This window comes from Haliotis rufescens, unplaced genomic scaffold, assembly GCF_023055435.1.
Source record: "Haliotis rufescens isolate VD_foot unplaced genomic scaffold, xgHalRufe1.0.p SCAF_4, whole genome shotgun sequence".
Lineage (NCBI taxonomy): Eukaryota > Metazoa > Mollusca > Gastropoda > Lepetellida > Haliotidae > Haliotis > Haliotis rufescens.
The window spans coordinates 46,295,034-46,439,212 of NW_025964112.1; the positions used below are offsets into that span (position 1 = coordinate 46,295,034).

General features: G+C 39.9%; 1 protein-coding gene and 1 long non-coding RNA gene across 2 annotated transcripts; both read right to left on the reverse strand.

Moving 5' to 3' along the window:
• Positions 1 to 6,425: 6,425 nt before the first annotated feature.
• Positions 6,426 to 96,995, reverse strand: LOC124152056. The gene is made up of 3 exons (XR_006863458.2): positions 96,547 to 96,995; positions 74,641 to 74,679; positions 6,426 to 6,569 (listed from the first exon to the last, which is right to left on the reverse strand). It is a non-coding gene; the product is annotated as an uncharacterized LOC124152056 (long non-coding RNA).
• On the reverse strand, positions 15,464 to 34,329 carry LOC124152045 (homeobox protein Hox-D4a-like). Its single transcript, XM_046524792.2, has 2 exons — positions 33,804 to 34,329; positions 15,464 to 15,952 (listed from the first exon to the last, which is right to left on the reverse strand). Exons 1-2 carry the CDS (start codon positions 34,237 to 34,239, stop codon positions 15,648 to 15,650), a joined length of 741 nt encoding a protein of 246 aa, XP_046380748.1. The 5' UTR covers positions 34,240 to 34,329; the 3' UTR covers positions 15,464 to 15,647.
• Positions 96,996 to 144,179: the final 47,184 nt, after the last annotated feature.

The following is a 144,179-nucleotide window of genomic DNA, read 5'->3' on the forward strand; positions in this document are numbered from 1 at the left end:
ACAAGGACTGGTCGGCTCGGAGTCAGTATACTGTGTCTGAGTGGGGTATTGATGTTAAACTGCGGCATGGTATCTCAGTGAGCTAGCACTATAAATCGGCATCAGTCCGGACTAGTACAAGCAGCCACACACACACATACACGTGCATGCACGTCGCTATATAAGTGCAATAAACTTGGACGCGACGTTAAACCCCATTTCACCTCACCTCACCTAAACTAGTGGGACCCGCATTATACAAACATTGCTCTTTTTTTACAAAAAGTATAGTTTTCCTGATATCAGCTGTCATCACCTCCGACACACCGATCATGCCTGTTCACCTTTCTGTCAAAGATTGCCAAAGGAAATATTTATTTGGTCAAAGGTTAAAAAAAGCTGCCTTTTTGGATTTGCTCAAAGTCAATACTGTTTTACAAATATGTCCGTAGTTTATACAGTGAAACATTTCAACTCGAATTCTGGGGACTTTCAAAAGTATATCGAGTGTTTGAAATCGGGTCGCTGAACTCGCACATATTTTGCATTGATTGTGGGTGACGTGAGGTGAAATTTGGTTTAACGTCGAGGTCAGGATTGCCCTTATATTGCGACCTGCATGCACGCGTGTGTGGCTGCTGCATGATCTCGGACTTTTAGTGCTAGCTCACTGAGATACCATGCCGCAGTTTAACATGAATGTCCCACTCAGACACAGTATACTGACTCCGAGCCGACCGGTCCTTGTTTTATCCCCTAAACGCCGGGCGCCAGCCAGGGTAACAACAAGTACCATCTTTTAACGTCTTTTGGCCGTTTGTACCCGCCTTACTACCTACACTGGATGCAGTGGCATAGCCTTGAGGTTAAAGTGTTAGCTTGTCACGCCGAAGGCTTGGGTTCGATTCCCCAAATGGGTACAATGTGTGAAACCTATTTCTGGTGTCCCCCGCCGTGATATTGTTGGGATATTCCTAAAAACGGCGTAAAACCATACTCAGTCACTACTACCTACACTGTATACTGTGCACGGTATCTCAGTAGACAAGCATTGTAAAACCGACATTACTCCGGACTGGAGCACAATGTTAAGCTCAATTTCACCTCACCTAATCTTGTAAGCTTGGTTGTCAGACACTAGACAACGTATATCTGTATATGTATGTCAAAGTATATCTTTACCTCTTAGCCTCGTCATATACGCTTCTCATTTAAACCATACAATCCTGTCAAAACGTTGTGACCTTAAAAAATTGTTTTGAATAAATCTTTTCTCCGTATATAATGAAATCAAATATACTTTAAACATTCAATTTTACCTTGACAGTCGTTTTTTGACAGGCCCTTTGGATCAGAACCAAGGGGATGGCACACAACATTAAAGGGAAAAATGTCGCGATGTACTGACACGTCAATACATGACACCGCGTTTGATATTATACTATCGCCCAAACTACTCCTGAAAACAAGCGTTGCGAGGTTGCAATTGCCCATAGGCCTCGTGGAGTTCCGGGTCAGAAATGCTCTTCAGCAACCCATGCTTGCAGTAAGAGGCGTCTATGCTTGTCGTAAGAGGCGATTGATGGGATCAGGTGGTCAGGCTCACTGACTTAGTTGATGCATGTCATATCCCAATTGCGTACACCGATGCTAATATGTCAATCACTGGATTGTCTGGTCTAGACTTAATTATTTACAGACGCCGTCATACAGCGGGGTGCGGCGTTAAACAAAAATCTTCAAGAAGTCCTCCCATATTAAGCTGACACGCCGTGACACTAGAGACATACCATTCAAAGCCACGCAAAACCAACTGTCAGTCAAATACTCTGAACACGTTGATCTGGAACGAGCAGTCTATAACTTAAAACGAACGAAGGAATTAATTAAAAATTGTTCCAAGATGGGATTGCACTTCAGCTTCACATTTTTGCACAGAAACTCGCACGACGTTGTTGGACACAATGCATAGATGATAGGTGTGTGTTTCCTGATTAACATATGCAAACTTTGTCGAGTTGTTGCCTGTTTGTTAACAATCACAATCTAGGAAATATCATACCACCCTGATCAAATGCATGTGGTGTAACTTCCTGCTGTGTAATTTGTAACATATGTGGGTCTAATTAAGTGTATGTCGATATCGAGATGGTATAGGGGCGCATATCAGGATTTGTCATTCCGTTGCCGATACTGATCGTGTGAGCGAAGCATAGGCACACGTTACTGCAATGCTAATTGGCTTTGTTTAGTTTGATTCTCAAAAGGCTCAATGTCGTCATTTCGAATGTTCTTTCAATTTTAATTCGAATTTCGGCCGAAAAACATGAAAATGTCCTCTTCGGCTTATCAAATACAGGTAGGTAGGTCGGGCTGTTTTGTTTTTGTCTTTGAAAAACGATTGTTTGCAGTTATGAAAGAGTGTGCTGTCATGATGTCAATCATTGAAGTGTTTGCTCAAGGTTCAGTTTTTTTCAGACCGCCGTAATACAGGTGGAATATTGCTTAGTGCGGCTTTAAACAAACCAACAAACAAACAAACAAACAAACAAACAAACAAACGCCTGCATTCAGTTGAAGGTCATGACTGGGTTTTCTGATGTGAAGCCACAACCGATAAATAAAGGCTATGGTCTAAACAAAGGGGTTGTTTTGGGGGCCCTTTTCAGACTTACCTCGTACTCGTGTGTATACAATATTGTAAAAATTGAAATACAAACTGACACAGAATGAAAACGAATAATCAACTTTAAGTCGAAATCGGTTATTTTGTTTTGTTTTTTGTTGTTGTTGCTTTGTTGTTTAACGCCGCACTCAGTAGTATTCCAGCTATAAGATGGCGACTAACGGGATCGGTTGGTCAGGCTCGCTGACTTGCTTGATGCATTTCATCGTATCCCAATTGCGTGGATCGATGCTCTTGATGTCAATAACTGGATTGTCTGGTTTTGATTCGATTAATTAAAGACCGACGTCATACAGCTGGAATACTGCTGAGTGCGGCGTTAAACAACAAACAAACAAATTATCTAGTGAAACTATGCACTACCTATTTTATTTTCAGATAAAAAGAACCCGTAGCAACTTTCATAATATTTCTTAATATTTCGAAAACCTTGTTTCGCGCACTGACATCGAGGTGAAACGAGAATCCATATGTACTCGGTCAAGCGGAAATATATCCGTGCATGTTGTGTCACGTGTTTGTTTAAGTCCACACTGTGAGCAAAGATTGTATTGGTATCGCATTCGTCTCATTTCATGGCCTACCTTGAACCATGTACATTTCAAATGACTTGCTTTTGTGGCGAAACCGACAACACCACGGGGGGTCATATACACCGAAGCCCCCCTCCACAAGGTGTTGCGTAAGCATACCTCCCCACATCAATAATAATAAGGTACGGTTACCTATGCTGCGTCGTATAATGTTGTTGCCGAACTTGACACCCCTGCGAGCAACACGTGCAACTGACAAGCAATTGACACGCAAACGCATCTGTGACTTCCACGAGGCGCCTGAAATGTACATCTCCACGTGTGCATCCGGAAAGAACCGATTTTATAATGCATTCTTTGGCAAACGCTCTGATCGAACAGGCATTATTTCCTGGTGTGACCCAACCAAATACATGTGAGCAAACACCTGACTCTGATTCTAAATTTTATCCATACCAAAACGTTCATTTGATATACTCAGCATTTTTTCGTGCTCAACCATGCAATAATTAAAAAATAGAATATGATCCTGGTTCCCATTCCGATCTCCACCCGGCCACAAAGAAGTTCACGAGCAGCGGTTTGTATGTTTTAAAACGTTTGGCACACCTGCTGCGATATCATAATTTGCACTTGAAGCTCATTCAGTTGTAACGGTAATCCATTGTATTTACTGCTACCAATTACTGTGTGCAACATGTTGGATGTAGATTACGTTATTCCAGGATGTTGTTTGCAAAGAATGGTGTGCATTTCAAACATATCAGAAATGAACATGATGTTACCTGTGTTAAAACCCCGCTGATGGCTCCTTTGTTCGTTGCGTAAACTCGACAGGTGTTGTGTTTGATTCGTCTGAAATTGTAATTACTGTAAATATTTATTTTAATTTATTCGTCAATTTTTTTATTTCCTTTGTGATTTATGTCGTCAGTTTATAAGCCGTTGAAATGTACCTCTCTCTAAGAGGAGGGAAATACAGTCTTCACAACAACAGTAAAAATCAAATCACTTTGACAGCTCTTAGAAAGATATAACCGCTTGTATCTATTATAAATTGGCGTTACACCTATTGCCTCGCTACATTGACTGACTACATTCATCAATAAATGATGAATTAAGTTGATTCTTAAACTCGTTGGATTTATTATCCCAGTTGGAAAAAAACAACTAACTGTATTGACATATGGTAGACTAACATTTAGTCTCTGAAATCTTATATTACACAATATCCTTCTTGACTCTAAAAATTTAAAAAATCCCTATGCTGATTTCAGAGCTAGCTTGAGATGGCTAGACTTGCTTTTGTGTGCATTTCTAGATTATTTTTTTTTCATAAAATAAATATATTCCACGGTCATGGTGCAGGACTAACATGTGGTGTCGTTGCGTGTTATGTCCAAAGATCAATAGCCACAGTCGAGTGAGTGAGTATGGTTTTACGCCGCCTTTAGCAATATTCCAGCAATATCACGACTGGGGACAATAGAAATGGGCTTCACACATTGTAGGAAGGTGGGGAATCGAACCCGGGTCTTCGTAATAACGATGGAACGCTTTAGCCACAAGGCTACCGCACCGCCCCTCACAGTCCAGTGTTCAAATGAGTTATATGTCGGTAGTGTTAGCAGTCAAGATTAAACAAACGCATACTAAACTCACGCTTTCGTGCTTGAGTGTGAAAGATACACCAAACAACGTTGTCCAAAATATAATATACACATGAGCATTAATTAAGAAACTAATTCAAAATCAATTCCGAAAAATAATGATAAACCCTCATCAAACCCAAGTGACACCTTTGGGATTACTTTGGGTAAGTGAGAAGGAGAGACACTCCGATTAAAAACTTGAATGAACAGACCCAGGCACTTCACCAGGAATGGCTGAGGATCAATGTTGAAAATCAGATGTCTGATGAGCAGCATGAAGAGACGCCTCGCGAATGTCATCCGTGAAAGGGGGCGGTCGGGTAGCCTAGTGGTTAAAGCGTTCACTCGTCACGCCAAAGACCCGGGTTCGATTCCCGACATTGGTACAATGTGTGAAGCCCATTTCTGGTGTCCCCCGCCGTGATATTGCTGGAATATTGCTAAAAGCGGCGTAAAACCATACTCACTCACTCACTCACTCATCCGTGAAAGGGGTGGATACTCCGGATACTGATTGCCGAGTCCGTGGTTATTCCTAGGTTGACAATCGTTTCTCTTCACAATGTGACAGTCTTATTCGTGCTGTGGACTGGGTGCTGATACTTTTCAGCGTTGTTGAAATGAACGTTTTTAGATTTCTTCGCATGACGCCAATAAATCGGCACCGATTGCTAATGTCAGCTTTATTATGTGTGTGATGGTAGTGGCAGGTGTTCTATTTGTCTGTTTACTTCCCTTTTTTCCCGAGTGGTTATAAAGTGTTCGCTCGTCGCACCAAATGCCCGGGTTGGATTCCCAACATTGGTACAACGTGTGAAGTCCATTGCTGGCGTCCCCCGCCGTGAAACCCATTGCTGGTGTCCCCCGCCGTAGTGACCCGTGAAGATCCGGGTTAGAATAGGTCTTCAGCAAACCATGCTTGCCGTAAAAGGCGACCATGCTTGTCGTAAGAGGCGACTTACGGGATCGGGTGGTCAGGCTCGCTGACCTGATTGATGCGTGTCATCGTATCCCAACTGCGTGGATCGATGCTCATGATATCAATCACTGGATTGTCTGGTCCAGACCGCCGTCATATAGCTGGAATATTGCTGAGTGCGGCGTAAAACAACAAACCAACCAACCCCTGCCGTAGTAATGCTGAACTATTGCTAAAAGCGGCGTAAAACCACACTCATTCACAAACACACTAAAACGCTTTTGTTTGTTGTTGAAATGTCAGAGTCACGTTAACCTTATTTGGAATCCCCTCTTCACATATAATCAGAAGGATGCCAGTGACGCCCTAGCTTGGGGCTGTTGTGTTAATATGCCAAGAATGTGTTAAAACATATTTACTTCAGATTATTGTAGGTTTGTTTTTTTGTTTATAACGCCACACCCAGCAATAGTCCAGCTATATGACCACGGTCTGTAAATAATGGAGTCTGGACAGGACAATCTAGTGATTGACATCATGAGCATCGATCTACGTAATTGGGATACGATGACATGCACTCAGCGAGCCTGTCCGACCGATCCCGTCAGTCACCTCTTACGACAAGCATAGGTTGCTGAAGACCAATCCTAACCCGGATCTTGAGTGAGTCACTGATTGAGTGAGTTGAGTTGAGTTGAGTTGAGTTCAGGTGAGTATTGCCTTTACCCACATCGGTAATCTTGCTGCTAGTTGCGACGATTTTAATCTTCAGTATGAAGCTCAGCGTCCCACACCTCGTCCTGAAACAAACGTATGTCCATTTTCAATACCCAAAATAGATTTACTTTGTGTGAATATGAACAGAATTATTTTAATGTTACAACAAAATGATGATCTATGTTCAATGCTATTTAATTATAAAACACTGACCTTCTGACATTTCGTTTTGTAAGGTCAGAAAATGTTGCACGAGACAAAACAGAAGAAATCAAGGAATTATAAAGTGTGGTATAATATTTTTATTATCAGTGTGTGTAGAGGCCTGGGTGGTTGTAATGTTTGCATTTGAAGGGGGTTGGTGTTTTGACGTGTCAAAACTAAAAAAAAACTTGGTTTCTAAGTCATCGGACCTCAAATTAGAAACCATATCCCGTTGATATTGTACGTTGAGGGGCGCGGGTGGCCATGTCGTCTGAGGCGCCGCGATTCGCTGTGCAGAGTTGCGTCCCTTGGGCACGCCAGAAACCTATGATTGTGGGTTCGAATCCGGTTCGCCCCGATTATGTTTCTAGGTTTGTCAGCAACATATCCGTGCTCGTGGGTTTCACCGAAGTGGTAAACGCCTGAGACCTGCACCACTTCGGGATTTCCTCCCACATTAAGCCGACACGCCGCGATATAACTTGAATAATGTTAAAAGCGGCGTACGTTAAACCCAACTCACTCACTGATATTGTACGTATCTTAGCGAGTGTGCAGGTTGGTTATACGCCGCATTCGATATTTAGTATAATGTCGGGACACAAACGGACTTTGCCCATTGCACTTATTACAGTATATGAACTTAGAAATGAGTTTGTAAACAAACATGTCTTCGGTTCATTTTATAAACAAACGCTATCATCGGCACTATTTTCCAATGCGATCTTTGCTCGTGGAGAACAGACTCACTATTATCATAACCACCCAGTGCCATCGTTTCCATAGCGTCACAATGTCGCGTATCGTGGCCGGCTGTTTAACACCGCTGTGACAATTTCCAAGGGTAATAAGTGCAGTGGTTTTAACTTGCAATTGACATTCAAACTTTGCAATTGACAGGGCTTGCCAACACAGGCATAAATCATGTGACGATGGTATCATTAATGATTGATATGATCATAAATTGCCCTTTTGCTCGCTGGAGCCTAATCGAGGAAAATGGGTTCAACGGTCGTATTCCGTCTCTATCTGTCTGCAATCTGTTGGTTGTCTGTTTTAGTGTCTGGAAAGCTCGAGTTTGTCTGAGAGTATGTTTGACATAAATGGTGTAATATAAGGGTGTAATATATGGGTGGGATAGGTGCTGTGTTATTTGTATCCGATGCGTTTTAGCTTGAGTGAATGGGTTTCATGTTTTGCCACTTTAAACAGTTATATCACGACACGTCAGCTTGTTGTGGGAGCGGTCGGGTAGCCTAGTGGTTAAAGCGTTAGCTCGTCACGTCGAAGACCCGGGCTCGATTCCCGACATGGGTACAATGTGTGAAGCCTATTTCTGGTGTCCCCCGCCATGATATTGCTGGAATATTGCTAAAAGCGGCGTATAACCATACTCACTCACTCGCTCAGCTTGTTGTGGAAGCAAAGCCCATACTGGTGCAAGCATTTACCACTTTGGTGAAACTCACGAGCACAGGGTGGATGGTGGGGTAGTCTAGTGGTTAAAGCGTTAGCTCGTCACGCCGAAGACCCGGGCTCGATTCCCCACATGGGCACAATGTGGGAAGCCCATTTTCCGGTGTCCTCCGCCGTGATATTGCTGGAATATTGCTAAAAGCGGCGAAAAACCATACTCACTCACTCACGAGCACGGGTATGGTGCTGACAAACCAGGTGAGATATCCAGCGTGAATCTTGGATTCGAACCTGCGTTAATAGTTTTCTGGCATTTGGTGTCTTAGAGACGCTAGTCTGCAGAGTCGGTCGTACACGCCATCGCTTATGATCAGATATCTGTGAACAGCGGATCCTGGGAGGACAAAGGGACGTAATTCTTCGAAGCGATTTGCGGCGCTTTTGACAACTGGGCCGCCTATCAGTTTTTCAACCATGTTTGTTTCATAAGATCCTTTCATCCATCCATATTTATCCATGGAAACACATCGTATCCCAAAAGCAGCGACCTATGCTAATGGTGTCACTCACTGGATTGTCTGGCCCAGACTTTTATTTTAATACCACCGTCATATCGCTAGAAGTGCGAGCCGAGTCGTGAAGTTATTGGATTTTACCCTCGTTTAAAACTGTATCTGCCCAGTTTCAAATACACATTTCTAGTTCTCGGTCGAGTCAGCAACACACTACCAAAGCTCGTGGTGACACTGATTGTAATCTGCAACGATAAAGCAGCTCGATAGCAGTGGAGATAGACTGGCTTAGTGCTAATGGGGTCTCTATGTAGTTGAGTGGTATGTTGTGTCTTTAACGTGTGCTGCTAAAAATACCAAGAAGCTGTATATAATTGCGTGAGTAATAGCTGTGTGATGTCTGTTGTGTGTCTTTGCGTGAATGATACCAACAGGGCATCTGTTGTGAGTCTTTGCGTGTGTGATACCCGCATGCCATATGTTGTGTGTCTTTGCGTGAGTGATACCAGCATGGCATATTTTGTGAGTCTTTGCGTGAGTGATACCAGCATGGCATATGTTGTGAGTCTTTGCGTGAGTGATACCCGCATGCCATATGTTGTGTGTCTTTGTGTGAGTGATACCAGCATGGCATCTGGTGTGTGTCTTTGTGTGAGTGATACCAGCATGACATCTGTTGTGTAACTTTGCGTGATTGATACCAGCATGACATCTGTTGTGTGTCTTTGCGTGAGTGATACCAGTATGGCATCTGTTGTGTGTCTTTGTGTGAGTGATACCAACAGGGCATCTGTTGTGTGTCTTTGTGTGAGTGATACCAGCATGACATCTGTTGTGTGTCTTTGTGTGAGTGATACCAGCATGGCATCTGTTGTGTGTCTTTGTGTGAGTGATACCAGCATGTCATCTGTTGTGTAACTTTGCGTGAGTGATACGAGCATGACATCTGTTGTGTAACTTTGCGTGAGTGATACCAGCATGACATCTGTTGTGTATCTTTGCGTGAGTGATACCAACATGACATCTGTTGTGTATCTTTGCGTGAGTTATGCCAGCATGGCATCTGTTGTGTGTCTTTGTGTGAGTGATACCAACATGGCATCTGTTGTGTGTCTTTGCGTGAGTGACACCAGCATGACATATGGTGTGTGTCTTTGCGTGAGTGACACCAACTTTACATCTGTTGTGAGTCTTTGCGTGAGTGACACCAACATGACATCTGTTGTGTGTCTTTGCGTGAGTGACACCAACATGACATCAGTTGTATGTCTTTGCGTGGGTGATACCAGCATGGCATGTGTTATGTGTCTTTGCGTGAGTGACACCAACATGATATCATGATATATGTTGTGTATCTTTGCGTGACATCAGTTGTATGTCTTTGCGTGAGTGACACCAACATGACATCTGTTGTGTATCTTAGCGTGAGTGATACCAGCATGGCATCTGTTGTGTGTCTTTGTGTGAGTGATACCAACATGACATCTGTTGTATGTCTTTGCGTGAGTGACACCAGCATGGCATCTGTTGTGTGTCTTTGTGTGAGTGATACCAGCATGACATCTGTTGTGTGTCTTTCTGTGAGTGATACCAGCATGGCATCTGTTGTGTGTCTTTGTGTTAGTGATACCAACATGACATATGTTGTGTGTCTTTGTGTGAGTGATACCAGCATGTCATCTGTTGTGTGTCTTTGTGTGAGTGATACCAACATGACATCTGTTGTGTGTCTTTGTGTGAGTGATACCAGCATGGCATCTGTTGTGTGTCTTTGTGTGAGTGATACCAGCATGGCATCTGTTGTGTGTCTTTGCGTGAATGATACCAGCATGGCATCTGTTGTGTATCTTTGTGTGAGTGATAACAGTATGACATATGTTGTGTGTCTTTGTGTGAGTGATACCAGCATGGCATCTGTTGTGTGTCTTAGTGTGAGTGATACCAGCATGACATCTGTTGTGTGTCTTTGTGTGAGTGACACCAACATGATATGATATCTGTCGTGTATCTTAGCGTGAGTGATACCAGCATGACATCTGTTGTGTGTCTTTGTGAGTGACACCAAGATGATATGATATCTGTTGAGTATCTTTGCGTGAGTGATACCAGCATGACATCTGTTGTGTGTCTTTGTGTGAGTGATACCAGCATGGCATCTGTTGTGTGTCTTTGTGTGAGTGATACCAACATGATATCATGATATCTGTTGTGTGTCTTTGCTTGACATCTGTTGTATGTCTTTGCGTGAGTGATACCAGCATGGCATGTGTTATGTGTCTTTGCGTGAGTGACACCAACATGATATCATGATATATGTTGTGTATCTTTGCGTGACATCAGTTGTATGTCTTTGCGTGAGTGACACCAACATGACATCTGTTGTGTATCTTAGCGTGAGTGATACCCGCATTACATCTGTTGTGTATCTTTGCGTGAGTGATACCAGCATGACATCTGTTGTGTGTCTTTGTGTGAGTGATACCAGCATGGCATCTGTTGTGTGTCTTTGTGTGAGTGATACCAGCATGATATCTGTTGTGTGTCTTTGTGTGAGTGATACCAGCATGGCATCTGTTGTTGGCTTTGTGTGAGTGATACCAACGTGATATCTGTTGTCTGTCTTTGCGTGAGTGACACCAACATGATATCATGATATCTGTTGTGTGTCTTTGCTTGACATCTGTTGTATGTCTTTGCGTGAGTGATACCAGCATGGCATGTGTTATGTGTCTTTGCGTGAGTGACACCAACATGATATCATGATATATGTTGTGTATCTTTGCGTGACATCAGTTGTGTGTGACCAAGATGATATGATATCTGTTGTGTATCTTTGCGTGAGTGATACCAGCATGACATCTGTTGTGTGTCTTTGTGTGAGTGATACCAGCATGGCATCTGTTGTGTGTCTTTGTGTGAGTGATACCAGCATGATATCTGTTGTGTGTCTTTGTGTGAGTGATACCAGCATGATATCTGTTGTGTGTCTTTGTGTGAGTGATACCAGCATGGCATCTGTTGTTGGCTTTGTGTGAGTGATACCAACGTGATATCTGTTGTCTGTCTTTGCGTGAGTGACACCAACATGATATCATGATATCTGTTGTGTGTCTTTGCTTGACATCTGTTGTATGTCTTTGCGTGGGTGATACCAGCATGGCATGTGTTATGTGTCTTTGCGTGAGTGACACCAACATGATATCATGATATATGTTGTGTATCTTTGCGTGACATCAGTTGTGTGTCTTTGCGTGAGTGACACCAACATGACATCTGTTGTGTATCTTAGCGTGAGTGAAACCCGCATTACATCTGTTGTGTGTCTTTGCGTGAGTGATACCGGCATGACATATGTTGTGTGTCTTTGCATGAGTGGTACCAGTGTGACATCTGTTGTGCATCTTTGCGTGACATCTGCTGTGTATCCTTGCGTGACACCTGTTTCATATCTTTGCGTGAGTGATACCAGCGTGACACCAGCTTGACATCTGTTGTGCATCTTTGCTTGACATATGTTGTGTGTCTTTGCGTGAGTGATACCAGCATGGCATCTGTTGTGCATCTTTGCGTGACATCTGTTGTGTGTCTTTGCGTGACATCTGTTGTGTATCCTTGCGTGACACTCGTTGCATATCTTTGCGTGAGTGATACCAGCGTGACACCAGCATGACATCTGTTGTGCATCTTTGCTTGACATGTTGTGTGTCTTTGCGTGAGTGATACCAGCATGGCATCTGTTGTGCATCTTTGCGTGACATCTGTTGTGTGTCTTTGCGTGACATCTGTTGTGTATCCTTGCGTGACACTTGTTGCATATCTTTGCGTGAATGATACCAGCGTGACACCAGCATGACATCTGTTGTGCATCTTTGCGTGACATATGTTGTGTGTCTTTGTTTAAGTGATACCAGCATGACATCTGTTGTGTGTCTTTGCGTGAGTGATACCAGCATGACATCTGTTGTGTGTCTTTGCGTGAGTGATACCAGCATGGCATCTGTTGTGTATCTTTGCGTGACATCTGTTGTGTCTTTGTGTGAGTGATACCAGCATGGCATCTGTTGTGTGTCTTTGCGTGACATCTGTTGTGTCTTTGTGTGAGTGATACCAGCATGGCATCTGTTGTGTCATATGCGTGAGTGATACCAGCATGACATCTGTTGTGCATCTTTGCGTGACGTCTGTTGTGTGTCTTTACGTGAGTGATACCAGCATGGCATCTGTTGTGTAATTTGCGTGAGTGATACCAGCATGACATCTGTTGTGCATCTTTGCGTGACATCTGTTGTGTGTCTTTGCGTGGGTGATACCATCATGGGATCTGTTGTGTATCTTTGCGTGACATCTATTGTGTGTCTTTGCGTAAGTGATACCAGCATGGCATCTGTTGTGTCATATGCGTGAGTGATACCAGCATGGCATCTGTTGTGTGTCTTTGCGTGACATCTGTTGTGTCTTTGTGTGAGTGATACCAGCATGGCATCTGTTGTGCATCTTTGCGTGACGTCTGTTGTGTGTCTTTACGTGAGTGATACCAGCATGGCATCTGTTGTGTAATTTGCGTGAGTGATACCAGCATGACATCTGTTGTGCATCTTTGCGTGACATCTGTTGTGTGTCTTTGCGTGAGTGATACCTGCATGGCATCTGTTGTGTATCTTTGCGTGACATCTATTGTGTGTCTTTGCGTAAGTGATACCAGCATGGCATCTGTTGTGTCATATGCGCGAGTGATACCAGCATGACATCTGTTGTGCATCTTAGCGTGACAACTGTTGTGTGTCTTTGCGTGAGTGATACCTGCATGGCATCTGTTGTGTATCTTTGCGTGAGTGATACCAGCATGACATCTGTTGTGCATCTTTGCGTGACATCTGTTGTGTGTCTTTGTGTGAGTGATACCCGCATGACATCTGTCGTGTGTCTTAGCGTGAGTGGTACCAGTGTGACATCTGTTGTGCATCTTTGCGTGACATCTGTTGTGTATCTTTGCGTGACACCTGTTGCATATCTTTGCGTGAGTGATACCAGCGTGACACCAGCGTGACACCAGCGTGACACCTGTTGTGTATCTTTGCGTGGATACCAACATGCTGTCTCTTGCATATCATTAACTCTGTGAGGCAGGGTTTCACGAAGCACGTTATATGGATGTGTTTGTGTCGGGGTTTTTGTTTGTGTCGTTAATAGAGAGTTTAAACCAATGTGGTTCCGTATTTGTAAATGTGTAGTATGCGATCCGTTATCATATAATGTCATTCTTAAATTAATGAAGTAACTTTAGAAACCGTATATGAATACAATGGTTGACTGCCCAGTTTATCATATAGTACTAAATGACTTACAGCCACGTTTGTCTACAGAAACTCGCACACACCGAGAATCCCCTATACCTGTTGGGAATACCATAACATAATATATGACTCAAACAGACATCGATCTATGAAGCTTAAAAATAGTTCTTGTTTTGTGACCTCATCAGCATATCTATCGTGATACCTTGTTAATCTGATTGGTTAATCGCATCGATGACACTCTGCATTATATGATCAAGTGATTAATTGTCGTCAATTTAACCGAGGATTTTAACGGGATCCTATTTTGGGTTCAAATCAGGAATGCATTAAATATTAATATGCCCATCAATACAGTTGAGTAATATTCATTTTGAATCATTCATTGATGCGGTCTAGAGCATCACGTATTCATTCCTTCGAATTAAGGATCTGATTAATGCAATATTTCGTAATTAATATGTTTCTTGACGCTGTCCCGCATCATGAAGTTTTCATATCTGGGAAATTGAATTTGAAACGGTATCTTAACTATAAAAGTTAAGTTTGAAATAAATAAACCCAAACAAATGTCTTATTATCTGCAAGTCTGTGTACTATTTATCATGTTTGTGCAACAGATTGTCAATATCTGCCTTAATTTAGGGCACCAAAATAGATTTCCCGTCGTCGATGACGTCATTTGAGACGTCATTTATAACGTCACTGACACAATATCGTTTTCTCGTACTGGCATTTGCAGAATGAGCAGTGATTTGTATTTAATGACGCTTTGAACATAATTTCAGTTATGTCAGCTAAGATAATCATCGAGCGCTCATTCCAAACACTGTTTAATCACGACATGAGGCTTAAGACGTCGTTCTATTTATGGTGTCATTTGGGTATATTTCATATGAAAAAAACCAACAGGCAGTAGAACGCCTCCGTGGTCTCGAGGTAGAGCGTCCGCCCGGAGAGCGGAGGGTCCGGGGTTCGATCCCCGGCCGCGTCATACCAAAAGACGTTAAAAGATGGTACTTGTTGTTACCCTGTCTAGCGCTCGGCATGAGGGGCTAAAACAAGGACTGGTCGGCTCGGAGTCCGGACTAGTACAAGCAGCCACACACACATACGCGTGCATGCACGTCGCTATATAAGTGCAATAATCTTGGACGCAACGTTTAGGCCAATTTCCCCTCATCTCACCTCACCACCAGGTAGTTATAATACGTGTGACGTATGCAGTAATGGAATCCATTGTGACGTATTTCGGTCACGTGTTTCTTTTAGATCTGCCAGCCCTTGGGCATCGCTCAATGGCTTACTTTAACGTGAAACGTTTGGTGCCGAGAGAGGGTCATAATCGGTGTAAACCTCGGGATAGGTTCTAAAACGGTAAAGAAGGGCGACCAGTTGTTCTTGAGCCTCCATTTTATAACGCTCTTCCGAATTTAGGTATATTCATCCACTCTCCTACCCACTCGCCGTGCCACTCGCCCTGCCACTGGCCCACAAATCCCAGTATCCACCGAAATTCTTGCATATCGCACAAATCACACAAATAATAAATCAGAGTAATAATCATATATTCATATTCTCATGGACGTGAAAAAAAAACATCTGAAGAAATATACATGTGAAATAACATAAATAACATGAAATGAGACACGGTGTGGTGTGAATGATATCTCTTTGGGAAATGCAATGAGCACTAGAGGTCATGAAATAGACATGCAGTATGATCGAAATGATGTCAGATAGCTGTCAAATCTGTGTGGGACAAGTCTATTGTATTTCCCTTCGAATCGAGTCCATTGTCCAACATTCTGGTTTTAGTATTGGGGAGCTTGTGTTCTTTCTTCCATTTCATCCTTCTGTTCTGGAACCAGATTTTGATTTGTCTTTCGGATAAACACAGGGTGTGAGCGATCTCAATTCGTCTCCGCCTTGTCAGGTATCTGTTGAAATGGAATTCCTTTTCAAGTTCCAGGATTTGGTGCCTTGTGTAGGCGGTTCGGTTCCTTTTCGACTCCGGCATCAAAGACACGGTTCCAGAGCCTGAAATGAAATTGAAAATCAATCAATAAAATAATGTGTCATTTTGTTGAGACCCGAACTCTGTTTCATATATTTTTCTGAAAAGAAAGAAATTATCTGGGTTTCTTTATATTATATATAAACAAAAAGTTAGCCTCTGAAATTAATTCGGCCCGTGAAGATTCGGGGTAGAACATGTCTTCAGCAACCCATGCTTGCCGTAAAAGGCGACTTTGCTTGTCGTAAGAGGCGACTAACGGGATCGGGTGGTCAGACTCGCTGACTTAGTAGCTCTTAGCAGAGATTCCTTATGATCATGTCCCTTCACTCATGTAACGCTTATGATAATGGAAAGATTGTTTCGCTTTTATTTATTACCATGATATATTATACATATACTTTAAAAACATACGTTTATTAATGATTTATTTATTATTTATTTATTTATTTCTTGCCTTTTTTGTGGACAGTAAAATATATTTTGTAAATATGTCAGATTGTCTTGAAAATGTATCATTTTACAAAAAGGCATTCAACAATTGATAAACGTGGTGATTCCGAGTCAGACAGAATCCCGATTCCAGAATGATGGAAGGGGCGAGTAAACGGGGATTGGTTGGTCAAAATAGCTGCTGGGTTTAAATAGTGCTTGACTGGATACCCCGGCTAAGGTCGACTATTTGACTGCAACAAGAAGCTTGGTGCTTCTCTCACACTATTAACGACTTGATTGTGTTGTATGGCTAAATAACTACAGATTCAGACAACCGATGATAAGTCGACTTCATTAAAACACGTAATATGCAAAAAACATGTTTATCACAATAAACGACAGCAGCTGACTTAATTAAACATAACATTTAAAATTGTCTTAAACAGGACCCTCGCTTTTCACGATCTTGTATCAATTTGAATAAAATCATAATTTCATCACATAAATTTTAATATTTAATGTTCAGATGAGGGGTCCCTCCCAGATTTTCATTCTCTCGGAAAACACAGTTCATCTGTGAAGCTGTCAATGGACGTGTTTGTTATACTTGGCCTTCGTTCTGGAGCGGCGTTTCGGAAGTGGAATATTTCATGTGTTGACAAACCCCGACATCATCATTAAATCTGTCGTACACACCTGTCACTCAAGCGCCAAGTACATTTTAATAAAGAAACAATAAAAACATCGTCTAAACTGTCTTCTTTTATGGCCTGGAAGTATGATTGGGGCCGTTGTGTCAAGTTTAAAATTAATGGTACGTTATAATGACACAGCTTTATTCGGAACCGTAGACCTTAGGTCATGTATTCCGCGTCAGTGTTCAACTGTGTACCAAGTGTTATGTTGAAGTTACCACAATACAACCCGACGCACAATCATTCACGTTAATACTGAGCGTCCGCCAGGAGAGCGGAAGGTTCGATCCCCAAAGCGTCATACCAAAAGACGTCAAAAGATGGTACTTGTTGTTACCCTGTCTGGCGCTCGGCATTAAGGGGCTAAAACAAGGACTGGTCGGCTCGGAGTCAGTATACTGTGTCTGAGTGGGGTATTCATGTTAAACTGCGGCATGGTATCCCAGTGAGCTATCACTATAAATCGGTATCAGTGCGGACCAGTACAAGCAGCCACAAACACACGCATACATGTGCATGCATGTCGCAATATAAGTGCAATAGTCTTGGACGCGGCGTTAAACCCCATTTCACCTCACCTCACCTCACGTTAATATTGTATCTATCTTCTTTAGGATTGAAGTTTAAGTATGTATCAATATTGTGAAACGTGTCCTTTATCATAGCATCTACGTATACGTTAAGTGGTATTTATACTAGAGGGGCTTTATAGAACGATCACTTTCTGTAACGATGTCCTTTAGCATGAACTAACCACGAACGTGGCGCTAAGATAGTTGTTTTTGTGATTGTGCCATATAGTATGAAGATACAAGTGACGTACCTAAGATCACTTTCTGTAACGATGTCCTACAGTATGAAGATACAAGTGACGTAGCGCTAAGATCGCTTTCTGTAACGATGTCCTACAGTATGAAGTTACAACTGACGTAGCGCTAAGATCACTTTCTGTAACGATGTCCTACAGTATGAAGTTACAACTGACGTAGCGTTAAGATCGCTTTCTGTAACGATGTCCTACAGTATGAAGTGACAACTGACGTAGCGCTAAGATCGCTTCATGGAACGACTGTGCCCTGTCGTTCATACAGCGCAAACACTTGTGGAAAGGCGCCCATTATGATTCAATGTACTGTGCAAAGCCATCGCGGATTTATGATTTATTGATTTCACTGTAAAAACTTATAACACACCAGGGGTGTTCGCTCTTCACACAGAAGACCTAGGTTCGATTCCACAAACAGTAACAAAATGTGAAGCCCATTGCTCGTGTCCACTGCTGTGATGTTGCTGGAATATTGCTAAAAGCGGCAAAAAATATTATTCGCTCTTACTATAACACGTCCGAATGCACTATGATCGGCGGGTCAAATACACATATTAATGACTCCTTAGACACGTCACTTTGTTCGAAATATGTCTCGCATGTTCAAACAGCTGTTAAGTCACGTGGGTACCTGGCTGGATGAGATGGTAATGTCGTATATGCAGCACGGTTTGTAAACTCCCCAGGGAGCTGAGAATGACATTCGAATGCAGACTGATCCATTGGCCCGGGTAAAAATAATGAATGGAATCTGATGCATTATAAATGGATTATATATCATACCATATCATATATCGACCCGCGAAGATCTTCAGCAACCCATGTTAAAGGTAAAAGGCGACTATGCTTGTCGTAAAAGGCGACTAACGGGATCGGGTAGTCAGGCTCGCTGACTTGGTTGATACATGTCATCGTATTCCAATCAATGGATTGTATGGTCCAGACGCGATTATTTACAGACAGCCGTCATATAGCTGGAATATTGCTGAGTGCGGCATTAACATCACATCACATCACATCACATCACATCACATTACATCTATTAAACCGCAATCCCTACCTCACTCACTATAACTACGTTTTAGAATCCGAGTGTCGCGGCGTCTGTGACAATGGATGCTGTTGACAGGTTTCAACGCTTAACTCTCTACCTGGAGTCCATTGTTCTTCAGGTATAATTTACACACCTGCGGGCCTCGTATGCAAATCAGCACATGGCAGACAGGAACATCGCCGTCTTCATTACGTTAATGTTCTGAATATTATTTATGCAAATATAAAATTAACGTTAGTTACATCGGAAGTACGGAAATACAGAGCCGCACAATATGGGTGGCCATGTGGCTAGCGGCGTCGCTTTTCTCACCTTCGGTTCGTGTTCAAGTCCACCTGTCACCCTTTGTGTGATATCCTAAATGTTTACGCTGTGAATACATGTAGAGAGACACATTTCGCCTGAACAATCAAAATTCCCGACACAAGAAAGTATAAACCGATGCTTGATGAAGGTACACACCCATGTCGGGTGGACTTAAAACGAAACAAATAGGAAATGGTTAATCGATGGCGATGTATTTTATACGGGTATCATAGTTGTGTTTTGAACCTTAAGTTAACAGTGTTTCAGCGACTGGCTACGTTTTGATAACGACTGTAATTTTATGGTCAAATCCAATACCGAGTGTGTACTTCTTTTGACCGATAGTTTCATTGATCTATAACAGGCAGACTCAAAAAGTTATTTCACTTCGTTGTCCTCTTACGGGTTGAAAATGGGGATTAAAGGAGGATAATATGAAAGGATTATATGAAGGATAAATATTTTCCATATTTGGAAGCAAAGAACGACATCGATAGTGTATGAGGTTATGTTATTTACAGTATACGTAATATGTCAATTTGGTCAGTTTTACAAACTTGCTTATCCATAGTGATTTTCATAGTGATTAGTTATATCAGTAATTAAAAAGACAATGATTCATTTTCAAAAAATGGTTTGGCAGGACGATTTGCAGGCACATTTGTCTAGTTAAACCGCTCCTCAACATTTAAAAAAAAAAATATTCTCAAAAGAAGATTAAGATCACCCGATGTGTGTACTTAATCTGTCATGAACACCCGATATTTCCATATGCATGTCTGTAGCAATGTTAAAGAATTCGGTGTTCTTTTGTTTCTTTTGAGTAGTATATAAACAAAGGCTGGCTCTTCTCAATATAGATACACACCGCATTATAATAAAGAATAAAGGATAAAGGCAGGTAGATATAATGGGAAGTCAGGAATGACAGGCTGTGATTTTATGTAAGAAGTATACATTGACGATGGATCAGTTTGTACTTATTTGTGATATGTATAAACCATTAAGACGTTTGCATTTCTTGAGACCCGTGAAGATTCGGGTAGAGAATAGGTATTCAGCAACCCTTGCCTGCCGTAAAAAGGCGACTATGTTTGTCGTAAGAGGCGACTAACGGGATCGGGTGGTCAGGCTCGCTGATTTGGTTGATGCATGTCATCGTATCCCAATTGCTAGGATTGATGCTCTTGATGTCAATCACTGGATTGTCTGGTCCAGACTCGATTATTTACAGACCGACGCATAAAGCTCGAATTTTGCTGAGTGCGGCTTTAAACAACAAACAAACAAATAAATCTGAAAATAATGGCTATTCTGGGATAAAAGGTTATCCCCCCACCCCCCCCCTTCTTGTGGTGTTGTCTTACGTAAATGTATAAAAATGTTTTAGACGGTTGTTACCGGTAGGGCAAGATAACAAAAACTTATTCGACAACTTGTATTCCCAATAATCAAGACATAAATTCATTCTTTTTGAGTCAGCTGAAAATGAAACTGTAATTAATTATCATTATATGTATATATCATGCTATGCTTATTATTGATTCTCCATAATGTTATATTTTCTCACATGATGATGATGATGATGATGATGATGATGATGATGATGGTTTTGTTACTTGGGCCTATGGTTTAGATTACGTGGTGAAAAACACCATACTACTCAAAAGAAGTTAACGAACATCCAATTTCTTTGTATGACTTTAGTGTTCTTTAATTTCTTTGGAGTAGTATATTTATTTCCGTTTTAATGCTATCTTCCAGCAGTAATACCTATACTGGCCAACTGTGTGTATTCGTTTAATCTTTTAAACCATCGTCCCTGGATCCGACAAATTTGAAATATTCAGTTAAACGCAACATTAACTGTACAATCTTTCACAACGGTAGTAAGGTGATTGTACGTTTAAAATTAAATGATGGGAAGATTAAAACGAACAAATGCTACTGTATTACCAAGAAGAGTCTATCGCTATTGTACTTGACAGATATATTTCAAAACATGTTGATTGACATATAGAGCCTTTTCAAGATATTAGTTATTTCGCACACCCCTGTGTGCAATGAATGCCTATTCATATAAAAATATTAACTCATTTTATAATGCTTTAAACGAATATTAAAAACGGATTAAAAATTTCCTTTTACCCAAACCACATATTATGATCATATTCTTTTGAAGTAACCCCTCTGGGCTGTCTGAAATCAATTATCCAAATTTGATATGCCCTTAATTCCCTAAATACTACGCATGAGTTCACAGACAACGAGAACTGGCGATTGTTGTTTCTCGTGAACACCCAACAGTTTTAGATCTCCACAGGGGAGATTTGAATCTAATAGAATTTCACAGACGCGAAACTCAACGAATAAAAGATTCATATGCTCTTGTAAGCTAAGATCTGTTGTCGATTGCACATTGACATCATTGTCGTCAGTGACATTGAGTTTGGATTTCAACCCTTCTGTCGCTTATTGACAACATATGCATCGCCATGCTGTCTGAAAATTTTGATAAGTGTGTTTGATATCCTGGTTTGGATGTGGTCCTTGTGATATTGACAAGTCACAGCTGATGGCGTTTAAACATGTTCAGTTAAACGCCGGAGGGGTAATCTGAGTCGAGTATTGAAATATACATCAATAGATTTCAAACCACGTTCGTAATTGAGCACCTGTGTATATTAGTGTTGGTATGTTGTGTGGATATTTCTCATGCATACGAGATATTTGATTCCGTGTGTACATAAGAGCAAGTGCAACGAATCAATGTCAAAGTTATTAACTTACGATTTACACAAAAAAACTGCCTTGCGTTTTATGTGAAATCGATTTTGTTTATGCACATGTTGCCAAACCTGAAGTATATCTACTTCCAAACGCCATACAACTGGAGTAGCCAAATGGTTAAAGCGTTATCTCTTCAGCATGTTCGATTCCCGACGACACGTTTTCATTGTATCATGCGTCAATATTTCTATCAGCGGCGAAACATTCCCGGCGGTGTGGGGTGTGGGGTGTGGGGTGTGGGTGTTATATAAGACGAAAACGGGTATATTTAGATTACTTGTAGGGCTGGGGCGGGTAACTCGGGTACTCGGGTCGCGTGGGTCCCGAGTAGGATCCGGGTACCCACAGTACTACCCGGACCCGTGGTTAGTCACGAGACATATTGTTTATTGACAAAAACTCACCAGAGCTCGGTGGTTACACAACAAGTCGCTAATGTTCCCATTTCTTTATGATGATGCACACATTCCTTATGACTTGTATATGTTTGAGTAAAGATAAAGCTTCAGTCAACTTCAGTGTACGCATGATTTGATCGTTTCATAAGAGACCACATATCTATTATATGGTCTCTGGTTTCATACATGTATCTAAACAGTTTTTGACAGGGCTGCGGTTAAACTATTCTCAATTCGACATTGTGTTCCCAACTCTTGAGACCAACAGTGGGTACGCGGGTAGGGTCGGGTAATAGGGAGTTGGGTAACCGGGAAGTAAATTTGGACTCGTACCAGCCCTATTTCTACTGTTGAGCTTCAACGTCTGTGTATACTGAGATACTATTTCAGTGTCTCTATAATATCTGCCCTTTAGGATTAGGGAAAGAATAGGTCACCAGACCACTATACAGGTCGTTATTCTCATAAGAGGCGATTAAATAGTGGATCGGGTGGACAAGACCCTGACTTGGTTCATTGTGTATCATCATACCAATCACTGGATTGTCTGGTCCTGGCGGCCTGGATCGTTGTTCATGATATCACTCATTGGATTGACAATTCCCAAGTTGATTATTTACGGACCGCCGTCATATAGCTGGAATATTGATGAGTGCGGCGTTCAACAGTATACACACACCAACACGTTTTACAGTCTGTCGAAAATCGAATAATATAGGGTGAAATGTTTTAAATGTATTAGCTTTTCCTTGGTGTTATCCATTTCGTTTTGAAAACCAACATCAATGTCTGGACGATGTTCAACGGAGCTAAATAGAATGAAATTCCTTCAAACTTGATAATAATTAACAACCTTCTCCGTCGTGTGTCACACAACGATTAAATGAACTTTAGTTAAATTTAGTCACTGAAATGAAAATATTAAAAATATGTTTGGTTAGATTGTCTTTAAATATACATCTGTTCATTTTCGAAAAATCCCTACTTTTCAGACTTGGCCTGTTGTCGAAATGGTTGGGATTTTTCGGATATTTATGTTTCAGAGTCTGTTTGAGGTACAACTGTATAAATATATATTTGTGATGTTTGGTTAACACATGTTTCGTCACTGATATTCCGTTGGGTGGTATCAGAATTGTAATCGTAAACTTTCATTATCGATGTGTGGACCAATCATAAAACCATCTGTTGATCGTTCGACACCTGGAGCTGGATGTTGTAAGAGGGAGAGACAATTTATTAATGTGTCGTTTATTGTGTCCCGGTTTTCCAGCATATTTTCAAACCTAATCATACCACATCACTCACGTTACGGATGTTAACAGTTTGTAAAATTAAATATCAGTTAAATTGTGTGATAAATAAAAAGTTATTTTAAAAAAAAAACATCCTCAAATTATTTTGTTCTGAAAGACAGTCGGGCTGTCTAGATTTGCTAATTGCACAGCCTTGGTGCAAGTCTATAAAAACAGCATGTTGGTATTTACTTTTTATTGAACTAATCGGGTAGACTAACATCTAGTCTCAAAAATGCCTATAAACATATCTCACAGAAAAAAACAGTTGTTAAATTATCTTAATAAAAACAATAAAAAGTAGCCCAGAGATTTTTGTTTTCAGAAACTGCAGTAATCTAGACTTGCCAAGCATTATAGACTTGCATGAGCTGTATTGGATATATTTGTATCAGGGTCTGTATGACAGACTACTAATCGGGTTACACTCATATTTTATTTTGTATCAAAATATCAACAAGCGTATATATCCTCCTCTGTCTTTAAATAGACAAAACGACATGTCATGTCACCACATTTAGTATAAAACGAGAAATACATTGTACATGACAATATTCGTTGATTATCTCAAATGCCATCTCGAAACAAAGAACTTTTTTCAACACGTTATTATTACCACCACCGAATGCAGGAGAGGGTATTGCTAATTCATTACTCGGCCGCAGAGGCTTTTATCGGTTCCGACAAGCCTGCTAGGGTATTTATTATTACAACACCCTGGTGCGGATCACGCATCGCGTCACAATTTAATCTCATGGTGAATATCATATTATTCTTTTATGAAGTCGTATCAATTTCATGTGAAATACACCAGGGGGGTTTCGATGGGGATGTGGGATAATCAAGCAGGTTTAATCCTGTTATTTACAATATATCTGTGAACAAAAATATTATTTTTAAATATCGGATAATATTAAAGCTTTCTTAAGTTGATCACACGAAGGGGTGTTTGTTTACATACACAGCGTTAATATTTAACAGCCGGTCGGTATTTCAACTGGGGGGGGGGGGGGGGGGGGGGGGGGGGGGGGTGCGAATATATTTATCGATTGATTAGGGGGTAACAGTTTGTAACAAAGGTACTACAAACATTGATTGTCTTTTTATTTAATCGTAATTGGTTGAAAATATATACGTAAGTTAAATATGGACTGATTCCTTCATATTGAGAGGGGCTGGACTTTCGTTTGTGTTAATTCAGAAGTATCGGAGTAAGTGCAGTCTTTGTGTGAATAGTGAGGTTATTTTGTTTTCTTTGATAGGCATAATGTGTTCATCCATAAATTCTTATCCTTACTTAGATGTTAGTTTTGTTATTGCAGATTTGTCATAAACTATTTGTCATAAACCCTATTCTTGATGATGGACTTTTACGACCTGCATCACTTCGGACTTTCCTCCCTCTTTAAGCAGACATGCAGTGATATAACTGGAATACCCATCAAAGCGACGTTAAAGCCAACTCACTCACTCACTCGTGATCAGTGACGAGATCAGTGACACAATACGCATGTGTACGACTTCGATATTCATATATAGGCTATAAAATCTGTTTGCAGTAGGATCATATAGTTAACCCAAACTCCTTGTGACTCGAAGTATCATTTTAGACGATGTAATTGCAGGATCCCGGACTACCTACCGCATGGTCTAGGGTCGCTTGTCTCGAAATACTTATTACTCGAAGTATTCTCGTGGTTTAATATATCTCAATGGAATACATTTGCTGTTTTACGAACTCGCTCAGGGAGAAATATGAACTAGAAAATCAATTGCCATTTGAACTTCTTATACCTATAGAGCCCATGATTCTGACATTTGAAAGCGCGAGTCAACTGGTCAAGAAAGTTCACTTTCCTTCAAACGGAATATGGAGAGGTTGTAGAAATTGTTAGCCAGCTAGGGACAATTGCTTTTCTTCAGCCATTCAACAAAAAACATACTTTTCCGCACTTCAAGGCATTCATCCTTACCTTTTACACAAGAAGAAAAACCAATTTCACACTTAAACAAAAATATGTCATTAGAAAGTAGTAAAATGTGAACACAAGCCAGTAACTAATGTTCAACGTTGACAGTCTGTTCCTCAAGTGAAACAAATGGTTATTTATCGCTTGGGGAGCTGTTCAGGTGAGGTGAAATTTGGTTTAACTTCGCACTTAAGATTATAACACTTATATAACGACGTGAATGCACGCGTGTGTGTGTGTGTGAGAGAGAAAGTTTTGTGTTTCTATGTCTGTTTGCTTGTACTTGTCCGATTTAATGTCACTTTTATAGTACTAGCCCACTGAGGTATAAAACTTTAACGTTGATACCCACTCAGACACAGTACTGATTCAAAGCCGACCAGTCTCTGTTTTAGGCCCTTAACGCCGAGCGCAGGCAGGGTAACAACAAGTACCATTTTCAACGTCTTATCCATGCGAATGCGACCTTTATAATCATATGCCTATCATCGTCTTGCAAGTAGTTTAGGTTGAACCGAATCACCGAACTGAGTTTTTCAGCAACCCTTTCTTGCTGTAAAAGGCGACTATGCTTGTCGTAAGAGGCGACTAGCGGGATCGGGTGGTCAGGCTCGCTGACTTGATTGATGCATGTCATCGTATCCAAATCGCCTGGATCGATGCTCATGATGTCAATAACTGGATTGTCTTGTCCAGACTCGATTATTTACAGACCGCCGTCATATAGCTGGAATATTGCTGAGTGCGGCGTTAAACAACAAAGAGTAAAAAACAGCTCTGCAATACGTCTTGCGCATGTAAATCATTTTTCCAGCTGTCGCTCCAGACAATTGTTGTGTTTTGTTATTTCCTGGTTACTTGGTGAGAACACGACCATCATCATTAATACTCACATGTCACGAGCAGGTGTTAAAATTATGGGATAACAGTACATCTAGACCCTGTACGTAGGTACAAGTGTCCTTACCAGACATGTTTGCATGATATCCGGTTATGCATTTCAGATAATTCTGATTGGACGCTGGTCATATTTTCTTGCCAGTTTCAGCGCTACTAAGACCGACAGATGTCAGTGACAGCCGATGACTATTTTTTTATGAATGTCTGTTTCCTTTCAATTTTTTTAAAGTAGGGATACCTTATCCAAAGACTCCAACCTCGCAGGGGGCACGGGTGGCCCAGTCGTCTAAAGTGCCGCGAGTCGCTGTGAGTTGTGTCCCTTGGTCGCGCCAGAAACCTATGATTGTGGGATCGAATCCCGATTCACCCCGATTATGTTTCTAGGCTTGTCAGCACCATATCCGTGCTCGTGGGTTTCACCGAAGTGGTAAACGTCTGAGACCTGCATCACTTCGGGCTTTCCTCCCACATTAAGCTGTCACGCCGTGATATAACTGGAATACTGTTAAAAGCGGTGTTAAACCCAACTCACTCATTCACTCCAGCCTCACAATACGGAATAACCAGTAACCGTTTTGTTGTGGGATTTGGTAGCCTAACATTTAGTCTCTGAAATATTATATTACACAATATCCTTCTTGATTTTAAAAGGGGCGGTCGGGTAGCCTAGTGGTTAAAGAGTTCGGTCGTCACGCCGAAGATCCGGGTTCGATTCCCGACATGGGTACAAGGTGTGAAGCCCATTTATGGTGTCCCCCGCCATGATATTGCTGGAATATTGCTAAAAGCGCGAAATCCATACTCACTTACACTTGGGCAACCCATGATTGTCGTAAGAGGTGTCTACCGGGATCAGGAGGTCAGGTTCGGTGACACCAGGTGTTCGCGAAAAAGCTAAATATGTCCTGCTCCACGAGTAGCACTGCCAATTTTCATTAAAAAATGAAAATGTCATTGCTTTTTAAAGATCTTCAGCAACCCATGCGTGGATCGATGCTCATGATGTCAACCACTGTTTTTTCTTGTACAGGGTCGATTATTTACAGACCGCCGTCGTATAGCTGGAATATTGCCGAGTGCGGTGTTCACAACAAGCAGTTTCTTTCCCTTTAACGAACAGTGCAGCATATTGTACCGTTAAACAAAACGTTTACTTACGTGGAAACTAACCAGCTTGGAAAGTTTACTACATGCTTCTTGCTTCCCTTCTGCCCATGCAGGTACGTTGCAAGAATCACCATAACAGTAAAATGAGCACATGGCGCTTGTTATGCGTGTGTGTGCAATGTGTGTCAGCTGAGTGTGTCGGCTATGTGTGTCGGAGTGGTACATGCCTCAAATATAACCATACCTTCGCCGTAAGATGATCTAGAACTTAGGACAACAATGTTGATTGCCCATTATAAGCGGACGGTGATCTGTGACTGCCATGCTTGTTTACCTTGTACATTTCAGGTGACAGGTTAGATAGCATCAGCTGGCGTTGACGGCCAGACTGATTGGTGATATGTACAACTTGATTGACGTTGTCAGTTTCAATGTGTTCACATTTCATGGCCTGTGCATTAAGGCTGACTGTCAATGGTTTGAGCGGATTGTTGGTCAGGGAGTGAAGCTGCTTATGTTTTGCATGGGATGTTCATTGTTGATATATGTCATTCTTCGCGTTTGGTCAGCTGACAGTTACCTGGATTGACAGGACACTTATGGCTTGTTGGTAGCCATGTGTCTGGTGTTTGTATGCACGTGAATGAGACGGGTAAAGATGGAGGTTTTGCTCGAGGGTGTGATAAATAACGTCATTATGTGTGGTAGAGTGAGAGAAGGCATCAGAGGAAGGATGAAGACGGAAGGAAGAGATGTGCGTGTTACCGTGGAGGTTGAGACAGGTATATCTTGCTTCTAAAAGGGGGAGAGGGGGTGGCGTGTGAGAAGGGAAAGCGTTAGATAGAGTGCGAATGGGGAGGGGTATGAACGGGAGAGATATAGTGGGACACGAAAATGAGACGGGAGAGACCGAGAGATAGAGACGTTAAGATGACAAAGAGGGGAAGAGGACCGATGAGAGAGGGAGCTGTATTCCATAGAAAAGGGAAGATACATTCAGATGTTATGCGTGAGAGAGGAAAGGGAGACGGGAATGAATTCTGTGATTGTGGACAAGAGACGGGGTTGTAAGAGAGAAGAAAGAGAGACTGGGTGTGAGAGAGAAGAAAGAGAGACTGGGTGTAAGAGAGAAGAAAGAGAGACTGGGTGTGAGAGAGAAGAAAGAGAGACTGGGTGTGAGAGAGGACAAGAGACAAGAATGTAAGAAAGTTAGGGAAAAGTGGCGGGGATGTATGGAGATGAATTTGAAACAAGGTGAATTGAGTGAGAGAGGACATGAGACGTGGATGTGAGAAAGAGAGAGGAAAGATATACGAAGATGTATTCTATGAGGGATGAAAGAGAGACTGGGATGCATGAGAGAGGAAAGAGAGACGACGATGTATTCTATGAGAGAGGGAAAAGAGACTGGATGCATTCTGTCAGAGAGAGAAAAGCGACATATAATCTGTCACGCAGCGAGAAGAGACGCGGAGAGAGAGAGGGTGACTCTGAGAGAGAGACACGGAGAGAGAGAGGAGGGAGGGAGAGATCTACGAGAAAGCAGGGCGGAGAATTATAACTTGTGAACAGTACCTATTCAGTAACCGATGGAATATAAACGTCAGCTGTTTGTCACAGACCAAAACCAATATCATGCCCATCCTCGCCGCTCATGATTCATACCTTTTGTGACAAACAATGAACATTTTTTACCACCTGATGCGATATTTATTGTCACCGATGTTAGCAAACAATAAATCATTTCGGACCACTCGTTTTCCATTCTTTACATGATTTTGCTTTTAATATCCCCAACTTCACACACAATTTACATTTACATGTTTCAGGTGATGAAGTCATAATGCATAACATGTCATAAATCTGAAATATTTAGATGTTTTTTGAGCGTGCTCCAGCTCATGAATGTTTATTTCAACTAACAAGCAACATGTTTGTCCTTTCCGGATACAAAATATGAAACGATTAATGAAATATAGAGATAAATTTTACAACTTGCATTTGATTATTGTGTTTCGTGGTCGGAGTCACAACTTGTAACAAATTTGAAATTTACATTCGTAGAAAAAGTATTTGAACGTAGCAGCGGAAACAGTGTTGATTTCACAGCGGGAATGGATGACATTTCACAATAGACACTTATACATTTGAAATGGACATGCCATGAAATATGTGGAGCCTTTGAATGCAAAACATTTTTCAATTAACCACACTTGATATTTGCTCTGTGTTAAAGATGTAACGGTTCAGACAACTTTGTGTGCACTTTTAAATTGAATTTTCCATTTTCCAGACGAATTAAATATATGGGTAAGGTGTGGGTTACGATAACGCGCTGGAAATGGGGGAATCCTGGACCAACATTAATTTTCATCAGTGGTACGAATCTTGGAACATATATGTATCAGCCATTCTTGGTTAAAAGGCAACGAAGTTAATTTTATGATGCTTAAAAATCACACTGCTGATTCAAACTAAACCCTCGCATGTATCGCGGTTGGAATAGAGACCGCGACAGACATTAAATAGTCTGGAAAATGAAGCCATGGACGGGAACAGCTTCATGATAAATGTCTCACTTTATAGTTTGTGATTAGCCTTGGGCTAAACATGCACGCTCTTCAACCGTTGTGCTTGATTATGCCTAATCCGTGCCTCTTGAATTCCCCGTAATTTAACTAGAAGTTAAATAACTGGGTATGTAAATGTTAATCGACAAGAGAAACGTCGACAAAAAAATCAACATGATGAATATAGCATTGTGTTGTTCAAATCGCGTATTTTCACCTATTGAAGTAATTGAGAGGGAATAGTTCGCTAGCGAAAGCAATAACTTATAAAAAAGACAGACGTGTCATTAATATTTACCATTGTCGTGGCTCCAGTTTACAATCCTATCAAATTAGCACATTCCCAATCTGCAGCTGGCAGATGCAACACTTAAACAGTCATGCAGATTCTATCAATCCTTTTTTCATTACTAACTCCGTTTTTATTGATTTTATAACTAATTCATAACCTCGCCCAAACCATCGACTCCCAATACCAGCGAGTGCCGTAATGCCAACGATTGAAGCTATCCATCAAGCATTACGCTTTTATCCGCTGATGCAGACGGGGATGAAGAATTAGCTACTTCTAATCGCCCAAACGCTGTAACCTGTTAGCAACAGCTCGTTATTGTTGCTGTAAATTAAGTAGAGCAAGAAAAAACCCAAGATGGCTAAGACCCTGTTTGGGGAGCCCTTGTATAAAAGGTAGACGAACAAATAAAACATACACGTCTTTGGGGGTCCGATGTCAGCTAATTATCAGATAGTTAATCTGCGCTATGAGACCGTAGTTTGTTACGCTTCGATGTATATGGTTTATTTTGATTAGGTTATGCTAAACCCTCTATAATACTCTTGAATAGATTACTCAACAATTAATTCCTGTATACACCGTTAGAGGGGATAATAAGACGGTAGTGTTGCCACGTCGCGTGCCTAACGGTTTAGCGGTTTGTTATATTATTGTGATGAGAACGTTCGCTTTGGATGTGTTAAGGGTATATTTTTGGGGTGTGGTTTGACGAAGTGTGGATTGGGTAGGCTTAGGATGAGTTGGATTTGGTGATACGGGTTTGTACTAAGATAAATGTATTCTTAAGATATCACTTTTTTCAATAACGGCAACAATCAATTTTCAACAATTTGTAAACATTTTTATATACGTATCTTGTACCAACATTACATATTGTAACACATTCTTTACATGATAAATTACTCAACTCAATAGATAATTGATTCACAAATATTATGAGTGTACATGGTTACAATTTAATGTGTTATCATATAACACCACACAAGTACCAAATATTACTTAAAACCATATATCAGTACCACGTAGCGACATCGGTTCAGGCAAATCAAGATAATCAGGATTGGTGCCCAAGAGGTTGAAATTCACACAAAGTCAGAGAAACAAGACCATCAATGCATTTATATAACCAGCGTTTGTTTTATCTGTTAACTTAAAATAGAACGATTCGCTTCAATTACATATTTTTTTTAAAGTATTTTTAAAATTATTTTTATTACTTCACTCGTTTTTAACGATATCAGATGTAAGTTTTAACATTGATATATTATGGTTACTTTATGCTACATTATATATTGTCTGTATAAAATCACACGTTATAATATAAATGTACAGCTATCACAATGACACGTATGTTTGGGTGAAAACCACACATTGTCACCCAATTCATTATCATGATAATTAGGTTTGACATTAATGGCTTGCAGTATATTACCACGGTGATTAATCATCAACTTTTCACACAGGGACGCTATATCGCGCGTAAGTTAAATTTCACCAGTAATACATATGCCGGGTAAACAAGGTGTGGAGACGATGCCGGAACTTCATAAAACAAGGAAACGTCGGTAATCGCGTCGGCATCGAGCCGTTAAGCGTTCACCACATCACCTGACGTAGTAAGCAGGATGTGTTGTTGTAGAAAGAGTAACCACACTGCCCTAACAACAGCTGGACATTTGGGATGGACATGAATTCCTACCCCTGTAGATTATATTTCAAGAGGATACGTCAGTACTCTGACATCATTGAATCCGGATATCGGTTCCACGTGAGAGGAGTTGTGTAGGAAAACAGTTTTTACTACAGACAGTATTAATATTTATTTGAGCGTACATGATTACAAAGGAAGCTTGTGTTCTCAAACAACAGTTGGGAATTATTGTCGTCACAATTATCTTTTTATAAATAAATGAAAGGTTGATTGAATTTTCCTCTTAAAGGTACTATTGTTTGGCTATTTTTAACGAGATTGGAGCAGAGGTGTTAGAGGAAAGTTTTGATTTTTTCCTGGTTTATGGTTTCTCGGAGACATATCTGTTGACATTTCTGACTGTAACGATTAGGTGTGTTACAATCACTCTTTATCTCATAGCCGTAAAACAACATTCAGCTATTTGTAATAACATGATCGATATTTAGAGTTCGATAGAACATCCCTTGACTATTTGAACTTAAAGTACTGTAAGGTCAGGATTAATGTGGAATATGACATGAAGTTATTGTTGAATATGGATAATATATATCCCTTTGAAATGTGTTTACAAAATGACCGACGTGTCCCTGATGGTACTAAAGTATCATCTAATTATTCCACTATCTTAAGTACCATTGATTCGTTATCATTTCCTCATTATTCTGAATCGTTATGGTCTGATATATGAAACAATATGAAACACAATCAACTGTTGTTTGTGAGTCTAATAAGGCTCAATTCTCTCACAACAGTTATTAATCATATACAGTACATGGTAAACATATGGGATATATGAATATCCGTATTAACATTGCTGGAATAATCACAGATGTTTTCTTTTGCACACTGTCTGCACTGGTATCATGTTTAATGCTTATATCTAAAAAACTCACATCAGACTATGTTTTTAGAATTAAAAAAAACATAACTTTGCTTGGTTATAAGGATTGGTCTCAACATAACAGTGAATAGATAGTTTTCAGGTCTCAGTAGTTTTCAGGTCTCAGTAGTTTTCATAAAAGATATTTGAAACGGTTTGGAAGTATGTGTTTGGATATGGGGTGCATCTCGAATATGGCTTCTAAATAGCATTAGATTCCCCAAACTGTTTTGTACATTTTTAACCAGTGGGACATTTCGTAATGGATACCATAACAGGTCTTCATAGTCATTAAACTGTTTGGGACATTTCACATATGGGACAAAATCAAGCAGTGTAGTTTTAACTGGTGTTGAATTCTCCAAACTGTTTGGGACTTTTTCAGGTGTATACATTACACGTTGGGTCTAAAGTATAAGTTTTTTATATTGATCACGTAGGGAGACAACTAACATTGATCTCCTTCCAGGTATTGATAGGAGTCGAGCTGTTGTACATTTCAAGGTAGATGCACACACAGCACTAGACACCAAAAACAGACTGACCCAATTTTTAGTTATAGGTAACTCAGCACAGGATTTCATAAACGGTATGAGATGACCTATGAGACTCCCCAATCTGTCTGAGACATTTTTTTCAATTATGGAACATATTTCTCACCTGTTGTTGTTTGTGATTTCCTCATCCAAGGGTAAATGATGGGCTGTCCTCCGTTTTTCTCCTGCCCACATGTGTTTGGCGGACTAGATCCTGACCCCCCGGTCGATATCGAGGAGGGTGGGGGATGGCAGTGTGTGGCAACGGACGGAGGGCTGGGGGACATGGAGGGCTGACTGTAGCCGTTAACACACGAACCGGCGTTGGAGTGTCCCTGGGATACGCTATTACAGGCGAACGGTGAGCCGTTAGGTGATTTCCCTTCATCGTAGCGCCGATGGGACTCACTGTTCGTATTGTATCCGAAATTCGAGAAACTGGCACGATAAAAGTCTGCTCCATGTGTTGGTATGTAACTTGATTGCGTATATTCTTCGGTTGGGGGAAATTTCGGCTCTGTGTACGAGCTGGGGTTCATCAAAAACGAACTCATGGCCATTAATTTTGGCCGAATCGGCAGTAAATAATTCGCCGAGCGAGTTTCTCTTGTATTCGAGTCATAAAGTCCCTCCCCTACTCTAGCGCGGCAAGTCACGTGATAGCGGCGACCAATCAATTTGCAGCCCCGTCGAGTTATGAATCACTGTTGACAGCCAAAGAGCACGAAATTTACTGTATCCCTTAAGCAATTGAAATCGTTCATGGGATAATTGCCGCGCGGCCATTGAGGCTGATAAACACATCAAATCGGAAAACGATATTTCTATTGTTTGTAAACTTGAGTGATTGGCGATTGGCGGGCATTGTAGAGCGCTTTCGTAGGGATTCATCGCTAACCTGTTCGGGGGCCCCTAAATTTCTTTTCGATAGGTTGGGCAGCGGTCGTCGCTTTCATACAGCAATAAATTTTCCTCAATCAAAGCAGGTGTTGAAAATCACTCGCACATGGACAGGATTTAGTTTTGTTAAACAGATTTGTGTCCAAGTGATTTATTTAACTCGCACTCGCGTTGTCCACTCGACGATGACCAGCGGTCAAGCGAAATGGAGTTTAGACCCAACAGACAAACTGTTACGTCATAAGAGACACCGTTCTGTTAAAATGGTTGAAATCGGGAATCCAATCTGAAGTTTGTCGGTATTATTAATGAATTTCCGAGACCATCTCGGATGGGGACAACCGAGGACTGGTTTTATAAAGTCTCTTGGGGACACGCGCCAAATAATTTAAAAGGGAAAGCCATATTTGCAAGATGTTGTGGAATCGTGTTAGACGGAATGCATTTGTTTGGGATATCAGACTGAAATGTACAAATTGCCCTATCTCGCTGTTTGACAAGTGGCACAACTCTGGGATAAGATTGGCGCTTGCTCAGCTTGTGTCAAAAACGGACAAAGAAAGAAAGAGAAAGTTATATTCCACCACTAGCAACTGTTCAGTCAGTCATTCCGAGACCTGGATCTCGGTTCCCTGCCAACTTCGGAATATGCTCAATTACAAAAATAATATATTGAATATCTTTATACAAATCAACACCCGAGTTGTGTTTCGACTGTTGTGTTTTCTTTTGCCGGTGTGCGAAAACTGATACCTACTGTGTCAAGCTTTTTAAAAAAAAAACACAAATCGTTTAAAGGGGAATTTTCGTATGTCACACTGCTGTTATATTCCCGTTTGATTTCACGTTTTGTTGTTGAAGACATCAATTGTAAACATATAAAGAACACCCTATACCAATTCAATGTTCTCGTTGTGAATATTGATTTCGTGGTTAATTGTTGTTACTTTCGCAACCATAGTCCGATTTTATAACTATTCAGAGCACGTGATTTTTAAAAAAAACACCCGTTTATAATAATTTAATCCTAAAATAACCTTTTCTTTCTCAGTCATAAATATACAGAGAGTGTTTGGATTAAGTTTGGTATTCTGTAAATGCACCCAGGTAGGTCCATGTAAACACATTCAAAATCATTAATAAATGATTAATGATAAATGAATACATGATAAAATATTTAAATTATTTTGTCTTACTGCAAAGGAATCGCACATATTTGCACAACATATATAAATATAACCGTTGTATTTTTTGTATAAATAAACCCAACTATAAACAACTTCAGCAGTTGTGTCTTTAACTACGAATACCCTGACAACGTCTGTTTATAAAATGCATACATCAAGTAAGAATTATTTTCTATACTACTATATGTAGTATTGTACAATTATTAACTGTTGCCCGGCAAAGCCCCACCTCCCTCGTTTTGACACGCTAAGTACTCCGTAATTACTTCCCTTGTATAGTGCAATAATTGTTATGTCTATTATAGTTCCAGCGTGCGACGGGCGTGTGGCATCGACTTAGACAGGATTAGGTGTATATGAATATGTATTATCCTGTTTGATTAATGTATAGGCTTCTGGGAACGATACACATATTAATTGCGTGTTAGACTACTTGAGACAGAAACGAGAGGATGGATTAGGTCAACGCGTGGCGAGGATGTCTCGGTATTCTCTGGTTACAAGTCCCGGCTCCCAGCTAAAGTAACCTGTTAAACCACGTAACGAAGACGATTAAACATACTGTAACATGCCTCTGCGGCTGTAACGAATGTAACCACCTCCGCCATTTTGCATGTTTCAAAATCATTATTCTAATGATAATTTATTTTTTATAGCTTGTGATGATTATTTTGATGGTGGTGATAACGATTGTGATAATATCATTGTTGATAAATTCAAACGTTTACACTGAGAATTATGAGTCTCGAATATTTGCCGAAACAGATTCCATAGGGTGTTAAAGGACAAAACAGCGATAACCTTATATGAATGGATCACTGAAAATATGTGATAACACCAGGTGTTCGCGGAATGGGACATCACGACCTGATCTTCCGGTAGCACCCACCACTCACACTTTTTTATTTAAACATTGTTTGTTTGTTCGTCTGGACCAGACAATCCAGTGATTTATAGAATAAACAAAGATCACATCATTGTGATACGATGCCACGCTGTGTATCAACCAAATCACTGAGTCTGGCAACCCGATCCATTAAAGTAATTCATAATTATGAAGGTAATAATAATAATAATAATAATAATAATAATAATAACAACAATAATCACGTTCAACACTTATTGTAGTGCTGCAGAATAAAGAACACGTCTCGTATGTATATCAATGTCAACTATTATTATATTTATTTTAATATTGTGCATGTTATCTTTCATTCTTTGGAGAATGTATTTCCAGCAGTGTGTCTGGTCATTTTCAGTGTTCAACAAGAACCAACACATTTGACATTTAAGGCGATTTTGATTAACATACTATTCGTAATGCGATACGTTAATTACGCAAACGGATATGTATGTGAGCCTATTTTCAACATGCCCCCTGACCTTTCGTGAATAGAAAACATTTTTACAAGCAGCAAACAGAGACACGCTCCTAAATGTCTATTGATATTTCATATATGATGTAAAGGCTTATGTAAACTACGCCAATGGAATTGTGTTCACATAATTGTGTGAATAATTGAATGTGCATGTAGATAGTAATTTGAACGACACAGACAACAATATAGCCGTACGTTTTGTCTGTTCTCTGTGTAAAGATCAAACCCCTTATCAAGACAGCTCAGAAGCTACTTATGTTTTTATATATGTGTATTAGTGTGTAAAAAACTTCAGTTAAAATTTAAAATCTTTCCCTTGCAAACATAGAGGCTGTATAACATTGCAAACGTAGAGGCTGTATAACATTGCAAACATAGAGGCTGTATAACATTGCAAACATAGAGGCTGTACAACATTGCAAACATAGAGGCTGTATAACATTGCAAACATAGAGGCTGTATAACATTGAGGACAACAAGCACCCTGGGCATTACGTTTTAGTGGAATTACAAAGTAATTATGGAGCTTTGAAATTTCAAATTTTTAACTTTTACTTTGATTTTAATCTTTTTTTCCAAATAAATCAATATTAACCCAACGGGGTCCATTTTCAGTCCAATTTAAAACATTACAGTTGAACTCTTTTAAGAAAGGATAAGAAGGTATCAGATGAATGCTTCTGAACGGTATGGACGACACAAAGACTCACTTAACATTAATTAATTGTTATACGCCCCCTAATGGCACAAAAACACAAATGGTAACAATGCAAGCAAAGCGAATAGTCTACTTATACAATTTGCGATACGATAATCGAAAATATATGTAAATATAAATATTTCAAAAAAATTGTTTTCAAAACGTTTTGGATTCTCACGTCGGTACATTTGATCTACTTATCTAATATAGGAAAACAAATATTAGCATCAATTTTTTTTTTATTCAATTGATAATCGTTATAAATTCAATAAGGTTGGAGACAATGGAAATATTGGTGTGTTGACGAGCTGTGATGTTTTTTGTGCCCATTTTTGTATTATGAAATTAGATCTGCTGCTATGAAATAACGTACCCTCACCATGATGAAGAAACACTTTCAGTGTCAAATGAGTCTTATATAATTCCCCAAAAGATAACCCAGCTGTTTTCATAAACAATTGCATGAAACAAAAGCCATCAAGGTCAGTTCACGCCTCTGAAGTGTATCAAGACGATTGTATTTTTATTGGCACATCCGCGGCAGAACGCAGACACGACGTCTCGGGTGTCTGCGTGTTGAGGCCGTAAACCCCGTCACACGTCAGGCAAACGTCCTTCTGGCGGACAACACTGTCCATGGCTGACCTTTGTGACGTCATAACATACCCAGGGATAAGTCTCGCCTCGGGGAAGATCTCCCGCGAGATGAGTTCAAATCTTGAAAAGGTTTAAACAGAATATGATTTGATCTTCCTGACTTAAGCTTGTCTTAAGGACGGATTGTTCTTCGATCAACTATTCTCATTCCTTAATCCGAACCTTCTTGATATATGACTCGGTCAGCGTAGACAATGAATGACGTAACGTAAACACTTGACTCTTGTTGGGGGGCGTGTGTCACATGACCTCTATGCCCCGTGCAGAATCCCGGGGGATGACGGAATCTGATTATGATTAATAGAAACAACAATGCAATTGACTTCAGTGGTTGACGACGACGTAATGTGACGCAGATATCTGTTGACCTGTTCACACCTCGTGCCAACAACAATAGCATCTTCATCTTTGACCGGTGATTCAGAAACATGTCAACAATCCCAGGTATGTTTTCTCGTGGGATGGTCGTGATGCGCATGTGTAATCGTAAAAAACAAGTGTAGCCAGCTGCCATCATGAACCTTTTTTGAATGTGTGTGATTTTAAAAGTTGTATAAACATATGATTAATATCTCCTGTCTTACGACGTATTCATAGATCATGTGATAGAGGTGTGGACATATTGCTACGGATGGATGAACAGCATTAATAATCAGTTATAACTTTGATATTTTCCATAGTATTTGCATTTCATTTCGAAACAGTACTTTCAAATCCTCAAATAGAGTATGTTGAGCAGTCTGTATTGTTATTTCCAAATTTTGTCTGCAATTTTTATGTTGAAAAGTGATTTTTAAATATGATTGCCTAATAAATAGTGACAACGCGAAGATCCGGTTTAGAATTCGTCTTCAGCAACCCTGGTTGTCGTAAGAGGCGACTAAAGAGATCGGGTGGTCAGGCTCGCTGACTTGGTTGATGTATGTCATCGTATCCCAATTGCGAAGATTGATGCTCATGATATCAATCACTGGATTGACTTGTCCAGGCTCGATTATGTACAGGCCGCCGAGATATAGCTGGAATATTGATGAATATATATGATCAATCCGCGCATTACCTTCGCCAGTCGAATTAAATTTTGTGCATGTGAACATGTGAAAGATACGTTCATAACATTTACCTTGAAGGTGTGATTTCCATATTAACAGGGTCCGGTCTAACGGGTGTCCTGTATGAAGAGGGTTCTGTTCGATATCATAGCTACAGCCCATGGTAACAGATTTGAGTGTGTAACATACATGTAATGCAATTTCAGTTCAGAGGAAATACAAGTATTCCACAAGTGCCAGCATGTAAAATCCTTCAGTACTCCATTTTAAACAAGATTTAATGCGTGTGTTACAGAAGAACGATATTGTCTCAGGTTATTTATTAACAACCATTTTTAGTAAAAGTACCGTTTAAATATAAGATGTTCACCATGGCTCTAAGAATAATTTATACTATTTTGTGCACTCTATCTTGTTTTGCCTCTTCGCGCCGCTACATCCTCGTGGCGATACAATTATCTCCCTTTGTTTAGGCGTCGGGCACCACATACAAGGGACAACGTATTCACCAGTATAAGTAGAGTATGCTTGTACATAAATAGTACATGAGAGTGCGTTCGTGAGAAACAAGGAGCATGCATTTTCGGTGAAATAACGGAAAATTTGAATTTTTTTTCTTCGATACACCGGTGTCACAAACATCCCACCCATCGCCCCTTCTTTGACATATATGCACACTTGAAATTGCAATTGCAAAATGTAACTTTGAGTTTTAATTTTCTTTTTCTAAACCTATGTCATTAAGTGAAGAGGTTTCAACAGCCACCTCTGGGGTTTCAATTTCGTGGACGGGGTAATGCGGGTTTAATATAAACATGAATATGCGTAATATGGGATAATAATAAATAAAAACCCGTTCGCAGCCTGAACGCATCCCCTGCTCAGTTGCAGCAACCTAAACTCAGCTCTCGCAGCCTCTATTCATCCCCTTTTCAGCTCTACTAGGCTATACTCATCCCCTTCTCTACTCTACTGGCCTATACTCATCCCTTCTGAGCTCTAACAGCCTATACTCATCCTCTTGTCAGCTCTAGCAGCCTGTACTCATCCTCTTGTCAGCTCTAGCAGCCTGTACTCATCCACTTCTCAGCTCTAGCAGCCTGTACTCATCCTCTTGTCAGCTCTAGCAGTCTATACTCATCCACTTCTCAGCTCTAGCAGCCTATATTCATCCTCTTGTCAACTCTAGCAGCCTATACTCATCCTCTTGTCAGCTCTAGCAGCCTATACTCATCCTCTTGTCAGCTCTAGCAGCCTGTTCTCATCCACTTCTCAGCTCTAGCAGCCTATATTCATCCTCTTGTCAACTCTAGCAGCCTATACTCATCCTCTTGTCAGCTCTAGCAGCCTATACTCATCCTCTTGTCAGCTCTAGCAGCCTGTTCTCATCCACTTCTCAGCTCTAGCAGCCTATACTCATCCTCTTGTCAGCTCTAGCAGTCTATACTCATCCACTTCTCAGCTCTAGCAGCCTATATTCATCCTCTTGTCAGCTCTAGCAGCCTGTACTCATCCACTTCTCAGCTCTAGCAGCCTATACTCATCCTCTTGTCAGCTCTAGCAGTCTATACTCATCCACTTCTCAGCTCTAGCAGCCTATATTCATCCTCTTGTCAACTCTAGCAGCCTATACTCATCCTCTTGTCAGCTCTAGCAGCCTATACTCATCCTCTTGTCAGCTCTAGCAGCCTGTACTCATCCTCTTGTCAGCTCTAGCAGCCTGTACTCATCCCCTTCTCAGCTCTAGCAGCCTGTTCTCATCCACTTCTCAGCTCTAGCAGCCTATACTCATCCTCTTGTCAGCTCTAGCAGCCTGTTCTCATCCTCTTGTCAGCTCTAGCAGCCTGTACTCATCCTCTTGTCAGCTGTAGCAGCCTATACTCATCCTCTTGTCAACTCTAGCAGCCTGTACACATCCCCTTCTCAGCTCTAGCAGCCTGTACACATCCCCTTCTCAGCTCTAGCAGCCTGTACACATCCCCTTCTCAGCTCTAGCAGCCTGTACTCTTCCCCTTCTCAGCCCTATCAGCCTGTGCTCATCCCCTTCTCAGCTCTAGCAGCCTGTACTCATCCTCTTGTCAGCTCTAGCAGCCTGTGCCCATCCCCTTCTCAGCTCTAGCAGCCTGTACACATCCCCTTCTCAGCTCTAGCAGCCTATACTCATCCTCTTGTCAGCTGTAGCAGCCTATACTCATCCTTTTGTCAGCTCTAGCAGCCTATACTCATCCTCTTGTCAGCTCTAGCAGCCTGTACACATCCCCTTCTCAGCTCTAGCAGCCTATACTCATCCTCTTGTCAACTCTAGCAGCCTATTCTCATCCTTTTGTCAGCTCTAGCAGCCTATTCTCATCCTCTTGTCAGCTCTAGCAGCCTGTACTCATCCGCTTCTCAGCTCCACCAGCCTATGGTCATCCCCTTCTTAGGTTTAGCAGCCTATACCACCCCCTTCTCAGCTCTAGCAGGCTATACTCATTCCTTCTCAGCTCCAACAGCCTATACTCATCCCCTTCACAGCCCCAGCAGCCTTTACTCACCCCCTTCTCAGCTCTACCAGCATATCCTCATTCATTCTCAGCTCTACCAGCCTATACTCACCCCCTTCTCAGCTCTAGCAGCCTATACTCATCACCTTCTCAACTCTAGCAGCCTATGCTCACCCCTTCTCAGCTCTAGCAGCCTATACACATTTCACATCTCCAATTAAGGGACTTGAGGAATCCTTTAATCCCGAAGATGTCCTTTGCAGAATGAGTTCTGTTTAACTCATACATAACTCTTTTTAGCTTAACTTACACATCACTTTATTCCGGAGACTGGGTATCTATCCTACAATATGTTTGTGGAATATCTGTATTAATTTAATCAAAACCAGTCTAGATGATAAAAATAGGCAAGCAGTGCTAATAATTTACATGCATAATTAGCACATCAATCATGACTCTTGTTTGTAGTGAATACTGAGCACACAAGGACACAAAGAAACAGCCCCTAGCTGTATTCATGATCCCTTTTTGTTCATTAGATACTGTGTAATACCAGATTTTATAGACTAAGTGTGTACGTGTTCAGATTAATTCAGGTGGTGGTTTTGGATTATTTCGAAATAAGACACAATATGCTCTTATTGTCTATCTGTAACGAACCGTGAAGAGATTATCAAACACTCCAGGGAGGAAGTAAACTGGTGACACTGTGTCGTATCACGTTGACAAGTCATCCCCTTGTCTGTACGCCTTTGACATGTCACTTTGAATCTAAAATAATTCTGAACATGTTAACGTTTTTGGAGGCAAAAATACTCTGAAACACTTGTGACTTATCAACTGCCTTATATGACTATAATAAAAATAATAATAATAATAATAATGATAATGATAATATTAATGATAATGATAATGATAATGACGACGACACTGAGTGTTCAATTCTCAAAAAGGGTAAACTATAGGCTTGTGTAAAAAAACATTGTAGTATTCCTTCGCAATGCAAGTAGAAGGATTTAGGTTCACAAATAGTAAATTGGACTTCGTTGTATACATTGTATACATTCTGAAGGCATATTCAAATGAAATACACTTATATCCACCAACGAAGAGATGCATCGATGATGATGATGATGATGTTGATGATGATGATGATGATGATAAACAACAACACATTCATAGAGGATGAAATGTTGACAAGAAAATCAGTTAATCCGATATCACTTATCCTCAACGCATAACAGATTTATACACACGAATAAATCTATTTGAGTCCACATAAAGTTTCTATGAAATGTTTACGACGACATTTATGATGATTATAATTAAGACGTTGCACTCAAGATAACAACAAGGATGATGCATGCCAATTAACAACATGCCTACTCGGTGGCACGTGCTCTTCACAAAACAACGCGACCGTCAATGTCTCCTTGTGTTCCATCACGACGACTTAATTGCCGCTTAATCTACAAACAATTTCTCATTGCAGCTTGTATCTGTCACGGGATAAATACCGAATGACAGTGCATATGTGCAGGTGCATGTGTGCATCCAAGACTGCACATAAATATCTACACTGCGCGTTATGCACAATTGCACATTCGGTGCTTTAGCGCCCCGGGGTATGCTGATTATGTTGTCGACCTATTTGTTGTTTGGTGCAGAGAGGGAGACGTGTATGTGTCGTATACGAGTAGTACCGTAGTCTCTCTAATAAACAACGCATATCATTTTCGAATCCAGTGTGTCATGTCTCCAGTCTATTAGGATAAATATCCTTGATCCATTTACAACAAAATCTGCTGGGAATCCAGTTAGAAGTGTCCCCCAGCAACAAGACTTGCACAAGTCTCTAAGGCAATAATTATTAGTTTAAATCATAATTTCTAGATTATGTGAATACTAAGAACAAGTTGTCCCTATAAGAGAATGGAGTCCTTAGATGTACTGCCCACTCATCAAGACTTGCCTTTCAGGAGGACAGAATCACTTCACATCCATGGACTTATCGGGGCGGTCGGGTAGCCTAGTGGTTAAAGCGTTCGCTCGTCACGCCGAAGACCCGGGTTCGATTCCCGACATGGGTACAATGTGTGAAGCCCATTTCTGGTGTCCCCCGCCGTGGTATTGCTGGAATATTGCTAAAAGCGGCGTAAAACCATACTCACTCACTCACTCACCCCATGGACTTATCTTTCAGTACAGCCTTGGCGCAAGGCTACCCAGCAACCCGTGCTGGTCGTTTTCGGATACTAAATCGATCGGGTGGTCAGGTTGTGGCCTGGTTGACTGCGTGTCATCACACCCCAACGGCGTGGATCGCTGCTCACAATATCAATCTCTAGATCACCTGGGCCAGACTTAAATCTTGGACGACGGTCAAGAGAACTGATTTTGCCGATATGTGAACGCCAGAGAATAATCTAGATTATTTGTCGAAGCCGATTCCTTTTGGCGTAAAATGCAAAACAATGGTGAAAACTATCAAGATGGATAATTGAAAATCAGTGATGACACCAGGTGTTCGCAACAAGGGTGAGCATGCCCTGCCCTGCCCTATCGGTAGCACCACCACTACTACAATTTGCGTAAAAAAGTAAGTGTTGGTTTTTTGCCGAAGGCCACAGAGGAACTGCCTCACTCATGTTTCGACTGGGTGGTTGGGTAGTCAGGCGGGAATAGCTCTAGTCCGTCAAACCATAGACCGGGTTCGATTCTCAAATGAGAAAAAACCCACCGTAATGTTTCTGATATGCTGCAAAAGAAAGAGAATATGACAGCACACAAACACTTCGTTGTGTTCAAGATTCTTTTTAGTCGCACACAAAACATAGAAACATATAGAGAAGTATGTAAATAAAGAAGATGTTTCCAATGTGTACCACTTAATGACAAAACTAACTATCAGTCAAGTGTTACCACAGAGTCTTTTAGTCCTGCACCATGACCGTGGAATATATTTATTTCATGACAAAAAATTCTAGAAATGCATACAAAAGCAAGTCTAGCCAGCATAGGGATTTTTAAAATTATTTTTAGACTCAAGAAGGATTTTGTGTAATATAAGATTTCAGAGACTAAATGTTCGTCTAAGAGTCTTTATTCTTATCACGATATGATGCACGTGATTGCCAAACTTTACACGCTAATCCTGCCCGAGACAAATGGTGCATCTCGAGTCATGGATCTATGACGTCACATGTGATGCGTTCATGAGCGTCGGTTCACACAACATACCAGTATGTTCGTTTTTGCATCGAACCAATCTAATATCTCTTGAATATGAGTAAGTCTTCATATATTAACCAACATGTATGGTTTTCTCGTTTCTGTTGACGGTGAGTATATATTCGAGGGACATGCCACTTCATACCCTCTTTGACTACTGTTTGATTGTATCATTGTTTGATTGTATGGTTGTTTGACGCTTTACTGATATCCAAACGCAGATAACTTTCAGAGACAATATTCACGTGTTCAGTGTAGACAAAGCCCATCGTATACTACTCAAAAGAAGTTAAAGAAAAGCCATTTCTTCACATTACATTTGTACTATAGTTTATCTGTCGTGTCATGACAGATATTGACTTTAGTAATATAAAAGAATCGGGTGTTCTCGCCATGACAGATTAACTAGGATGTGAAACAATCGGGGGTTCCTTAACTTCGTTTAAGTAGTATATGTTAGGCGCAGGAAATGCAGGATATTCCAACAATTAAAGAAGTTCACATATGTCGTTTTTAAGACGTAGTAATCTAGTGAGGTGTTTTATTTCATAACCTTGACTGCAAAATCAGGTACAATATATCGGTAAAAAGCTTTCTTTTATTAAGGCCGAACCTGATAATCACGCTGATTAATAAAGAAAATCACAAATTACTTCCCTGCCGCTAGACGTCTTTTCCACAAATACTATTCGACCCGTGAGAATCCGGGGTAGAATAGGTCTTCAGCAACCCATGCTTGCCGTAAAATGCGACGATGCTTGTCGTAAGAGGCGACTAACGGGATCGGGTGGTCAGGCTCGCTGACATGGTTGATGCATGTCATCGTATCCCAATTGCGTTGATCGACACTCACTGGATTGTCTGATCCAGATTATTTACAGACCGCCGTCATACAGCTGGAATATTGCTGAGTGCGGCGTTAACCAACAAACAAACAACAAATACTATTCATGGCTTAACCGGAACAACAGTGTGGCTCTTTCCCCATGTGAAGTTATAAGATTGCTTATGTTTATGTAATATTTGTATTTCACAAACATGCAAATAGAAAATAGATGATTTAAAATGTTATTATTTCTCGACTCTTTGTCTTAAAAAATAAAATAACAATAATTAACAGTATGATTTTATTTTTATTTCGACTACCGACCAAAGCTTTTTAGAAAATGTACAGAATATGTAGATATATTAAGGACCGGTATAATTTAGACCTCGATTAGACAATGGCTAAGTACACTGTGGTTTTATGAAATATTATTTCTTATATGGACAAAGCTTTTACCACTTTAATATGTAATAAGGTCAGATCTGTAATCAGTTCTCAAGGAAATAGTATTATAATTAATTCAAACTAACAAAGGACAGTGGGTAGCCCAGTGGTTAATTCGTTCGCTCGTCTCGCCGCAGACCCGGGTTCGATTCCCGTTGGTTACAACGTGTAAAGTCCATTCCACAGTTATAGTTACAGGATGTGTGCGTTGGGGAATATTTGATGGAAATGTAAGAAAGCGCGAATAGCTCTTTCTGTATTTCAAATTATATCAATTTTTTATCACTTATGTGGCAGCATTGAGTATAAAACGTAGTACCACAAGCAATACTGACAAATACAAGGTTTTAGAAGCACGCACGGGGGGGGGGGGGGGGGGGGGGGGGGGGGGGGGGCACGGGTGGCCCAGTCGTCTAAGGCGCCGCGATTCGCTGTGCAGAGTTGCGTCTCTTTGGCACGCCAGAAACCTATGATTGTGGGTTCGAATCCCGGTTCGCCCCGATTATGTTTCTAGGTTTGTCAGCACCATACCCGTGCTCGTGGGTTTCACCGAAGTGGTAAACGTCTGAGACCTGCATCTCTTCGGGCTTTCCTCCCACATTAAGCTGACACGCCGTGATATAACTGGAATACTGTTAAAAGCGGCGTTAAACCCAAATCACTCACTCACTCACTAGAAGCACGCACGCACGCATGCACGCACGCACGCACGCACACACACACACACAAAACAAGCGAAGGCATCTAGTAATTGAGTTGTTTACATCGTTATGCCAGGCTCGCATAGTTCTATGTACTGTATCATTATCTTAAGCATGCCAGTGGGCCCGATCATGTTCACAGCTCAACAAGGAAGTATTGTAATGTCATTTCCCAATAGCTTCTCTAATGTCATATGCTCATAGCCTTTGGTTTAAACTGGATATATCTCTCTGTTGCGCAACCACGATGGCAGTTCTCTACAACTATCAGATTTCCATCTCACTGTCAAGAGTGTCTATTGTCGGTAATGGAAACTTCATCAGCCTTATTTGCCGCAACGTTTTAATCATATAAATGTTCAGGCAAATACAGTCATATATACCGAAGTAGAATTTACCAACATTTCTTCAATATCTGTTTGTGATAACGGAAATTCGTTATTCAAATGCAAATAGTATAATTAGTTTCGTCGTCACCGATTACCGCTATGTTCCATTTCATAAATCCGAATTATCTTATTAAAACGAATAACACATTTTATTAACTATTAAGAATAAAACGTTTGAGTTATAATCGATGGTTCGAGATATCCGAACTTCGATATTCACATGAGAAATAACATTCATAAACAATCAAGAGATTATAATTAATTTCGACATAACCGATGTTCCGCTGTGTTGAACTCTTTATTCATACAAACGAAATTAAAACCTCATCAGTAGGAATAAAATTGTGTTCGTTCAAACCGATCTTTCGTGATATCCAATTTCATTGTGCGTGGAGCAGTATTGAATAAAAACACCGTCAAGTGATCCTGTAATTCCCGCCCAAGTGTCATCGTGTTACATACATATCGTGTATATTTCAATGCCCTTTTCGGAATTATGTTCCGGAACACACACGATTCCTGATCCAGCGTGTACACAGTGGCGTGTTGTATTTTTCATTTCGTTTAAAATATCACGTATATGCATGCGTATAATTTCACCGATTGTCTTTACGCTTGATTAACATAACCACATACGTCACGAAACAATCTGAACGTTTACAATACAAACTGTCTGTTGTTAATATTGATATGTAATACTCCAGGTAACACAACAACACAAGCGAGTCGAAGTTCAAGGCATAATTCAGCCTGTTATATCCAAACATAGTGGGACTGTCGGGTAGCCTAGTGGTTAAAGCGTTCGCTCGTCGTGCCGAAGACCCGGGTTCGATTCACGACATGGGTCCAATGCGTGAAGCCCATTTGTGGTGTCCCCCGCCGTCATATTGCTGGAATATTGCTAAAAGCGGCGTAAAAACATACTCACTCACCCCAAACATTGAGTGAGTTCCAACATGTTCCAACATCTCAACGCAAAACCGGTTTCGATTCTCATCCGAGTAAAAGCCTTTTTAGTAAAAGCTATGCAGTTCTTATTTTATGTGTCTGTCGTGATAATTTAGTATTGCTGAAATAGCGCAGAGATAAAGTGTCTCGATTATCGTAGAAACAGATTCCACTGGTGTAAAAGACAAACTTGCGGTCAAGATATGAATAGATCACTGAAAATCATTGACGACACCCGGTGTTCGCGAAACAAATTCACTCACTCATCCCTGTGATGTCCTGTCTAAAATTCAGCATAAAACGCCCTGACAGCGTTTAGTTAAACCATCTGTGACGGATATTATTTTGTGTAAACGCGGTACATGATATTTTTTATTCTCTTTGGCGTTCACGTTTGTATGATAATAAGCTGCATATAGATAACCCTTATCGCCAATACGTTGTTCACACGAAAAAAACCGTAAATGTTTGACGTTTATTCACATCGGAAGGCAATATGATATCCCAACAATAAGAACTTGTTAATTACATCGATGCATCTATTCACCGATGGCATAACATTACATACAAATGTGGGTCTCGGCGAGAATCAAATTTTATGTGCAAATAAATGGGACTTATCACGGGAACCTACTTTGTGGCATGTGAGTTCATGCTCAACGTATTTATCTATTTTTGTCGGCAAACATATTTTGTACAACGTTTTTTCCCTAAAACGAGATCTGAAACCATTGTTGAAAATATTAATCAAAATAAAATACCAGATATATAAATTTGATAGAAACACGAAGCTTCAAAAGCATACGTACATCAGCATCAAATTTCACAAGTTACAACTAATCATCACCAATTACAATCAGTCATTACAAAGCATCTTTCTCTGATAACAATTGCCATGGATTACACATTAGCTGTGCTGTGCTGTTTTATTGTTCGACTGTAAATGCGTTCGACTTTAAGCTACGTGTTTGCAACGTGTTAAACTGTTAAATCTTCTGTTTGATAAACAATCTCAAACAAGCCAATTTGGGAATGTTTCAAACGTATTTATGAAAGCAAAAGTTATCTCCTATCAACACATTTTACCCAGAAATCTAAGGTCAGTGCTGTGGAAGGCAGGACGTTCTGAACGACCCTGGGGCTGATGTTGGAGCAAGTCTCGCGAATCCGGACGAGATCTGGAGAAACCTTCTGACGTCACCCGCTTCCCATGATATGAACTCGCTCTGCCTCATTTCCTTGTACTCATGTAAAGATGCTTGTTTAAAGAGAAGGTCGTATCCCAAGGTCAAAGAACACCAAATCTGTCGGGCTAATTATAGGGAATTGAAGGAGTCTTAATTACTTTCGTCAAAAGACTAACCTCCAACCTTGCACGGCTTGCACGTGAACGCCAGCCACGTGACCACGCACCCATGCGCCTCGTTTATCATCAACTCCCGTCAAATGTAAGTCTGGCTTTGGAAGAGGGCTGTTATTTTTAAGAGAATAATTTCTTAGTTGGAAAGCAGGCGGGCTGAGTCCATCAACCTAACAACGGAAGTTTGATTTCAAGCAGTGTGATCACCGTTACAAGACGGTTTCTATTGTAACCAGTCAAATTCTAACACTGTCCGCATGAAGTCCGGGCGTCTTGTGCAGCAAGCCGAAGTTAATAGTATCACATAATTTTTGTCAGATATTAATGGTTTTATCCCAGGTTTTGTTTGGAAATGACTCCATCCCGTTTGTGATTATCGGTTACGGCGTGACAAATGGTTAAAAAATTTGATTTGCACCCACAAAAGGTAAGGACAGGGTGAGGCTCCGAGTGCTATCTATCTTCATTGGTGGATGTTTATGATGATAAATCGCCAAATGCACATTGCTATGCAGTCAAATCGTGTTTTCTGCCCGTCTCAAACTTGGCGGAAGAGCAGCTAGCTATGGGACAGAGACTGTTCTCTGTCATTTCGCCAGCATCTGTAACATTTCAGCCTGCACAGACGCGATGTAACGCAGTCTTTGGGGATACAGACTGCGCGAACGCTATCAGTTTAGATAGATAAAAAAAAAATCCCCGGATATATGTTTTTGGTAAATACGTCTTACAAATAAACTTTTTTAAAACATTATATAACCTTGGAATATCACAGAAAATCAAGGTAGTTTTGACAGTTGAAGCCATTCTTTCAAACCGGACATATAAAATCAACTCATCCATATAACGATTCAATTTCATTTTTTCGGACACTCGCAATATATTAAACAAAAAAAGGTAGGGATCATGAATATTTGGGGATGTTTTTGTACTGAGGACTGAGCACACACTATCATATGCAACACCCTAAAAAATATCATGATCCCTAACTTTTTTTGTTCAGAATATATCAAACAAAACAACGTTTAAAAGACGTTGCTCTCTGTAGTTTATAACCTTTAACATATACATAAACGCTTTTATCTCGATGTCCAAGCACAACCCTTACCGGAAATATGGTTCAACATCCGTAATTCCTTTGGTTCGAACAACTGAAAACTCGAAATTGATTCGACAGTGCCTGTAACTTCGGGATGACGAGGAACACGGTACACGGCATCTAATGCCTATAGCTATTATATTGTCGATAAACCCATTCGTAATATTTGTGAAGTATTTATTCAGCACCGGAGTTAATTCATCATCATGACTATGGAATACTAATATAAAAATAAAGCGTCAGTCAAAAACCTAATTCGCTTAAGCAGAGACATTTAATTTCAAGGACTAAATAATCTTCTACACTGACTTCATTTTAAATTATAAGATGGCGTGGTCTAGTCACTGCTGAGCTATCCGGTTCCCTGAGTATAGATTTCATGCCTGATTGTATGTCCATGCGAAATAAAAGAGACACGACAGGTAGAAATCCCAGGGTCTTCAGTACAAGAGGTATTGTGTATGTGCAGCCACCCCTGAACCCGATGATCATCACTGTTTTGTTTAGACTTGCCAATGCTTCTAAGCAAGGGTCCTCAACAGGAGATTGGCCTCATGAAATGCCACAAGGGGAGGTAACCGAATGCCATGTCAGTTTGAAACGAGGCTTCCTTTAACACGTGAACGGTGTTGTCCATGACGGAGCAGATATAGAATTCTTTAACCTGTCTCAATACGTTAGATAGGGTCTGATCAGTTTCTGTGTTTTTGTGTCCTTATAGGGTTAAATAAAACTTAAACCGGAAGTTCTCACTCACACTGAATATTTGTCCAAAGGTTAAGGGCCAAGGTCGATGAAACAACTTACCTGTCCATTGAATCTAAACATACCACAACCCCACCCCAATCCCCACCCGCTCACGAATTGTCGATGTGCTTCGAGCCATTTCCAAAAGACTTAAAGCGACCCGGAAGGAATTGTTGAATGATGTTGTGATGCCAGGCCAACTAGAGTGGGCAACGTGTAAAATATTGATGGAAAAACAATGTTGCAAGGGAGGTAATCACTATTGTATTTCATGAAAGGATGACATCCCACAGAATTATTGACTAACACTTAGACCATGAATTAAAAATATTTAAGCCAATTCTGTGTTACATTGTCAAGTATTGAAGTTTTGTTTTGGGAGTGTTCTGATTTGTTTGTTGTTTAAGGCCGCACTCAGCAATATTTCGGCTATATGACGACGGACGTCTGGACCAGACAATCCAGTGATTGACATCATGAGCATCGATCCACGCAACTGGGATACAATGACATGCATCAATTAATTCAGGGAGCCTGACCACCCGATCCCGTTAGTCGCCTCTTACGACAACCAAATTCGCTTTTTAAGGCTTTAAGGCAAGAATGGGTTGCTGAAGACCTATTCTACCCCGGATCTTCACGGGTCGAGTGTTCTGATATAACTATTACAGGGTCTGTATGAAGTCTAACAGCAGTACACGATTTTGTTTTAGTGCAATATCGTTTTTGTTACCTTAAGTCTCGTCCTTCATAACTTTCTTGATCTATTTTCAAGAACATTATCAGTTATTGTATACTTTACCTCAGCTATGTTTATGAGAGTGATAAGCATTAGACTGGGTTTATTGGCCGAAAACATCGCTCTGACGAAAATGAGTTACATTTACAATCATCACAAATATTCAAATAAACACGAACGTTTATCTCACATGCTTTAATGTGGCACTGTACAGCATCATGCCACGCTCAGTAAAACGAGAATAACTTCCCTCTCTTAAATACTCTCCTCCTGTTTAATTCTGTGTTACTGAGAACAAAACCACAAAACACATGTTCCGATTTTTGACGGACCAGTGTTTTATGTCTGTGCTTTTAATACGCTGCAATATCTGTCAACATTTGTTTTCTGTACTGGGAATTTCGTTTGATGTAAATTCCGAACAACACATGTGACATTATAACATTACAACGACGTTATTAGGGGCAATATTTGCAACACGTGCACTTGATACATGAATGTAATAATTCCAGATTCATGTACACCACAAATCGGTCAATTCCAGTTTAATGACTAATTTCATATTAATTTCTATTCAACGTTTTTTTTGCATTCGTCACATGGGAAGGTTTGTAAAGATTAATTTGCGTTGCACGAGTACGATTGTCATGGAACCCAAAGTATAACATGTAAAGAGCTATGTTATGCTCAAATCAGTTTAGGATCATCACGATTCTTTTACCTTACTACACATATATGTATAGTTAATCTTTCATTACCTATAGTAATATGGAAGGTTCAGGTGGTCCTTGACATTTTTAGCAGTATTTAAAGTACTCACACATGTATACCTAAAATGTACACGTGTTTCCATGTACAGGCCTAAGTACTGATGTCCTGTTCGTAATGAAATGGTTAATGTAACATATATAAACGTATAATTGATATTTTGAGGTTGTGTTAGAAGTCGTTTGTGGTAAATAATAGTTTGTCACATGACACACAAAAAATGGATGTGCAAACATGTACATAGCAATGGCAAAAACAAGAGAAAAGACTATTTGTAATTATCAGATGGAGAGTACTAAGGTAAAATGGAGGACGAAGAGTTGAGTTAAAAGTAATAAGTGCATCCATCCACCCATCCATCAACCCCCCCCCCCCCCACACACACACACACACACGATGTGCAAAAATAGTAGAGACTGAAAAACGAAAAGAGGACAAATTTCGTTAGGATGAGAATATACATACCGTCAGAAGATCGTTAAAAATCAAAGTCGGAAAGAAAACCAGCCAATAAACGTGTCATTATTAAATTAGTTGGTTAGAGTGGGAATACACACAAGAGGAAGATATATCGTAAATATACAAAGTTTGAAAGAAATAACAGACAATAAACTTGTCATCAATGAATTAATTGGTTAGAGTGGGGATACACACTAGAGGAAAATATATCGTAAATATACAATCATAGTTTGGAAGAAAAAACAGCCAATTATCTTCTCATTAGTAACTAATGGGTTAGGGTGAATATACACCTAGAGGAAAATTAACGTAAATATACAACCATAGTTTGGAAGAAAACACAGCCAATAAACTTGTCATTAGTAAACTAATTGGTTAGGGTGAGGATACACCTAGAGGAAAATTAACGTAAATATACAATCATAGTTTGGAAGAAAACACAGCCAATAAACTTGGGTTAATTGTTTGGGGTGAGGACACACCGTCTGCCAGAGACTTATGTCGTAAAAACCAAAGATGGAAAGAAAAATCGCCAATAAACTTGTCAAGACGTCTTGACATGCCTACATGGAAGGACACATAAGTCGGCAAGCATCGTTCAAATGCACAAAATATGTGTCACAGTTCTTCTCGGTCATGCAAAGTAACGAGCAGCCATCCGTGTAACGAGGCCCCTGTACCTGTCGCCCAAACACCACCGCTCCATCGCTGAGTGTTCCGCCAATACACTGTACACCGCAGGTACGAATTCGTCAATCGAATATCACACAAATTCGGATCTACAGGGTAGGCGTAAAGGTGAACGAAGTGTAAGCTCATCGAAGCTACTCCCACACCATTAAACACGTCCTTCGTCCAGCATTAGCCCAGCAACACTTGTCCGCCATTACGGCAAAATGGCGGCCAGTGCTGGGTATGAAGGATATTGCAACGTGTTGAGGCCTATTTTCAGCTCCCTCTGCAAAGAAGAGAAGCGGAGTTAGTATGTCTGAATACCTACTGCCATTCTCCTCCATATCGAGTCTACATGAGCAGCTATTTCCGACAAGCCGCATCGTCTAAATTGTCGTCTGCGAGCCTGAATGGCGGGAAGTAACAGCGAACTGTCACAGTCTTTTGTTGGCAACTGCAGCGCCAACAATACATGGGATGCGCATATTGAAATATTAGAACCCTTCTAAAATTACACAGCCTAATTGTTCGCCGTCGGTCCCGACGATGTAATATACACGGTTGCAGAAAGCGCGTCCACTACTGCTATATCGTGGCGATTTCTAATCGATTCTTTTGTCAGCTGTTATTTAAGCGCAAAGCAAAGTAAGTGTAAAGATTATCAACAGAAATATAAACGTGGTTGCTGGTGACATACGGTTTGTCACACCGGCCTGCTATCAACCGCCATCGACGCTAAAGACATATAAGCCAGGGTCCATTAACAAAACTGCGTAAATCAAAGATGCCATATTCCCATTTAGACAGCCGGGGCTGAAGGCGAGTGCCCAGACATGCTACAGGCTTACACATTCCAGTATTTCTGAATGTACTTCTTGAAGCTAGTGTTTATAACATAAATCGAGAATCGGATGACCTTAAACCACAGGATTTGTTCAAATACTTGAATACACATCTAGGTCAGGGTTGAGATTAAACTACCGAGAGTAATCGCGAACTATATTTAGAGTCATGGACTCTGAATTAAAGGTTAAAGGTTTTCTCCTTTCACAGTATTGGCATGTACTCTGCCAACGCATACTATTCACGATATATGAATATAACAGTTTCCAGGACACATCCCATTGAACAATTTCTGGAACATCGCGTAAGTTAGCCATGGTTGGATATGGGGTAGGAAACAAGTGTATGTTTGACAGAGCGTAGAAAATCAGGAAACGTCCTACCTTATATACGTCCGAAGCAGAATGGCCAACTGACAGCCTTTGGACGAATACACTGACAAGTAACATCGGCCAGAGAGAAGGCTATATAATTTATAACGATAATAACTTGACGTGGCTGATAAAATGGAGACGGCCTACCACTTATCCAGGCAGAGCGTCATAAATGCTGCATAAACCATCGCCACTCGAAACTTATATGTTCACTCCTAAACTTTATTTCCAGATTCAAGTTTAACCCCCATCGCAACGTGGCCTGAAAGGAAGCCCTATTCACACGTTCACCAACTGAATTAATTTCGACTCACGCGTTGAAAAAAAACACACGCCAGAGAAAATATCTCCGCGAGAGGTCGCAGCTCTAATCTATCTGATAAGCTCCAAACGAGAGGCTATCTTTTACCCATTTGTAACTCGAGGTATACTGCGCTTGGCTTGAGCCGGCGAGCTGATCCTAGTTTATAGAATACAGGCGGGGAGTCACAATGGTGGAGAGGTTGGTTTTTGTGCGAGACACAAATAAATCACGACAATGTAACTTAACACACGGAAGCATCCTAACCTGGCACGGCAACCTGTCCGACACAAGCTGTCGCATGAGCCAAGGAAGGGACGCTTCTCGGTTGCAATTCTATGATTTGTGATCAGCAGTCGTCACATTTGGTCGCATATGTGAGATCTGATTATTGTGGCTTCTGAGAGATTCGAGTTTGGCTATTTCGAACTTGAAGGCCGACGATTAGGATTTAGTACTGTCATTGGGTTCGAGTTAGGAGGTTCTTGGGTTCGTGTTTTGGTCGAACGAGGAATGAATTCTGCACTTTGAAAGTAGGTCACGGGGGACCGGTGTAAACGTGTCGCGTGTTTTTAGGGAAGACACATAGAAAAAGACCAACTACTCCAGAAATAACTAGAAAACCTCCACCACGGAAATGATTTATCATTCCTTTGCGCTTGGAGTTTCAATGTTGGAACATAAGAAACATCGAAATGTACTCGATGGGACCTGCTCCGGCGCATTTTCGAAACAGGCATGTTTTAACTATTAATACACTTCACAAAGAAGTTTGAGATGTAAGTTACGGACAAAATCCCCCAATCCCGCCATTAATCAGATTTACATTTGAAGGAAATCACCAAAATAATTGAATATACATTTGTGACCCAACGCATGGAACACAGATTCATCATCTGACAGGAACCTTTGATTAAACACTAATGCAATGTATACTATTCAAAATAAGTTAAGAACATTCTATTTTTCATGTGACTATAATTAAGCTGTCATGGCCATGACAGATTTAACCTGATGTGAAAAAGTGGTGTTCTTGATTTGTTTTGAGTATTATATATTACATTGCTATTGCCATTTGGTTTACATTATATCATCCTAACTTACATAAGGGTTCATGGGACAGCGTTAATATCGACAAAATACAAGTATATACCCAAGTGTGGTGTGCGTCAAATATTCGTCCAGTTATCCGTTGTTCGAAAGAAGCGGAGTGCCGAGTTAAAGCCACAATTCCTAAAGGATTCCACGGGCCATAAAGATATTTCGTCGAAAATATTATGTCGAGACAACGGACTCTCGAATAAAATAAAACCTCGTTATCTCGAAGAAAAAAATCGTTAGCTCGAACACATAAACGATAAAACTTTATCGTTGAACCCTCTTAACTCAATCCTTCGCATGTCTCGAAATACCGACAACCTGACATATGTTCAACGGTTCAATTGAGTTCGTGAGGTTTCACGGTACATGTAAGTGACATGCGACAAATGGGAAAACCTCAAGTAAGTACATGATGTGTAAATTAATACTGACACATTTGAATGTTTCATAAGAAAGTATATGAATAGGCCTCTTCGTAGTTAATGTTTGGAACGGATTTCTAACACTTTAATGAACCTAACATTTAAAACTATACCCGACAAGGAAACCATATTGTTCAACACATTTGGCCACCATCGCCACACAAATGAGCGGCAAAGGTAAATTCCAGAATTATCAGAAATTTAGTTGAAAATGTATTCATAATAGGTGAATCGGTTACAGACTATCCGATACGAAATACTTCCATAGTCCATCTTAACTGAAGCAAAAACAACCTCATGAAGTTCAAACCGAGTAGCAAATTAAACCTTTCAACGAGCCAGTTCACAAAGACAGTACATACCTCTCGAGATCGCTTGAAGACAATGTGCTTCGTCTCCCAATACGTGAGTTAAAACCACACCAAGACCACCTTTCGTGTATAAACTAGTCACCTGAAAGTCTCAAGGTGCTGTTTCGTGACTATAAACTGGGCACGTAAGCCTTCTGTGTGTATCAAATATCTCCAGACGCCCAATATCGCTACCGAGAAGGTATTCTGTGGTAGGCTCTGTTGTTCGTGGCAAAACATTTACAAAGGCCTACGTTCCGAGCGAGTGATTTAATGAGGAATTATTGATAAACTTTAAATATTGCAGAAGTTTTTGAATTGCCGGGGTTTTTCCTCCCTCGGCTTGCAACAGGGTTGTATTTCAGCCCTGGAACAGATGAAATAGGAGCCAGGAAACTGCGCAGGATGGACGATCAATTGTGATGACAATGGCCAAATATTTTTATCTGAAATGTATGCATCCTCAATTTTAATGGAAATTGACACTTTTGCAGTTTATCTCTTCTGCTTTATAGCATTGTAAGCGGTTAAAAGATGCATCTGTTTTCACAATTTGGGAATTTGTTCAATTTTGAATTAAAGAATTTGCGATGACACTGGGGCTGAAATGTGTTGTGATGATGTAAACTAACGTATAAACTATGAACTTTTTTATTTTACATAAATTCTCTGTTGTGCACAATATAATTATTAATTGTAAGTTTGACGTTTGTATTAAAATACACGCAGATTGCCCGCCCTGATAACGCAGTGCAACAATATATTACGTGATAGGTGAGGTGAAATGGGTTTAACGTCGCGTCCAAGATTTTGGCACTTACAAAGCGACATGCATGCATGTGTGTGTGTGTGTGTGTGTGTGTTTGTCTCTGCTTCTGCTTTTGTGTGTGTCTCTGCTTGTGTGTGTGTGTGTGTGTGTCTCTGCTTGTGTGTGTGTCTCTGCTTCTGCTTGTGTGTGTGTGTCTCTGCTTGTGTGTGTGTGTGTCTCTGCTTGTGTGTGTGTCTCTGCTTGTGTGTGTGTGTGTGTCTGCTTGTGTGTCTCTGCTTGTGTGTGTCTCTGCTTGTGTGTGTGTGTCTCTGCTTGTGTGTGTCTCTGCTTGTGTGTGTGTGTCTGCTTGTGTGTGTGTGTGTCTCTGCTTCTGCTTGTGTGTGTCTCTCTGCTTGTGTGTGTGTCTCTGCTTGTGTGTGTGTGTCTCTGCTTGTGTGTGTGTCTCTGCTTGTGTGTGTGTGTCTCTGCTTGTGTGTGTCTCTGCTTGTGTGTGTGTGTCTCTGCTTGTGTGTGTGTGTCTCTGCTTGTGTGTGTATCTCTGCTTGTGTGTGTCTCTGCTTGTGTGTGTGTGTCTCTGCTTGTGTGTGTGTGTCTCTGCTTGTATTGGTCCGGACTATTCCGGTGTTATAGTGCTAGCACACTGAGATACCATGCCGCAGTTTAACATGAATACCCCACTCAGACACAGTATACTCCGAACCGACCAGTCCTTGTTTTAGCCCCGTAATGCCGAGCGCCAGACAGGGTAACAATAAGTACTATCTTTTAACGTCTTTTGGTATGACGCGACCGGGGATCAAACCCCCGACCCTCCGCTCTCCGAACAGACACTCGATTCACTAGACCACGGCAAATTCTCTAAGTAGTACCAGTGTGGCCATGGTCTACACACCTTGGCCCATTTCCCCAAATCGGTCTTAGTGTTAAGGCTGGCGTACGTCTGTGTTAAACTGTTGGAGGACTGCCTTGACATGATCAGTTGTTTAGGTATATCACGACGGTATGTAAGTAATCGGGTCTGGATATTCGAACCAGTGACTGAAATCATGAGCAACGATCCACGCCATCGGTGAACGATGGCCCACAATCAGCCAAGTCCCAGAGCCGGTCCATCCGATCCTCTTTGTCCGCTCGTACGGCCGGCATCGGATACACAGGACTAGCCTTGCGCCAAGACTGTACTGAATAATTCCAGTAAATACAGTAAGACAAGTCTATATATTCTAGATAGGCGGATAATGCATCAGCCTCTTATAGGGACATCTTGATCTTTTATGTATCTGGGGATTTTGCTTGAAACTTATAATTATTTCCGAGACTTGTGCAAGTCTAACTTGGGACCTGTTATTTCACTTTCCAGTTAGATCTATTTTTATTCCTTTGAACTAAGAAACATTTTGGCACACAGTGAGACAGAGCTCCAGAAAAGCTGCGTATTTGCGTAAAATACGCAAATTAAAGCACTATTAATAATCACAACCCAATTAATTTTGAGTTGCTTGCGTAAAATACGCATGACGAAATTCGACAACCTAACAGTAGAACACTGCGTAATAATCTCATGAAGTCACTTTCACAGCTTGTATACACGTCGGTATGTCTTTAAAGACCTGTTCTAACTGACGGAATGCAGGCTCCGCTGCAGTGAATAATGCACAAATGTGAAACATCTCGCTCATTGTAACTGCGACATATATCACCATGCTATGCGACTCACTGAGAAGCACACGGACTTATGCTCAAAAGAAGTCACCTGAAATGGCATATCCAAAGAATTCAATTAAAAAACCATCTACTCATCGGTTTAAGAAAACTATCAATACCAGATGTGAATGATTAGATGTAAGTATTCAAAGGTCAAGACATTATCTGGACATGACGTGATGCCAAAAGTTAATGACAGGCGTGTTTTGATCGTGAGCATGACGTCGAGGCCAAAAGTAAATTACAGAGGCCTTGGTTGATCATGAACATGACGTTGAGGCCAAAAGTTATTTACAGAGGCTTTGGTTGATCATGAACATGACGTTGAGGCCAAAAGTTATTGACAGAGGCTTGGGTTGATTATGAACATGACGTTGAGACCAAAAGTTAATAACAGGCTTGGGTTGATCATGAACATGACGTTGAGGCCAAAAGTTAATGACAGGCGTGGGTTGATCATGAACATGACGTTGAGGCTAAAAGTTAATTACAGAGGTCTTGGTCGATCATGAACATGACGTTGAGACCAAAAGTTAATGACGTTAAGGCCAACCGTTAATGACAGGCGTGGGTTAGGGCGGTATAATTTAACAAATAGTTTATGACCTAACTAAGATTGTTCGGTATATGGTATGACTGCAAACTGTCAACACAGATACACCTTGTACCTTTGTACACACACCCATTCACGGTGATGATCATGCCATTAACGACTTTGAAAAGTACAAACTTCTGAACTGTACGTCCGTTAAGAGCCCGTGAACGATAGCTATCAAATTTCACTGCCTTCTCAATAGCCCTGCCACGAAATCATATCAGATAATGTATTTCTGCGCGTTGCAGCTTTTATTTTTATGTGTTTCAACGCATACAAGCTTCTAGATTTACCAGCATGTTGAAACGACTATTGTCCGCAGATAGCGAAACCTGGGAAGATACGTGAACGTTGATCGCTCATCCGTAACTGTCATGAGACACTCTTGTCGATTTCACTGCAGACAAGATAGACTGACAGGTGTGATCAGGTGTTGTTATGTGAAATGAATCACGGTTGAATTCGGCACAGGCTGGTATATTCCCCGTCAAAAAGAAGTACTGTATAATTTCTTTTTCAAGAATGTGTGTACAACACACCTGCCGTCACGGTCTTACTGCAATTAAACATTGTGGGTCGAAACAAGATGGGAAAAATGTCGTTAGAAAATGAAAACTATTTTTGCTAAATGCACATTTTACTTAATAAAGATAGTGTTTAAAAATGTCAAAAAAGGATTCATTAAGCGTAAAACATGAATTCTTTAACATGAGCGCGAATTCAGCGATCTGCAAGGACCAGCTGAAGTTATATAGATAGCGTCATTAGTAGATTGCACAGAGTTGTGAATCGCGCAATGTCTATTTACATCAAAGACTAACATCTAGTTACTGAACTCTGAATTTTGTAGAAATAACAGTTGTAAATTATTTTAACAAAACACAATAAAAAGGAGCCCAGATACACTCAGCGGTGATCTAGACGATTATAGACTTGCATGGGCTGTAATGGATATATTTGTTTCAGGTTCTGTATGGCAGACAAGACCTAGTACTACAAGATATTTCTAGGGACTGTCATTAGGAAGAGAAAGATACAAAAGAGACTAAACCAAATAAAATACCAAAAATATCCATCTGAACAGAAGCTGTTTTAATTTTCCTTGTTCAGTGTTTTTATGTTCTTAATTTGGTGATATCATCACCATACCTTGTTCATGGATTTCACCAAATAATATGGCGTGGTAAACGTCTGGGACCCGCATCACAGCTGGCTTTCATCCTGCATCCCACTGACAAGAGGTATTGTACCTCGAGTACTGTTCACAGCACAGTTCTCTTGATACTTAGGTTTTGTTTGCAATATGCCAGCTATGTGAGTGCGATCCGTAAACAAAATCGAGTTGGAGCAGACAATCCAGGGATTGACATAATGAGCATCGATCTACGCAATTGCGATACGATGGCATACATCAATCAAGTCGCCTGACCACACCAATCTCTTTAGTCGGCAACCAAACAGTTAAAATAAATAAATAAACGTTTCATCAGAGGATAAGTGGGACATATTGGACCAATCAACAAACGTGTGTTGTTTACTTCCAAAGTATTTGATAAGTTTCAAACTGTTTTCAGTATATATATATTACCCCAAAAAAATCCCCCAAACAACAACAAAACAAACAGTTAAGCACCCCCCCCCCCCCCCCCCCCGATTCTTTCATATCACTAAAGTTCATCTGTCCTAGCATGATGGATTAACAACAGTAACATTAAAGTATCGAGTAATCCTTAACTTGTTTTGAGTAGTATACAATAATACATTGAAAACCTTAAAAAGTGGCGATGGTCATGAAATGTTGAGGACTTATTTTGTGTCTTTAATGCCGTTCAGTCACATCCCGTGTTACTGATCATACGGAAGAGAAATATTTCTCATCATCGTGCGGGATATTTAAATCCAGCGTGTGAAAGTGGTCTTTCACGTTTCCGACTTCAATCATTCCTATTTTTTACAAAATTATAGATTTCAGTCTCTAATTAGAGTTATCTTTCCTTTACTGCTCCGCTGCCATGTTGTTTACTTTCCTTTTTTGAATTGTGCAATCACACATATTTTGGTGTTTGTGTGTATCTTCTTTCATTCGTTGTTTGAAAACGACGTCATGTATACAGTGAGTGAGTATGGTTTTACGCCGCTTTTAGCAATATTCCAGCAATATCACGGCGGGGGACACCAAGAATGGGCTTCCCACATTGTACCCACGTCGAGAATCGAACCCGGGTCTTCGGCGTGACGAGCGAACGCTTTAACCACAAGGCTACCCGACCGCCCAAGGTCATGTATACAAACGTGGTTAAAGAAAAAACAAAAAGTCACCTTGCCATTTTTAAAATCTGGAATTGATGAGAAACTTGTTTTTTCTGTGGCCTAATGTCATGAGATAATTGAGTCTCGGGTAGGCAACTGAAAATATTTTATTATAGTGATGTGGATTTCATGGACCATTAGGCCAGAAAACACCCGGATCATTAAGTGTGAATATATGCTTAAATTGCATGTTTTGATCATGTTTATGTTGTTCACAGGGCTGTTGGGATATGTTTTGATCTGTGATGACACCAAGTGTTCGCGAAAAGGCTAAGCATGCCCTGCTGCACGACGACTAGCACCGCCAATTTTCATTTTGAAAATGCAAATGTTATTTTTGTTAAATATCAACCAGTGAAGATGTTCCCTAAACCAAGCTTGCCGTAAAAGGCGACTATGCTTGTCGTAAGAGGCTAACGAGATCAAGGGGTCAGGCTCGCTGACTTGGTTGATGCATGTCATCGTATTGCGGAGATCAATGGTCATGATGTCAATCACTGGACTGTCTAGTCTAGACTCGATTATTTACAAACAGCCGTCACATGGCGGAGTGTGGCGTTAGACAACAAACAAACAAAAAGCAAATGTCAGGTATGTAAGGAGGCTAAAAGCTTTAGCATGACATAACCATGTGCATCATGTTGACAAGCGACCTGTCATATTTAGCAAATTCTTCTAAATGTCAAACACAAACGTCTGGAATGACAGGCCTTTGGCGATACCTTCACTGAAACGCTTAGTTGCACGGTAAGCAAACTGTGTCTCTCCGTGAAATTTGAATAAAATATATATGCTCTAGATCTAAAGCGCCTACAACCGAGAAATCAAGACGCCATGAGCTGGAACTGATGGTCTTGTGCTCGACATGAAGAGAACATTCGCGATTGGATGTAGCCTGAAATAGTTTTAATTCGGATCACAATGACAGTCAGACCGCGATGGTTTCCATTCCTTTCAACCTTTCCCTTTCAAACTGCTATTAATTGGGAATGAAAGTAACCAGAAATTTCACCATGACTTGGAAAAGACAAGAAATGCCAGGCGGAATTTGAAAAAGAATTCTGTAAATGTAAAGGTATAAATAATCATTCGAAAACAAGTCTTGGGCAAGATCAAATGTGCCTTAAAAATATAATCACAAATAACGTTGCTTTTCCAAATACATGGTAAGTCTATTTTAGGATAAGGATAACCTTGCTCCAAGGCTGAACTGACTGGTGAATCCACTGGTGTACAGTAATTCTATTCTTATTATAGGCAAGTCTAGATAAGAACGCCAGCCCCAGGGAAAACTTGTTCTTGTCATTTGAATAATCAAGAAATTCCGATTTAAACTAATAATGATGCAATAGAGACTTTGCAAGTCTAGGATGAGGGTGCCTCGGACTGTGTTCCTGAGAAGGCCAACTGGTATCTAGACTCGCCTGGGAGGGTCACGACCAAAACTATAGGGAAATTGACAGACACGCCTCGGAATAGGTGAAACTTATGTGCTCCAGACCGTTGCGATTGTTTCTGGGCGGGTGTGAGGCCTGGAAGTTAAATTCGTGGTATATATAAATCATTTCAAATTTAACTTACATACTCGCGTCAACACAAGCAAACCATGTTTGCTAAGACCCAACAGACGACAAGGCGAGTTTCACCCCTGAAGGCAAAACGCGAGAAATTCAACAAATCTGATCATGTTTTCCGTCTCTCCACGACCACGTGCTTACACTCTGTAGGGTTGCTATACATTCTCCGAATCCCCGAGGCAATGGCGATAACTACGCTGAAATGAAGGAGGTGCAAAATTAATATAGGTAACAGGTCGCCCAGACGCCGCCATAGACAGTTTTACTGCCGTATTTGATACGTACAGTGTGCGGCCATGTTGCTGTCTGTGTGACGAAAACCGGCCCAGACGGTGCTGGTTTACGGTTGTCGTAAAAATTAAACCGTGACCCGATTGTCGCGACCGACGTCAGAATTTTGTGACACTTCGGGTGAATGTATAATGCAGGATGCTTGTCACTGTAAAAAATGCTTTCGCAAAAGAATGGCAATAATTTGAGTAACTGTACACAACATCTGCATTCATAACAAAATGGGCCTGTAAATAATGTAGATAAATATCGAAAATAGAAACGACTTTTCCTAAAAGGCTTAAAACTTAATGTATGATGATTTTGGTCTGTCCAGCTAGTTTCTCGTTTTATAGGTGGAGCACGAGACCACGGTGGCCAAAGACGCTGCAGTGCGTACAGTAGTCATTAGCTACGTCCCTTTACCGCGCCAGGATCCGCTGGTCGCGAGTGATAATTAACCATGTTAGTGATTATTGGCTTCAGCACCATACTGATACCTATGCTCATGGGTTCAAAAATATAATATCGTCTAAAACCTGCATCACTTTTTTCCCACACGAAGCTGACTCGCCGTGAAGCTGTAATATTTTTCAAAGCGGCGTAAAACACAACTCACTTCCTCTTTCTACAACTTCTTACGACATGACGAGGCACATCTGTGCAGATAAAAAAGTAAACACGATAAATCTGTCCACAATGATGAAGTCTTTGTTGCCTAAAAAAGTATAAAAAATCAAAACACGTAATGCTGAAAGGCACATCTGACCTTTTTATAAAAATGCTATAACTAATTGGTCATACATTGTCGCTTGTTAATATGTCGTTATATCAGTTATATATGTATTTTAAATGATTCGTATATCCAACACACACGCACACACACGCACACACGCGCACGCACGCACGCGCACACAGGCACACGCAGACATCCTTTACCACATTCTGTTATTCTGAGCACCATATCTGCCAACGTCTTGATGCGTGTCCATCTGTCTGTATGTCGTATGTCTGTATGTCGTATGTCTAATCAGGAACCTACGCCATGTCTGACTGACTGACTGTCTGTATGTTAATGTGTCTGTCTGACCTGTGAACTATAAATCTGTCCATCTGCCAGTCTGCGAGAAACGTCCGCCCACTGACCTGACCATCAGTTTGTTTATATACAAGTCTGACTGTACATCAGTCTGTCCACCAGTGTGTCTGTTAATCATCTTGTTTTGCTGTCAGCATTGCCGTGTGTAGATTTGAGTCAGTCCAAATATACATATTTGATAAGGCTTTGCTCGATTCTAACTTTCAAGTTACGAAAAACTTTGAAATATTGTTATAAAAATCACGACGTTGGCATGTGACTGACAACTAAGCATTTTTTTCTTTTTAACACTTCTTACTCCATGATCAGTAGTAAATCAGTATGGGTGAAAAAGACCACAGCCTGTCTGGCCAAAGATGAATGTTTTTATCTCATGAGAGCCTAAATATCTCCACACACGGAAGTGCGGAATCTGATACTATCCAAATCAATCTCAAAATGTTATGGATATTTTTTAAACAATGCGATCTACTGGGTCCTCGTAACTTTTTTAAACATTCCTTATTTGTGTATTACATTTCGAAATTTGACGCATCTGCGACAAAAATGATGTCCGACACAATTCCCTGTTTTGACTTGTACCTTTCCTGTGTTTTTCGGGGGTGAACAATTGACTTGCCTTTGCGTGTGTTTGTTATGGCAGGATACTCTCACATTATCGCGAACACCAGGTATCATCACTATCTGACCGTGGTTCAAAAACAAATGTTCATAGTATATAGTCTCTGAGATTTCTGATGAATAGGGACATTTCGCTTTTATTTGATCTCTTTCATTCCACCAAGTTTTTCTATCCCATTGTCATCTACCCCAGCATGTATAAATTCGGTGTGCGTCTCTTATTTATTCGTATTAGGATTATATTGGGTTCGAATCCCAGTTTTCCCCTCATTGAGATCATTGGTTTGACAACTCAATTCCCGTTGTCTTTGGATTCACACAAGTTTAGAAGTCATAGAAATTGAATTTCCTTTACTTCCTAAAGAATGGTCTTTTTTCACAGTCTTGCTAGTTTATCCTGTTATGATCCTATTGATTTACGTGTGTTAGTACCAAACCCTTGGTTTCACCATTGTGGATAACCTCTACAGTCAGTGCTACTTTGGACATTCCCCTTACATTCCGTTGTGGTCTGATACTAATACTGCATAATTCATTCATTCACTCATTAGTCCCATTGAGTGAATATTGTACAATGCAACATTTATCAATATCACGGCTATAATTGACAAGGAAATCGATACTTTGTTTAAGAAAGAGTCTAAGAACTGCGCTACATGGGACTGTCTGCACACATTCAGTTGTTACATCGTAGCTCACCCATCCGCTCATCCACCAACTCATCCAGGATCTCATCCACCTTCTCACCTACCCACTCATCCATCCACGCACTCAACCATCCACTCACTCACCCAGCCACTTAACCAACCACTCACACATCCACACACTCACCCAAGAACCCATAAACCCCAGAATCCCCACTTTCCTCTCTCCTTCAAGAACCCATATACCCCAGAATCCCCACTTTCCTCTCTCCTTCAAGAACCCATATACTCCAAAATCCCCACTTTCCTCACTCCTTCAAGAACCTATATACTCCACAATCCCCACTTTTCTCTCTCCTTCAAGAAACCATATACCCCAGAATCCCCACTTTCCTCTCTCCTTCAAGAACCCATATACCCCAGAATCCCCGCTTTCCTCTCTCCTTCAAGAACCCATATACCCCAGAATCCCCACTTTCCTCACTCCTTCAAGAACCCATATACCCCAGAATCCCCACTTTCCTCTCTCCTCCAAGAACCCATATACCCGAGAATCCCCACTTTCCTCCAAAAACCCATCTACCCCAGAATCCCCACGTTGAGTCTACGTGCACTCTGTTCCCTCCCGTGCCACTGTCAATAAGTTGGTAATAACTCCCCCTCCCCTCCGTCTGTTTACACACACTCCTGCCCTACAAGTCCCCCCTCATTCCAACAATAAACTTTAATGGTAAGAGTGCCACAATTAAATTACAGCACCACAAGGCCAGCGTGATAAGACTCCCTACGAGTAAACACATCTTATCGGATGACCAGTTTACACACTCGGTCTTTATGTTACTATAGAAATTATCTGTCGTGTATCCCTTAAATTTTCTCTTGGTCTACAACGATAATGTATAGCGCTTTGACCTTTAACTTCCACGGCAGATGATTTAAAAATAGAATGATGCGATCATTGAAAAGCTTGTTATGTGGACTTATATTTAATGTAAGCACGTCACTAAGTTCGTTCGAATTAATATGGCGTCTTGATAATGACAATTCGTTGTCGGGGACGTTATATCATCAGGGGTCTGTCGCCATTGATACGTTCCAAACTGTTTGGCTATGGTTTGCACAGAAGGTAATTATATAAACGAATCTAGGAGACATGCATTAAACATTAGGGAAGTGTGTTTATAAAAACGACTAATTCGGTGTCATTTGCATGATTATATAGGGTTTGTATAAATTGCCGGTTGGAATGCGTTGTTTTCTAAGAGAAATTCCAATATACAACTTTTGTTTCCTTAATATGCATATATATTGAATACAGATTATGTTGCCATAATTGTGAATCATACGTGAATAGGTATGATATTTCATCTTGATTTTATTCTTACATCTGTTACAGTAATCGAAAGTTATGTGGAATGCACGTGTTACACTTTCAGCGACATATGAACGAGTTCAAGAAACTACGTTCATATTTTTACTTGTGGTCAATCAGTTTTATGTGAAATAAATAAATAAACATTTGTTTATTTCAATGAATTATATGTGTCATATACAGGTCGGCATTTCGTGAACACCTGGTGTCATCATATATTTTCCGCGATCAATTCACATAAGTGTCACCGCCATGTTGCTTTATACCCCCAATGAAATCTGTTTCGGCGGATAATCGAGACAAGTTATTCTCTGGTATTGTGTTTTTTAGTATAGAATCAAGTAATCATAATTGTTTTGAGTTACAATGATCAGCTGTTCGTAGGAGAAATGTGTAGATTTGATACCGGTAAACTGAACTTGAAACCTAGGATTGATTAATCAGAATCAAATATTTCTATAATAATAGTACAATTGCAGCACCCATATTTCCACAATTATATTCAATATCCGGAATGGGCTTAACCCTTAAAATGTATTAGAATCTGGACTTCACTACGAAAGTGTTATCTCAAGTGTAACATTCGTTATAATTACATTTGTAATTGCATAATTCGGATGTTTACCATGAGATCCCATTGTGAAAATACACACTATACAGGCCGCCTCCGTGGTCTAGTGGTAGAGCGTCCGCCCGGAGAGCGGAAGGTCCGGGGTTCGATCCCCGACCGCGTCATACCAAAAGACGTTAAAAGGTGGAACTTGTTGTTACCCTGTTTGGCGCTCGGCATTAAGGGGCTAAAACAAGTATCGGTTTGGAGTCAGTTTTCTGTGTCTGAGTGGGATATTCATGCTCAACTTGCAGCTTTCACTATAAATCGGTATCAGTCCGGACTAGTACAAGCAGCCACTCACACACGTGCATGCACGTCGCTAAGAAAGTGCTATAATCTTGGACGCGACGTTAAACCTAATTTCACCTCACCTCATATATAAATACCCGGTGTCATTATTAAACACATTCGTTCATTTAGACGCATTTTGACTCACTGACTCAATCCAGATGTTGTCAAAAGCCTTTATCAACCTGACTCAGTTCAAAAACGATACGACCCGTAAAGATTCCGGGGTAGAATTGGTCTTCAGCAACCCATACTTGCCGTAAAAGGCGACTATGCTTGTCGTAAAAGGCGACTAACGGGATCGGGTGGTCAGGCTCGCTGACTTGGTTGATACATGTCATCGATCCCAATTGCGTGGATCGATGCTCGTGATGTCAATCACTGGATTGTCTGGTCCAGACTCGATTTTTTACAGACCGCCGTCATATAGCTGGAATATTGCTGAGTGCGGCGTTAAACAACAAACAAACAAATCATAAACGATACATTAGCATGTCCTTTGAGCACATACACCTATAAATTGTGATAAATGACAAGTCGACGTGGAAGGTAAATGGATCTGTTCCCGGCGTGGTATTTACAACGTGCTGAGATTTCGTAAGCTACACTACACTACACAGTCATGCATTTATGTTCTTTGAGTTGTGGGTCAAGGCTATTACTATAATTATACACATATCCCCTGAGGAATAATTGTACATGTCTGCCGCGTCCTATAGCAATTGCGTGGCTGGATATGTCACCCACTTGTCAATTTCATGGCTTAAGAAATAGATTACAAATCGGCTAAACAGACATTGTAAAGTGGAATTGAGGTACCTACATAAACACGCATGCATAAATAAGCCACAACAATATCTATATGATAGAGATGGAGGGAGAGGGGGCGTGGGGTTTGGCTGTGTGTGTGTGGAGGAAGGGGGGGGGGGGGGGGGGGGGGGGGTAGAGACTTCTCTGTGCGTGTTGCATGGTTATGTTTCATAAATTCACGGTTTTGGGATGTATTTTCCAAATTAGATTTTTAGAGGTGCAAAACCAGATTTGTAAATATAATTACAATGTATCTATGGCTCTTTTAAGGAAAATGTAATCTACACATTTAATTCTTTTGAGAACTGCACGCTTAACCAAAACCCCTTCGAAACGGACCCCGGAAAAGCCGTTTACTTGCTGATGGGGAGGTTTTTTCAACGTATGCCATAGTAAACGCTGAACATACACTTCAATGCATTGTCTCGCATCTCTCTGCGATAACCACATCAAATTTATTTTATTGAAACATTTGGGTGAGTGCATTTCATGAAACCTCTATGGTATACCTGCATTGGGTTATCAACCATCCTCAATTATCCAGGCTATTATATCTCCATTCTATTTGATAAACAGGCCTTTCAAAACTCTAACATAGCACAGAATTTCGCTCGCCCATGAGTGCAATTTGATTGGATGGCTGTTCTCAGGGTCATACATCCTGGAACAGGGTCAGGATGAAGCTTGCGATGGGTCATGGCATTTATCCTTATAGAATGATCATATAATACTCTGCATAAGCGAGGATAGTTGCCCATATCAGGTAAAAAATAAATACTGAATCTTTGATCTTGTATATAACGTAAAAATTATAAAATCTAACAATATTAATAACAACGTTTCAAAATGGCCACAGCACCTAAAATTCAATCGTGTATTGAAACACAGGGCACTGTCTTAGCTTCAAACCATGTGGAAATTGTCTAGTCCAAAGTAGGGGTATCGATTCCCTCAAGAGTTGTCCGCCCTTGCATGTTGTAACTGGTTCCGGATTGCGGTTTTGTTCACGCTAAATATGTACAAACTGGAACCAGTTCCGTTTCCATTTTGTGAAGACAAAATTCTATATTCATAAGCCTCGCATGATACAGACTCTTACAATTCACTAATAACAAATGTTATTCAAACGTAATTGTATATTCTATGATTATGATAAAAACATTTTTATACCGACATATATGTTTACAATGAATCCTCGGGTGCTCTAACGAGTGAGTGAGTGAGTGAGTGAGTATGGTTTTACGCCGCTTTTAGCAATATTCCAGCAATATCACCAGAAATGGGCTTCACACATTGTACCCATGTCGGGAATCGAACCCGGGTCTTCGGCGTGACGACCGAACGCTTTAACCACAAGGCTACCCGACCGCCCCGTGCTCTAACGATCAATACCACACTGCTTTAGCCCACAACGCTTTGTATAGAACTGTATCAGAAGAGCAACTTGCAGAATACGCCCATCACAAAAGTTTGATTGACAGGTAACACTTATTACGTTGTAATAGCTTTCAAACAAACTGTTTCCACTGACAATATGCGTTTTATGAGCAACATCAAACTTGGGTCTGTCGCTGCAGATCGTACTATAATACCGTTACAATAGCTGTCAATCAAGCCGCAGTGGTTTATTACAAATCGAGATGGCAATATCTGTTTGATTATCAAACAACTTGATCTGTCTGTAACCCTGTCAATCACGCATGAATGACACTTCTATAGTGGTATGTATTGCACAGCAAATGCTTTACATAACAACTACTACTTTTCCATACCTGTCAATCAAATTGTCAATATCATTATGTACAGCGTAACGTTGCTTGCACTATTACCCTGATGAATAGTCGACTATTCAATTACTATTTTAGAGAAATAGTTCAGTTTACACAGGGAAAAACGGATTTCCATTGGGATGGTTTTGAAGGACGTGCAAGTGCTCTAACCCCAAGACATGTTTTAATTTGAAATTTAATTCTATTAACGTTCCGATTTTATGAATCATGTTTTAACCGAATTGTTAATTTATACTATGTATAATGGTATTAATATTCAATGAAAGCGTTCTGGCATCACAAATGACATGAATCTATTCACAAGATTATACAAACAAGATTTCATGCGTTTTTTTATGAAATGAATTTTTTCTTCAAACACATTCACAGTATTACATACATCTGAAAATCGTTCAAGGAGTATTTTTGTCATTCAAATGAAATCGTGCCTTTACAAAGAGCAACAGGGATTACAAGAAAGATACGAATTGCTTTCAAATGTACACCTGTTGGCTATCAACAGTAATTATTCCACTCATCAATCATGCTGACATCTACATCGGATCAAACGACACGTGTCGGCATGTCGAATGACAAGGGTATGAAAACGACATTGATATGAACACCGTCTTCAGCCTGCTTCCACTGACCTTCCCCATTATCGAGTGCGGCTGCATAAGCCTTGTGGCTATTCTTGAAATATACACATGTATATATCAGTACTACACCTTGCTCCTTACAATGTGTCAACGGACGAAGGGTTGTCAGTTTGTCAGGTACATTCAAAGCCCTCAGATGTCCATTTCATGACAAGTTAGTTTTCAATGGGCTTTGATCTTCTCCGCAAGGTAACTCATAGCACTGTTATTGAATGTATATGCCAGCGTATCGGACACTAACAGATTGGTGATTTATCAGAATGTGTACGTTGTGGATAGTTTGTGTTAAAGAATGTGTTTCCAACCTATAACATGTCCTTGCGATTTTGTCCGACATGTATTGCGCGTGGAGTCACGTGTGGCAGTCTGGAATTGACTGATGTAGATTTCACTCGTGTTTATTCAACGCCTATGATATGTACACGACAGCATAGTGGTGCTAAGTGTGCAAATGCTATTTGTATAGATGAAGTGGTTAAAGTTTTGAAACGTTACTCACAATATCAATAATGTCTCATTTCAATATGTAAAACATTAATTTTAACGTCTCTGCCTCGCTCGATCGTTTTGTTCAGTTCAAACATATTTGTCTGTGTCATTTCTCGTGTAAATATAGAACATATCACATAGTTATAAATTATGTATTTCTCGATTTAACCTTTCGGGGGGCGTGTATGTGACCCGGATATGGATTATTGTGACAAAAAGGACTCACAGACTTCGTCAAGTAAGTGTAAACAAAAAAATCCAAAAGGTTTAAACAACATATGGAGTTTAATTATGGGGGGGGGGGGGGGGGGGGGGATTTTTAAAAATAGAAAACAGCCACACCCACCCCCGTCAAATAAAGTATAAAGTTAACTACGGCCTTGTTGTGGTAACTTAAATATTAGATTTATTCATTTCTGCTATATAGTTAATAACTACTATTCCTTATTTGAAAACTGTTTGAATACGGTTAAATGAATCCGTTTGCTGGACATTATATTGAGTAATTCTCTCGGTACGAAGAATCGGTACGTGAGACAATACAATGTTGAAATAAAAAAAAAAATGTCAGTCACTACCATGTTTATACTTCCATACAACTCTCATATAAATGCCGAACAGTACAATTTCAATATCAAGTAGTGTATACTTTATAAAAGTATAAAAGTATTATTCCCCAAAACATTGCTATATTTGCATTTCCTCAACAAAACAAGTGATTGTATTCTATCATAATATATTTAGTACCAATTCGTGATGTATTGACATTAACGTTCTATGTATATCAACCTGTGACAAATGGTTAATTTACTGTATACTACATGTATAGAGATTCAAAGCGACCTATATCATACAAATAAAACAATTATTAAAACATCGTTTATGATGAAAGTTTGTAAACGTTATAATAAATGCATTAAATAAAGACATGATTAAATCGTTGTGATGTTCTTCTTCATATTGCTGAAAACACCTGGCGGCACATTTCTTCTTTTCAGTCCCAAGGGGATCATAACGCACTCCTTTGTATCATAAATATGTGTGATTGTTGTGATTATTCATATTAATGTAGGGCGGAGGGTAGCCTAGTGGTTAAAGCGTTCGCTCGTCACGCCGAAGACCGGATTCACCACATGGGTACAATGTGTGAACCCCATTTCTGGTGTCCCCCGCCGTTATATTGCTAGAATATTGCTAAAAGCGGCGTAAAAAAAACCTCAATATAAATATACTAACTTACCTGGTCAACGCGAAATCAGTGTCTGTGTGAAGATAATATCTGCAATGTAAACATTGAGTTTATTAATATGAAATCATAGTATAAATGCATGAATACTATAAACATCAACGACGAATGCTCAACTGAATATATCAACGATCTGATTCAGTAGCCGATCAATTCTAACTTATCGTACGCCTAATACCTGTGTGTACTAATTTAGCAATGACGGGCATTTCGTTGGAAAAATTATGAACGAACAGATTGCTTTAGCTAGCGCGCAGATGATGTCATAGATATGCGGAATTACCTCATCGTGTCACATATTAGTATCTGTTACAGATGAATGAACTGGCATCGGTTGCTGAAGCTTGTAGTTCATGGAATCTCTACGTCTCAGATGCGTTTGTTGTACGACCGGTAGGGGATTTTATCGAAAAAAATTGAATTGTCCCCGAGAATTTTTGAAAAGAATACTCCTGCTTCAGACTTAAAAAAAAGAGAATTTGTCTGCCACAATATCAGATGGTCGCTCCCTCAAACGTGTTTTCGAATCATATTTAGTCTGGTACGAGTTATCTCCCTCTGTGAATCCACAACTGTTTTGTGGAACTTCTCGCATTCTTGTTTTTATCACTGTGCAAAAGTATGAGTTCTGCTCAGTAATCAAGTCGAATTAAACTTTTGTGAAGTTAAATGTTCAAATATGTGTTTCTGCCTGTACGTCGATCTGATAAACACACCTAGGTTATACTATTTATCCTGACACTCCTGAAGTGTGTTTCCTAGAAGCGAAGAGAATTACATTTTCACCTGTACGTGATGATGAATATGCAAATGATGTTAATTTGAATAGAGACAGAATAAACGCGGTCGGTCTTCGGCTCTGTTGAATTTTGTTTTTCATTCAAGGCGTGGTGGATTAGCTCTATGGGTAACGCGTGTGCTGGAAACCGGGTTCGATTCCCAACATTGGTACAATGTGAAGTTCACTTCTGGTGTCACAAGCTCTGATGTTGCTGGAATATTGCTTAATATGGCGTAAAACAATACTCACTCGCTGTACTTTGTTCTGTAATTTAAACGTGGGGATTTTAATTATAATTTAACTCATATGTTATATGATATTTTTCACAATAATGAAATTAATATGTCTCACCATTTTTAAAAGATGATAGCTATATTGAAATTAATTAACGGCTTTGCGATTTATATTATCTGTATATTTTAATATTTCTGTTTTCTTTGTTACCTTGTCAAGCACAACATTTTTCTTTCTATAAAAGACAAGAAGGTTGCAATGTTACCGCCTTCGTTCGCCTGAAAGTTCACTTCAACTCAGCTGAGAAAAAAACCCTGGATTTAAGAATCGTTATGACCTAACGTTAAATGGGTCTTCGGTGTTGATATATTTCACAAGTAGACTGCCTGTATTATGTATGTGCTGTCAAATCGATTGTTCGTGGGCAATAAGACAGTATTTTACTACCGTTTCAGAATGGCAGTACAAACATATTGTGTTGTGAATCTTTCGGTCAAAGGGAGGTCACTCGTGTGGGACATTTGACCACTGTGAACCATGCAACCGGCAATGGTTCTTCTCTATGTAAATTATGTGTTTAATTATGAATATTTAATGCATCGTTATTTATTGTTCCAAACTATACACATTACATAGAAAGAAAGTATCAATCTGACAAAATAAGATTTTTTTATCATTGCTTACAATTAACGTTTTAAAATTATTTAAAAAATAAAAACATTTAAAAAAAATACGATTTAAAAACACGGTTAAATAAATGGTTCTTCAGATCAAGCATTGTGTACTGTCATCGTTAAAAAAATGGTAGGTTTAGTTTCTTGTGGTAGTTAAAACAAATCCATGACCTAACCATAACCTTTGAATAAGTAAATGCCATTGTTTAAATTAAAGGAAGCTATTGAGAGATACCCAAAGGCTTGAAGACGTCGAGTAACACGTGAACTAAAAACGCCACAATACTGAAATCCCTTTTTACAGGAACCTCTGTGTTTACACAGAAATTACTACATGACTGTCAGATACATCTTATCTTACAACGAGTAATTTCGAAACGTATCTAACGAGCGATAGCGACTCAGATAGGTTTTGAAAAAAACGAGTTGTAAGATAAATGGCACGAGTGCAGTAATCTATTTCTTGCACAATTCATCGAAAAAATGCATATTTTTTCTGTTCTCATGATCGTTTGATTCTCATGGTCGCATTAATACCTAACACAATAGTCGTCCGACTTACTGCTTACTCATATTCAGTGTGACCTTCCATCGACCCAAAAAAGTTTCTGTGGATTGTCAAGACAATGGTGCTAGTGTAATCTGGATATGATGAAAGAACATATATTAAACACACTAAAACTCTTGAACTTTCGACACAGACGTAGGTGCATTCGACACAAGCGCGTTAAACCTATCAATGCACTGCGATCCGGAAAGTAGTCCGTCACCAAATAACCAATCACAGATTCACGGACCTTGAAATCGACATTTGTTTTGTTTTCCCATCCACAGGTGTGTACGAAACAACAATACATCTTCCTTATTGAAAGCTATTTTTAAACGACTTTTGGTTAAAAAAGCCCACGACGCTTAAAGTAAGCCTCGCTTTGGACATAAGCGGCGCTTGAAATGAATGATCGATGGCTACCTTTAAAACGTAACAGATCATACAACAGAGGTAAATTGGAACGTATTCAGTTGTGCTTTATCTCCCCTGATCAGGAGTCCGTACGACAGATATTGACATGACACCTTGCCCCCTCAACCCCCCCCCCCCCCCCCCCCAACCCCCCCCCCCCCCCCCCCCCCCCCCCCCCCCCCCGTCAGCCCCAACCCTTCACTGACAGGCAGCCGTGAACCCGATGAACACGCAAGTTCGTTGAGCCCCAGGGTAGATGGCTTTGCCGATAGGCCTAGATTAGAGGCGGGATTGTCATGTCTTTCATATATACACGAATCAATTTCATCTGAAATGTACATGTAATGTATTAGGTCCTGTCACCCAGAACGTTCAGTACATGTCAATATCAAAAAGTACCGATGGTGATGGGAGATTATGTGCGAAGTAGCGCAGGGAGAGATTAGCGTATAAGTGACTGGGTATGTTTGAGGGGGTGGGGGTTATGAGAGTGGGGGTGCCGGGGAGAGGGGGCAGCTCGTGTTGGACCACGGGTTGAGGGGAGAGCGGAAAAAGTGGGAGAGGGGTGTGGAAGGCGTGGGGATGGATTTGAGAATAGATGATAACATATAAACTTTGTAAGGATGAGGGTACCAATCAATTAATATGCAGCTATTATATGAATAGGTAGACTTGTCACTGAGTAAAACATATGTTTTCAATCACCGCTGATCATTTGGTGTCATCAATACACCACAGAACAAAACCCAATTACTCATTTGGTTTGAAGCGAAGCATCGACGTCACAACGACGTAACACGAACGATGTGTCTGAACAGCTGTTACCAACAGAAATGCTGTTGTACAACAACATTGCAGCTGGTGCTGTAACAGATGATCGAGCGGTTGTTGTAATTTGGGGAAATATTAATCAGCATTCATGACATTTAGATTTTTTTGTATCAGAACAGACCAGATCCCTTGCGTCTGTGTCAGAAACCATTATGAAATATCGAAATCAAACGTCCAGCCACCAAATGTCACAACGACTTACCCTTCCGGGTCAGAAACCTACACAAAATTCGTTAGATATATCATCGACTGATTAACCTTTCTGCATGCACATAATCACATAATTGACAGTCCTGTAACAGCTGATCTCGAGACGGACATGACAGCAAATCTAACCCTCACGTGACTTCCCAGGTGGTTGGAAGCGATGTTCATTGCATTGATCATGTTGTCAAATGTTGTCAGCTGTTGACAACTAATCCTCCATGTTTAGTTGATCTATCAGGCCTTCTGATTTACCGTTAGATAATGTGGGTTCATACGGGTGATGTCCCCTCTGGTAGATCCACGGGATGTTGCTCGACATTAGCGCTTCAAGTTTGCGGTATACGGTTTAATGATGGTGGATTAGGATGTCATCTGATAAAATGTTAGATTATTTTTAAATGATGTTTTAGGAAGCTTTTGTCATTGACACGTTGATGGTGGTGTTGGTAAGTGTGAACTTTAAGCCCGTTTTATGAAGTTTGTATGATGGTGTGACTTCAAAGATGCGACCCCCCAGATACGAGTAAAGAGACTGATCTGAAGGAGTTTCGCAGGTACATTTCAAAATACAAAAGATGTGATGCTTTACCTTCGATATGGCCGAAGCCGCGACTGAGTGTGCAGATTGGGTGGGGTGGCTGCGGTGGCTGCGGTGGCGCTTTTAGGGTAGTTGACTAGATCTGGTGTGATGGGTTCCAGTTTTTATGGGTGTGGGTGGGTGGGGTGGGGTTGGGTGAGGTTGGGGGTGGGCTGATCACACGATAGAGTAACGGAATCATATCAGTACATTATACTTTAACGGAAGGCTTCGATTGTTAAACATGTAACTACAGTTATATTACAGTGGGGCACAATTTTAACAGCTAACATGGCGGTATTCTGTTCGATCTAAATATTCAATAAGATATTGACCTGAAAACTTTAAAGATGGCTGGTCTAAATTCAGAACACTTGTCAATTACAGCCTGAGGTTGATATTTATGTTTGTTAATGTAATACATGGAGTATATATTTTTTCTAAACAATACATACATATAAAACAGATCATGGAGGTAGTAGGAGAGAAAAATAAGAAAACGTACTTTATGGCTAACAATTTCTGGTTTATTGGCTATAGCGACGTTTCTATGTAGATTCCGACACCGTTATCAAGCTAGACTACAACCAAGTGAAGAGTGGTAAACGAGAATGCCAATCAAACATTAGTAGGAGAGGAGAAGAAGTTTATTCTCGTTAATCACAAATAGTGATATATTTTATTTAGAGCTGATGTTTGATAAGACATTTACAAAATACATGATCAAACAGAACAGTAATAAATTAATGCATTCATAGACCTTGCCTGATATCATCTATTTTTGTTATAAGTGCCTGTAAGTACATTGCATTATCAGGATAAGATGTTCCTAGTTGGATATTTACAGAAGTATTGAGGTAACATGAGGTTTAAGTATGACAGTCGTGGGCAGTGTAACAGGTAGGAAAAAATATTCAAACATTTACTTGATTATAGATCATGTTTTTCCACAAAACATGTTTGGAAAGGTTCGTCTCTATATGAAATACTTTCCGCGTGGCATAATTAAACGCCCTTTAAGCTAGGCTGCGGCCCTGGGTGAACGGTCTCTCGTACACATGTTGATAGCTCATCGTTACATCCAGAAAATAATTATGATGGAGAGGAAATCTATCGAATAATTAAGATAAATGAGACTAAAAGCTGAGATGTTATCTAAATTCGCAAAAACAAAAACAAGCTAAAAATGCTCCCCTTGTAAGAAAAACCGTTGGGCAACGATCTTAATTAATACAGGGTATTTCAAACATGTCCTGAGAACATTATTCTTGTTGTGGCGTCGACAGATTTTCACGGCAAACGCTCTTTAATGATTGAAGCTCTCAAACTGTTAAATTTGTCAAGTTTTCAGCGGGTAATCTTAGGCTTGTCGGCAACATCAAAGGGACGCTTCCTTCATTCGGCGTCTGTTGCTGTGGGCTAAATATATTTATCTTAATAGTTGACGGCAAACGCTTACCACACTCAAGCTTGTCTAGATGGCACTAAGTCAAACGGGATGACATAGGCAGAGCACAACTGGGGAATACACCGTAGACTTATTAACGAGATTTTTGCACTGAATTGAACCGCCCCGCGTTTGTATATAATGGTAGTTTCTATATTTACATATTTAAAACATCTACTTTGTTTGGAATTTTAAGTTTAAATTTTGTCGAGTAAGCAAACTTAATTTTTTGAGTGCCCGTTGCTTTGATAAATTTTGCAGTGTATGGTTTTTAACTCAGGGGGATTAACGTTATGAAGAAAGATTGAGCGTGGTTAAAATTTTAATATATATAAGGATGAAAACGAAATCGATGAATTTACATATTCAAATAGATCCTTGTGTTGTTTAAAACAGCCCAAACTAACTTGTTTATTTGTAGGTACAATAATAAACATTATATAATGATGGATTTTGTTTAATGAAAACGCTTTTTATAATACCTAAAACAACATTTCTCAATTTTAATGAATTCCTATAAAGCATTTATTCTGATTTCTGTAAATGATACGGATCCAGATAGATAAATACAATTTGCTATTGATTAAAATGAATAAGTGTCAATCAATGAAAACGTGACCCGTTAAGGTATCGAGGCACGACATTTACTGAACCCAGTCTTGTAGGGCGAAAAAAACTCTCGTGTGTTAATTACTCGCAAGCTTTTCTCGTTTGTCTTATGAATCAGTTTACTGACGGTCATTACTGACTTTGCCAAAGTTGAAATGAATTTAAGCAACGACATCTTTGTGATGTATTGATGCTGATGATGAAATAAACACCATCAACACAACTGTAACATGTTTCAGTGGTGATGACCTTAATGACAATCACCGCACCAATATTTTCAAACTCTAAGTTCCTAACAATGTTTACACCAAATATTATCATCATCAAATATAAGTAAATACTTTTGATTTTAAATTTGAAGGTTTATTGGTAAGTATAAGTGTATTTATTTATTGGTTGAAAACACTGTAGATTCTCCGAGAGAACCGGGTTAGAATAGGTTCCCAGTATTTCATTGCTCCTGAAAGCGACTAAACTGGGTTGGATCGTCAGCCCATGTGACTTGGCTAATGCGAGTCATCGTAGTCCGAGGGCCTGGTCCGGTGCTCACTATTTCAGTCACTGGTTTGTCGGGTCGATTTACAGACCGTTCTGATATAGCTTGAATATTGCTGAATGGGAGACAACTAAACAACACTGCAAACGTACCAGTATATGCCGAATAGGAATTGGCAAAGATATATCCCGTTTAGCCCTGACGATTGGATGTGTGCCATTGTTTCCCGTTTGAAGTTAGTCAGATATATCATGTTATTTTCTTGAAAAATGTGTCTTTATATTACTTATATAAAACCACTTCAATTGGTTAACCTGATGAAATAAATACGGTTTTTAATTTAAAAAAAAATAATTCCAAGCTGTCAATGTAAAGAGGTCATAAAAAAAGAAAAGTGTGATTTTGATTTACCTCGAAAAAACACATACTGAACATATATTGAAACACAGACGTATACGACTTTGGTTGTTATAAATAATATATCACTTTTGTATGAGAAGGATACAAGCACCACATTTTCAATATATACACTGTATATCAGCTACACCAATACCGAACCAAATAATTGCAATAGGTACGTGTTATTCTGGATGTCGTTTATTCGTGTTACCCGCCAGTCGCTCGTGGCTCGGGCTGGGGATAAAAGACAGAGTTACCTCCCCTCGACCTTTAGCGACCCGATGCTAATATTTCATTCGGTCAACCGTGAGTTGTAGCAACTGGGGCCCCGCAAGACGAGTGTGATGTTACTCTCAATCCAGTAGAATGACTCGCAACAAACCACTGGCGCAGCGCATCACAGACAACGTGATTATCATATTAATCTTTCTATCAACGGCCATTCATCATGTTCGTACATGATATATATTGCTTATGAATAATTCAAACAACACTCTTACATAAAATCGAAATGAACTTTTATATCCCACATGTAAATATAATGGCGAAGGTGTATTTTTGTACAGTTAGAATGCAAAATTTATTTTTTACAGATGGGGTCACACGAAATTGGTGTCCTATTTCAGAAAAAAATATTATCATAAAACAAAAAGGACCATGATTAAATATTTCTTTGATTTCCTTGAATAATTATTTTATTAAATTTGTGACATAAAATCTCTTATCCTCTTGGGAATATTCCTAATTTGAAACAATGTACAAATCACGAAAAATGAATGAAATTTCGTTTCTGGGCAAATTGTCCCCAAAGCGTCATTTCAATAATAGTCGCCATGTGCACATTTTCGGAGTGCATCGACTTGGAAAAGGACATGTCTCGCTACAGAGCTCACCGCGTTTGGGAGAAAAATTGACATGTTTACGAGCTATGGGCCGTCAGTCCCAAGTTTATCGCTTAAGCGTTCGCCGTCCGTTTCAGTGACCACATGGCTCCCGCTCAAGCAACAGCCGACTTTACCTTGGTAAACAACAGAAGCCATTTTGAATGTTGCATTCTGGGTTAGAGTTCTCGAACTAGGAAATGTGCCGATTATTTTCTGTAAGTTTATTAAATTTCCATCCATATTTTACACATTCTGCTATTCAAATGTATGAATTGCCAAGTATTTCGTTAAATTAGTAAGAACGTATATATTCGCCCTCAATTTCAGTAAATGGATTATGACTAAATACCGTACGTATTTTGTGCTCAAACAATTACTTTACCACAGTGCAGGAACCATTGTAAACATCCTATTGTATTTCTGTACTTCAAATTATATCTTATTTAAACCCATTTGGCTGTAAGTCAGTTTAAATTATGGACAAACTTACTTCAATTCAAACATAAAATAGATGAGCATTCGTTATATAAATCCGTGGAGGTACATATTCGAAAACAAATTGAACAAATTTGATCTGTAGCAAAAATAATTTGTTAAAATCTTTGGGTAGTCGCCCGTAACGTTTGTCTCTGCGTGTCTGAATCTCGCCGAATTTTCGCTTTGTTTCTCCAAGGCTATAACTCATAGTTAAATCTTCCGACTTGGCAGTGCGAATACAAAACGTTGTATCATGAATTATTGCTCTGGATTATTAAGACCAAGCCAGATGGAACCAGGCAGTGTAAGCCGTTAGAATGACTCTAAAGTCGGTCTTTAGCCCGCATTAGGAAAATCAGACCTTCTTTATTTTAATGCTAAAAATTCAAAAGAAATGAGAATTAAATCTTTGACCATATGGACAAGCGAGATCATGAAATGTATGCTTGGCATCTGAATATTTATTACATTTCAAACTGACACCTTAATTTTACATACTCACATTTAACATTGAGCTAAAACTATTTTTAATTTCGATCGAAAGTGTGAAATATATTGCTAAATCTATGATAAAGAGAAGAAAATGTTTCCTATTGGGACTTGCTTTATTTGATTCTATAATCTGTTAATGGTCACCCAGGGTGGACATGATTAAGGCCTAATTCCTCAATCGATCATATTGTATTACTACTAACTGACCGGTCAGTTTGCAGGACTTTGTCCCTCGTCGCAATGCCCCTTCTTCATGACCATATTTTTGGGTTTAACGTGCAACATGATACTGTCATAATTTGGCTCATATGTTGAGGTACATTACCCTCTCAGACCATTCCAGTTGCACGAAGACATAAAACAGACAACACTTAAAACATTAAAATCATTCACACTGTAACTTAAGAAATGTTAAGCTAATGAAAATCTTGTGTTTCCCCATTAAATATATTTTCCAGATGGGCAAGAAAATTGTTTGTACTTTTATACACATTTTTTCACTTACAATTGTTTCGGTATGTTGATACAACGTGTTCAAATATTATTGAGAAATGTATTGAACATAATTTTGTTTTTAAAAGGTGTGAAACAATTTCAGCCTGACATAAAAATATAATCATTCATGTAAAAATCCATCTAATACAAATTCTTTTCCAATGCTTGTTATTTTTATTGATAAAGTTTTACTCATTCAGTTTGGGAAATGCTATGGATATTTCATCATTTGAAATGAATATTTCTGATATTTCATTTTTATCAAATTTATAAATATTGACGAATTTGTAAACATTGCATCGTCGGTATTCTCAATTACCTCATAATTTAACACAAAGGAATAATGCCAGCTGTTACATTAGGCATCGTTTTTATATATTTATAACACACTGCAAATCGTTATTATATTTATATTTGAAGAAAGCCTACCAGTTTAATCATCTAACCGATGCTCAATTTAGAATATTAAAATAAAGGGAACGCCCTATTTCGTTTAAAAAAGAAATATAAGACATGCATTTGATGGCAACTTTGCGACACATCAATAGCGTTATCCCAGCACTATTTTGTGCACATACGCCACACAACTAAGTAGTTATCTCACGTCATCCACGACTGCGGAAATAATCTGCCTTATAATAACGAAAAACCCTCAGACTTTTAACATCAGTAGTCACATCATTATTTCCTAAATTGAAGACAGCTGCTGAAACCTAAATTCGTTGGTAATTAAACACATGAAAATTCATGAAGGATTTACCTAAACCGGACCAAGATCGTCCTCCGTCCGCCTAACTTAAGTTGGCTTGAATTGTGATTTTAAAATTTGCCTATCGCCGTCTTTATCTCGGAGCAATCCTTGTTAGAATCCAGGACTGAATTCGTCCCGGTAATTAAATGTCTACCCCCTCCTCATAAACCTTTCGAGTCAGCGGTTAAAATCTAGCGAAGAGGTCTGGTTTCGACGATCGCGATTCGTTGGATCTCAAAGGTCACAGGTCACTGGAAAGGTCGTGATACTATTCTCTGGATAACCGGCTCTTATCTGACTGCGCCTTCTCGTTTTAAGCAGTGGAGAATGGACATTATTCATTTCGTTTTTGCGCCAAAGAAATTTCCTGAAAATCTATAATTTATATGAGACGGAGCCTTTACGATTATTCGGTTACTTCCTGTAAGCTGATAAAATTAATTGAGACACAGGTATTTCAAGTTATTCTCACCAAATAATTTATAAGATGAGCTACAAATTGTGTTTGGTAATTTGAACGATACATAATAATATAGATATAAATAATCAGCCTCTCATTTTATTATATTATTACGACTTTTTTCATACGTTAATAACATACACATGTGTACTTAGTATATGTAGTTATTATTTAGAAGTGTACTAACATAAAATATATGTGTATTTGATAATTCATATAATTATGATAAAATATTCTGTCAGAAATATTAGCACAATTCAGTTAGTTTTGTTTTGTTTATGTTCATGTTTATGTTAATAAAACCTGTAGCAAATGGTATCTGTCTGATTTGTTATATGCATAAGGTCCTGCTGCTTTTTTCTTGAGTCGATTAATAATTGACATGGGGAGTACTCATGAAATGTTTTTTTATTTATTCCACCCAATGCTATTTTCAGGATTTACAGGCATACAACAAAAAGTAACTTTTACAAATTTCGGCAATTTCCAGCGACAATCACATGGCGTTTTGCAACGCTAAATCGAATATGCACATACAAAAATGACAAAATACTTTTTAATTACCAGAAGAAAAAAACATTTAACTTAACAGAAAATGTAGATAATTTCAGAAATATTCTTTTCTATAAAATATACATGCAAGGTTTCCATAAACAATCTTGATAAGAGAATTTGAAAAACACGATGTCCTGGATTCAAAAGATTTTACAAGTTATCAGAAATCTTACAAAACGTTAATGTTCAAGATATTCTTTATACAGCGAGAAATAAAATGCCACCGTCTGCGAAGCCCTCCATAGTCGATCCCTGAAAATGACCCCGAAAATCCCCTTCAGCTAACATTACATCTCTCTCACGTAACTCTCCTTTAAGCCAAAGCAACAATCACTTTACAACTTCGCCCTGCTGCCTCTAGAATGATAAAGGACCCCACGAAATCCTCGTCCCCTATCCTGACAGCTACAAGTACAGGTAGATATTTATGGGAACAAGGGTCAAGGGACTGACTTCAAAGAGCTTTTGGGGACCCAAATTTGACCACTCCACAATGGTTAGAGACGGGGGATGGCTTTTTCTCCAAGAAGGCATCAATGGGTCGGTCTCTTTCATCTTGTAAGTATTCACAGCGGGCGCTGAGCGTTTTGGAACAATACACCCACCCCTCTTTGTACAATCTTATATTCGTCTCTGTGCCTTGCTGGCTGGAGTCAATACCGAACACGTCTGAATATCAAAAGACGATTATCACCCGTGACGCTTGTCCAATGAAACTTACAGAGCTCCCCTTTGACTCGCATTGGTTGTATTTGAATATCTCACACATTTCTCTCAATGGGAGTCTATGTTCTCCACCTGAATATTGGCCATGCTTCGCTGCTCGCCCCACATCAAGGAAGCACTCAATATGTAGTAATATTGGGACGCTCCGTATTATTTATCGTTTAACTGTCTCGCCGGAGGAAGACGGGGCTTGTTCCCTCGGTAGAAGTCAGAGACTGGCCCTTTATCATAATTAATACGTAAATAATTGGGCATTAAATCATCCATCTTTTGAAATGTGTGTGTCGACAAACCTTGCTACACATTGAATGACAAAATTGTCGCAGGTATATTCATGACCGAGGTTGTAGTTAACTCATCTGAGAGAACACATTTCATTGATACCTGTCTGTGATATGTTGGTGTATACTAGAAATAGATTCACTTTCATTTATTTATAAACCTATGTATGTGTGTACATACGAGTGATCTATATCCATGTTCCGAACGCTGACTCAGCAAATTCGCTCATGCTTGCTCAAAACACCAAACACTATAGCCATATAAATGTAACTAAATTTTAAATTTATGAATTCAGAATCTAAAAACAGAAAAAACAAAATGAAGCACCATTACATAAAAAAATTTAACATCATCATTGAAAAAAGTAAGACGAAACTAATCTTTCAAAACATATGTACATAGACAATTTCTCTGGTAGGTGACATTCCCACCCTATCTCCGACTCCCATCCCTCACCCCTCAACATATTAACTTTCTCAAGTAAGAAGAAACGACGTGGGTTCGATACCATACGATGACAAAACCAAATGCTTCTAATAGCTGTGTGTGTTTATTCTGTCTGAGCTCTGTGTAACGATCAAGGTCGGGGAGCACTAAACGGTTTATTTTTGTACGAGTTTTATTATAGTCATTCCGCAATAAAACCATCCTGCAGATGGGCGGTATTTCATTCACAAGTCAAATGACAAAACATCCTTGTTTTATGGCGCTCCCCAAAACACCAAAGCCATATAACATTGAAAACATTCACGCGGTAATGAAGTGAAATAAACATGGCAATTATGTTTAAGTAATATGTTATGAGGTCTCTGCCTCTATCGGGGATGCTTGGGATCGTGCATGGGATCGTGCATGGGATGAGTTATGAAAAATATTAATTAACTGTCGTGGAAAGGATGACGGAAATCACTCATACATGCCGCAATATTTGCTGCTTTGTCTCCATATTGAAATATTTTGTGATAATGATTTTGATACTTAACGAATTAGGAGCAATTACATTTAGAAGACACTGTGTGATGAATGTGTTAAGATTTCATAATGAGTCTGGACAGATATTACGTGAGAGAGATAGCATTTTTACTTTGTTTCCGCAATAAGATCTCTTTGTGAAGAAGTGAGAAAATATTGTACCTGAAATCGACACACTCTTAACTGAAATTAACACGTGCACATTTCACTGACGCTAGGCGATCAGCTGTTCAACACGTCATGGACAGCACAGATTCATCAAGGGAGGAACGTACAAAGAACAGTGGTGTAATTGACAACTTTGGTGTAAATATACCCTTTTGGAAACAGACAACGGAAGTCCAGTTACATGCAAGCTTTTGATTGATGTTATGTCAAATCACAAATTAGCATTGTAATCGACAGGAGACGGATTTGGATTTCTGCTACAATACTACCTATACAATAGTCATTTTATCTTCTAAGATTGTGGCTTTAAGGCCTGTCTCACTCCCACTGACGCCATCACCTTCCGGTATACACAGGAGAAGACAGTCATGTCACCCAAACCGAGTTCCACCTTCACGTGTAACAAATACCACAAGAATAAAACACACTGGTAATTATTGTGAATTGCTCTTTTAAATCCATCCGTCTCGAAAGACAAAAAGTCAAGAGACTGCCTATCAGCTGATTGTAATAGCGAACCCAAACCCTCCCCGAGGGACCGGTGTCGAGATGAAGATACAAGTGAATTCATTCATAGTAGCTGACGTTTTAACAAGTCGCTGTTGGGGATCCCCAAACTCGAATACACAAACCCTGAAATGGAAGAAATCTTTCTTTGACAGTAATCTGTAGCCAAAGCCTGTCTGGGTAGTGTTATGACTGTGACGTGTGTCAGTCCCACCCGATAAGGCGGGTGACTCTTCCATTGTCCGACAGTCTCCGTCTCGGCTCTACCCGGGGTACAGTTTCTCGTGAGACACCTATCAATGTAGACTATGATAGGGATACGTCTACCCGTGGTATGGATACCCGTTAAGACGCTTTTGTAACCCTTTGCCCGTTTCATGTCGCCATGTTGTTGAAGGATGTTTTTTTGTATCTCATTCTTACCAACACGAGGATACTGGATTCGTCTGTGAAGTGTGCTGATGGTCATGGATCAGACATCCACCACCATTCTACATCACCACCACATCCATCACCATCCCGCCTCACTAACACACCCATCACCATTTTGCCTCACTAACACACCCATCACCATCCTGCCTCACTAACACACCCATAACATCCACCTCACCCCCAAACCATCGCCACCCCATCTCACCCCCACACCCATCACCGCTCCTCCCATACAACTTCACCCCCATCACATCCCACCGCCTCACACAGCACCACCATTTCTCATCCCTACACCCATAACCATCAACCCCATTACCACCCCACTCGCATCACCACCCCACCTTAAACCAAAACCCACCACCACCTCACCTCAACCCCACTCCCATTACCATCCCCACCCATACCCCCACTCACCAACTCATCTGAACCCTACTCCCATCACCATCACCCCCCCCCACCCCCCCACACACCCATACTCCCATCACCACCCAACTCCCACACGTGTTACCACCTAACCTCAACCCCACTCCCACACCCATCACCACCCACTCCCACACTCATCACCAGCCCACCACACCCAGACCCCCACCTCCATCACCACCCAAACCCCACACCCATCACCACCACACTCCAACATCCATCACCACCCCACACCCACATCCAATCACCATCCCACTCCCACACCCATCACCACCCCACCCCCACCCCCATCGCAACCCCACTCCTACACCCATCACCATCCCAACCACACACCAATCACCACCCCACTACCACACCCATCACCACTACCACATCCATCACCACTACCACACCCATCACCACTCCCACACCCACACCCATCACCCCCCCAACTCAACCCCCATCACCACCCCACACCCACATCCACACACACCCATCACCTACCCTACCCCACACCCATCACCACTCCCACACCCACACCCATCACCACCCCAACTCCACCCACTTCGCCGCCCCACTCCCACACCCACACACACACACCCATCACCTACCCTACCCCACACCCACACCCACACCAATCACCTACCCTACCCCACACCCACATCCACACACACCCATCACCTACCCTACCCCACACCCATCACCACCTCACCTCACCTCACCTCACCTCACCTCACCTCACCTCACCTCAACCCCACACCCACATCCAACTTAGCCCTCACACTCATCACTATCCGTCCTCACCCCTCTCCCCATCTTAACCCCCCCCCCCCCCTCATCACCATCCCAATCACACACCAATCACCACCCCACTACCACACCCATCACCACTCCCACACCCATCACCACCCCACACCCATCACCACTCCCACACCCATCACCACCCCACACCCATCACCACCCCACACCCATCACCACCCCACACCCATCACCACCCCACACCCATCACCACCCCACACCCATCACCACCCCACACCCATCACCACCCCACACCCATCACCACCCCACACCCATCACCACCCCACACCCATCACCACCCAAAACCCACCCCCACCCCCATCACCTCCCCACACCCACACCCACACCAATCACCACCTCACCTCAACCCCACACCCACATCCCATTTAGCACTCACACTCATCACTATCCTTCCTCAACCCCTCACCCCACCTTAACCCCCCCTCATCACCCCCCCCCCCCCCCCCCCCGCATTTCACTCCCCTCGCCCGAACAATTCCCACTCCATATCACTCCCACATCCATCACCACACCCACACCCACACCCATTACCACCCCACCTCATCCTCACCTATCACACCCCACCTCAATCCTCAATAAATACCTGTATGAGTTCGCGGTGTCTGCCTGTCGTAGTGTAGCTTCTTACCCGAACATCGCATACAGGGCTCGACTCTTGAGTCAATCTGCAACAAGCCTATTATACGCCACTAAACCAAATCCTATATCAATAACACTCTTGCTCATCATCAACCGTGCACAGTCATCGTGATACAGCAATACAATCTACTACACACAAAGAATAGCGAACGCTGTGACCAATAAACGAAGCTGCAGGTAAATCATCTCAACTCGCAGTGATCACCCTCAACAGAAAGTCACCGAGAATTTCTTACACGAACATAACCCCCACAAACATCGTTACCTCGAAGTTCGAGGGACTATGGGTGGTATATCGAGTCAACAGTAATTCGAGACAAACAAAGTGTCCATGTAAACCATCGTTTCAAATGGATAATTGCCTTAAAAGATAAATTTAGTTATTTGAGTTTTTAGTTTCATTATAGCAGATGTCGTACACTGATTGCCACACAATTAATCACAGATGGGCTCGAAATTAATTTGTTTCAGGTTCCATTGTAGAAGATAATGTCCACAAAGAAATGCTTCTAATCAAGAAAGGGTCATCATTTAAACATTTACAAACAACCCTATTGTCTCTGGTACAGGAAAACGAAATCTCGAAACATTTTGTTTCTAATATGAAGATGATCATAAAGCACAAGCACGGAGAGGTATTACTTCGAGTTATCAAAACTTCGACATACCAAAACTTCGAGATAACAACACTTCGACAAATCCAGGATTAAACAATGTTAAACTGGAGTATCAGTCTAAGGCATGCCACTCGTGAGTGTGAGATAAAGATGGATGTTGACGGGAGAGGGACAGTTCTTGTTAATACACACACTGGTATGCCAAGTGGTATCTAATCTCGGTGAAAGACATCCATACCACTGGTATACCAGGTGAGCCCAGGCAGAATGTACATCTCACGAAGAGTCCAGTGACAGGTGATAGACTGCTGTGCTGCCAAGAAGGCGTTATCGTGGCATTTTACATGGGGAGAGAACACAACTGTATATTAACTTGCACGACAAGGTAACTCCTGTTTACTCGAAGATAACTGGTCCAATATGATTCCCCCGATTTTGTAAATACGAAAATGATATTTGAACAAATGGCAAATTTGGGATAACACTTTCTTAATAAAGTACAGATTATAGTACTTTGGGGGTTGATATAAACACCAAATGCAGTTAGGACTTGGGTGATTTCGAAATAAACGAAATTTCGAGATAAACGATTAGTGAAAAGAAATTCGACTGTCGAGTACGGATATAATGGGGACACGATTAGCGTAATTCAATTAAAGGTGTAAACTATAGTCGTGTCGGTCCGTCGACTGTATGCATTTTACTCAAAGATTTATTGAAAACGATCGAGTTTCCCTTACTTCAAGACAAGAGGAATGACGCTATTACATGGCAGGGCCTTCAAGAATTTCACTTGTCAAACAGATATATCGCCATTTTGTTAATTGAGTTCGTGGTAACGAGAGTTGGCTCTGCCATATACACTAAACTGGTCATAATAAAAGTATGGCATGTTATGCAAGGAGTACTGTATGTCTCACGTGATAGACAAATATACATTAATGATCATAAGCTAATTTCCTGTGTTACGTTGATTGGTTCGAATCCCAGATTCTCATGGACTGTGAACTTATTTTGCCAAAACTGTTTTTATAGAGTTTTGCGGGTGGGCACACGTCTATGACCCATGTCATTTTTTTTCTCTCTTACATACTCTACTCAAAAGAAGTAAGGAAGGAACACAATTTTCATTTTTGACTATACAGTAAACTGCGGTTATAACGAACACGCTTATAACGAACTTACGGATATAACGAACTTACTTTTTTGGTCCCGACTATTTGCTGTAGTTATGTTGTATATATGCTTATAACGAACTACGGTTATAACGAACTAAAATTAGTAGTCCCTTTGAGTTCGTTATAACCGTACTTTACTGTAGTTACTCTGTAGTTATGCTGTATATATGCTTATAACGAACTACGGTTATAGCGAACTAAAATTAGTAGTCCCTTTGAGTTCGTTATAACCGTACTTTACTGTAGTTACTCTGTCATGACACGAGTCTTATGAAAAAATCGACATGACAGATTAACGATGGTCATATGAAAAATCGGGTGTTCTTTTACTTCGTTTGAGTGGTATATAAAGCGTTTTTTTGTATAAACAGGTAGAATATAAGAATTATCTTAGGATAAGGGAATAGTTTTCACAAAGACAGTCAATCGTCCTTCTAATGCATCTAGTTTATTTTGGGCTGGAAAGTATACCCTGTGAGTACAAATGTTTACGACAGAGGATTCTCTGTGGAATATTGGAAATTAAAGTTTCGTAAACACCTGGTATCATGAATAACTTTATGATTCAGTTTTATTTTAATATCTACTGTGGCCGAGATATGAATATCCGCATGCCCGTAAGGAAATTGTTGTCCATATCAACAAACAATACATCGTTAAAGCAAACACTCACTCACTATATCATCATATATTTTACAGAGTATCACAACCGAATAATGCAACAATGAAAATAACTATATATACTACTCAACGTTTGAAAGACATTTCAGTTATTTCGTGACAGACGTATCCCTATCAAATATTGTGTAGTATATGATATACTGTTCACTTTGTGTTACGCTCAGGGTTAGAAAATATGGACACGCAGTTAATGAGTAGAAAAGTAACTTGATATTTTCCAGAGGTCATTTATTGAGTGGTCAGTGGTCATTGGGTGTCCACTTGAAATGAGACGGCATATGGGGATCTAAATTGGTTCTGTTAAGTAGTTGGAATCTATTGAAAATGTGTTAAATCCCGTGAACACTGTTCCTTCTAAAATAGGAAGGTAATACAATACTACAAAGCCAGTGACTTCAATACTAAGCGTATTTGAATACGGAAGCAATGCGTTTGGTCCAAACCATACACATCTTTTATGTCCCAATGTTATTTTGAGCAGTATTTTTTGTTGAACGCCCTTGGCTAAATTTGGTTGTCATAGATTTTTACAAGGCATACATTGACAAGAATTGAACATAAAGATTGTTGAAAGTTACTTTAAAGCAGATGTTTCACTTTTAAGATTATTTTTGAAATGATGTTTTTAAGGAAGCTACATCTATGTCTCTCCAAGTTGATTTGGAAATTGATAGGTGATATTTGTGGTATTCTACTGCATCCTGTCGTTAAGAATATCGTCTTAATTCACATACAGGAGTTTTTTATGTCGCACTCCAATTACACCGTATTAAAAAAAAACAGAAATAAGACACTAACATTTGAACAGTAACCAAAGAATAATTGTCCTTCATTAGTTTATTTGAAATAAGTGGTACATGATTTTTTAGATATTTTTAACCAGAAAACCCCTGTCTAATAAAAATGTTTGAAATTGAATCTGTTTACGTTCGAACATGTTTTTTGCTTCGAAAGCAAACGTTGCCTCTGAACTAGTTTCCCTTTGGGCCAAGACGAAAAGTTATAAAACCGAGCAAATAAACTGCCTCAGCCTCAAAATAACGTGCACATGTGTTGTTTTATCACGTCATGTAACCATTAGCATGCTCCCAAAGGCAGGTTTCAAACAATGGGTTTGATATTATTTACAGCATAAAGTGAAACAGTTCGTTCATTATAGCCTATTGCAGAGGCTGTTCGCACATTAAATGTGAACTTATGAAATATAACGGCCCATAACGGCCTATTAATGGTATTTAGCGCAATGAAAATCTGCTAAAATGTATTCGTTAGGATTTTGTGTCACAAAATTAGTATGTAATTTCATCTTTTTACTTTATGATAATTAGGAAAAACGTCATGACATTGTTATAACAAAAACAATGTTATTTCGACAGACTTTTGCTCTTACCTGGTGAGTAAGAGTGTTTTCTTTTCAATTTCTATTTAACAAATATCACATGAAATATTTAAATTCTTTTTTAACGCTTCATTTATGCCACATGTAAAGAAATTATCTTAATGTAGTACAACCATTAAATAAATACCCAACGTTCCATATCCGTTTAAAGCTTTCTCATTAATAATCGATCATGTTTTAATCGATAAATTGAAAGGCACTTATTCGTGTATTCTCGTAAAACATATATGACAAATAAAAGCTAGTATTTTTGTCATACTATGTGAGTACACTCCTGTTCTTGTAATGCTGGCAGAAAGTTCGAATTCAATTTTGATTCGTTATTCGAAATTTAAATTTAACTCTTCATTGAAAAGTTGATACACAACTCGTCCCATGTAGACACTGAACAGAAATAGCAATATGTTTGTGTTCATTCCAATAGGTCATTAGATTAGCACTATCGTTATTAGTGTCGTGACAAGTCTATGTTAATGTCATGATAATTGCATGAAATGTTATAATATGATAAATAAACATAACGCGATATACTCTGATTACACTCACACATCGATCTAAGCATGTATATAGAGTTAACAAACCGATAAGTTTCTATTTCATCAATCTATGTATGGATATCATGTATTAAATCAATTCCTTGGATTTAGCGTCCTTGTTTGTTTAGGCTAATCATGTTGTCATCGGCGAAATTTATTTGCCAATATCGAAAATTTAAAATAAATACAGCGATGAAATTCATGGATATTTTTTTCTCCGGTAATAGTGTTATTATGAATATGATGCTTGCTTCAGTATCATTTTACAAATTTAGACCAATAAGACATAAAAGGAAACAAAATGCGTAACACCGTGACATTTAACATTTGACATTTATTTTCATATTCTAAGGAATCTAAGACGAATGATCACAAATACAAAATAACTTTTAAGATTTAAATAAGTTATAAACTCCTAATGTAGTATTGACACTAAATCGTCACGCGACATTTAAATTGTAAAGTAAAATGCAATTAAACATTGATTCTTCTGAACAAGAGAATTTGTTAGTTAACAAAATATAGATCAACTACTCTCATAGATTTATATTATTTTCTCCTTACAACGTATAAATCATTCATACGCCAAAAATGTCAGTTAGTATTTCAAGGTACATAGGTATGCTGGCTGTGTGTCATAATGATAAATTCGGTGATAAATACGATAAAGGAAAAGCCCGTCGAGTACAGCCTAGATTGAATTTTCCTGTATCTAACATCAGCGTACAGAGATTGAATCTGAATATATACGTTCACTAACATCCGTTATGATAATTTCGTTCACACGTGGTAAGAGAATGAGGTCAGAAGATATTACTATAGGTGAAGTCGCGGACGAACTGGCCTGAACGAGACCCATTGTAACGTCCGCGGGGGGTGATGGTGGGGTGTCAAGTCGGGATTCACTTGGAAATGTTTGCGATGTTATTGAGTCCCGTAGTAGACGATACTTAAGTAAACTCGTTTGACCGACTGGCCACTTGACCGAACACAATTCAGTGAACAGATTCGCGATGCTCGGCAGCAGAATGGAGCGCGTCTTGTTCTATCGTCGGTAGAGCCACGAATGTTGACAGCGCGTGGCGTGTTTTCTTCGACCTTCGTCGGAGGTACAAGAGTGGAACTGTACAGTATCTCGCTCTGTCGATATCTCAAGCTGGTTTCTCCTCTCAATGCCGCCATTAACTATTCTGGAATCTGCTTCCATGCACTTACCCGTTTCTTTTAAGACTCCATGCCGATGAAGTCTTTCTTCGAGATCCACCGACGTACCAGAAATCGATAATCCATCAACCACACACGTTTCACCTTCTAATTCGCTCCCTATTCGCTTTAACACGTAATCCTGCTTTTAGAAAGCACACGGTGAAAATATACCCATCCATTCTTTATATAAAACTGGAAGGAGTTTTGTATTTTCCTAAATGCAAGAGATGGGAGCTATAACCTTCTGTGTTCAAGGCTTGTGAGACGGACACTGGGACAGGAATCATTGCCAGCCATATAGGCTTTCAAGGGCCATACATTTCGGCATAAATCTATGATTTAGTACCTATAACGTCAGAACAGGGCCGTAATTTTCCCCGATTCTGTGGTCACGTGACGTAATAGAGCCAATCCCGGCGGCACATTTAAACTCATAAAACTCAATGAAAGGGCAATTATCTGGCCGTCCCGAGCTTGGGGGAATGAGATAGCATGCTAGTTTGAGTCATGACCGAACTAGTTTCAACTGTATATATACCATGTGTCTTCCTCCGAGTTTAAAATTACACGGCTAGATTGCTATTCACAATGATCTGTCGCCGAGCAAGGTAATCCAATATTCACTTGAGGTGTCCTTGCACGGAGGCCGGGCGAAAATGACTTCGTCTGGAAAATTACCCATAATTTTTCTATACTTTAAATAGTACTTTTTTGCGTGAAGGAAATCGTTATTTTTAACGGGAGGATAGTTTTTTTGTTCGAAATAATCATTCTCCTTTTTTTTTATTTCTTATCGCATTTCAAAATAGTTATAAACATGTTAGGTTGTCTTCTTGGAAAAAGAAATAACTATTAATTTTTTCTTTGATAAAAAGTGCAGTTAAGCCTGAGCAAGTCGTTATCTCTGTCCGCGGTTTATTTTTGAAAACTTTTTTGTTTTCGGTATTAGATTACGTACGTTTCGATTGAAGACAATACCATTCACAGCTATCTTTGAAATGCATAGAAAAGGAAACTTTAACAAAATTATTTACAGGCAGAAATAATATTTCATCAACATGCTTTTTGTTTTGAATAAAGTTATGGAAATTTCAAAACAAACTTTTTCATAGTACACTTTTAACTTTCATACTATTTTTTATCATAATTGGAGTGAGGACGGTTATACAGCTGGCTAATGTATATAGCGGGTGATTAAATCAATAATTTCCTGCTTAATATTACGCGAAATGTAAACAATATATAGATATTAAAACATTGTCATTCTTAGGATTGTGAATATTAAACGTCAACACCAGAGAATACACAGACTGGATTATCCGCCGAAAGAGATTTCTGTGGTCATAAAAGTCAAAATGGCGGTGAAAATTATAAAATGGATCACTGAAAATCAGTGTATATGTAATACTTCAATAATAATTACACCGAAGTACTTACAGAATTAATCTCTTTGTAATGCATACTTCTATCTTAAATATTTAATAATGACATTGGTATTGAATGTTGTAGTTCCGGTTTTCAGAAAATTGTCACAAAAAAAAATAAATTCTTAAATATTCGTACCAAATCTGCTTTTCACATAAAATCTTCATTTATTTGCAAAACAGAACAACCTCTAATAAATTATCCTATTCATGGACCATATAACCCGCTTGTAAAATAAGTGTCTCTTCAGCGGTCCAAAGTGTCCTGTTCGATGCTTGTCCGCACAAAGTAAACAGGTGGTACCCAACCATTGATTCAAGGTACAACTGGGTTTCTAATCCCAGGTTTGAGAAAGTGATGATAACGTGTTAATGCACCTCAGCTCTACCATCCATGACATGTCGGAGATGACATTTCAATTGAATCTGAAGTTAGTTGTTTATCTAGTTATGTCTTTACTCTGAGCCTGAAATGCAAACTGCTTTTATTTCAGTGACCGTGACGGTGTAACGGACGCATCCTCAACAAAAACAATTTAACATCGTGGAATATCATGTCCCGCCGTGAAACGATGACACGCCCAGCACGTGTTCCTTGTGCAGATAGAATTATCTTCACCAAAAGTTAAACGTTTATAGATGTTTAGTTGAATTTCAAATTCTAAACGTCACTGAAATACTTCGTAAGTGCACAAAACGTATGTTTACTTAAATTTAATTTAATTTTGTAGAACATTGATCGAAGTTTTCAAATCTAGAAACTCTAATTTACATTAAATGACTTTTATATGTGAAAAACCAAAGACTGTCAAAACCCATTTCTTTGGATTTTCCGTTACGTTACGCATATTTCATCCGATGAGGTGAACAGGTTTAATAAACGAATAGAAGCGTATAAACATATTAAATCGTGAACATGTTGAAATTAGTCTTTATGTGAAATTTGATCAATGTAATTTAATGATCTAATGAGTAAGATTTGATTCACGAAAACAGCTTGTTCCAAACGTGTGACGCTATAGTTAGGTAATCGTTCGACCTTACAAAATATTAACATTCTAGTCATTTGTGTCGAGTTTCTGTCTCGACATAAATTTGCCATCTGCTGCCTTTACTCGACGTCATTATTAGAACTCTGAGCATCTCTCAATTGTACGCTAATGGGGATGACATGCACATGCTATTTTCTTTCCCACTAATCTCATCCGTGAGATACACAGAACGTTTTCCTAACAACCATATATCATGGCTTATCTAATTAAAGATGGTGACAGCTGAACAACCAGAGAATTGGCAGTTTCTGCCCTTGCCGTGTACAGATTCGATAGTGGGATTCGGACATGGTCCTAAATACGCCTTGCCTGGTCGAGAATGGATTTTCACGGCAGGGGTGGACATTTGGCCAATATGGCGGCCAAAGAGCAGACGACCATCGAGAATAGGAGACATTAGGAACGTCTGTTCTCAGCAGGGGGTCCATGATGATAGGTTTCTAATAAGAGATTTGAAACTTAGACAAAGAACGGAAATTGAAAATTTGTGTTACGCATTTAAGCCCAGCGGTTTCTGGTGATAAGGTTTATTTTCGCTTGTTAGTCGAAGGTGATTTTGTGTTTCGCACTTTGATGTCCCACGTGGAATCTTTTGATCTCGCTCTCGTCCAAGTCTCGCGAGAACAACATGACACCGACTAGTGAGAAATGTGTTTTGTAGATTAGACGTTTATAGAACAAAATGTGGGTATCGAAATTCGCCGAATGATTGACAAGCCATCATGATTCAATAATTGGCGAAATTAGACAAACATATTATATTTTACAAAGAAATGATTTCTATTTCTGTAATGTGACTTGCGCGAATCCAATTTTGCTGGTATTAATCACGAGAATCATGATGATATTTCAATAACGATCGGCGTTAAATGATTGGCCGGTGCGACAAAGGAAGAAATCATATACTTGCAATGAACACGATGCTATCTCATGATGCTATTTTGATTAGGAGGATAATTATATTATTTGGAATGGATATTTGTCTCCTATAGTCCAGATTTGGTGTGAAAAGAAAAATGTAATAACCATTGTTTTCAGACAAAGCCATATAAAATATTTTTATGACGTTTCAATCAAAACCCATATAATTTATGCTTCTAGCCAGAGTGATGACGTCAATAGCATGATGTTTTCTTAAATGAAACGTATCTGTACATTATCTAGGTATACGACGATGTATCATCTAATGGCCGCAAAATATGTGAAAATTAATAAACGAATAATGATCGTTATCAAAAATAGATGTTAGGCTCAGTACATGCCTCGTGACGCAAAACATTTTTTTGTGCAAAATATTTATACTATATCCACGTTTTGAAAGAGTGAGTTGGTATGGTTTAACGCCGCATTGAGCAATATTCCAGCAGTATCTCGGCGGGGGACACCAGAAATGGCCTTTACGCATTGTACCCTTGTGTGGATTCGAAACGAGGCCTCCGGCGCGACGAGACAGCGTTCTCCGAGAGCACAATGTCCAGCATGATAATGAGTATAAAAATTGGGCCTTGTTTCTCGTGGTTGAAATGTTGTGACACATCGGTATGTTAAAGGTCTATGATATCCGAAGGCAGAGTATAAATGGTCAATCCACTTCGAGATAAACATGTTTCGAAATAGCAGTGCTTGAGATGAAAGAAGCGAACTGCGTGACAGTTATGGGTCTGACATTCGGGACAAGGGGAGGTTTGTTTTACTGATGATTTCACATAACAGTCAAACTTACACACACAACTCCGGATAAACCGAACTCACTGGTTTTTGTATACTCCCCAGGGTGCTGAGAAAGCAACTGGACTGCGCACGTATCTGTGGCCAAGAGTAACACTGTAGCATCATGAAGTTATCATGATCATCGTCATCGTTAAATGTCGCACCGTTTCATCAAAGTGCTTAATGGCTGAGACCTGCATCACTTCGGGCTTTCCTCCCACATTAAGCTGACACGCCGTGGCATAGCTGGAATAGTGTTTACAGTGGCGTTAAACCATCTACTCAAATTTGCACAAACACAAAGTCCAAACATGGCACCAAACCCAACATGGTTCTAAAAGATATTCACAGTCACGACGAGAATCCGGGTTCGTTTCCCATGATGGTTACTACTCAAAAACTTTATGGGAACCCTGATTAGAAAAGGCCCCTTGAACTCAGTTCTTATGTGGTCAGCCTCGTTTGATTACGTTTCGTCATACTCCGACGGCGCGTAATATCATCCGACCGCCTCCGTGGTCCATTGGTTAGAGCGTCTGCCCGGAGAGCGGAAGGTCGGGTGATCGATCCCCGGCCCCGTCACACCAAAAGAGGTTAAGAGTAGCTTGTTGTTACCCTGCCTGACATTGACTGTTTCGAACCAATCAACAGAAAACAGACGAACAAACGTCAATTTAAAACTAATAAACCTTATTTGAAGTATGTTACATGGGATTTGAGACCCCTCAATTTGTTTGAAGCAGATCGGGGTTTCTTAAATATGGCGTAGTCATATTTTCATCTCATCGGTAAAAACGTAGATTATACAAGAGAAACTTCAATAAACAAGAGAATAGTCAATAAATTGGCCTCGGGTGTCCGAGTGGTGTACCGTGTAATCTGAGCCACCGCAAGTTGCGTTCGTTAGTAGCCCGAGGCAGTCGGGTAGCCTAGTGGTTAAAGCGTTCGCTCGTCACGCCGAAGACCCGGGTTCGATTCCCGACATTGGTACAATGTGTGAAGCCCATTTGTGGTGTCCCCCGCCGTGATATTGCTGGAATAGTGCTTAAAGCGGCGTAAAACCATACCCACTCGTTAGTAGTACAGACACTCTTGTGGGTTTGAATCCGAGATTCCCCTCATTATGATTCATGGTTTGTCTGCCTGTTCTTTGATTTCACGATTTCATAAAGTGAGTGAGTGAATGAGTTGGGTTTTGTACAGTATTCCAGTTAAATCACGGCGTGTCAACGAAATGATGCAGGTCTCAAACGTTTATCACTTTGTTAAAACCTATGAGCACAGGGATGATGCTGACAAAATAACCCGCGCGAATCGGGATTCGAACCCACAATCATAAGTTTCTGGCGTGCCCAAGCGCCTTGGACTATTGGGCCACCTGTGGCCCCGTTTAAATTCATAAAAAACTCTGAAGTGACACAGGGCATAATGTTCACATCTTTAGTAAATTCCAAGAACAAAGACATGATGTAGACAAGCCAATGGTTATAATTGGAGCAAATCTGGGATTCGATCTGCTGGCATGACACGATAAAGGGACGCAACTCCGCACAGCGAAATGTAGCGCCCTGTCACGGGCGGTCTAGTAGTATGAGACCTATGGTTGTGGGTTCAAAACCCAGTTCGCCCCGATTATGTTTCTAGGTTTGTCAGCACCCCACCCATGCTCGTGCCGAAATACCGAGAGCAGCGATAAAACAAACTCTCTCAGTCGCATTACTGAATAAGAATTTCAAATCAGTGGTTGATGTTAAATTGTCTTTAATTTAAACTTACAAAAAATATTGTTTTTATTTTTACCTATAATATCCAGCTCGGATAAAATCGTTTTCAGACACTATTTAAACTGTAATCATCATAATATCCCAAGAAAAATCATCTTTAATAATTGAAAGTATTTCGATTGTGTGGTTCCAAAATCTAAGACCATCACAACATTGGGTCAACAACACCAAATTACGTTTTTTTTTACATATTGAAGAAAAAACCCAAAATAGCCGTGATGTATGAGAGAAAAGTTTTACCTATTTCGTTTCAAAGTTTAAGTTTTTTCGTGTTAGTGACAAATTGCTCAAACAAACCTTCTTTTAAGTTGACATGCCTTGCCTCAACTTGTGTTACGTCGAGATAAGACTGTTTTCATCGTCGAACGAGATCATCCTTTCTTCAAATCAATCATGTCGCTTTTCTTCATCCGGATGGAGAGACAAGGTCAAACTGCGGATTAAACTTTCTATTGCATAATTTCAGTCGCTCTTTCTAATATGGAATTCATTTATGCAGTCTACGGATTCTTAAACATTATCAACAAAGAAGAAAATTGAAGAATTTTCTCGGTATAATGAATGATAAATTGTGTGATGAGGAAAATTAATGTATTTTCATCATTGCGTAAAAAGCCTCGCCAATCCAGGACCCCAGTGTGACTTGTTTGCGTTGATCAAACGAAACCTTACTTGGACGAACCTATTGTTCGATACAAATCTGAGGTTGCTTGTGTCAAATGCCATTTGAGATAAATCATCTTTTGAGAAATAAAAAGAAAGAAAAATGACGCAATTAAAATATCTCAATCAATGAATATCTGCAAGTCTTTGTTCTCTTGACTCGAGTTTGATTATGTAATCAATGGTGCTTTTATTCAGTTTCACCCCCCAAAACCCGTTGCATCTGTACGCTATTTCGAGCTATGCTCGTTTGTAACATTCATGTTGAAGATCTTCGGCAGCATGAATATTGAAGGGGTGAAATTAGATATATTGGTTTGAAATGAAATATGTACGCGGTAAATTTAGTACAAATGGTAAAAGTCACTCATACTTTTTTCATTTAATGGATCATTAAGTTGAAATGGTCTTTTTTATTTTGTCGTTTGTCGGTTCATATTAACTCATTTTTTTCTAACGGGAGAACAAATATGAACGCTTTCATAGATGGTTAAATTTTGAAATATAAAGATATGATTTGAATTTAATTTCCCATAGAATTCCAATTGTATTGTAGCATTGTTTCAAATGCGCTTCAGTAAAATTTATGGATTATGAGCTCGGCGCTGCTCTCAAACAGTAACAGGCCTGATATGCAAATATAAATTGTATTAAGTAGCGTCTCGTAGATTTAAGTTAATTAAACATTTGACGAGTAATGATTTGTTCTATTATCAGATTCATCGTTGTTAACACGATTTTGCATAAAAATGACTTTCGGACAAAATTCTTTATCAAGCAATATAGTCAAATGATGGTTTTTTTCAACGTTCGACGTCTGTGGGCAGTAATTTAAATTTTTGTTGTCTGATGAAAGATTTGAGGTCTGAGATTTACACTTGATTTGATCTCGACTCGGGGTATTGTTCCTTATGTGTCTCAAACATGGTCATGTTAAAAGCGACCGAAAATGGGTTGACGGTTTATTACGTATTGGGACAAGGCGTTACGTCACCGTACATGACAAATTAGGACAGCACCCATTTTGATTATGTAAATGCCCCCTGCTCCATGGATTCGAGGCTATGGCGGCACGTGCAAGCCCCATCAAATCTTAACGTGTGATAAATGAATACACGGATCGAGAATTATGACAAAATAAGGCTAGTCTCACAGATGTTCTCGTGATGGACGAGATTTGACGAGAGTTAGACACTGTTGTACAGGAAGGCAGGTTTTGGACAATGCTGGAATACCAAATTGACGCTCAAGCATGAATGATGCATCGTTGCCGCTTCAAGCCACGTCACACGCAGTGGCGAAGGGTCGTATGGTTGAACCACGGCAATGCGCGAGCACCCGGCGCGAGCATGTCGCGAACCTCTAATGACTCAGCTGTCGTTCTGATTGGCTGGCTCGCTGACCGGACTTTCATTTCCAATTCGAGAAAGTTGAAGGTGACTTCAGCCAATCAAAACACAGAGGCTTCTGAGTAATTTGGCATCTGAAATATTTTTAACGTGTTGGTTTTTGTCCCGTCCAGGACTCGTTATTTCAAAATGAAACATGGGCTGGCTCTGCACTGGATACTATCGATATAAAACCACATGTACAAGATTAAGTGCTGTATATATTACACGAAAAGTATCGAATTTGGAATAAACAAAAACCATACTAATCAAATACAATTTGCCCCCCAAAAATATTTGAAATATTTGTTATTCTTAATGTCCAAACGTACATATGGTTACATGATATTCGATATAATAAGTTTACCATATGAAATAATGTCTTATTGTAAATGGTTAATGAACTACTGCTATTTCGAAATATCAAAAAAAAGCTATACTGTTTGCAGGTGCCTATGTCAATGTAAATGTTCATGGCACATACCAAGATAAGGTTGTCTCGATAATTATGGTAATTAGAGATCTTCGTTTTGAAAATACGCAACTTCCCCAAGTCGTATTAACAAACATAATCCGGTAAACATGTATTAATTTTTTTTTAGAATAAACCTCTGCCAGATAAATGTTTATTTTCAATTATATCGTGTATATTTGCTCGCTCAAACTGCCACAGTGCGGCGTTTCTGAATCTCTTCATGTTAATACAGATGGTATGAACATATATCAAGCTTTTTCCAGGTTTAATCCTAAACAGTTTTAACACTGCTAAACAAAATACACATAATTTGCAAAAAAAGCGGAGCGGAGAAATTATCCAGAGCGAATACACGAATAAACCACGCTCCAGATAGCAACGTGATACCCCGAGTATACTACACTGAACAAAACCGATGTCACACTAATTACCGTTGCCACATATTTCCAAGCGCCAACTCCATACAATTAGCATTCGAAAAGTATAAATAATTACTTCTGTCTAACTGTGGTTTAGATTTCAATAAAACACATTTTTCTACACTAGCGCCACAGGACTGAAGCCCCCTTATACAGGAGGCAAACAAGGCAAATCCGCTCGTCTCCTCTTATTTGTCCCCTTAACAGCGTACCTGTCAGGACGTAACCTTGCTAAAGCAAATAAATATTTGTCAGAAATGGCACGCGACGTAAGACGGGTTTCGATTACTGTCTGATATGCGACATTGAATGCCGGGGAGACAATATGTCGACATGGATGTGGTCCACAAACCTCCCTCGTTTCCTCTGCACTGTCCCGTCCCCCAACGCCTATTGACGCGCTGCTCCTCGTGCCAAAAACTTTGACATTTTTATGGTTCTAATGTGTCCTGACCGAGTAAGGAGGTCAGTCCAATAAATCTTGTATGAATAGAAAAATCACACGTTAGTAAGATGGGGGTCGTATACCTCTGCATTGATCTTTACCGTGCTCAGCTCGGAAGGAGAAATATATCCTGGGCAGCGGTAACGTGAATCTCATGTCAACGTCACAACGCTGACTTCTCGTGTCCGAACACCGGAACCTTTCGGTCACCTGCTGGTGTGTTATGCGGTGTGCCTAACCCTGTGACAATGTGGCATGGCATGTCAGAGGAAAAGGTGTCGTTGTCATTAATACAGGTAGAATATCTACCTGGGCCCGTACCGTCAGAGTTCGATTCGCCGACGTTCCGGTTTGGCGGTTTCGAACAGTTGGGGGTGATGATTCACGTTTTTAACACTAAGGACACTTTATTACCCTTTAAGGGGAGATGTACGGAATTAGCGCTTTGCGTTGTATGAGGCATTTCGTTTCGCGTTTTATCGATGAGATCGGGGTATTTTCATGGCAGTGCGAGTTCGGGGATATGGAACTCGTTATCTACGTTGGAGGATTACCCCTGGGTTTGGGGTCTTATCGGTGAAAAAATAACCAAATTGAAGATAGGTTAAGTCTGACTCACATGTCATACGTGTTGCGTGCTGAGGGGTGTTCATGTCCAGGGTAAAAGAAACCACGTGTGTGTAGTCATAGGTATCTCTTCATCTGAGGTCTGTCAGCCATAAATAAAAGCTTGACTCATCACGACGTCAAGCTTAAAGGTTCCTTGACAGAAATGTGTTTCACCTTTCCCGGAGCCCTATATAACAGCCTGAAATGGACAGCGATGTCGTGTGTTGCGTGTAATGTAGATTTACGGACACGTGTGATATAGAATATCGAGATGATTTTAGAAGTACAGTAAACTACGGTTATAACGAACTCAAAGGGACAACTAATTTAAGTTCGTAATAACCGTAGTTCGTTATAGGCATATATACAGCATTTATACAACAAATGGTCGGGACTAAAAAATAAGTTCGTTATATAGGTCAGTTCGTTTTAAGCGTGTTCGTTATAAACGTACTTTACTGTATTTCAAAATCAGCATGACTGAGGCACACAAATAATGTTCAGCTCACGCTGTGACCATATTGGGAATCGAACATCTGCGATGTGAAGGGGCGGTGGGGTAGCCTTGTGGTTAAAGCGTTCACTCTTCACGCTGAAGACACGGGTTCTATTCCCGACTTCTCTGCAGTCCGCTGTTTAGGAACGCATTGGGAAAATGTGATGGATAGGATTGTGGGTCAATTTCAAGTTGTTTCAACCGGATGTATCGAATATATTCGAACTCCTTTTATACAGAACTACAAAGGAAGTTAGCAAGCAGTCCGTGACAACCGAATCTTGACAATCACATAAAAAATGTTATATTTTACTACAGTAAACTACGGTTATAACGAACACGCCTGTAACGAACTGGCGGATATAACAAACTTACTTTTAAGTCTCAACTACTTGCTGTAATTATGCTGTATATATGCTTATAACGAACTACGGTTATAGCGAACTAAAAATAATAGTCCCTTTGAGTTCGTTTTTACCGTAGTTTACTGTATTGGGATTGGTACAGCTTTGCTCGATTTTTCCTTATTATCGAATTCATTATATCCGAAGTTCATCAAAGATCTCATTACATTACGAATAAGGCTGATGGTCATATCTGCAAACTGTCAGATCAATGCTGGTGACGGTGGGTAGCCCTGTGGTTAAAGCGTTCGCTCGTCACGCCGAAGGTCTGTGTTCCATTCTCCGAATAGGTATATTGTGAAGTCCATCTCTGGTGCCCCACAACCGTGATATGGTGAATGTTGCTTAATCCCAACTCTCTCACTTACTAGTAATTATCGTGGAATAAATAAAGTCCGTCCATCACGTGACGAGAGCGTGGCTATCTATTTCTGCCAGGTACCCATGTTACAAAGTTCGTAATGCATTCTTTAGTGGACAAATGAGGACCCGGCTTAGGGCAGATCTTCAACACTCTGTTTCATGTCGGGGGGGGGGGGGGGGGGGGGGCACGGGTGGCCCAGTCGTTTAAGGCGCCGCGATTCGCTGTGCAGTGTCGCGTCCCTTGGCACGCCAGAAACCTATGATTGTTGGTTCGAATCCCGGTTCGCCCCGATTATGTTTCTAGGTTTGTCAGCTCCATACCAGTGCTCGTGGGTTTCACCGAAGTGGTAAACGTCTGAGACCTGCATCACTTCGGGCTTTCCTCCCACATTAAGCTGACACGCCGCGATATGACTGGAATACTGTGCCCAAGGGACGCACTCTGCACAGCGAATCGAGGCGCCTTAGACGACTGGGCCCCCCGTGCCCCTATATGTTCAATAAGACATGGAATGACGTCATCTTATACTTCTCCTGTCGGGTACCCATGATCATTAAGACACAAATATTCGTCCACAAAAAAAATGTAATCAGGTCCCAGTGCAAGATGTCATTACGTTAAATACATCCCATCGGGTACCCATGTATACAGCTAATTGTATGATTTATAAAAGAAATTCATAAAAGCAAAGCCCTCACACCTTGTATTCATTTAGGAATCAAATCTCAGCAATCAGCATTAAGATCAACGCTTTTAACAGGGACGCAACAACACGCACCTTTTAGCTTATACATCTGCTGTTTTAAGATTATTATTATTATCTCAATGTGAGTGATTGGGTAAATGATGCTTAACACCGAGTCTGAAATATTGCAAGCTTACTCGGCGAAGTAGAACTAACATCAGAATTGATGTGATATTTTTTGTTATGAAACAAACCATCCTACCGTACGTGATATCAAGTAAATAAAATACAAAACATCACAAAGGCCCCACACATATAATACGGCGGTAATTCATTACCTCTCTACTAGAATATCCCTGGATCTCTGTTCTAAAAACAATCCAAAAAACCCAACGCAAAACAAACAGCTTTGTTACCGGATCGGCAATTAATTATACATCTTCTCCATGAAAAGTACAAATTACTCAAAGGTTTAGAAAAAACGATGCAGCGTGAACCATACACATATGTTATTTACGCAGCAAAAAAACCAGTCACAATCTATTATCGTGACGTAACAGATACAATCCTCTCCGCGTCCTTACAGCGATGCCTTTCATCCGGTAAAATGTTTTCAGACATCTCGGGAGTTCCCCCCGCCACCTGGTGAAGGTGTGTATCCTTGCGCGTTATTGTGAAAATGTTTCAGATGCTTTCTATGGACAACTGACAAATTAATTTCGAGAAGGTGTTTCAAAGTAACCAGCCCATGAAACGAACAAGGCACCGTCATTTCGTAAAAGTAGAATCGTGGTTTGTCTTACGGTTTAAGCTATGGCAGGCATGTGATGTGAGTAGTTTAGACTTTAGAAGGTGATAAACGTGAAAAATACATTATATTAAATGGCAATATTGTATTGGAATGACGGGAGGCTTGCTGGGTGCCTCGTGAGGCAACAAACAAACAGTTACGTTTTTTATGCAAATTGTGTGAGTTGCGGGTGCTGCATGCTTTCCCTTTTCATAAACACCTGGTGTCATCACTGATTTTCAGTGATCCATTCATATATTTTCATCACTCTCTTGCCTTTAACGCCCTGTGGAATCTGTTTCGGCAGATATTCAAGACTGATTATTCTCTGGGGGTGACGTTTTAAAATGTTATCATTGGTTGATTGTGGTAGTGTCTTGTTGTATGTCTACGATGTGCTTGTTGCTTACATAAGCTATACAAACATGAATAAGAAGTGTATATGAATGTTCCGGGAATGTGTGTAGTGTCTTGTGTATGATGTAAAACCAAGTCAGTTCGTATCCTGTTGATTCGGAAACACCGGTTCCGCGTGTCTACTCGAGAGGATGACTACGCACATTGTATATACTAAAAGATACTATTTCGTGTTTTGATTTATTACTCCGGGAACTTTCAATTGAAACGGCATCATGCAGCGTTACAGCGTAACTCACTCACTCACTCACTTAACGTGAAGTATATATATGCATCCAACGTGGCCTTGCTGCATTTGTGCCACTTTAATCCTTTTAATGATTAATGAATGATCGGGTCAGAGTTTCATCCTGTTGTCTTCGCATGAAGGCGACTTTTTAGTTTAAGGTATTCGTGCGGGTGAATCATCATCCTGATTTAGATGCTCACAACAGGACCTGTCCGGAAAGCAGGATTTCCGGGCTAAAGGGGCCCCGACTGACGAGGTTTCTGTGACAAAATGGGTTTATACTGACCTTTGGTTCCAAAAATTCAACAAGAACTCAATGGAAAATTATCAGATAATTGTTTGGTTATGTAAGTGTATTACCTCTTACTGGCAAATTAGAATGTTTTTGTAAGTGTATCCAAATACTTAGCTTGTGCAGCTAATGCTGACCAATGGGTGATGACAAATTGGTCCTCAATTTATTTATTTTTTAGCAAGATATGGATTATTATGACCTTTACATTTCTGTTGTGTAAAGCCATTTCCGTGACATTGCTTGACTATTGCTAAAAGCGGCATAAAACTACACTCACATATTTCTGTGGCGCACGCGTGCACTCAGTCTCTCTATTCGTAAAACAATCTTTCGACAAACACATATACAGTAGTATCAAAATATATGTCATTGTTTTCATAGATTCATGTTTCCTCGTGGGGTCCATTCTTCTGAGGTGGCACAGTTCTTTTTGCAAATTTGTTTCCCTAAGGCGTGTGTTGAGCTATGACCATGAGTTCGAATCCATAAGTTGCCCTGATTATGGTTTGTTAGCACCATGTCTCGTTTCATCAAAGTAGTAAACGTGTTAGACCTCCCTTAATCAAACTCACTCACTCACTCACTCTTTATTGCGCTTATCGTTCTTCATCCTCCATACCATCATACTAACGGGATAGGGTGGTCAGGCTCGTTGACTTGGTTGATGCATACCATCGTATCCCAGCTGCTTACATCGATGCTCATTATATCAATCACTGAATTGTCTGGTCCACACTCAAACTATTCACAGAACCACGTCATACAACTGGGATATTGCAGAGTGCGGTATTACACAGCAATGATACAAACATTGACCAATTTTGAAATTTAACCCTTGAAAATGGCTGCGTAAGTTCCACTGGACCAGTGAAATGGGAATATCTAACATCGGTTTTTCTGACATGTATGACACACGAATAATCTTGTTTCTGTAATATGCGCAATCCCGTAGATTTACCTAGAGTAAATCTTGAATTTCACATGTATATAACCTAATAAATATAAATTGTCACCAATTATTTTCATTAATTGTAATATATGTGTATATACTAATACTTATGTGTATATTTAAGCGCGAAATTGCTTCCCTTTCTTTGTTCATGTTATTGAGATATGTATTAATATTAAACAAAAGCGACAGAACCATTCCTACGAAATCTCTGCTAAAAGCAGAGACCATTGGACGATTCCGACATTTTATCATATGCATGCGTTTATGAATCACTATACATAGTGGGAATACAAGGTATTCGCGGTATATGTTGATATGCAAGCGATCAATTTTACAAGAGTATGGATAAAATCGTGAATGCGAACATTCTATCCAGTTTTCAAGCGCCGAATTCTATCAACCCATTTTTCACTGATACTTTACAACTCGCAGGACATGTAGATCATGTATGTGTATATCGCCTGAAGTGTCGCAGTTAATGTGTAAAATGCAAGGGTTTTGGCGACGCACGCATTTAAGATCGAATAATCATTTGAGCTTGAAAAATGAATTCCCGTCCGATTGGATTTTTTTTTCAAATAATCGGTTTTCAATAACAAATGAAATTGTAAAATAGCTTAGAGGGAGCCTGGATGTAGTGTTCGCTATCGAATAAGTCACAGAGGTGACTTAAATGTGGCCTTCACTCAGCAGTTCAACAGATGCTAGTCCCTTTCTTTTAAGTCGAAATTATTTCGTCATTAACACCGAGCATGATAATAAAAGACCCTTGCAATGTGAGATTAACAGACGCTTGGTGTTTGAAATCTCCTGTACAATCCATTGTTGTATGAATCGTGATAAATGTATTCCACGCGAGGGGTTTTCAAAACAATTACACCTTGCACAAAAAATCCAAAACCCCTTTTAAATAGAAATTCGGAAGAAATGAGACTTTAACATGAATCCTGCGCACTTTCGTACAAGGGGAAGGGCATAATCCAGATTTCCGTATAATGAATTACTGGTGAAGAAAAACGGGAACCATTGGCTACCGTAATTATGCTACAGTTACTATGCTTCTGAATGAGAAATTAGTTTTTATATCTCAAGTAATAAATAAAGCGCTTTTTGTTTCATTCTGACTAGCAAATATATCAGGATTAATATTGTTAGGAAGTTTTAAGCTTAAGCTGGACTTGCCAAAATCCCCAAGGATGCGTAAAAGCCAGGATGTCGACCGAAGGCTTCACTATGCAACGCGGGCGCTAGGATTTGGTTTCATTTTTTAGCATTTTGTCACGTGACCATAGCGAGCAGGACACGTGCGTTGACCTCATGAGGGCTCTAGCCAATCAGGTTATTTCTCCCGGTTGTCAATTTGGCCATAAATTAAGAAAAAGGGTCTTTCATGTGTGCTATTTTGTGGTCGCCTTTTCATCTGTTTAAAATGTGTATTGTAATAAAAACAAATCCAGACTTGTCCAACACGTGCCGCGGCGCTATACCTGTGTCCGAACGCGAATTAGTATCCATTTGGAAATTACAGACCTTTTAGCTGCTATACATGTTTTTTTCTTATCATGAGATCGGCACGCGATAGGTTGATCGTAAATATGGAGATCCTTATTCCGAGTCCGCGGATTATGTAAATCCTTCAGGTGTTGGAACCATGAAATGGTACTCCAAAAATTAGGCATTGAAATCCAAATCTGATGATTCTTATCATGCCGGCATTAGGTTTTAGCTCTTGATTGAAATTGAATTGGTGTCGGGGAAATAATTGCGTGGTTAATTGAGCTTGAAGAACAAAGTGTTACATTGACTTGAAAAATAGGTTTTGTTGTAACGATGTCATGGATGGGGTATGGTGTCTGTGTCATTTGTCAGACATGTATGCTTCTTATGGTGTTTGAATTTACGTGCAGCTGACTGACTGACTGACTGACTACACGCCACCGTGATGTAGCTGTGATATTGTAAACTACACGCCACTGTGATATAACTGATATATTATAGACTACAAGCCACGATGATATAGCTGTGATATTGTATACTACACGCCACCGTGATATAGCTGTGATATTGTAAACTACACGCCACTGTGATATACCTGATATATTATCGACTACAAGCCACGATGATATAGCTGTGATATTGTAGACTACACGCCACTGTGATATAACGGATATATTATAGACTACACGCCACGATGATATAGCTGTGATATTGTAGACTACACGCCACCGTGATATAGCTGTGATATTGTAGACTACACGCCACTGTGATATAGCTGTGATATTGTAGACTACACGCCACCGTGATGTAACTGATGTATTATAGACTACGCGCCACTGTATTATAACGGTGATATCCTAGACTACGCGCCACTGTGATATAGCTGTGTTATTGTAGACTACACGCCACCGTGACATAGCTATGATATTCTAGACTACACGACAGCTTGATATAGCTGTGTTATTGTAGACTACATGCCACCATGACATAGCTATGATATTCTAGACTACACGACAGGTTGATATAGCTGTGTTATTGTAGACTACATGCCACCATGACATAGCTATGATATTCTAGACTACACGACAGCTTGATATAGCTGTGTTATTGTAGACTACACGCCATCTTGATATAGCCGTGTCGTTGTAGACTACAAGCCACCGTGACATAGCTATGATATTCTAGACTACACGCCACCGTGATATGGCTTTGTTATTGTAGACTTCACGCCACCGTGACAGAGCTATGATATTCTAGACTACACGGCAGCTTGATATGGCTGTGTTATTGTAGACTACACGCCACCGTGATATAGCTATGATATTCTAGACTACACGCCACCGTGATATGGCTGTGTTATTGTAGACTACAAGCCACCGTGACATAGCTATGATATTCTAGACTACACGCCACCGTGATATGGCTTTGTTATTGTAGACTACACGCCACGGTGATATAGCTATGATATTCTAGACTACACGGCAGCTTGATATAGCTGTGTTATTGTAGACAACACGCCACCATGATAAAGCTGTGTTATTGTAGACTACACGCCACCTTGATATAACCGCATTGTTGTAGACTACATGCCACCGTGACATAGCTATGATAATGTAGACTACACGCCACTGTGAAATGGCTGTGTTATATTGGACTATATGCCAACGTGATTATAGCTGTGTTGTTGTAGACTACACGCCACCTTGATATAGCTGCGTTGTTGTAGACTACACGCCACCATGATATAATTGTGTGATTGCAGACTACACGCCATATGATATAACGGTGACATTCTAGACTACACGCCACCATGATACCGCTGTGTTATTGCAGACTACACGCCACCGTGATATAGCTGTGTTATTGTAGACTACAGGCCATCGTGATATAGCTGTGTGATTGCAGACTACACGCCATCTTGATATAGCTGTGTTAGTGCAGGCTACATGCCACCGTGATATAGCTGTGTTATTATAGGCTACACGCCACTATGATATAACTGTGTTATTGTAGACTACATGCCACCGTGATATAGCTGTGTTATTGCAGACTACATGCCGCCGTGATAAAGCTGTGTTATTGTAGACTACATGCCACCGTGATATAGCTGTGTTATTGTAGACTACATGCCACCGTGATATAGCTGTGTTATTGTAGACTACACGCCACCGTGATATAGCTGTGTTATTGCAGAGTACATGCCACCGTGATATAGTTGTGTGATTGTAGACTACACGCCACCGTGATATAGCTGTGTGATTGTGGACTACTCGCCATCGTGATATAGCTGTGATATTGTGGACTACACGCCACCGTGATATAGCTGTGTTATTGTAGACTACACGCCACCGTAATAAAGCTGTGTTATTGCAGACTACATGCCACTGTGATATAACGGTGATATTCTAGACTACACGCCATTGTGATATAACGGTGACATTCTAGACTACACGCCACTGTGATATAGCTATGATATTGTAGACTACACGCCACAATGATATAGCTGCGTTGTTGTAGACTACACGCCGCCGTGATTTTGCTGTGTTATTGTAGACTACACGCCACCGTGATATAGCTAAGATATTGAGACTACACGCCGCTGTGATATAGCTGTGATATTTTAGACTACACGCCACCGTGATATAGATGTGATATTGTAGACTACACACCACCGTAATACAGTTGTGATTTTGTTGACTAAAGACCATAGATGTGGTATTTTGGAAAACATCCCTTATTTCCATTCTCTCAAATGACGTGTCTCAAGTGACACTGAACGCTAACCCAGCCAACGCAAGGTATTCCTGGAATATGGCTAAGAGCCGCGTAAAACCCTCCTTACTCATTCACCCACGCATTACGCCATATCATGTGTATTCACGTTTTTTCTCGCTTCCCGTAGAATGGCCTGACAGTATAAGTATGAACATACAATGCATCATTCTACCAAACAAACTTTGTTTCTGGTAAACTGGTGGTAACAATGGACGACCATGGTGCTTGTGTGCCAAGAGCACCCAGGGACCTGAATCGTTGCTCATGCTGTCAACCACTTATTTGTCTGACCTAGATTCGAGCTTTTACAGACTGCAGTGATATATGTGTAATAGTTTGTCTGCGGTATAAATCAACATTTACTCACTGACTACACATGATTTATAGAGAAGGGGGTGGCTGGAATTTGAGAAATAAATCTATAATATAGTTTTTCTGCGGAGTGAAAACAACTTAATGACTACTACTGTCCAAATCCTTGCGAAGGTTAAACTTTGCCAATGTTTTTAGAGAAGGAGAGTGATTAGAATCTGAGAAAAATCTCCCTCACTCACTCACTCACTCACTCATTAAAGTTAATTACATACTGTAAATCATCATGATGAAATATACAGGCAAGATATCCCCCTGTTCTATTGAGGCTCTGCAGCTTCGATCTACATGTGACATCAAAGTACACTCGGAGAATCGGCCAACCACTTTACCATGACTGGAATTAATGTCTTCCAAGTCAAAGACACACATGGTATGGCGCTGGCACATTTATACCAATACCATTCCTTGTCGCCGCTCTCGGACTATCGGACTCAAACAGACACACTGGAAATGAGAAATGGCATTAGTTTCTCTCTTACATATTTCTTGCATTAAAAAGATACTGTTCGGTTGTATGTCGAGTCAGAGGACAAATTAGACGGACCATCAAGCTATCAAAACAGCGTTGCCTGCCTCGTAAACCGCTTTTTCCCGTACCGCAAGCGACCATGCCTATAAAATTTACAGCGAAAAGCGACAGTAAATCGGCGACCCGATGATGTCTGATTAACTACACACTGGAGTTTTTGTGATGGGTTGTTCGGAGCGAAAAAGAAAGATGGCCGCCAAACTTGACATGACAATACTTCACAATACCAAGTCACGTGATACAAACTGACAGTCCAGAATTTATGTATTTTGTCTCTTAGATTAGAACGACTCCCGTTCAGAGAGCCTCCATTGATTTTACCCTTGGTGTCTTTACAATTCATTGTAGTTTTCGTAAAGGGTTATTTATAGGATTTGGGCGATATCGCACAACGTTGTAAAAACTATATTGACTGGATGTATTTCGTTCACTGTATATATATATATATATATGTGAATAGTGATACTATTATTTTAATAAGTTAAAACTTTACTTTATTAAATATACCACTAACACAAGGACTCATTTCAAAACAAAACCGTGCATAAAATTAAACCCGTTATTCCGTTTCCGTTTCCATGAAAATCAGAATGAATCACTTTCCGGAATAGGGAATCCAGAACAATATCCTTTTGAATATATTTACCTACGAAGTCCAAACGGGAATTCTCTGGATGGCAGGGTTTAACACTGAAAGGGGACCGGGTTAACGATGTTTCAAATAAAAAGGAGAAAATACACTTTCCATAATCATAAGAAATATCCGCTTAAAGCAAGTCAATTGCACGATTCCTACCATATCATGATCATGTGTTAATGAATCCCTATTAAACAGTGCTTATAAAAGGTGTTCGCGAAGCGGTGAGCAATACAAAAACTACACAATTACAATGTGCCATTCATGTTCTTTATGCTAAGTACATTTGTTTTTGTTATGAGATCTATATTGTTATTTTAATCAATCGTTATGTATACAATGTACAGTGCCAGAACCTAAAACACCATAAAACATCGTTGTTTACGATATCACTGCAGAGCTTGTATGTTGTGACGATCTACGATATAACGTTTAGTACTTTAAAGGGACTTCCTCTTTTTGAGACAAGTATTTAGGACGCGGAATGTGCGACATTGCTTGTGCCAGATATATTAAGTCGTAGATAATGATGTAGATATAATGGTATGATGTAAGAAATATAAAACGTCACTAGTACAGTTGTTCATTTCAAAACAATAAAGATCTTAAACAGGTTTCTTTTTAAGTAACGTAGCAAATTGATATTTCACATGGCTTCGCTGTCACATCAATGTGCGTGAGTGATTTCGAGTTACCGCGTTGAATATTAACGATTTATGAATATTCTATTGTTATATATTTAATTAATTATATCGGATTTATTGTCCATCCCGATTGTATTCAACGTATTGGCTAGTGTGCTGGGAAATATGAATAGCATTGGTGCATTTCGTCAGCTGTGATGTAAAATCTATGAACCAGTGTCATGTGACATTGGGAGGCCACAGTGCATGCAAATCTCCTCCAGAGGCCATAGTGCATGCATGCATACCTCGTCATCAGTACATACATGTACTCCTGGTTAAGTGTATCGTAGCGGTTCTAGGGTGGTCGTTGATAACATCTGAGTGCCTGCTCGGATTGAGGATTGGGAAGTGACATTTTGAATAATGGCGTGCTCCCACTCGATGCAACAAGGGAGCTGCACTAGCGACAACGTGCGTTGGCAGAGATATATTTCAAACTTGTCGGTGACATTGCTTTCAAATCTGTTAACAGCCTTTCACTGTTTGATATCGGAAGGTATTCCAGGAGCGTGGTGTTAAGTGCTGTCATGGAATGTCGGTCAGATGACAGTGCTGTACTAATTAACTTACTTCATGTCGATATCAAGACGTGAGTGACAGATGTACATTTCAGTCATGTTCATATCAGCGTATTAGAGTGTGGGCCGATTCCAAACCCTTTCTCAGTCTGTGGCGCGGCTGAGAAGAAAGTAATTATAACATCTTTTCAGACTCTTTGTGCAGATCCAATCCTTGTGCAGATTAAAATCTGAAATATTTTATCACAGTTAATATTCCAATGAAGAATAAGTTTCATATTTTGTAAAGTTCAAAACATACTTAAAAATATACTTGTTTCAATGAAAATTCAACAGTGTAACAAATAATCATATCAATAATTGTAAAAGATAATGAACACATTCGAGATATTCAATAAATGTGTTGAAATAGACAACTCACAACAACAATACGTTCAGATGGACTATCAGCTAAACAAGTCTACCGAATAGGTTAATTATTTTTCATAGCCCCTAATATACAGGTATTTAAAAGAAAAGGTGGTCGAGCAGAATTCCGCTCCAAAGAAATCTGAATATTCAAGTTGCTACAATTGGATTTAAGACATGATGTAAAAACGGGCCTCCCTCTGCTCAATTCTAGTTTTTACGGCTCATTACAATCCAAGCGGCGACTGGCGGCATCCATTGATGTGCTTAGAATAAAGGGCGATCCAGGGAAGTGATAAATTAATAGTGTGGACAGATTTGATGACATTTTGGCAAAAATCAAGGCAATCGCGTAATATCTTAAAGCCATGCTAAACGACGCATGCAAGGCTGAAGTGAGTCACAAGCTTTGGCAGGAAAAAACTCGCGGGAAAAATGATATGGTGGAGGTCAGGCGAAAGGTTGATATATGGGAAAGAGGGAAACAAATGGGGTTTTGTTGTTTCTAGGGACATGTTCCCTCCATAGTTCACAGATGCTTCTAAATGAATTGATTTTAGGATTGGGTAATGTATTACAAGGTTGTCTATGTCAGTGTCACGCGAAACTGGTGTTTGTTTTAAAACACAAGCTCGTAATTTATGGCAACTTACTTCAAGGCTTTTTCTCTGATTTCAGAATTTGATAAAGAATGGTAAGATCATTAACATCTCGGGTGTTGGGCTTTGTGATGTAATTAAATTTGCATGTGCTTGTCCTCGTTGTTTAGAAATGGGCTGAAGTTCGATTATGAATTTGCAACTAAAACATTTCACAATGGACACTTAAGCCTGATCAGGGAGATGGCGGTATTACATTTATATGCATTAATTCACATTATTATTAATGATTAGTGTGTTCGTTATTCATATGTGCTTTATCACCATGATCGTTTAATTTAATCTTACTTTCCAAAAAATACAAATATACCTACAAGACTTTGGTCCTTCAAAGTGGTATTTGGGGAGAGTGTTGTATCTGACAAAGGTAATCGTTCTTGAAGTTACTTAACCATTGCTTACATGACAAAATTTAACACTGTGCAATTCCACGCTCTTATAACACTGTGCAGAAACTGTGAGGTTGTTGTGAGTGTTATGGTCATAGTCAGAGAAGAGATGAATATGGATTGGGTGGTCAAAATGGCTGATGGGTATGTATAGTGTCTGAATAGTTAACCATCCCGGAAGTTGTGCCTGACGGGTGTTCTCAAACTATCAAATCATTGATTTGATCGTCCAAACTTGTACTTTCCAGCTGGGCCCACTTGCACAAAGCGACCTTAGCGCTACGACTGTTGTAAGCTTATGTTAATGTATGGGAGTTACGATCATCTTAGCGCTAAGATCGCCTTGTGCAAGTAGGCTCTGCTCTTTGGTATATAGCTGACAGTTGATAGTTTAATTTCCGATCTGAAACTTCATCTCACTCTTAGTACATATACTACAATCAATGATGGGTTGGAAACCTGCGTCGGTTCTCACGGCGGTTCTGGCTTCACAACTGTTCCACTTGCTGAACGTCTTAGACCAGTATAACGTTAGGCTTATCTCCCTTGATAAGTGGACGTAATAATAATGTTAATAATAATAATAATTGAAATCATGCACATAGTCGCATCAAACCAACTCACTGAATCATTTACCCGCTGTCGATGAGGAATATGCAAAGAGATGACTAAAAATACCGATTATTTGATGACGTAATTGATTACGATTATGACGTCAAAGATGGATGACGTCTTTCGGATTGGGATTCTTGACATGATGTCCTTTCGGATTGGGATTCTTGACATGACGTCATGAGAAAAATACTTCAGACAAAAATAAATACTTAAAAACATAAGAAGAAAAATCAATTTTAAGGAATGCAGCTCACCTGTCATAATAAAGGTAATTCCCAGAGAAACTGAATATTGCTCAAATCGATAATAGCATAATCATAAGTACCTGACGTTATGTTTTAACAGAGACGCGTATAGGGCGTTTACTGTAAGATCAACAAACAATTTCGTTACTTTTAGGCGCTTATTTCAAACCTAAACTTAAATCATATAAGGCCAGGATAATGGTGGGAATTGTGTATCATTTCTTCTAATGAGTATCACATTACTACAAATAATCCTTTAATCATTACCTATTACGAGGTTTAAGTACCTATATTTCCATCTTACATCGTTTGAGTACAATCGCGTTAATGCCTTCTCAGCTCAGTAAATAGTGGGAAGATATGACACGTCTTATTCAAGAAGGATATCTGATCTAGAGGGGTATAAGCTTCCATGGGAAAACGTTTGACAGGTTTTTTAATACTACACACTCCAGATGAATCGATGGACGTCACTCGAGAATGACATTTCCCTCCAATACATCTGAGCCATTTGATTAAACAGTTTCTGACATTGAACAACACTCTTTTTTGGGGAAGAACATATGTATACAAGTAATAACTCAGTTGGATTCATTGATAAATGTAGTTTTAAATGCTGATTTTATTTGAAATATTGTAATTATCCGGATCAAATATGCATTACACAATTAAACACCGATCTGCAATGGATGATATAACTGATGATATATATCACGATGCTCGCGCATAGTTTATAATCCGCACATTAAGAACATGTTAAAAAAGCAACAAAAAAATTGTGTTCAATCGAAGCAACACGATATTATGTTTGGACAACTCGCAAAATGATTTATAACGCACGCAGTTTGGACGCATTCTGTATGCATTCGCTGCCATCCTTACATGTATTCAATATACCGACGTGTTTTGCCTCATGTATATTACTTTCCGGAACTGGCACGTTTGTCAATATTTCAGCAAGATTAATGAATATTTATTGAAGAAATACGATGTCTGCTATGATGAGATATCGCAGTGTCCCCGCAAAGATCCCTCATTAGAACAAGAAACATGACGAAAATGTTTTATTGAACTTCTCCTCTAAAACACCGTCCATTTCCCAGCGTAACCCAACAAAGCTCTGGCGTTCTGTATGCAAACAATCATATTATCAGTGGTAGTTGAGAGAATACATTTGTTTCGTTTCACCCCCTGCACTTTTCGTAACAACGACAGAGGTAAAAAATGTCTTCTTTCAAAGCGGAGTGTGATTATTTATCAGCATCTTTGAACATTGATAAATGCTGTTTTCTAGTATGCGTGCATAATTTAACCAATTAAATTCAAAGAAAAATTATTTCTTTCAGTACCGGCTTTATTAATGGGCTTTTCTTTCAAAGTCTTTTATAGAATCATTGAATCATACCTTAAAATCGACACGATGTCCTGTGGAAAATTTCCAAAAGGCACCAGAAGCAGTAATTGGTGCTAATTTGATACTCTGGTCCGCCTTATAGGGGTAATTAAAGCGGTATAGTTCGGATACGTAATACGTATCTTCTTGTATTCATCCGCGCGGCACTAAATGATGGTTAGGCGACTCACTACGGTAATTAGTGCGCTTTGGGAGGGCAGCGGTGCCGAGATAAGGGTGGGGCGACGTTGACTGGCGGGTGTTCTACAGTTTCGCTGTGAAAGGAGATAAATGGTTTTTGAATGAAGCCATAGTCTCCAAACTTTAAAGATTTCCAAATATAATGCAAATATTTAAGAATAAAATGTGATATTTGCTTGTAGATTTTGTCACAAATGTGACTTCTGTATTTGAATGTCATACAAAAAATGTGTGTCGGACTGATTACTTTTGAAAGAAATGAATGTCTTTTGAATGCAGTTATAGTAAACATTATTAAAGAGTTTTAATAAATACAAAGGTTTTTTTATGTTTTGAAAATAAGTGAGACAAAACATACGTTTCCTGCTTTTTATATCATCAATGTAATTTTTACGTGAGCTTTAGAGGAAAAATATGTTAAAGTTTTGGAAATGATCCCAATGCTTGATATAAGATGCCACTTTTAGAGAAAAAGGAGGCGTCCGTACTAGTTAGTAGTGCCTGTCTTTGACATAAGCAACGCTTCAATCAATATTGATCATGTTTTGTGACATACACGAGATAAGAACGGCGGGTGGTTTAAATAGAATAAAAAGCAAGTTATTTAAAACATGAATCCAAGCAATATGAACGAAATAAACAGATAAGCAAAATGCGATCGACCGACGATAATATTGCACTCTTTAAGAGGCAAGTGGAAATTTGTGAATCTTCAAATCAGTAACTTTATTTCTGTTTCTGAATGATGCCTTAATGATATATTTCCCATGATTTTCTACAGTCTTTGTTCATTTACAAGAGATGAAAGAATGACCTAAATCACAACAGTCTTCCTGTTAAAATCCTTTATAGTTTCTTTGTAACTACTCTTTATCCCGTTTGTTGGAAATCAAGATGCAGAATAACACATCACGGTTCTAAATAACACCAAACCAGACTATGTGACGATTTCGTTAACACCAAACATTTCGGAAAGATGCAGAATAACACGTCACTGCCCAAAATAATACCAAAACGGACTATGTAACGATTTCGTTACAACCAAGCATTTCCAAAAGATGCAGAATGACACGTCATTGCCCAAAATAATACCAAAGCGGACTATGTAACGATTTCGTTACAACCAAGCATTTCCAAAAGATGCAGAATGACACGTCATTGCCCAAATAATACCAAAGCAGACTATGTAACTATTTCGTTACAACCAAGCATTTCCAAAAGATGCAGAATGACACGTCACTGCCCTAAATAATACCAAAGCGGACTATGTAACGATTTCGTTACAACCAAACATTTCCGAAAGATGCAGAATGACACGTCATTGCCCAAATAATACCAAAGCAGACTTTGTAACGATTTCTTTACAGCCAAGCATTTCCGAAAGATGCAGAATGACACGTCACTGACCAAAATAATACAAAAGCAGACTATGTAACGATTTCATTACAACCAAACATTTCCGAAAGATGCAGAATGACACGTCATTGCCCAAATAATACCATAGCAGACTATGTAACGATTTCGTTACAACCAAACATTTCCAAAAATACAGAATGACACGTCACTGCCAAAAATAATACCTTTGCAGACTATATAACGATTTCGTTACAACCAAGCATTTCCAAAAGATGCAGAATGACACGTCACTGCCCCAAATAATACCAAAGCAGACTATATAACGATTTCGTTGCAACCAAACATTTCCGAAAGGTTCAACATGAAAGACACGTCACTGCTCCAAATAACACCAAACTGTACTATATGTAACGATTCCCTTAAAACCAAACATTTCCGAAAGGTGCAGAAAGACACGTCACTGCTCCAAATAACACCAAACCGTTGTATATGTAACGATTCCGTTCAAACCAAACATTTCCGACGGATGCACCATGACACTACCCACACACATATCATGTTTACAAATATGAATCATGCTCCTTGAGTCATACGCACCAAGACTTGGCACATACTATGGGATCGTGCCATTCTGACAGGGGTCAAACCCTTAATACCTAGCTATATGACCCGTGGTCACCCTAGGATTGTATTCAGTGCTCAACTTGTCATGAGAAGGGGCGGGGGACGCTCCGCATTGTAGGGGTGTCAGGGCACACGCGAACCCCCCAAAGTCAACAACTCAGTCAGGGGTCAGGAATACGCTTGTGGCACGCACGGAATAGGTGTTTTTGGAATACCAGAGCTCCTGTCTTGCTAATTGTTTTATCCTGCGTGGTTTGGGACAATAACGCTACTCATCTGTAAATGCCATTGTTTGCTGTTGGTGCGAAGAATCAGTGAACACGTTTTGACTGAATCTATACGACTCACGTTTTGACAAGGATACAGGGATAATTGTTACCTATTTCGATATATGACAGTGAAACCCCTTTAGTCCGGAAATCTTGCCTTCCGGAGTATTATTGTTCGGATTAACGTTGTTTGGAATGACCTTTATATACAAAATAACCGTATTCAATACTTTAATTCTTAAATAAAGTAGGTCGTTAAACCGGAAATTTGTTAATCCTGACGATTGGGTAGGGCACTGGTTCGGATTAACAAGTTGTCAGCAAAATAATCAATTACCAGTTGTAATGTAAATATTTGGTGATCAGCTTAAAATTTCTACAACGTGTTACTATTAATATACTGCTTAATAGAAGTTTATAAATTTGAAATAGATTGATATTTCAAACACTCTCAGCTTTTGTTAATGATCTCAGCGCACATGAGGAATTATATATTTGAAAGTGATCTATATAAGTTTACAATGCAATGCAATGTAATGTTAGGACTTTTGCCGTTTTTGACAAAACAACAATCACTCACTCACTTTGAGGAAACACGGGTGGCCAAGTCTTCTAAGGCACCGCAATTAATTGTCTAGAGTTGCGTCCCTTGAACACTCCAGAAACCTATGATTGTGGGTTGAATCCAGGTTTGCCTTGATTATGTTTCTAGGTTAACACCATACCCGTGCTCGTGGGTTTCACCGAAGTAAACGTCTAAGACCTGCATCACTTTGGGCTTTCCTCCCACATTAAGCTGACATTCCGTGATATAACTGGAATACTATTAAAAGTGGCGTTAAACCAAACTCACTCACTCACTTTGAGCAATGCAGTACAACTGCACCTGAATGACACGATAGTGTTTATACTTCACTTCAAATCTTATAAAATATCTACTTTCCAAATCTGAAAAAAAGAAAGAAAATGAGGTGCATATCATGAAACGACATATGAAACATGTTTTCTTGATCATGTTATTTTTGTTCTTCATGATCGTCTATTCGATTTCAAAATTTTCATTTCACATTCGAACTTTAAACAAACACGTCACCTCCATTACCGAAGCACTGCATCCGGAACATGTATAATTATCATCACCTTTATGTCACCGAATAGGTCAGGTCCCATTTATAAGGGACTAACTGTCATATCTGCCATCCACGCATGTGTTGTGATTGATTGAAATAGACACGCGAAAACATGGGATAGTCTGAGACAGCTTAACAGTTGTCAATATCACTTTTTCACCTTCATGCAGATTCCATGTTCGAGTTTGAATGTCTGCAGGCGTTCACAGTTCAAGTCTTTGTCAAAGATAGATATTGGGATGATTTTTTTCTTTTTGTATATGGATCAATATTGTTGCTCGGATTGGCAAAGTCAAAACAAGGTAATTTGGCCAAGACGTTTAACTTAAGCTTCTGGTATATCGATTCAGTAACCATTAAAAAGCCTTCCACTGATTTACATCTGAACTAGAAATAAAGAAAACCAGTGAGACCGGTTCATCTGTTTCATATTTAGATCGATTAATAAATATTCAGAGTAACAAAACACTCTCAACAAGACTGTATGACAAGAGGGATGACTTCAACGTTTCAATAGTCAACTTTCCCTTCATGTCGAGCAATGTTCCTGCAGCTCCAGCCCTTAGTGTCTACATTTCATAACTCGTGAGGTACAATCGAGCATGGTCTTTCAACCAAGATTTCATAGAGCGTCACACAACTCTTGCTCAGAAGTTGTTTGATCAAGATTACACAATTTCAAGGCCTCAGTAAAGTTTCAAAAAGTGTGGAAGATATTTTCAAATATGACGCTTCAGTTACAAAACTTCTGTCCGATGCAATTCCTTAATGTTCCTTGCACCATTCGTTACCGTGTGTTTTCAGGTGAACAATTGACATGCCTTTGCATGTGTTTGTTACGGGTTCCACCGGTGGGGCAGGATGCGTTCATCTTTTCGCGATTTCCTGGTGTTATCACTATTTAATAGCTATTCATATACACATGCTCAAAATATAGAGGGATTTGTACTCTGTTTTGGGCAGAGATGTCTTATGAATGTGGAAAGGGTTTTGTCGCTTATTATTGTAATTGAGCCTTATAAAGCATGAGGTTCACTGAATATAATCGGTTGACATCGCACAAGAAAGAGAAACAAAATAAGTGACCTTTGAATATGTCAGTGTTGAACATGAAGAGTGAGTGAGTTTACCCCTTTTTAGCAATATTCCAGCAATATTCCAGCAATATTCCAGCAATGTTCCAGCCGTTGGTATAAGGCTCTATACTGAAACTTCGCCCTCACAGTAAATAAAGAAGTTGCTATCCATAAATTGCCTCAACTTTGTCAAATAGATGTACTGTTTTATTTTACCCAGGAATTACAAAGGACAGCCTTACAGTATGATGGCCTTATAATGGTTTTCAACTGTTAAATCAGAGAATTAAAAAAATAACAATGTTGTTGTCATTTCGTTAAGATAGTCAGAGGTCGTGGATGAAGTTTACAATGACAACGACACTGTTGACTGTGAGGTGAGGTGAAATGGGGTTTAACGTCGCGTCCAAGATTATTGCACTTATATAGCGACGTGCATGTACCTGTTGACTGTGTGGATGGTAATGGTTAGAATGATGTTAATCAAGGCTGTTACCGTTTCCAACCTGGACTCTCGGGTCAGGGAAATGTCACGTGTGTTGCTGATGTCCAGTGACAAATATGGCTTTCATGATAGGTGAGGCGAAATGGGGTTTAACGTCTCGTCCATGATTATTGCACTCATATATGCACGTGTGTGTGTGACTGCTTGGACTCGTCTAGACTAATGCCGATTTTATAGTGCTAGCCCACTGAGATACCATGCCGCAGGTTAACATGAATACCCCACTCAGACACAGTATACTGACTCCGAGCCAGTCCTTGTTAAAGCTGGGGCGTTGGGGTAGCTTAGTGGTTAAAGCGTTCGCTCGTCACGCCGAAGACCCTGGTTCGATTCCCGACATGGGCACTTTGTGTTAAGCCCATGTTTTGTGCCCCCGCCGTGATATTGCTGGAATATTGCTAAAAGCGGCGTAAAACCATACTCGCTCATTGTTTTAGCTCCTTCATGACGAACACCAGGCAGGGTAACAAGAGGTACACCATGTATCATCCTTGACGTCTTTTGGTACCTTCCGCTCTCCCGGTGGACGGGGGCACGGGTGGCCCAGTCGTCTAAGGCGCCGCGATTCGCTGTGCAGAGTTGCGTCCCTTGGGCACGCCAGAAACCTATGATTGTGGGTTCGAATCCCGGTTCGCCCTGATTATGTTTCTAGGTTTGTCAGCACCATACCCGTTCTCGTGGGTTTCACCGAAGGGGTAAACGTCTGAGACCTGCATCACTTCGGGCTTTCCTCCCACATTAAGCTGACACGCCGCGATATAACTGGAATACTGTTAAAAGCGGCGTTAAACCCAACTCACTCACTCACTCACTCTCCCGGTGGACGCTCTACCACTAGACCACGGAGGCAGTCGGCTTTCATAATAAATCAAGGGATTTTAGAATGTGGGATTTTAAAAACTCAGTCGGAATGTGCAGAGCCGTGTGACCACAGGGGCAGCCTCAGGCTTCTAATTCGTGAGTAGACGGTGTGGCTGGCTTCCATCAAGCATAGATGGTTGAAGAAATATATAGTGTCCGGCGTCATCATATGGCTAGAGTCTACTGCGACGGTTAAACCGATCTCTGAGAGGCGCTGGAGCAGTAGTGGTTAAAACATGATCTCGTCACGCAGAAATCCCTGGTTCGATTCCCCACATGGGTAAAACCCCTTTTCTATGGTCACTTTCCGTGATATTACTGGAATACTGCTGGAAGCGGCACAAAACCATATTCACTCACTGTTAACAGATCTTTTAACAATCTGTGGTCGACGTTGTTCTTCTCATGACAGTATCACTTTCCATAAAAACAATTCTAGTCCTACCGGGTACCCTTTAATGGAAGACATAATGCTGGGGTTTAACTCAGATGTAAAGTTCCAATGTAACAGTCTTTGTGAGCCGAAACTAAAAAGGACACAAATGACTTATTTGTCTGATTATATTTGTTAGATAACAAAAAAACCAAACAACACATTTATGTAGTGTAAAATAAACCGTGTTTGTGGCTTGTATATTATGGCGTAGAATTACGTTGCTTATATCTTTTGTATATGAAGACATGATAAGGCTGATAAAAAATCACAACGTTTCTAGTAACGAAGAACGCGTGATTTCAGTTGTGAACCTTATAATTTGACAACTTTACTATCTAGTCGACAAATGCGAATCAGAATGTAAAGAGAAAACAAGTATATTGATAGTATCAGCCAACCGACCCATATCTATTGAAGGAATGTACCTTGAATCATAAGTCTTTTGTTTTTTGACCGACGGAAAGAGTTGTTTCCCCAGCAGGTGAATATCAAACGCTGCTGAGACTGAACGAATGGATACCTGTTCAGAATGTTTGTGCTGGATGTCTGCACTAGCTGACCCCCTCAGGCCTGTCAGTGTCTGTATGATGTCAGCTGCAACGTACAGTTAATGTTATGTAATTTAAAAAGACACATATCCATCAATCATCTACTAATCGTATTTAAACTGCCGGATTTTTCAGTGTTGTGACAATACACGTTTGCAACACACCTTCACAGCTCTCTCGTTCTTATGAAAGCACTTGCTGACGTTCATGAATAATCAGCAGCAAATGATAATTTTTTAAACGTAAGGAAGTTTTCTTATTCCGTCAATTTGCCACCCAAACCGCACAGCCTATCAAATTGCTTCCTCTATCCCCGGATATGACGTATTAACCTTTTTGTAACTCCAACTTCCTTATCACCTGGTCGTGTTTCTTCTCCCAGCATGCTTCAATACACGGACGTTCCGTGCAACGCTACAAATAACATTTTTAAATCATAAGTTAAAATAATGTCCCTTGATACAAAATGTATACAATGGATAACGGATAAAAAGGACTGTGTCCATGATTATTTGTTAGATGTCGTTCATATCAAACGGTAATTTGATTTAAATTTTAGTGAGTGAGGGAGTATGGTTGTACGCCGCTTTTAGCAATATTCTAGCGATATCACGGCGTGGAACACCAGAAATGGGCTTTCCATATTGTGCCCGTATTGGGATATCGAACCCGGATTTAGTATTTAACTTCATTTGTTAAATTAAAAGATGGAGGCAATTTGTTTCTTTGATGGTACCGTGGATCAGCCGTCTAAGATGCCGCAATTCATTGTACAGATTTGCGTCATTTCAACGTGGTAAAATGCTCTGGATGTGTTCGAATTATCGATTTCGTGTTCTCGATTTGTCAACACATATCTTGTTCCAAAGATTATAAAGATCTAAGAACACAAATAAGCTGGTTCGCCATTATATCATAACTGATAATGCGTCACAAAACCAAACTCACTCACCTTCCGATCTTTAGTCAACGTTTCATCATAAAAAATGCCTATATTATGCTAAATTTAGTCATAGCTCCATAATAACATATGCTTCATGCGGATACGATGACAGCAGGATCCGCATTTTTCGGAATCGATTCTCCGTCAGGCTTTCCCGCGATTATATCGATAAAGGTGGTTTGAAATCACCATCACTCAACGTAATTGATAGTGTTGATATGCTGACTGACCTTGACTTGTTCTAGATCACACTGGTCAAATCTTACCGATGTCGCAGTCTTTGGAAACATTGCGTAATTTTAGGTGACAATAATACGTCTCACTCAGCAATATTAAACAAACAAACAAACTAAATGATAAACATGTTTAGGGTATAAATGTGGGAAAGACCAGTATCTAAAGATCTAATCATGTCTTGTATTTAATACAATAAATATGGGACAATAGGTTTATGTTTGAGATCTTAAAAACATTTGGTACATTGTAGTTAACAATATTGTATCTGCACATACATGAAGCACCTAGTCTGTCATACAGACCCTGAAAGAAATATATCCAATACAGCCGATGCAAGTCTATAATATTTTGAAAGTCTAGATAACTGCAGTCAATGAAGAGAGTCTCTAGGTTCCTTTTTATGACGTTTCATAACTATAATTTAACAACTGTTTCTATTTGTAAAATATGTTCATTTCAGAGACTAAGTGTTAGTCCACATGTCGCCCACCAGTCATGATAAACACATATCATGCCAATATTGCATTATATTGCTGACGAATAAGTATTATACCATCGTTCATTGTTTTGTTATTATATTTCTAACGAATAAATATTGTATCATCATTCAACTATTCTCTAACATTGCTATCCGTGGGTAGTCTGGGTCACAGCAGGTCCCCAGCAACTATGCTAGTCGTAAGGCGATCAGACTCGGTGACTTGGTTGGTAGCGTGTCAGCACCCCGGCGGATTGGATTGTTGCTCAATCACTGGATTGTCGACTATTGTCGATTATTACAGGCCGCCGTTATATAGCTGGAATACTGCTGGGTGCGCATTAAACCATTGGCAAACAAACAAACCATGTTTTTTACAAATAAACAGCATGTCATCAATTGTCTTTTTGTTTTAAATATTCACGAAAAAGATTTACCTGATCAGCTGAAAACAGCTGACAGCTAAACCTAACCTCATCATATGTCCTTTTCATTATATTGCAAATGAATAAAGCTTATCTTATCACAGGTCTTTCATCATATTGTTAACGAATAAACCGTATCTCACCATTTCTCTTTGGCATCATTTTGCAAACGAATAAACCTTTTATCATCATTAGTCTTGCATGACATTGTTAACGCATCAACCGTACCTCACAATTTGTCCTTTGTATCATATTGCAAACGAATAAACCTTTTCTCATCATAGGTCTTTTGCATCATATTGCTGATTAATAAACCGTACGTCACAATTTGTCCTTTGCATCATATTGCAAACGAATAACCCTTTTCTCATCATAAGTCTTTTGCATCATATTGCTGATTAATAAACCGTACCTCACAATTTGTCCTTTGCCTTATATTGCAAACGAATTTTCCTTCTCTTATCGTAAGTCTTTTGCATCATATTGCTGATGAATAAACCGTACCTCACAATTTGTCCTTTGCATTATATTGCAAACGAATTTTCCTTCTCTCATCATTAGTCTTGCATTACATCGTTAACGCATCAACCGTATCTCGCCATGTGTCCTTTGCATCACATTGCAAACGCATAAACCGTATCTCACCATTAGTCTTTTGCATCATATTGCTGATGAATTAACCTTTTCTCATAATTAGTCTTGCATTGCATTGTTAACGCATAAACCGTATCTCACCATTTGTCTTTTGCATCATACTGCAAACGAATAAACTTTATCTCATCATTAGCCTTGCACGCTATTGCTACCGAATAAACCTGATTTTATCTTAAGTCTTTTGCATTATATTGCTTTCACATAGACTCATATTAGTCAACTGCGTTATATTGCAAAAGAGTAAGACTGAAATCAACAGTAGAATGATATTGTCACTGAGACGGCCCGGTATCAGTGACAGTTGTTCCATTCAGCTGATGCTTGGCAGCCTGTTCCTGACACATCTCACTGTCAACTGGAAACTTTCTAAATTAGTCACTGTCCGACCATGGTTTGTAGTCGTGTCATGTTGGATTACTCATATATAGCCAGGATGATAATCCACATCAGTTATGATTAATAATGCTTTCAGTTTCATCGGCTTCCTTGGAGGCGGCACACGAGCGTGACATTTTTCACATAACTGACGTGGCTCTGACCAGATAACGAGGGATTCATACTCCGTGTGGATGCAGTGACTGCGAGGTATGCATCCCCATGTGGACTGGCGACTTACACATGGTTTACAACATGTATTCTTCCGACATGTGGCCTCAGTGGCTGTGTGGTCCTACTGTATGTGGTCTGGTGACCCAGTGCTTTTTACACCACGAGGCCTTGGAGACCACCGTCTCTGACAACACGTGGTCTACGTGACCAAGCCAACTATAGTCCGAGCGACTGTATGCTCTTAGGTCATGTGGTCTGGATGATTTGGTGCTCTTACAACATGTGGTCTGGATGACTGTGTGCTTTACAACATATGGTCTGAGTGACTGTGTGCTCTTACAACATGTGGTCTGAGTGACTGTGTGCTCTTAAAACAATTGGCCTTAGTGAATGTGTGCGTGCTCTTACAACATATGGTCTGAGTGACTGTGTACGTGCTCTTACAACATATGGTCTGAGTGACTGTGTGCTCTTACAACATGTGGTCTGAGTGAATGTGTACGTGCTCTTACAACATATATATGGGTCGGTCGGGTAGCCTAGTGGTTCAAGCGTTCGCTCGTCACGCCGAAGACCCGGGTTCGATTCCCGACATGGGTACAATGTGTGAAGCCCATTTCTGGTGACCCCCGCCGTGATATTGCTGGAATATTGCTAAAAGCGGCGTAAAACCATACTCACTCACTCACTCTTACAACATATGGTCTGAGTGACTGTGTACGTGCTCTTACAACATGTGGTCTGAGTGACTGTGTGCTCTTACAACATATGGTCTGAGTGATTGTGTGCTCTTACAACATATGGTCTGAATGAATGTGTACGTGCTCTTACAACATATGGTCTGAGTGAATGTGTACGTGCTCTTACAAAACGTGGTCTGAGTGACTGTGTGCTCTTACAAAGCGTTGTCTGAGTGACTGTGTGCTCTTACAAAACGTGGTCTGAGTGACTGTGTGCTCTTACAAAACGTGGTCTGAGTGACTGTGTGCTCTAACAAAACGTGGTCCGAGTGTCTGTGTGCTCTTTTAACATGTTGTCTCGGTGGCCGCGGTTCTTACAATATGTGCACAAACTGACTCATCGCAGGCCTTGCACATTTCACTAACCGACTAACCATGGTGATTTACAATATCAAGGGTTAACTTTCTAGTTACTAGGGAAGCAATTAAGCCAAAGGAATACGTCGACTATACTTGTTCGAAAAATATAATATCAATATCTTATTGGAGTGAGCCTTCTTTCACATACGTTCATTATTGTACTTTTAAGTTTGAGATTTTTTACACTAATATCCTTTGTTAATACTATTCTATATCGAGTCCGACCAACGTTCCATCAGAGGATTGAGTGGGAGGGAGTGTGAACGTGTTTAATGGGACACGTGTTATTTCCTCGCGACAATTGCAGTGATTTGCATGGCGAGAAGGACACATATATACGTACCTTTAGTCATTTTAATCCGACACTGTAAAGACAAAACAGCCATGCATAAAGTAGGTGAATCCTATTGAGTTATTTAGACATTTACGGCAGTGACTAGCACAGAAGATGAAGCGTTAATTCGCCACGCTGACGCCCGTTCGGTTCCCGCACGGGTATAATGTGTGACGCCTCTTCTCAGAGTCAATCGCCGCGAATAGCTGCAAGATTGCTGATGCGGCGTTAAGCAAAACTTACTCACTCACTCACTCTCAGAGTCAACCGTCGATTGATGTAGTGACGCTATAAAGGTAATACTCACTCTTTGAATTATTGTTTGTTTGTACGTGTAGGGGATGCATGTTGAACTTATTCGTCCGCGAAAACATGCCACGTTTGTATTCCAAGCGAGACATGGAATTATTTTTTTTCTGCTCGACAGTTCAGATGCAAAATATATTCGTGCTCCTTATTGTCCGTTGTGTCCATGAATGTATAACATGGACCACTGAAACAGCAATCGCTGATTCATGAATGTATAACATGGACCACTGAAACAGCAATCGCTGATTCATGAATGTATAACATGGACCACTGAAACAGCAATCGCTGATTCATGAAGGTATAACATGGACCACTGAAACAGCAATCGCTGATTCATGAAGGTATAACATGGACCACGGAAACAGCAATCGCTGATTCATGAATGTATAACATGGACCACTGAAACAGCAATCGCTGATTCATGAATGTATAACATGGACCACTGAAACAGCAATCGCTGATTCATGAATGTATAACATGGACCACTGAAACAGCAATCGCTGATTCATGAAGGTATAACATGGACCACTGAAACAGCAATCGCTGATTCATGAAGGTATAACATGGACCACGGAAACAGCAATCGCTGATTCATGAATGTATAACATGGACCACTGAAACAGCAATCGCTGATTCATGAATGTATAACATGGACCACTGAAACAGCAATCGCTGATTCATGAATGTATAACATGGACCACGGAAACAGCAATCGCTGATTCATGAATGTATAACATGGACCACTGAAACAGCAATCGCTGATTCATGAATGTATAACATGGACCATTGAAACAGCAATCGCTGATTCATGAATGTATAACATGGACCACTGAAACAGCAATCGCTGATTCATGAATGTATAACATGGACCACTGAAACAGCAATCGCTGATTCATGAATGTATAACATGGACCACTGAAACAGCAATCGCTGTTTCATGAATGTATAACATGGACCATTGAAACAGCAATCATTGTGTCATGAATGTATAACATGGACCTATGAAACAGCAATCGCTGATTCATGAATGTATAACATGGACAACTGAAACAGCAATCGTTGTTTCATGAATGTATAACATGGACCATTGAAACAGCAATCGCTGATTCATGAATGTATAACTTGGACCACTGAAACAGCAATCGCTGATTCATGAATGTATAACATGGACCACTGAAACAGCAATCGCTGATTCATGAATGTATAACATGGACCACTGAAACAGCAATCGCTGATTCATGAATGTATAACATGGACCAATGAAACGGCAATCGCTGATTCAAGAATGTATAACATGGACCTATGAAGCAGCAATCGCTGATTCATGAATGTATAACATGGACCACTGAAACGGCAATCGCTGATTCATGAATGTATAACATGGACCACTGAAACAGCAATCGTTGTGTCATAAATGTATAACATGGACCACTGAAACAGCAATCGCTGATTCATGAATGTATAACATGGACCACTGAAACAGCAATCGTTGTGTCATGAATGTATAACATGGACCACTGAAACAGCAATCGCTGTTTCATGAATGTATAACATGGACCACTGACATAGCAATCGCTGATTCATGAATGTATAACATGGACCACTGACACAGCAATCGCTGATTCATGAATGTATAACATGGACCACTGAAACAGCAATCGCTGATTCATGAATGTATAACATGGACCACTGACACAGCAATCGCTAATTCATGAATGTATAACATGGACCACTGAAACAGCAATCGCTGTTTCATGAATGTATAACATGGACCACTGAAACAGCAATCGCTGATTCATGAATGTATAACATGGATCACTGAAACAGCAATCGCTGATTCATGAATGTCTAACATTGATCACTGAAACAGCAATCGCTGTTTCATGAATGTATAACATGGACCATTGAAACAGCAATCATTGTGTCATGAATGTATAACATGGACCTATGAAACAGCAATCGCTGATTCATGAATGTATAACATGGACCACTGAAACAGCAATCGTTGTGTCATGAATGTATAACATGGACCACTGAAACAGCAATCGCCGTTTCATGAATGTATAACATGGACCACTGAAACAGCAATCCTTGTGTCATGAATGTATAACATGGACCACTGAAACAGCAATCGTTGTGTCATGAATGTATAACATGGACCACTGAAACAGCAATCCTTGTGTCATGAATGTGTAATATAGACCACTAAACTAGAAATCATTGTGTCCCTGAATGTTTGACATAGACCACTGAACTAGAAATCATTGTGTCCCTGAATGTTTGACATTGACCACTGAAGGAGTACTCTCTGAATGCATTACGCGGCTCATCTTTGCGTCAACCGCTGTGCGATGAATATGTTACACGGACAATTGAATCAACAATCGTTGTCATGGCTTGTTCTGAAGCTTTGTCCTGTCAGACACGTTTGACCGTCCAGAACATGTCCCTCTCAGAGATTGTACACAATGAGACAACATACGTCTTGAAGTATTGTGTTCATTAAGTCCTACAGACCTTTCACTGATGCTGTTCGGTGCGAGTAAGGCATTGTATAGACTCTTTGAGACACCACGCTCCTCTCCATCTAAATTTGGTCGGACGAAAATCGTTTCAAAGAAACTCATTTCCTTGGGATTGTTTTACACGTGAATCTCGTTGCTCATTTATCAGTAATTTCCCCCATTTGTCACTATTCTTTTGTGCAAATTGTATAAAATAAACGTCTAACAATGGTACAATGTGCCCTCTGAAATATTATATTATTTAAGCCTGTTATTGACTATCGGTACAAACAGACAGAAACACAGTCAGTTGATTGACGAACTTTTAAAGACTCTTTTATATGGGTATTCAACCGTGTGGCAATAATTGTTATCAATGCAGTCCAATTTTCACACAACCTTAATTCACCAAATGTGCATTTTGTAATAGTAATTTACCAAATAATTTGATAATATATTTGTCAAAACGGATTAAACACAATGAGTTCAATAAAGGTTAATTACGAAGTTCCTGGCACGTCGGGTCTGTGGTCAAACGTCCATATTCAGATGACATAAACTAACTTTATACATTGATGTCCGAATGACATCAAGGTTACGAGATGCTGGTACACATCAAATTATGAATAATAATGTGATCGTTCGTCTTTGCTGCATCCAGATTCACACATTCAGCCTGGTTAGTATTTGTCAGTGTCTGTCATGTCTTATGCCATGTGGGCGGTCGGGTAGCCTAGTGGTTAAAGCGTTCGCTTGTCACGCCGAAGACCCGGGTTCGAATCCCGACATGGGTACAATGTGTGAAGCCTATTTCTGGTGTCCCCCGCCGTGATATTGCTGGAATATTGCTAAAAGCGGCGTAAAACCAAACTCACTCACTCACTCAATTATGCCATGTGGGTTTAAAAATGTGTGAAATATACTATGAGTGAGTGCGTGATGGAGTGAGTGAGCTGAATCTACGTGGTCTACAATAACACAGCTGAATCTAGGTGAGTGAGTGAGTGAGTATGGTTTTACGCAATTTTTAGCAATTTTCCAGTAATATCACAGCGGGGGACACCAGAAATAGGCTTCACACATAGTACCCATGTGGGGAATCGAACCCGGGCCTTCGGCGTGGCGAGCGAACGCTTTCACCACTAGGCTACCCCACCGCCCCTATCTGCTTTCAGACTTTGCTCAATAGTTGCTGGGCTGTGTGGTAGACCAGTGGTGTATGCGTTCACTCGTCACGCCGAATATCCGGGTTCGATTCCCCACATGATTACAATTTGTGAAACCAGTTAATGGTGTCCCCGTCGTGCTATTGCTTGGATATATTTCTAAAGGTGGCGTAAAAATATAACACATAAAACAACAGGCTGCCCCTCCATCCTTCCCCACCTGGCCGCTGTGACCTACATTCTACGTGTACTGTTATAATGCTCTAGCTGGAAATCACTCACTCTGCCCTACTTGATTCCATAATCCCGTTAATCGTCCTGATGGAAACCGCCTTGTCGCTATTACGATTATTCGTTTGAAGTTCATATCCGTGTTGTGAAACATCTGACTGATATCATCTGGAATTTAGAACATAACAAATTCCATTCAAATGATGTTTTATGGAATACCAGAGCTATTATATTGATACTAACATGACGCATCATACAGAACTCGAAATATTGTTTAATAAGAAACGAATCTCCCATGATTATAATGGATACAGGCAGTACAATCGTATATATCTAATTCACCGTGTAAACACGTCATCAGTTTCGGGATTTGTTCATATTTTACGTAATTCTTTTTATATTTTCCTCAATAAAACCAAACTGCTAATGGTCTTGAGGAATGGAACATCGATTTCTAAGTAAGATATATTGCATTTTGAATTATGATAACATAAATACTCACATCGCAAACATTGCATTCTCATTTAAACTTAAAATGAACGAATTAATAAGAAGATGCAAATGTGTATCAGTATGCGATCGATTTCAGTGGCAGTGAAGTCTTATCAGCGATATTAAAAACCCATAACCAGTTCTTTGATGCTTGCAAGAAGAAAGGTTACATAATATAGACAATGTAAGGGACGTAACTCTGTCATTACATAATGTAATGTCAAAAATGAATGTTGTATTTTCAGTGGTACTCCTCTTTTTGTATCGGATTCGGTATTTTTTATGTGAACAATTGACTTGCCTTTGCATGTGTTTGTGATCGGTGCAACAGGATATGCTCACCTTTATCATCACAGATATCATCACACTTGAATAGTAATTCACAGACACATGCCTATTGTACAGTCGGAAACCTACAATCGATTCTGCTTTTAGCAGATATTTCTTGGCAATATGGAATGGGTTTTGCCGCTTTAATTTATATTTTGTGCATCACTATATGACGTATTCAATTGATAAAACATTCATGAGTGAGTCTTTTTATTCCATCTATTCTATCTATTCCATCAATATCACGGCTTGGAAGATACGACTATATTAAAAATGTTTAGACTTAATTCCTAAAACCTGGACTAAAGTGTACGTCCTGCTCGCTAGGATATGCCTCAACGCCACTACTGAATATATCATACTTAATTTGTTTATGTCGTTTTTATATGACAGTTATGTGCGGTTATAACAACTATCTATCATTGATACAGGAACGGGACCCGTCGGTCCTTAAAAAAACTGCAGCTTCTTAAAGGGAACCTATTATTCACGTCTTTCCTTGTTAACACGTCAAGGTGCTGTATTACAAGGGTGTCGGGCTGTCATAGTTTGCTTGTCGTGTCAACACACCTATAGGAGCTGGACGGATGATATTTTTACATAGCAGACCATCGCATGTGGATATTCCGGTTCAGAATAGGTCCCAGCAACCTGTGCTGGTCGACTTACTGGATCGGGTGTTCAGGCCCGGTCATATATTATAATTTATTACATCATCGTTCATATTTATTTATTTATTATAATACATTGCTCACAAATAATTATTATCTCATCATTAATATAGTCTATCATACTGCTTCTCGCATTTGTCCCCAGCAAACTATGCTTGTCGAAAGAGACGACGTAAAAGATCGGTGGTCATTCTTGGTGACGTGGCGTGTCATCGTACAACGACGACGTGAATCGTTGCTCGTAATATCAATCACTGGATTGTATCGCCGAAACTCGATTATAAAGGCAGCGGTCTGGAATATTGTTGAGTTCGGCGTGAAACAAACTTACCCCAACACACACACAATGTTCACCGTCAGGATTCAAGGGCAGGCTTGTTTCACAGAGTCGATTAAATGAGATTGTATAATAATTTTGTTTGTTTTTTTACGCCCCGCTCTACAATATTCCAGCTGTATGAGGGCGGTCCGAAAAATAATCGAGTCTGGACCAGACAATGCAGTGATTGACATCATGAGCATCGATCTACGCAGTTGAGATACGATGACATGCATCAACAAGTCAGCGAGCCTGAGCATCCTAACCCGTGTGTCGCCTCTTATGGCAAACATGGGTTACTGAAGACCTATTCCGACCTCGGATCTTCACGGACATACTTCTGATAAGGTGATCATTGCATATTCTATAAGCTAATGGTTTGCTTCAACCGGTCTTAATTAATAAGGTTCACATAATTTTGACTTCAGCGTAAAACGACATTCACTCGCTTGCTCCTAGGACACCCAATCCTCAGTATGAAAGTGAGTGAGTATGGTTTTACGCCGCTTTTAGCAATATTCCAGCAATATCACGGCGGGGTACACCAGAAATGTCACATATTGTACCCATGTCGGGAATCGAACCCGGGCCTTGGGCGTGACGAGTGAACGCTTTAACCACTAAGCTACCCGACCACTCCCACTATGAAAGTGAAATGGATGAGTGCCTCATAGAAGTATGTTAATGAAATATACTACTTAAATGTTAAGTACCACCTGATTCTTTCGTTAACTTAAGTTAATCATTCCATGACGCGTTAACTATAGTAATTGTGGAAGTATCGGGTGGTCCTTAACTTGTTGTGAGTAGTAATGAAAATGGCTTCCAATACGGTTTCCTTCAAGTCGGTAATGTTTAAGACAAACACTTTGTTAGTATGCTTCACAATCAACCGAAGATATATTGTGTTGAATTATTGTTAACAAACTAAAGGTTATCTATGATTTAAGGGGCGGTTGACAACTTGTGTGCAGAGCCTCTGAAAACATAGATTCGCACACACAAAAAACCTCAAACCGCCCCAATAACAAAAATACTTTATGCAGTAATGTTGCATTAGTGAGGTGTAGATAATTTTTTTAACCTTCACAGTTTCTGGAGCTAATGTAACCAAAAATAGACACAATCGTCAATATTCATCCCAAACTGAGAAGATCACCCTTTTGGAAATTAACACATAAGATGAAACGAGCTGCAAAATACCATCTTTTTACAAGCCTGTTGCTATCTCGTTATCTACGAGGCAATTTACACTCACATTTCACTATGCATAAAACACCAGACATCGGTTGCAATGTCTATTTCAAGTAGACGCACAGTGTTCCTTTCAGAAGTGGGACATATAGCATGTCCATAGACGTCAATCATCCTTCTCCCGCCTAGTACGTGAGCAAAGTCTCGTCAAGACGCAACTTTGCGTTTAAGTGTTTACGGGACTATCAACTTAAGCAAAGAACATGCAAGGAGATTCAAAAACGGTTTCGAGGGGGTTCTTATAGCCTCTTTGCTCCTTAAGGAGTATCAAGGCACGTGTTTGCTATCAGAGACAACCGTCAACACTTGATGTTAAACTTTACATCCAAATAATCGTGATCGTTAATACTGTTTTGGGGCGTGGTTTGGAATTATAAAGAACTAAATATCAGCTGATGCGGTCGGACGTTGCATTCGTAACCTAAAGAAATAGAATCAAGTTCCTGCAACACTTTGAAACATGACTTCTGAGAGTGAAACCTTTAGAAGCATCCGCTGATTTTATCGATGTGAATGTATTGTGTAAACGGGGCACGGAGGAAACTGTATTGTTGCTATTTCTGTCAGAGTGTTTTTTTATGTAAGAATAGTATATGTGTTATAAAACTGGAATTATGATTTACGCATAAATGCCCAGATAAGTTGTCTTGAAGTTACGATAATGGGTAACAGATACTTTTGTCCTCCGAATAAATGCGGGGCGGTCGGGTAGCCTGGTGGTTAAAGCGTTCGCTCGTCACGCCGAAGACCCGGGTTCGATTCCCGACATGGGTACAATGTGTGAAGCCCATTTCTGGTGTCCCCCGCCGTGATATTGCTGGAATATTGCTAAAAGCGGCGTAAAACCACACTCACTCACTCTGAATAAATGCATGCTGAGGTTCCTGTTTCCAGTTCCACGATTGTTGTGTTTTGGTTTCTCTGAGCCCTTTTGACATATGTGCTTAAATTTGTTAATCTAGACTGTGTAACCTTCATTGTTGACAAGTCCGAGGCATGTAGACTATAGAAAATTGAGAGTATCGACATTAGAACGTTTACTGAAGGACCTAGACTGTAGATCATAGACCATAGCGCCAGGACCTTAGAACCAAGGCCTTCGAACGTGTTTCGGAGATGCTAGACCTTGAAGCCACGACTGCAGAACAAGGCCGTGGAGGCGAGACCGTAGAACATAGACTATGGAGCCTAGACCCTATAACACAGACCATGGAATATAGACCATAGAACATAAACCGTAAAGCCAAGACCGCAGGGCCAAGACCATAGAACATGGAACATAGAACCAATACCTTTGAATCAAGACCATGGAACCTGTACCTTAGATGCTAGATCGTGAAGTAAAGACCGCAGAACATAGGCCGTGTAGGCTAAAATGTAGACCATAAACCGTTGAGCCAAGCCCGCATGACAGACAATGGAACCTAGACCTTAGAACCAAGACCTTCGAACATGTATCGCAGTTGCTAGGCCTTGAAGCCGCGACTGCAGAACAAAAGCCGTGGAGGCGAGACCGTAGAAACATAGACTATGGAGCCTAGACCCTATAACACAGACCATGAAGCCTAGACCGCAGCACACAGATCATGGAGCCGTGAATGTATATCTATCTGGAGCGTGGAGAACAAAGTCCTAGGAGCCTCGGCCAGAGATCTAGATCGTGGAGCCCAGACCACAGATCCTACACCGTAGAGAGAAGAGTAAAGTACCAATGCATGTGGTTCACAGACAAGACCTAGAACCATGGAGACCGTGAGTTTAGAACCTAGATAGTGCTCTTTATAAGCGCTCGTGTATATTTGAAAATTTATATTTGAAAGAATAATTTCTTCACTGTGTTCCCGAAACGCATTCCCTAATTCTAAATCTGGAGCTTAAAGTACACACTGGTCGTGTCCGATTGCCCCATTTTCAGAAAATCAGAGATTCTATAAATTATGTCTGTTTTGTTCCTTTGCTGTCTATTGAATTATCACAAACGTCCATTTTCATAATTAACATCAATGTATTCTATTGCGAAGAATTAACTCAATAGCTTTGTGGTAACGTTTTAAATATGCTGGTGGTGCGTTATCGCTGGAATGAAACTGGTTTCCTCAATCGCCTCATTTGTCTTAGTTTTCGCGCACTGTGAGGCCCTCATAAGCATTCATTTACCGATTTGCAAAGAGCTTTCATGCTGTGTTTGTCGTTTAATATAGCTTTTACCGCGTATAGATATGAATGAAGTTGATGGCGTACTTTTGCTGATTCATCAAAAAACGCCATGATATATTCTTAGACTTGCTCAGTCTCTTGTACGTTAAAATCAATACATTACATATCAAGCGACTGAAAACAGTCTATATTGTTGTTTTCTGACAAAAATATATCATGTCGTGAATTACTTTTCAAGCATAAATGCCAAAAATATATTGTCTTAAATAATAATAATAATAATAATAATAAGAATAAGAATAATAATAATAGGGTCTTAGGTACTTTTCGTCCTCATATTTCTCCTGAGTGCATCTTAAGGTTCTCCAAGATTGAATGAGTTGTTTGGGGGTCTAGATTAAATATGTATCTGACAGCATTTGCCAGCATGCTTAAATTGTTGAATCAAGACCAAGTAACCGTGACTGTGGTGACAAGACAGTCAGTCTGACCCAGACCGTAGAACCTAGACTGTGGAGCATAGAACACAGATCAATGAAAGTAGAACCTTACCGTAGATCCAAGACCATGGCTCCTAGACCGTAAAGCCATGGAACATAGACCGTGGAGCCTTGACCGGGGAAAATAGACCACGCAGCATAGGCAGTAGAACATAGACCTTGGATCCTTGACCGTAGAACATAGACCTTAGATCCTTGACCGTAGAACATAGACCTTGGATCCTTGACCGTACAACATAGACCTTTGATCCTTGACCGTAGAAACATAGACTTTGGATCCTTGACCCTAGGATATAGACCTTGCATCCTTGATGGTAGAACACGGACCTTGGAGCCTAGACCGTAGAACATAGACGGTGGAGCCTAGACCGTAGAACATATACCGCGAAGCCTAACTGGTTCCCTAAATCGCCCATTTGTCTTCGTTACTGTGTCATGTCTGGCATGCAGCAAAACGCATCACTTATTTTCACGACAGAATCAGTCTCGTGGAGAAAAACTGCACAAATGCTAGTGCGGGGTTTCGTAAGATTGAAATTCAAAACTAAAAAATATGGAGGGACCCAGGCAGCCCAGTAGTCTAAGGCGCCGCAATCTCTGCACATGTACATCTCTCAAACATAACATGAAGCACTGGTCATGGGTTCGAATCCATG

What these genes read in the sequence shown, in the direction of transcription:
- LOC124152045 (XM_046524792.2), bottom strand. Translation starts at nt 34,239, where the DNA reads ATGGCCATGAGTTCGTTTTTGATGAACCCCAGCTCGTACACAGAGCCG. An exon ending in GAAATCACAAACAACAACAG is followed by an intron (nt 15,953 to 33,803) that starts GTGAGAAATATG and finishes ATTTCATTTCAG; the next exon opens with GCTCTGGAACCGTGTCTTTG.